This window comes from Eumetopias jubatus, unplaced genomic scaffold (genome assembly GCF_037043125.1).
Source record: "Eumetopias jubatus isolate StellerSeaLion01/CBP00866 unplaced genomic scaffold, mEumJub1_p1.0 scaffold_4, whole genome shotgun sequence".
Classification (NCBI taxonomy): Eukaryota; Metazoa; Chordata; class Mammalia; order Carnivora; family Otariidae; genus Eumetopias; species Eumetopias jubatus.
The window spans coordinates 153,016,068-153,159,143 of record NW_028274810.1 but is presented as its reverse complement, the minus strand read 5'-3'; the positions used below and the strand labels follow the sequence as shown (position 1 = coordinate 153,159,143).

The window sequence follows — 143,076 nt, the reverse complement described above, 5'->3', positions numbered from 1 at the left end:
CCCACTCCCCCTGCTTGTGTTCCCTCTCTCGCTGTGTCTGTCAAATAAATAAATAATCTTAAAAAAAAAAGAAAGAAAGGACATAAAGAGACTGGATGGAATATGATTTAGTTTCTGGCATTTTACCAATCAGAAATTAAGTTTCAACCTGTGGCCCTTATATGACTTATTAAGATAAAATCATGCTCTGGATTTTTCCGTTATTCCACAGGGAGAAACTACTTTGCATAGGCTGTCAAACCTTAATTTTTCTCTTTATTTTTTTCACTTTTCTTGGTGAGAAATTTTAAGTTCTAGTCTCAGCATATTTCAATTAAAAAATATCATCATGTCAGTTATAATCACCATGTTTACCATTAGATCCTCAGACCTTACTCACCTTATAGCTGAGAGTTTGTATCCTCTCACAAACCTTTTCCTATTTCTCCTACTCCCCAGCTCCTGGCAACAACTTTTCTACTCTGTTTCTGTGAGTGAGTATAACTTTTTTTTTCTTTCTAGCTTCCACACATAAGTAATATCATTCAGCATTCATCTTTCTCTGTCTGGCTTATTCCATTTAGCATAACGCCCTCAAATTCCATCCATATTGTTGCAAATGGCAAGATTTCCTTCTTTCTCATGGCTGAGTGTATTCCAGTGTGTGTGTGTGTGTGTGTGTGTGTGTGTGTGTGTGTGATATCTTTTTCATCCATTCGTCCATTGTAGTACATTTAAGTTTTTTCTATATCTTGGCTATTGTAAATAAAATTTTTCTTTTAAAAGAAAAGAATAAAAAGCCGTTTTCTGTACTATTTCTTTACTGTTTCGATACCTTTTTACTGCTCTGATTTGCTTCCCATTAACCCGACCGTGATGAGTTTTCAGTGATTCATATGGCATGTCTGGTCTAGACAAAAGCATTTTAGAGGCTAATAAATACAAACTGTTTTCAGAGACTCAGAGAAAAACTTTTGTATGTTTCCTTCTAGGCAAACTCAGATTTTGGCATAATTGTTCTTCAATTTGGTGACATGTATTCAAAATCGTTTCCTTAAATACTCTTTGAACCTCAGAAATAATTAAATATTTAGGGTGTTAGAATGGAAGAAATGCAATACTGATGGATAAATTGTAGTGAACAAAGTATTTATTAAGGGAAAATTTCCTCTCAGTAGGCATAAAAAGCCCTACAATCTCTACCAAAAGCCCCAACCTACTTTTGAGATTATAAAAAAGTTTTTCACTGGAAAACATTGCAGAAATTCCCAGTGGGCTAGTAGAGGGCGAAAGGATTTAAAAGTCGTAGCTAGCTGACACCCTGGGCACATTCTGCTAAGGAAAAAAAAAAAAAATGCCACAATTGCCTCAGACAGTATCATCCACAGTGTTAGATTTCTTGACTTCTTGCTGATGTACCCTCTCCCCGACAAGGAATGTAACAATGAAATTTACTATTCATTCATCCTAGAAATCACTAGTGAATACTGACCACGTGTCAGGTAGTAGAGATGTAATGAAAAAGGTAAAAAGCCTGTCCTCAAGGGATATATATTCTAGTGCGAGAGGAAGACGAAACACAAACAAGAATTGGACAAATTTATTTAAGTGAATAAGAGCCCATCAAATAACAATTATGTTGTGAAGAAAACAAAGAACAGTGGGTTTCAGAGGGATTGGAGAAGGGCCTACCTTAGATTAAAAAAAATGATTAGGATACTTTTTAAAAAGCAAGGTCTGAGAGATTTCCCCCAGTGAAGAGGAGGTGCCTGACAGGTGAAGATTAGGAGGATGAGTGAGGCCAGTGTCGTTGGAGGTGGTGACTGAGGACAAGGGAGCTGCGAGCTGAAGCCACAGTAGTGAGAAGAGGCCGGAATCACGTAGGACTTTGGGGAAAGAGTTTGAATGTCATGGTAGTGTAACGGAAGCCACTGGATAAATTCAAACAGAGAAATGATATGATGTACTGTAGTTTACATATTTGAAGATTACTAAAGATGACTAGAGAGGGGCTAGATGATGCCTGGACTGCAGTGGGTAGAAATGACCAGATTTCAAAATTGAATTGATGGGATTTAACACATTTTTTAAATTATTGTAAAGAAATGCCCATTCAATGCTAGACGTCTTTCATCTTTCTAAAACAGAATGTATCATGCCACATCTGTTTAATCTTCAAAGGTCCCCAAACATCCACAGGACAATCTCTTTATGGAAAGGAACCCTTTAAGTTAGCAGCTACATAGCTTTGCAGGCTCTGCTCCTAACATCACCCTCTATGCCCTGAACTTCAGCTACACCAAACTACTCAGTTTTTCTTTTGTCATTGCCTTGCACATGCTGTGAACATTACCTGGAATGCCACTTACCCCTCCTCTCATGCACCCAAGAACTCTGAGTCATCATTCCCAACCCTCAGGACGCTCTCATAATCCCAGAGACAAGTTAGTTGCTGCTTCTCCGTGAGCTCATTGCAGCCCAAGTGATTTTTTTAATTGTGTTCTAACAGGCTGATATCCCTGAGGGCAAGGACTATGCTTTGTTATTTGTATTCCTAGAACCTCTCTCTCCTTCTGCTTTGTTATTTGTATTCCTAGAACCTCTCTATCTCTCCTGAGTTCTTTAACTGCTTTGGAAATGAATAAATGAATGGGTGGATCACGCTGAAAACTGCGTCATACGGCGTATTCACTCAGTAACAGAATTTCAGGAACATTCTTCACATTATTGTTGGTTTGAGAGTTGCCAAAAGTTTTTGCCATTTTCTTGTACCATCTCATGAATGGCCACTTTTTTCTTCTCATCAACCCACAGGTATGCTATTCTAGCACAAAACGGCTGGTCGTTTTTCTCTGTGCTGTGGTAAACATGTCACACTCGGTAATGGAGAACCAGGAGAAGGCAAGCAAGACAAGGACCAAGAAGAAAACGTCCAAAGGAAGCAGAACATCACTGTACTAAATAGCATGGGTCCCACGGCGGGGCCTATGAGGCTCAGGCATACCTGTATCGCCCAAGAAGGTTCTTAGAATAGTGTCTCCTCTAGGCTTTTCCTGATTGTTTGGGATATTACTGGACTTTTTTCACTGTTTGGGACTTTATATTATGCAGAGCTGGGAACATACATCCAGAAGTCAAGGACAAGCTGTGCATACGTCTTGGAAGCATTTCATAGATTTACCATCTTCAGCTGATTTTAGTCATCTTTACTCATTGAGCCAACAGGACAGGCCATAAAGGCACCCACATTTATGAAATTTGTTATCACACCTGTTTGGACAAACTATGATACCCCATAGGAGGCCAGGAAATGGACCCTGATTGCCTGCCTATGTGAATATAGTACTTTGCCCTTCAGGCTCTTAGAATCTTACTCTAATCAAGGAGACCTCATAGCTATCTTTAAAGCCCTGTCAACCTAATATTTCAAATTTAGCTGAGAGCCCGTCTATTTGTGGGAAGTGGTCACTTGTATTTCTGATAATACTGAATGTTTAAACTTAGGGCCTTCATGTCCCTAAAAGTTACATTCATTTATTTCATCTTGATTTTACTTACAAATCTTATGAAAAATAGCTGGTAACTTCAGGTTCGTTATCCACTAATAATTTATGAACCTGGACTAAGAATCTAAGTCCCAGGTTTAATTCTATTCTATGAATCTTCTACATGTTATAAACTGTGGGGACATAGAAATAAGGTCTTCCACAATTAGCATATATTCTATTGAGAGTATAAGACACATATAAAGAACAGCATAAGCAAAAATGATACTCCATCAGAAAAAGTATAAATGAGTGCTATAATATTTCAAAAGTGAGGGAGCTCACATTTGCATTGGGGATCAGAAGAAGTTTCTTAGAGAAGATGACTCTCAAGATAGACTTTGAAAGACTGGATTTTGACAATATAAGGGCATGTACAGTAGAGCATTCCATGTGTAGAAAACAGCATAAGGAAAGATCTGAGGACAAGAAAGTAAGAGCGGTGTCCTATGTGAGTGTCCTCCTTGAGATGCTGCAACAGGTACCAGTGTTCCCCACATAAGCGGAAGAGGATCCTGGTGAGATGCAGTGAGGCATTGCGACCAAATTCTACTTTAGGTTCATTTTCCAAACTCATCAGGCCACTTTATTTTTTGTATTTATTTATGTTTTTTAGTAGACTCCACACCCAGCATGGAGCCCAATGTGGGACTTGAACTCACAACCCTGAGATCAAGACCTGGGGTGATATCAAGAGTCAGATGCTTAACCTACTGAGCCATTCAGGCACCCCAAGCCACTTTACTCATGGGTTGTAGAAGGGTAGGAAAAATGAAAGTAGATAAATTCTTAAAACACTATATAAAACTGTTTATCAAATGGAAAGTGTGCGATTTTTGTTTTTTAAACAATGGACTTTTATCCTATTAAGAGTCCTTCCTGAACACTGATTCTTGTGAGCGGCTGTGCCTGTGATGTAAGCAGCATAATGCTGTGTTTCACGTACTGTGTTCCTTCTTTCTATAGGAACTATAATATTTATTCACTGCAGGAGTGTTAACTAGGAAAGCAGAGTTCAGGATATCTTCATGTATGTAAAGATCTTCACACTCATCTTAGTTATAACTAAGAATGGCTACTTTGTTTTTAAAAGTAAGACCAAAAGCTAAATAAACAAACGAATAAAAATACCCATGAAGTAGTTAAGCAAATATGAACTACTATATTACATAAATATCAACCTACAATATAGTTCTCAGAGTCTAAGCTAGACTGTTTAGTAGGTTCCAAGTTGTGTCACCAAGTTTCAAATGTAGCCACTATTAAATGTTCTGACCATAAAAAAGTAAATCTATCTAGCTTTTACATTTTCAATAGCTTTTCAGCATAATATCTCATTTAATCATCAAAACCAACCTATGTTACCTAACGGCCATTTTAGGAAATCTAATGTTGTTTATTCATAAAAGACATCTTAACAGTTGTTTTGTTTTGTTTTGTTTTTAATTTTGACTGTAGAGTCTGAATTTGGGAGAGGCAAAATCAAGAATATTTTTTAAGAAGACAAAATATGTCATAAATATTTAAAGATAAGAAATGTTTACAGGCAACATTATCAAAATACACAGCAATAAACAACAATGTTTATTAGAAACAATTGTTTTTTAGAAACAATTTTTTTAAAAGCAAGGGATCTTTGAAAACATGATTTGAGAGAATGTCAAAAAGCACTAACAGTTGTTTGTGATTAAAAGGAATTTCTACTATTTCAGGCATAAAATAACTTAGTCATTTTACGGAAAAGAAAAAAAAGACCCAAGCTCTAATTATAATCCTTTATCCTTTTGTTCATTCCTGTAATAGTTTGCAGTAAAAGATTTGACAATACACTTTTATATGTTTGTATTTAGCTATATACAGGTATATAAATACACAATAATTGATACATATAAAGCTTTAAAATATTAACTTATCAATATATCAAATGAAACAGTGTATATATATTTTTCATTGTATGTAAATATATATTTTTCAAAATGGTAATTATGTATATCATAGTAAAGTTATCACTTTGGAAAACCATAAAAATTTTAATAAGCAAACAAATATATATTTAAAAAACATCCTGTGGAATAAATAAGGTGAGTTTTATTCCCACTTTACAGATCAGGAAGTGAGACTTGGGAAGATAAAGTGATTTCCCAAGGTTATCCATGAAAGACACTCATGAAACCTTTCATTTGACAAATGCTGGCTCTGGCCCTGGCACAATGCTAAGCATTAGCTAAACAAAGACCGACAGGACATTCCCCTGTCCTTGAGGAACCACATCCCATCTTAAATTCAAGTCTTCAAAATCTTAGATATATATATATAAAACCACCATAGTAACAGACCATGGAAAAGGCACTCGAATATCAAGTCAGGACACTTAGGTTGCAATTCGACTCTAGCAGTGTGGAGCCATTTGAGAAAATTACTGAAATATGCCAATTTTCAATTTTCTGAGCCACTAAATGAGTGGCTCTCAGGTGAAATTCCTAAGGACATATCAGTACCAAAAATTTCATGAAGTGTAGAGCATTTAGAATTGGTACTTATGGATCTAAAGTCAACATTAAGACCATCGTGTGATAAATATACCTTTTCTTATGAGCTTGCTATTTTTGTAAGATATCTACTTTTTAAAAACCTTCTGGTTATAGTATTTGTTTTATGTATTACTAATGTACTTTTAAGCCATGAAAATTAGCCGATCCAAGGAAGCTCCAGTAATACCTCAAATGAAGTCAAAACCTTCACAAAATTATCTTTCAACAAGCATGTATTTTCCTCTCAGAGAGGAAAAAAAAAAGCATTTTTGCCTTTAAGGAGATCAGATCAGGGATAAAAGGAGAAAACCAAAACCAAAACAACTATCCAAACTGTACACGTCTACTAAAAATAGGCCTCAGAGCTGGAAAATCTGTGCCAAACATGATGTGAAAATTAGAAAAAAACAGACACAAGTTGCACTGACAGGATAGTCAAGAGAAGACCAGTTGGCTGTTTCCCAAGACACCTGGCAGGTGCTCTGACGTTCCCTTACCAAACTTCACGTTCCGCCTTCAGTTTCATAAAAATCATCGGAACCAACCTATGTTACCTAATGGCCATTAGGGGCCTTGGCATTAAGCTGAGAATGGATCCATCCATCAGAGTGGTACTGATAAATAAAATCAGAATGCAATGCCATTTTATTCACTAAGGATGAGAAATAGAACTGTTGTTGGGCTTCTATGATTTTGTGAAAAACATGTTTTCTTGCACTAGTGAGATCTGTGCTGAAACATAAATGATAAACAAAAGAAGACAGAATAAGGGGTGTCTGGTTATGTCCCCAACAGAGATATCATAATCAAGGCTTTAGACTTGAGTACTTTTCACCCAAGACATGCCTCCGTGGACATGACAAGGACCACTTCTCTGACCTTCTGCCATCTCTTCCAATTGGTCATTCCTTAAATATGTTAGTTCCTCCCAGAAAACTTGCTCCTTTTCAAATTATGAAATATCTCAAATGTACAGAATATAACAAGGATTCCATATCCCACACATTCTAAGTGCTGTATTTGTTTCAGACTTCTTTTTAAAGAAACAAAACAATATAAATAGAACCAAAGCTCCATTCCTCTCATCACCACCACCTTTTCCTTCCCAGAATAAATAACTGTCCGATGTAAACACAAATCACCCCATGCATTTTTTAAAAAATCTTACAACATATGAATATATCCACAGTAGTGTCATTTCATAAATAGCACTACCTTATACATACCTATTTGCAGCTTCTGGTTGTCTCTTAACATACTTTTTAAAAGATATGACCACATTGATATATGTAGCACTGCATTTGGCATAGTACACTATGGCAGAAAGTAGACTTCATTATTTTATGTATGTATGCATTTTATTATATGTTTGTGTGTAAGACACCAGATACAGAGCTCGCAGGGCTAAAATCTAGGTGTAGGCAAGGCTGCATTCCTTTTTAGAGACTCTAGAAGCAAATCCATTTCCTTGCTCTTATAAGTTATTGCCAGAATTCTGTTCCTTGCACTTGTAGGTCTGAGGTCCCCATTTCATGCTACTGTCCTCTGAGATTTGTTCCCAGCTGCTGCTGCTGCTGCTGCTTCTGCTTCTGCTTCTGCTTCTTCTTCTTCTTCTTCTTCTTCTTCTTCTTCTTCTTCTTCTTTAAAGATTTTATTTATTCATCTAAGAGACAGAGCACAAGCAGGGGGAAGAACAGAAGGAGAAGGAAAGCAGACTCCATGCTGAGCATGGAGCCTGATCCCAGGACCCTGAGATCATAACCTGAGCCAAAATCAAGAGTCAGACGCTTAACCAACTGAGCCACCCAGGCACCCCGAGTTGTTCCCAGCTTCTAGGGGCTGCCTACACTTCTTGGCTCGTGGTTCACTTCTTCCATGTTCAAAGCCAGCAAGGATGAGGAGAAGCCGTCTGAAAATTTCAGTCTCTCCTGCCTCTCCTCCAAATGATACAAGGTAACCTCTTGATCTTCAAGTCATCTGGTTGGCACCCTTAATTCCATCTGTAACCTTAATTTCCTTTTGCTATCGATGCAACATATTCACAGGCATGACATTGGGTTTAGACTGAAGGGGACAAAATCTGCCTGCCACACTGCTAATGCCTCAGAGTTTCTTCTTTTGTCACCTAGCTAGGATAGGGGAAGGTACTTTCTCTGATGGGAAGCTTCATGACTGTTATGTAGCTATATGCTTGTAGAAAGTGAATATAATTGACTTTTTCAAAACAAAGATCATACCAGTTTGTTTATTTCAGGATGACAGTTTCTTAATAGATTAGAGAGAAAGAGAGAAAAGATGTCTTGGCGAAACTACTCTAAACTCTGAGGAGAGTCATCACCTTTGCCCATAAGAAAATCTTCCATTTCGATGCAAATGCTTGTATTTTTGGTTTCTTTTTCAAATGTTCAAACAGTAAAATGTCCTTTAATTTTTCTTCTGAGGAATCTACCAGCGGCTATTTCTGTATCTGTCCCCATTGTGACCATCCTTTGACCATTATTTGTGACCATTATTTGCTGACCTATGTGGCTTATGATGTCATCCTGCTTATGCCTTCTCCCTTAACTAGTGAAGTTGGAAAGGATCCACAGCTCTTTGCCTCCATTGAGAAGTTTTTCATAAGAGGAAAATACGAGCAATTTACACCTCTCCGTGCCAGATCCCTTGTTGGAAAAAAATGAGGAAAATAATAACATGGGAACATTGTGAGAATTAAATGAGCTAATACATGTAAGTCTTACCACAAAGCTTGGCAAAGCAATCAAGTTTCACTCTTCACTGTTCTTATTGTTGCACTAACTTCAGTAAGAAACACTCATTACAGTCACAGTTATCATCTAAAGACCACATTATGCATACCAGGCAGCACCATGAGGGGTGGTTCTCTATGGCAACTTAGTGTAGACCCACAAAAACAGGCATACGATTTCCCCGCCAAATCTGCTTACAGCCAAGGTAATCACCAGAGCTGAGACAGGAATTTTCCAGCCATGTTTATGTCACCGTATTGGTGACCTGACATGAGAGTTTGGCCTAGTGTGCCTTTATAAATTCAGCATTAGATAATTGAGGGGAACTGAATCTAGAGAAATGTTTGTAAACATGTATGATGTGGATTCTGTTTTTCTTTTAGGTTTTAATTGGCTAACTTACAGGTCATTGATACTTCTCTACATGAACCATAGGCATCATCAGTTTCTTAACTAGTATTGAGTCCATTTCATTCCAAATCTCTAAATCCTGAGATTAGTGCTAAAAATAAACTAGACTCCCCATAATGAGTTTTCTTTTTACTAATAACTTTCTTTTCTTATTCCCTCCCTGCCCCCAGACATTTGGTAATAAGGCCCTAAGCCAAGTTCAGAGATTCATTCCCATAGGGCTTGTGTCAGTGGCTTAGGGCTTGTGTTAGTGGCTTAGGGCTTGTGTCTCTGAACTTGGTTTAGGGCTTGTGTCAGTGAACTGAACTCATCAATCATTAAAGCATCCAGGTAGGAAAATCAAATTGTACTGTGGGTTGTTTGTGTTTTCAAAGCCCAGCTAAGGGAAATCAATAACTTCTTATGTTTAGTGTCACTAATGAACAACAGCCAAGCCTTTTGATTATTTCTTGGTCTTGTTTTTAACCATAAACCTATTTCAGGGATTTCAAATGTTAAAATAGAGATTCTGTTTTGTCATGTTTGTCTTTCACTAGTTAATGCATAAATGCGGCCCATTTTAAATGGAATCTAAAAAAGAGTCAATCTTTTCCAGGATGTGGAAAAGCAGGGTTTGCATGAAAACTGTTTAGTAACATCACATACTGCAAATAGTTGTCAGTTAGGATAATTGCAAAACAAAGTACAAATGTGGAGAAGTGCGGAATGAATGAAACCACTGGGAGAAGAGCCAAATGATGAACACAACAAAACAAGCGGTAAAAAATCAATGCTAATACACACCCGCTTACCCAGTGTACTTAAAATCAGATCCCTTTGTTGGCCACCTTAGCTGCCCTACAGCTGGCTAGAATAATGGTGAGCCATCAGACAGCTGCTCAGTAAAGTAATTTCAAAGAGAGAAGAGGAGATTAGGGTGTAGGTGTGCTGGAAGGAGATTTTTGGGAAAACATTTCTAATTTGGGATGGTGAGTAGGAAGGATGGAGCAGTTCCCACCATCATTCAAGTCTCGCCTATTTTTATTGAAATGATAATAACAAATTAGTTTTGCTAATCTTATCTCATTTGCTATAACAAACCTGTGAAATTGTTGCTAACAATGGTATCATTATCCTTATCTTCAAGTTGAGTAAACCAGCTCATTCAAAGTGACCTAACAGATCCAAGGTCCTATCAGTAATCATTAGAGCTCAGGACTCACATTTCTGACTCCAGTCCTAATGGCTTTCCCACCTCACCCTGCCTCCTCTTGCTAGTAATGACTGAGGTCTGCTTCTGTCCAGTGCAAGATAGGATTTGGCTCCCATTTTTCATTTTCTCTTGGTTGTCTTATTTAACGGTTGCACTAAATCTTAGTGGGCAGCACTTGGCCCTATCTGCTCTTTTTCCATCCTTTTTCTCACTCCTAATAAGCAACTAAAAAAAAGCAAGTACAAGGGGATGTCCAGTTATACTATCTGGTTCCTGTGTGGTCTTTGATTTTTCAGAAAAAAAAAAAGTATCTCATTCTATGTGCCATCTGAATTTCTCTTTTTCTTGCCCCGCATATTTACATTAGAAATATCAATTGCTGTGTTTGCAGAGCATCTAACTGATTACAGCCAACACCTCTCATTCTTCACACCCATTTTTCAGGCTCTTTTATGTGGGCCCAACAGAAGGGCACCTTCCCTGCAGTTTAACCATGATCCATGTGGAGTAGTTCATACTGGTCCCTGCTCTTCTCTTCAAAGTAAGTAAATCTGATGTCCATCTTATAGAAACTGTTATTGTCAAGAATTCCTTGCTTGTCCCCCTCATTTTCTATATTCATTTACTTGAGAATGTTGAGATCTCCACCCAGCTTTAAGATAAGGAATGTGAAGGGCCTATGTCTTGCTGAGGCCGAAGGGAGAACAGCACCTTAAAGCTTCCTGCTCTATGAGGCACCTAAGACCCTGGGCCAGAAACTGAGCCAAGATAAACAAGATGTAGAGTCTGAAGATAGGAAGGCTTCCAGAAACAGTAAGTAATGCTGGCCTGCTTATCCCTCAACTTTCAGGTCTTATTTCAAATGCTTTGAGAAGTCTTTCATTAGCACCCTGAGATAGAAGCCATCATTCCCCAACCCACTACCCAAGACTGTCTCTGCCCCATCTCCCTGTTTTACATATAACCCCATAGTATTGATTAAACCTAAACTGTCCATTTGCTTTGTATTATCTGCTTTCTCCAACAATCATAGAATTGTTATAGGAGAAAAAATCTTATAGAAGTTCTGTGGAAACAGGAATCTTGTCTCTTAGACAGTACTCTATCCTCAGCATCTAGAAGATTTGGCAATCATCTGTTGGATAAATGAATGAATCACTGTCATGAGGGTGAGTAAGCTGAGGAGTGTTCATGATCAGGAGAAACGAGATTATTTTAAAGGATTTTTCTGGGTAAGGTTTTCCAGAGTAGAAAACTTAAAGGCTGGAGGCTCCTGGGGAGCTTAGTCAGTGAAGCATCTGACTCAGTTTCGGCTCAGGTCATGATGTCAGGGTTGTGAGATTAAGCCCTGTATGGGGCTCTGCACTGGGCATGGAGCCTGCTTAAGATTCTGTTTCTTCCTCTCCCTCCGCCCCTACCCCCATGTTTCCTTCTTAAAAAAAAAAAAAAAAAAAAAAAAAACTTGACACTTTTCATGACCAAATGAAAGTTGGGCTAAAGATTTCAGTACTAGGGGGTTACCATAGGCAGTCAAGAGTCATGTATTCCTGTGACTCAAATTTCTTGGGCTTAGGGTCTCTCAAATGTCATAAACAACTCTGAATTTGTCCCTATGTTAACAAAATTAATTCTATAATTCTTGACCCACTGTTTTTATTTCTAACATGAGGGGAAACCATGAGGTGGAGTAGAACAGGGGAGACAATACAGCAACAGTTGTAGGCACCTTACACCAGGAAAAGAGAGCTGGTGAAATAAAGAACAAGTGTTAGAAAGGATATTTTTGTTTATATTATATACTCATATATTTTAGAACATATATTTTTGTTTCCTTTTATCCATAGTTAAGACTCTTCTTCCCTGGGCCCCTGGGTGGCTCAGTGGGTTAAGCATCTGCTTTCAGCTCAGGTCATGATCCCAGGGTCTTAGGATCAAGTCCCACATCAGGCTCCCTGCTCAGTGGGGAGCCTGCTTCTCCCTCTACCTTCCCCCCCACTTGTATGCTCTCTCTCTCTCTCTCTCTCACTCTTAAAAATAAATAAATAAAATAATAAAAAAAAGACTCTTCTTTCCTGTAGTTTATTGCTTGTGTACACTCTTCCTGGTGATATTCCTTCTCTAGGTGATAAAATCAACTCCTTAATTGGATTTGGAATTTATCTTGAATTTCTGCATATTTCTTGAGAGTACATTTATCAGTAAAAAATGATCTTCAAATTTACAAAGGCTATGGTAAGGAATACAAACTCAGCGTTCTTTCCATTGCATTCTGTGACTTGCAATGACACCAATGCAAATGGAATAAAAGCTTGTTGTGTAAAATGCTAGGACTTCCCTCTTTCACTTCCCTCTAAAACACACTCACACATACACATCTGACAGCGTTTAGCAGTGTCTAGAACAAATCAGGCACTTAACAAATGTTACTTTCCCTTTCCTTTATATAGAACTCTGTTCATCACCAAGCACTGGCTTAGGAAATAATGGCTAAAGCAAAAAGCAGGGAGATAACTCAGCTGTTAGCAATGTGAGCTTTGGTATCAGACCTGGTTTTGGAATTCTGACTTCACCATTTAACAGTTCTCTGTCCTTAGGGGAATTACTCAAACTCTGATTCTTAGTTTCCTCATACACAAAGTAAGGATACCGCTAAGCCACAGGATGGTTGTTAAAAGTAACGAGCTACTACATGCAAAGCACTTAACAGCATACCTAGCACATAGTATGTACTCAATTATAAAAACAAAACATTTTAAATTAAAAAAAATAGTGCATACTTACTAATCACTAGAGAAATGGAAAACAAATCACAATGAGCCATTAGGATGGCCACTATCAAAAAAAAAAAAAAATAGAAAATAGCAAGTGCTGGCAAAGATGTAGGACCTAGTAGGGAGGGTCCCCAAAAAATGAAATATTAGAATTGCCACATGATCCACCAATCCTACTTCTGGCTATACATCTAAAAGAACTTAAAGCAGGATCTCAAAATGATATTTATACACCCATGTTCATTGCGGTATTATTCATAATAGCCAAGAGGTGGAAGGAGTCAAATGCCCACTGATAGATGAATAGATAAAGAAAATGTAGTAAATATATACAATGGACTATTATACGGCCTTTAGAAAGAAGGAAATTCTCTCACATGCTGCAACACAGATGAATCTTGAGATTATTATGTTAAGTGAAATAAGCCAGTCACAAAAGAACTAGTATTGTATGATCTCACATATATGAGATGTCTAGAGTAGTCAAAATCATGAAAACAGAAAGTAGAAGGGTAGTTACCAGGGACTGGGTTGGGAGGGTGAAATGGGGGGTTGTTCAATGGATACAGGGCTTCAGATTTGCAAGATAAAGCTTCTAGAGATCTGTTACACAACAGTGTGAACATAATAAAAGTGCTGTACACTTAAAAATAGTTCAGAAGGTAAATTTTACATCATGTGCTTTTTACAATTAATTTAAAGAAATAGTTCATATTTAAAAAAAAAAAAGAGTGTATCTGTAAGAATGTGCTCTCCAGAGCTTCTCCAATACCGGAAGAGAGAATGGGAAGGAGAAAGGAGAAACAAGTGAAGAAAAGAAAGAATGACCTTCAGTGCTATAAATATGTTTGTGGAGTTCCTTTAGATTAGAGGGAGAGGAAAGGCCATATAACATAGAAAAGGCTGATCAGAAGCAGCCTTTTTCCCTCAACTTCGGGGGTACTCAAAAGAAGACACTGGAAATAACCCATCATGAGCAAGCAAGTGTCTGTCAATGTATTTGTATAAATGCTTTGCCTCAAAATTGGGAATGAGAAGTGCTGTGAGGAAGGACACAACACTTTGAAAAGGAGGGAAGGAAGAAAGCATTGCAGAAAAAGCCTGTAGTGTGGTGTCAGGATGATAAGTTTGAATTATTTTTCTACTACTTGCTTATCCTCCCAGGGAATGACTTTATTCATTAGTAAAAATGGGGATGATCTTGCTTTTCTAACAGAAGCATTGTGAGAGTTAACCCAAGATACTGTGTGCCTGAAACATTATTTTTATCCCATGAAACAGAATACACATTTTAGTTGTGATTTTACAGGTAAGCAAACTCTGGTTAACAACCAGAATGCGGAAAAACAAGAAATAATTTCCACATGCCTATTCACAGGGCTAATCATTTATTATTTTGATATCTATTAGTCTTGTTTATAGATGTCAATATTGATTCAGCAGGGAAGTGTGGGCTACTTCTTATATTCAAAGTGAAAATGTAACAACTTGCTCTGTGCTTTACAAGTTCTTACTAAAACAAGGATGCATACCTATATCAAGGATATACACTAATGATCTTAAGGAGTTCATTAACAAAATTCATAAGTAGTTTCACATTAATAAAGTAAACAAGTTAACGGAAGTCCAGCTCCCACAGAAGTATTGCTTATTTAGTGGCTCACAGTTTCATCTCACAGAGTCAGGTATTTTTTGCCAATGCTTCCTGAAGATAAACAATAATAACATTGCTCCACTGGTTTCCACTTCACTGATCTATTCTTGATTTATACCAGTTGTGAAACTTTCCACTTAGGTATCTCTTTGAACTTGCTCTCAACATATCCTCCTTCTGTGCAGACAGTAGAAAGAGAAAAACTTGCATGTATATATGAGCAGAAAGAGAAAGATGAGAAAATAAAAAGGCTATGAGGAAAAGTAGAAATTTTTATGACAATCTCCGGTGCATTTTTTAAAAAACATTCTAAACAATCTTCATGAATCATCCAGCTGTTATACAGCAAATTCTTTAAGATGAGGAACTTGAACATTTAAACAGAAATGAATGACAGGTGCTTTGTCACATTTCCTTCTCTAAGTAAACCAAGAGTACATCATGGAGATTGTTCTTCAATTAGGCTTCACATCCATGGCATTCTGGTTTAGAGGAATGAGCACTAGAATTGGAGTCTGAATTCTAGGCCTGTCTTTGTCCAGTGATGTGACTATGGCACTGTCTTTTAATTCACAGGCTTTACTCACTCTTCAAATTTGCCTAAAATGTCTAACATTAGAGATTAGGAAATATTGCATCTTACAAGAATTCATAAGTCCAAATTTATCCTCTAGAAAGAAAAAAAATGCCTGCTTTGGGCTCTTTTATGAAGACATCAGTTTGGGTTGTCCTACTGGATCAGGAAGACAGAAAGCTCCACTGGGAGGCGCAGAAACAAAGAGCAGATACAGTTGATTGAGGCCGCGTGTCTCAATGGAAGGAGAAATAGAATGGGTTATCCTGTGTCTTTCTGCTTGCCTTTTTTACTCAAGGTCACAGTTGGCTGAGAACTGAAAGTGGTGTGGTCTGGGGAGAGGTTGTTAAGTGATAGGAGAACAGTTGCTCAAAAGTGTCACCAGGAAGCTGGGAGAAAGACATTTACCTGAGACTTTTCGATGGCATTCAGGAGTGAGGATTATATCTGAGATTGCATTAGAAAAAGAGAAGGTGAAATATGGAAGCATGGATAACATAAAAAATTATATTTTTATTCAAGTAATGCATGCACATTGTGGAAAAGTTCAAAGGTGTAATTGATCACAAAGTAAGCTCACTACCAATAAGCACAAAAATGAGTTCTTGTTAACATTTTGCTGCATATTATTGCAGGCTTTTAATGTATAATCTACACATAAATATATACCTTTTAAAAATAGGATTATTCAAAATTGCCATCAAATTTTAGGTTTAGTAGAAGTTGCATCATGTTGATGAGAGTGTTTTGTTTTCACAGTGTATGTTTGTTTTCACAGTGTATAGCAATGGCCTTTCAATTTGGGAACTTCTGTATTGTTCAGACGTGGACCTTTACAGTTGTAAGAAGTATCAGATTCTACTGTGGGTTGCATGTGCTAGACAAGTCTTAAATTGTGATTTTTAAAATCAAGATTATATAATTTCTTGTAAATCATTGTGAGAGGGTCAAGAACTCAGGACAGCTGTTTCTCTAATTTCCATTTAAAATCTATTATTTTCATGTTGGTAGGACCATTAAGTTGTTACCAAGCAAAACTATATTTAAAACAAAATTTTAAACCATGTATGTGTATATGTTCATAGGCACATATGTAGTTAATGTATTTAATCCTGGTTAAAGATAAAAGTTTATATATATTTAATTCTGGTTAGAGATAAAGCTTTAAAATTTGGGGTATTCTTTTTTTCTTATTGAGGTACAATTGACATACAACATTATATTAGTTTCAGGTGTACAACATAATGATTCAAAATTTGTATACACTGCAATAATTACAATACTTCTAATCTCCCCTGTCACTATATAAAAGTATGTAATAAGCAATCCAATATTATTGACTACAGTCATCATGATGTATATTACATCCCCATGATTTATTTATTTTATGACTGGAAGTTTGTATCTCTTGACACCTTAATGCTATTTTATTCATCACATTAACTAACTGCCTTCGGCTCAGGTCATGATCCCAGGGTCCTGGGATCGAGTCCCGCATCAGGCTCCCTGCTCCTTGGGAGCCTGCTTCTCCCTCTGCTTCTCTCTCTCTCTCTCCCTCTGTCTCTCATGAATAAATAAATAAAATCTTAAAATATATATATATATTTAAAAAAACATTAACTAGCTGTAAAACACTAACTTTTATCTATAGCAGGCAAAGAATTTCAGGATTTATATGCAAATAGCCTATAAAGTTATACAGCTTGAAAGTAGTTTTTCATTAGGAAGAACTCACAAGTTTCTTGTAAAGCTAATGTAATTAGAAGGATGTATAAATGTTCTTGAAAAAAATGGGCTCCATGCCTTGGCACAACTGTGTTCTTGTCTATGAGGCTTAACCCATCCTTTTGAACCAGACCTCCTCTCTTTGCCAAATCCTTAATCTCCTTTATCCTCTTCTTACTGTTTTTCCACAGCACTTACCACTTTGTAGCATACAGCATAATTTACTTACTTAAGCTTACTGTCTATCTCTCCTCACTGCAGAGTAAGCTGCAGGAAAGCAAGGGTCTTTTTCAGTTTTGTTCATTGATGTGTCCCCAAGTACCTAGAACAGTGTGTAGCCCATAATAAATATTCAGAAATATTTGCTGAATGAATGGAAGTGGGAAGGGAAAGGGTTCACTGCCAGGGATAGATACAGGTTTTGTTAGATCTGATGCTTATAAAATTTGGGAGGGCTCTCTTTAAGGAAAAAAAAAATTTAATATCTTATTTCTGCAAATTTTATGAAAGCATGTTATGACTATGTGAACACACTTGTAGCCTGTGCCAGGGTATATGAATGGCCTTGAAAGTTAAGTTTCATTAGTCCCATGGTAATGGAACTAGAGTTTTGACAATTACCAATTTTATGTTTTAGACATTGATAGATTTAGATTCAGATTTAGATATTCTTATCAAAGGATAGTAACAATACTGCTCTGTGAAAGAAACAAGTTACAAATGGGATGTATACTATGATACCATTTGGTACAAAATGAATAGAAGGATATACAAAGTATATCTCTGGGTGGTGGGATCACAGGTGTGATTTCTTCCAATGCTTGTCTGTATTTTCTAAATTGAATGAATATGGATTGCTTTCATAATGAGAAAAAAAAGTTGTAATTTTTAATTATAAAAACAGACCCAATTACAGTTAGAAGGATGTGTTCTAATTCTTTTTAAAATATTGATGTAGGGTTCCCTAAATTATTTATACTGTTTTCCCTCTTCCTGATGAAAAAATAACATACTTTTTTAAAGAACTGATCAAGATTTGAGAACCCTTCTTGGTCATAGCTACAACTACTGCCTGCCCACCCCTTTCCCCCAACCGCCCCCCCACATCTCTGCTCCTATCTCCCATCGCCCCAAAACACTCTAAAAAGTTAACCACACTAGCTAAGTGGCCCATAGAAGGTAAATAATACAATTCACTTCAGATGAAATTTAAAAAGAGTTAATATATATACAGATATTAGATCTGTCAGATCTGACCCCTTTATGCCAATAATAACATGGACATACAGACTTGGCAGGGAGATAATGGTCTACTCTTTGCACATATCCAGGTAGTTCTTAGCATTTCCAATTAGACTTCCTAGTTTTGTTTACAAATGGTTATTACTATTCTGAATTGTATTCACTAATTTAATGTAGCAAAAATGTTTTTAAATACAATTAGAAATAGGTTTAAGCAGCTTTTAAATACCAGAGTATTTCTGCCATTTGTTAAGAAACCACTTCTATTTTCAAATTGTGAGGGACTATCTCAGCACATTTTTAACCTACCAGGCTTTTGGCTGCTTTTCTTTTCTTTCCAATTCCAACTTTTGTTTCGAATAACCTAAAACTGAAATATTTCTCACACAGCAAAAATAACATTCTGAGTTAAATAAGTTACATAAAAAATATCATTTTAGATGTTGCAAGCTTTTGCCTTTTCAAAAGGATTACAAGTTTTAATGCATGAAAGGAAGTAGAACCAGCAAAAGAGATTGAGAAGGACCAGAAAGGTAAGAGGAAAATCAAGAGAGCATTAGATTAATCAAGCCGAGGAAAGAGTTTCAAAGAGAGGAAGGAGGGGTCATAGAAAAAGGCCAGGGAAAGAGGGTGCTTACTGCAGGTTCCCAGCGCCTTCCTCTGTGCCTGAAAATAGCCAGTTCTTCCCTAGCTGCTAGCTTCCTCCTTCTGTTCAAAGAATTGTTATGAGAACGGCAAGGAAATTGAGGTACAATAGCATACATGAAAGAGCTTTGTAATCTGTAAAACACTGTGTACCTAATTAGGTGAAAAGTCTGCCCGTCTAGATGATTCAGACATGTCTTCTCGTGGAAAAGAGTTACTACAACACAGATCAGAGGTGACTGGTGGGCTCCACTTCCGTGGCTGGGAGCCGTTACATGGGAGATATTTCACCAGTAAGTTCTTCAGAATTCACTATTCGTGCTGCCCGTGTTTCATCACCAATGATTCACTCCTTATTCTCTCATGTTTAGTTTCTCCCTCGACCTCAATGCTTCTGAGCTCCTAACACTGTGCATGGAGTTCTTTCAAACACTCAGACTTTAAAAGGACAGGTACAAAAAACAGTAGCGGAGGTATGAAATCAAAAGCAAATTGAGAGTTGTGGTCAGACCCCTTTGAATAATGCCAGCAATGCTGAAGCTTTAAATGAGGTTAGACTTGAAAAGAGGGGGAAAAAAGAAAAAGAAAGTTGAGAGATAATAAAGGCAAAAGTGATTCCTTATCTTTACTGATGGTGACGTAATGTTCAACAGATTAAAAAAAAAAAAGTAGAATACACTACTTCCATCTGACTTTCTTCTTTCCTATCAAAAAGATATTCAATGAAAAGTTCCAAATAGGGGCGCCTGGGTGGCTCAGATGGTTGGGCGTCTGCCTTCGGCTCGGGTCATGATCTCAGGGTCCTGGGATTCAGTCCCACATCGGGCTCCTTGCTCAGCAGGGAGCCTGCTTCTCCCTCTGCCTGCCACTCCCCCTGCTTGTGCTCTCCCTCTCTCTCTCTCTCTGGCAAATAAATAAATAAAATCTTAAAAAAAAAAAGAAAAAGAAAAAGAAAAAGAAGAGTTCCAAATACTTGGAAAGATAAACCAAACACATTTAACAGGGAAGTGAAGTCCATCTGACAGGTGAGGAATGATAAGATGATTTAGCTATTTTCAATGTTCAAGTGAAATAGTTTGCAAAGCACTGAAAGGAGTTGTCAGTGTCAGCAAAGGACTGCTGTCAGTAACCTTTGAAAAACTGCAAAGAATGGTTGAGATGCAAGAGAAGTGGATATAGATATGCCCTAATTTAAGAACAAAGAAAAAAATTATCTCTTCTTAGAAACCACATGCGGAGAGAGGTTGCTGTGATTCCCAGTAGAACTTTCTAAGGATCCGTTACCACAGAAGGGGGTCGATGGCTTCCTGCCAAAGCTGGCGGACTAAACACATGCACTTACCTCTCTTCCCAAATCCCAAAGAAATGTCAGAAGAGTAAAATTAAATCAAAATAAATCTAAGTTTTAGTTCAGAAGGCGGTTACTAATAGTCAACCAGAACAGTAAGAAATTTCTGGAATATATAGATGCTGAAATGAAACAGAGCTAGTAACCCACAAATCCAGACCATGAAAGAGAACTTTAAAAATACAAGTTTTCCCTTAAAAGCCTAAATGTGACACCTGAAACCATAAAAATCCTAGAAGAGAACACAGGCAGTAATTTCTCTGGCATTGACCATAGCAACATTTTTCTAGATATGTCTCCTGAGACAAAGGAAATAAAAGCAAAAATAAATTATTGGGGCTACATCAAGATAAAAAGCTTCTGCACAGCAAAGGAAACAATCAACAAAATTAAAGGCAACCTCCTGAATGAGAGAAGATATTTGCAAATGACATATCCAAGAAAGGGTTAGTATCCAAAAGCTATAAAGAGCTCAACACCCAAATGTATACACAATTCAACGTCAATAATAATAATAATAATAATCCAATTAAAAAATGGGCAGAAGACAAGAACAGATATTTCTCCAAAGACACGTGCAGGTGGCCAACAGACACATGAAAAAATGCTCAACATTAATGAGCAACAGGGAAATGCAAATCAAAACTACAATGAGATATCACCTCACACCTGTCAGAATGGCTAAAATCAAAACTACAAGAATCAACAAGTGTTGGCGAGGATGTGGAGAAAAAGGAACCCTCAGGTGGGAATGCAAATTGGTGTAGCCACTCTGGAAAATAGTATGGAGTTTCCTCAGAAAGTTAGAAATAGAACTACCTTGGGGCGCCTGGGTGGCTCAGTTGGCTAGGCGTCTGCCTTCAGCTCCGGTCGTGATCCCAGGGTCCTGGGATCGAGCCCCTCATCGGGTTCCCTGCTCACTGGAGAGCTTGCTTCCCCCTCTCCCTCTGCTCCTCCCCCAGCTTGTGCTCTCTCTGTCAAATAAATAAATAAAATCTTAAAAAAAAAGAAAGAAAGAAATAGAACTACCCTATGATACCTATATTAACTCCCAAAATACAAAAACACTAATTCAAAGGGAGACATGCTCCCCTATGTTTATTGCAGCATTGTTTACAGTAGCCAAAGTATGGAAGCAGCCCAAGTGTCCATCAATAGATGAATGGATAAAGAAGAAGTGGTATATATGTACAATGGAATATTACTTAGCAATAAAAAAGAGTGAAATCTTGCCATTAGCAACAACATGGATGGAGCTAGAGTATAATGCTAAGCAAAATAAGTCAGTCAGAGAAAGATAAATACAATATGATTTCATTCATATGTGGAATTTAAGAAACAAAACAAATGAGCAAAGGGAAAAAAAAAGAGAGTGAGACAAACCAAGGAACAGACTCTTAACTTTAGAGAACAAATTGATGGTTACCAGAAGGGAGATGGGTGGGGGATGGGTGAAATAAGTGATGGGGATTGAAAAGCACACTTATCATGATGAGCCCTGAGTAATGTATAGAATTTTTGAATCACTATTTTGTATACCTGAAACTAAAATAATACCATATGTTAACCATACTGGAATTAAAATTAAGAACTTAATTAAAAAAATACAAGTTTTCCCAGCAGAATTCTACAAAAGCCTTACAATGAAAACAAGCAGAAGCTAGCTGGAAGAAGTGAGCCCTGGGCTGGGGGTGGCTAACTAGTTAAGGAAAAGTTGGTCCTTATTCCTCCTAAACTGATTCTGATATATGCCTCAGGCTATATATAGTCACTTTTCATGTGAAATTCTCTCAAAATGAACATCAAGTCCAGAGAATTAGGACCTTGTTACAGGCAAAGGAGAGTCGCATATCCTTTCTTCTTTTAAGATTTATTTATTTATTTGAGAGAGAAAGAGGTGGGGGAGGGGCAGAGGGAGAGAGAATCTCAAGCAGACTCCCCACTGAGCACAGAGCTGGACACGAGGCTTGGTCCCACACCCTGAGATCATGACCTGAGCTGACATCAAGAGCCAGCCGCTTAACTGACTGAGCCTCAGGTGCCCCAAGCCACATATCCTTAAAACAGACAATACTCACATCTTAAAGGAAAGCCCACAACCACTGAGTCAGAGCTGATTTACTCTAAACTTGAGCTTCCGGCCAGGAAAACAAGAATTCTTACTCTCTCCAGCCATCAATAATATTCAAATTGAGATCTCACTTACAAATATGACCAAACAACCAAGAATATGAGAAGAAAAGCGCTGAACCCAACAAGCAGAAATAACCGCTGGGAAAACACAATATAGGACACAGAATAAAATGCTAAAATAAACATGTTTGATATCTTCAGAGAGATTCTAGAGGGTTCTGAGTCTATAAAAAAATTAAGTACAGAGAGCTACTAAACATTTAGGAAGATGTTTAAGATTATTCAAATATTTAAAATAAGAAAATGAGGAGAAAAAGGGAAGCAGTGATCACTCCAAGTCAGCATGAACTCATGAAGCACAAGTTGTCTCAATTGCTTCATTTCCTTTCTTACGAGGTCATCAGACTGGTAGATCGGGGAATACCAGTGGCATGGTGTGTCTGTCCAGAATCTAGCAGGCCGTTAAATTGTTTCATGACACAATACCCTGAAAACAAGTTATATCCTACCAGTGACTGACAATTCAACAAGCTAATAGAAGTTTGTATCACCTATTTTAAAAATCCCTAATTTATTTATATTTCCCTCCAGATTGTAAACTTCTTAAGAAACCATTTTTGCTTTATTGCATTCAGCCTCTCCCCATTGTCTATAGGATATTTAGTGAATGACAGATTCTCAATAAATATTTATGAAATGATAATTAAATTTAATATTAATTATCACAGAGCCTCTGTTTAAAAGTATGTATGAGATGAAAGGGGAATAGCTAGCTTCTCTGTTCATTTGGAAACAATCTAGGGGTTTTAGCTGATTGCTGACTTAATGTTGTCAACATTGTGGCGCGGCTGACAAGAGAACCCTAAGAAAAAGGCTCTAGTAATGGACAAATAGGAACAGAAGAGTTGTGGTAGATTGTATTTTGCAAAGATGGCCACAACAATATCTCTTACCTCACATGCTCTATTTACAATGTGACTGTGACTTTTGACACTCCACCCATTGAGAGGTAGGGTTTATGTTCCCTCCTCTGGAATCTGAGTGGGTTTGTTACTATGGCAGAAGTGCCACCCTAGGACTTTCTAGGCTAGGTCTTAAAAGGCAATATAGCTCCTGCCTGGTTCTCTTGGGACACTTGATCTTAAGAGCCAAGATGTTACATGGACAGCTCCAGTTGAGGTCTCAGTAGAGAGCCAGCATGAACTGCCAGACATGAGGGAACAAGCTTTCAGATGATTCTAGCTGTGGGCATCAAGTCATCCCAGCCTTCCTATCTTCCCAGCTGAGGTCTCACACATTGGGAAGAAGAGATAAGCCATCTGTTTAGGAAAAAGTCGGGTTTCCTCCTTCTGCGTAGGGTAAAACCCAGTTCTTTCCTAAGATGTGTTTCTTCCCTGTGTCTTTCCTTTAACGCAGAGAACACTTCACTTCTGGTCACCAAATATGTGGAGGTTTTTCCTCACACCAAGCAATTCTCTGTGACACAAACTGGGTGTCTTATAATTTAATTCAATTCTGACACTATCTACTTGGAGATAACATCAGCTTCCACAGGTTTTTGGTTTTTTTTTTATTTTATTTATTTATTCATGAGAGACAGAGAGAGAGAGAGAGAGAAGCAGAAGGAGAAGCAGGCTCCCTGCTGAGCAGGGAGCCCGATGCGGGACTCGATCCCAGGACCCTGGGCTCATGACCTGAGCTGAAGGCAGACGCCTAACCATCTGAGCCACCCAGGTACCCCAGATTCCACAGGTTAAAGGCTCAGTCCCACAAACTGCCCCCACCCCCTCCACACACACACACACACACACACACACACTTCCGATACCAGTTACAAGCTCCGGTTAACACCCGTACTTCCAAGCAACAATCTATAGATCAGAGGTTCCAACAATCCCCCCCTTATTGGGGCCAATTAATTTGCTAGAGCAGCTCACAGAACTCAGGGAAACACTTATATTTACCAGTTTATTAAAGGATATGATAAAGGATGCAGATGAACAGCCAGATGGAGAGACGCTTAGGGAGAGGTCTGAGAAAGTCCTGAGCACAGGAGCTGCTGTCTCTATGGAGTGAGAGATGTATCACCCTCCCAGTGTGGATGTGTTCACCAAAATGGAAGTTCCCTGAACCCCCTCCTATAGGAATTTTATGGAGGTTTCCTCATGTAGGCATGATCAATTATAAATCCCAAGTCCAGTCCCTTTCCCTTCTCTGGAGGATAGGGGACAGGGCTGAAAATTCCAAGGTTTTAATAATGGCTTGATCTTTCTGGTGACTGGCCCCCATTCAGGAGCCCATCCAGAGCTACCTCATTAGAACAAAAGATGCTCCCCATGTTCTTATCACTTAGGAACTTACAAGATTTTAGAAGCCTTGTCTGGGACAGGGTGAAAGACAACTATCAGAAATGCTCCTAGTGTTGTTATCATTGAAGGAATTACAAAGGTTTTAGGAGCTCTATGCCAGGAACTAGAGGCAGAGACATATATATATATATTTTTTTTTTTTTCTATTATCCCACATCAACTTTCGGTACCTTTTCAAATCCCTGACCCACAGAATCTGTGGACATATGACAAAGTAGTTTTCTGTGCCACTAAGTTTGGAATGGTTTGTTATGCGCCATCAATAACTGGAAAGATAAGAAAATGGATGTGCAAGTTGTGATCTCGTTACTCGATGGCCACAGTAAGAAGGCTTTTGTATTGAAATACAAATTATTCACTTATTCATTCAAGAAACATTTTTGAGCTTACTATGTCCTAAGGGCTCTTCTGAGGATACAACACTAAACAAAACAAAGTCTCTACTCAAAGTCCTCTGCCTGGCCTGTGTATTTTGGTGTCCCCATGTTCAGTTTTTAATTCTCTTAGCTTTAACCTCTGATGGTGTCCAGAATTCTATCTTCAGCTTTGAGCTCCAGATTTATGTATTTGAATACTTACTTGTTTTCAGTTGGATATCCCACAGGCACCCCAAACTGCTAGTTAATGGTGCTAATACCTGCACATCCAATCCAGAGCCAACAACCTAGAAATCAGTGGAGATTTCTCTCTCAGTCCTCACTTCCCACCACTGGACAGCCCTTGTCTGCACAGTCAGAGAGGCCGCTGAGCCCACCTCCTGTCACCTGAGTCCAACCCTTGTGTTTGTCCCGCCACCATTGCCTGGTTCCTGTCATCATCATTTCTTCCTTGTGTTCCTTGATCTTTCTGCCACCATATTACCTCAAATTTACACTATACTATGCTGTTGTGTTCTTTCATAATATACAAATATGATTATGTTACCCTCTTGTTGAAATTCCTTCACTTATTCTCTTCAGAAAAAGGCCCAGGATTCTGGTCATTGCCGTATAATGGTGGGAAGTCACAAAACAACATGCATGGTATGATCCCACTTATATATTTACACACAAATAACCATATGTTTATATACATATAGAAAGATACTGGATGTTCAATAAAATGCCAATAGTTGTCATCTCAGAATGGAGAGAGTGCAGCTGATTTTTACTTTTTTCTTTATACTTCTATATATTGCGAAAATACCTATAATCTCAGAATTTTTTCAAAAAATAAACACATTTCACTTTTACAGAAATAATAGAACATTAAAAATATTAAATAAAGAGACTCTTCATTATCTGGCCTTGGCTTATTCAGCTTTCTCGTTTCTCTTCTCTCTTCTCCTAGTCCTTACCTGAGCCCCTGCTTCATACTATATTGGTTACTTCCATTCACTCAGAAAATCATGCTCTTTCAAGTGTTCACCATCCAGTTTCTTCCACCCATTAGGCACTTTACTCACTGTCTTTGCTTGTCTGATCTCTACTCTACTCATTTATCAGGTTCAGGCCAGGTATTGACTCTTCCGGGGGGCTTTTTCTAACCAATCCCTTCTCTGAGTTCCCATGTTGACTTCTACTAACTCTTACCCCACTACCTTATAACTATATTTGGCCCCCATCTTTGTGGTGAATCCAACCCCAGGTATCCACAGATCCTGTACAACACCGACACACTGAAATTATTCCATACAATGCTTCCCAAGGAAATCCATGAAGCACTGTTTGGGAAGATAAGAGCTTAAGGGCAAAGGTTTTAGTATTTCACTCCCTGGGCTCAAATTTCCAGTTTTGTCATTTGCCAGCTGTGGAGATCTAGACAAGTTACTTAAGCTTTCTGTACCTGAGTTGCCATATCTATAAGGTGAAAATAATACTAACCATATCATCGGATTGTGTGAAGATTAAGTAATGTCAAGTGTAAACAAGTTTCACATAGAGTAGGCATTTAATACATGGTTATTATTATTATTGTTATTATTATTTGCTGTCTCTCATTGACCTGTAATCCCCTTGAGAGCAGGGCTGTGTCCTTTATAATTGTATCCCCAGAATCTTGGATATAATAGGTGTTTAGCGGTTTGACAAATAGCTGTATGAACTCATATATTCTTGACTGTTCTGAAGAGTATTTTCCCTTTACTTAATAATTACTTCATGATTATTTTCTCCCTGGAATCAGTCCTCCACTAAGAGCAGCAGGAGAGAGCCTGCAGTAATGGAAAAACCCTCATCTCTTTCCCAGAGGTTTCCCAATGCCCAGAAAACCACACCCAGATTTGAGGGCACATGGCTGATTGTGCCCCTTTCTTTCCTTTTTAGAATGTCCTTTGCTGCCACCCCCTCTGATGTGTATTATATTGTCCTGAATCTGAACATGTCTCTCTTCATTCCTATGTCTTTCCTCCTCTGCCCATATTCCTTATCTTTGATGAGAGGTGTTGAATAATAGCAAAAAGAGTCACACAGGAAGGTGTGGAGACATCCAATCCAGCCCTGGGTTTCTGGAATAAGACCTGCCTCCGACCATTCAAAGGAAATAGTGATTCCCATGGAGTCCTAATGAAAGGATTCTGTTCAGTGGCCCATTTGGACCTTCAGAAAGGAGTTAAATATGCTTCTCCTATTCTCATTCCTGGTCACTTAAGGCCCATTTGAAAAATAATTTTTGTGAATTTGTAGGAAAGATGAAATGAGATTACAAATGACTATTTTGACAAATGATGATGACAAATGATAATTTTGAAAAATTAAAATGTGTACATTCTTAGGTTAAGTTTTGAGGATTAATTATCCTGTGTCTTCAGGTAATCAAAACTGGTGATTTTTACCAATCTTAATTTTAAATGCCAAATTTTCCTAAATCTGAGGATAAGTTTCTTTGTGTCATATTCTTATGATATTCTTTGTGTCATATCTTAGAAGTATCCGGGCCTATTAATTTTGGCAAAATCAGAGACTTGGGAAATATTTTGACAGTAACCAGGAAACCTCTGGTGAACACTGAGCCCGGTGTCCTCTTCCATAACAGGAGTAACCATGAGGATGACAGAGCTGGGATCTTCCCTTTCTCCACCCAGGAGAACGGCCTGCCTAAGGTGTCCCAATATCACACAAGTACATTATAATATTTTTAACTTAGTTACTGAGAGATGCGTATAGTGTACTTTATACTCCACAATAATTTTCCTGAGTTAAACGTCTGCCAAGGAAGTGGTATTTTAGCTAATCCTCAAGGATAGTGACAGAGAGGATTGGGGTGCATGCCAATCTAGGAAGGAAGAATGGAGGATAGAAGGAGAGAGAGGGAGAGAGGGAGAAGGAAGGGGTAGGGGAGAGATAAGGCTATGTCTGAGGACAGTGAATAAACCAATTTGAAACAGTAAAGAATTTATATTCAAAATAGTGGGGTGTTACATTTGTAAAAGTGAGTCTCAGAAAGACTGTCCAAAAATTTTAGCCATGTGCAAAAGAGTCTGACTCCATTGAGTCAATAGGATGAGGGAGGAACAAACATGGCTTTTGTTTTGTTATTGAGGAGACTCTAACAAACCTCATTCTTCAAATAGAAAAGCCTTATTTAAGAAAGCCTGGTGATGAGAGACCTAGGTATAATAACCAGCACGGGAACTGGCCTCTGCCTTCTTCATCGGACAGTACATCATACTGCTTGGGTTTTGCTATGTGTCAGGAGCTTATTTAGTCCTACGAAGTAGGTACTGTTATTATTTATCCTCATTTTGCAGACACAGTTAAGCAACTTGCCCAAGATCTCCCAGCTGGCAGGGGTCAGAACCGGAACATGACCCTGGGCAGTGTGAACCCAGGTTGTTAGCTCCTATCACTGCACTGCTTCCTCCTCCAGGCCCTGTGAGTAGGGCAGTAACAAGAGAAGATGGGGCTTTTTAAAATGTCATTCTGGTGCTAAGGTAGGGGAATGATAGGAGGTAAACAGCAAGTGTCCAATAGTTGTTTCTGTTCTAGTCATGATTTTAGCTTGCAATTTTCTTATATTTAATTATGAATACAAATTTTGAGAATAGTTGATAAGTTGTTTTGGTCTAGAAAATCAAAACAACCAGTACCATGTTGGTCTCTTTGGACTTTTTAAAACACATTAAAACGCATCAACAGGCAGATAGTCTCACCTTCGCTATCGTGCCGGCTGCGCCCTTGCAGTGTGTTCAGTGAATATCTCTACCTTGTTCTACTTTGGGTGAATTCTTTCACCACTGTGCTGCTGGCCTCCACCCAAGCAGGTTGCCCCACATTTGGTGGCCCTCACGGGGAATTTCTGCTGGCCTGGGGTTTTCCCCGGATTCTCCAGGAATTTCTTGGGACTTTCCCTCAGTGGACAGACTCCAGTACTCCTTGGGGAACCGATAACCTCTGGCTGAGGTTACTCCTTGGTGAGGATCTGAAACCCCAGAGGGAACCAGCTGGACCACCCTTTCCTAAAAGGGTGAAGGATTTCCCCTCTTGCCCTTCAGAGGGATCCTTCTCTCCTTCTCCTTTTTCTTTTTGGCCCTTTGGGGGTCTAACCCTAGTACTCCTCAGACAACTGAGGTCTCTGGCCAGGACGGCTCCACCAGGTGGTCTAAAGGTCTGCTGCACTGCCTGTACCTGGGAGGGGGAAGGATGCCTTTTCTCTCCCCCCGCCCCGCCCCAACTCCGTCTGCAGCTCATCCATAGCAAATCTGCACACCTTAGGGACTCACTTGGGACCCTTTCCTGATGCTGACTGACTCTCAGCCATCTTGCTTCTTTCCCATCTCTCCTCTTCCTTCGTTCCTGCGAATCTAGCCGCCATCTTGATCTCCGAGCAAAACACCTTCCTATGCTTCTGTGTGAATCGGACAACTCCATATAGGAATGATGATTCAACAAGGATTCCGCCCATACCATGAGAGGGTCCCTTCTCCTAAATCCCATGGACCTAGCCACCAGGGAATTTCACTCAAATCGCATTATCAGCACGTTAATATAATACCACACTGGTATGGTCTAAAACCGGACAGAACCCTTGACAGACCGACAAGTTTCGGCAGGGCTAGCACGACCTACTCGGCCCCGAAGCCCCCACCTTCCAGCATGAAGCAGCTACTGAAGCTGAGACCTGTGCCCAAATGCCAAAGATTTGTCATTGTCGATCTGTGGGGCGGGGGGATGTAGAGGCCACTCAGGCAACGGGCTTGAGCAACAGAAACCTGAATAAGGTAAAAGGGCCCACAGTGACCATCAGGCTGAATGCAAACAGGTTCATTAGGCGACCCACCTCAAAATAGCCATTAGGCTCTAGCTGACCAATGGGTTACTTATAACCCGGCACAGGTAACCAAAAAAGGAAATTCCATAGGTACCCATGCCTCCCTATTTCCCCATCCACCCCACCAACTACAGCCCCCTCCCACCGCCTCCTGACAGTCTCTCCTTTGCTGTCCTACCGACTTCTCCCTTGCAGTGAGTCAATAAACTCTTATCTCCTTAAAAAAAGAAGAAGGCATAAACATAGCCCTAATGATTCGTCACTAAGAGACGCCTCGTGATCTCTGTTTTATTTTTCCTGTAGTGGTAACAGTTATCCCCTCCAGATCCGTGGAGCTACCCTCATCTTACTCAGCATGCAAATGAAGGCGATCCTTATCCGACAAATAGGGAAGGTTGGACATCAAGGTGAGTATATTGGAATAGAGGTGGTGTGTGTGTGTGGGGGGGTGTTGCAGGGAGAGGGGGCATCTTATACAAAGTGAGCTGGAGTATTGTCTTTTTTATACTATGCTATAATCACATGAAACATTTTCCCTTATTATAATTTCCATTTTTAGTGATCTTTTCAAATTATAGTTTTATAACTTTCTTAGTGAAATTTCTAGCTCGAGAAATCTCTGTTGTATAAAATAAACTGGAGTGGAAAGTAACTGAATTTAATGGAATTAAAGATAATTGGATCACATTGTGAAATATATACACTGTCGAGGTTCTTAAATGCCTCTCTCTTGTGTCACTAGAGGGAGCTCAGCACTTAATTTGTGTACTGAAAGAGCGGCACACTGGTAATCGCATCGCAAGGGCAGTTTGCATCCTGGCGGGCTGTGTGGAAGGGACGTCTAAACAAACCAAGGCCAGGGGCGCCTGGGTGGCTCAGTCGTTAAGTGTCTGCCTTCGGCTCAGGTCATGGTCCCAGGATGCTGGGATCTAGCTCCACATTGAGCTCCCTGCTCGGCGGGAAGCCTGCTTCTCCCTCTCCCTCTCCCCCTGCTTGTGTTCCTGCTCTTGCTGTGTCTCTCTTTGTCAAATAAATAAAATCTTAAAAAAAAAAAAATTTAAGCAAACCAAGGCCATTATTTCTCTTAGAAAATGAAAGTGATTGAAAGCATTAACTCTCGTGCTTTTAATGGTATTTGGGGCAAGTAGAAATGCCTGTGTCTCTGCGGCGCCACTGTCAAAATAACTCATACACTTCTTTGAATGCCCCTCTGAAATGGCTCATGCTCTTTGCAACGGTCCAAAATGGAATGGATGAGTAAAGATTGGAACACAATGCATGAAAGCTGCCTCAGCCCCCTGCCTCCAATGAAAGGTCTATGCAAGACGGTCAGTACAATACCCACAGGAACAATATCTGGCCCTCAGATGACGCTCCACCTTTAAATCTGTAGTATTATTACAATGTATGAACTGCCCATAAATACACCTCTTGTGATAGATGCACTTTTTAAAAAAACGAGGGACACCTCAATTTTGTCACCACTATTTACGGCCAAAAGCCAGTGAACTTTGTACTCAAGCTGTTAAAAAAAAAAAAAAAAAGATTAAATGAGACTCTTAGAAGACAGTAAGTATTCATTAAGTCCTGCAGCTGAAGGATTTTGAACAAAAATAAAAGACAGCTCTGGGCCTCATAGAAATAATTGGATGAGACTTGCAAATAAGAATGAGAAGGATATTAGCATCACACGTATGTTTTCACAAGCCACATTTGTAGTGAAGAAATAAAATATAATGGAAATAAGAGTTTTAGGTATTCCTTTCTACTTTCCAGGCAGGAGCCAGTAAATATGAGCCTCAAGTCTCTCAAGACATGGTTATTTGCACGTCCTGGGGAAAAGGCTAAGGTTCATAAAATCACAGACCTTTGCATTTGGAAGGAACCCAGGAGGCTTTGTCTACCCCTCCTGCACAGGGAAGTCCTTTTGCTGCCTTTGGGCCCTTGCGGTGCTCAGGTACGTGGAGGAGATCCCCCCGCCCACTAAGGCAGACTCGTCTCTTACTGGATGGCCCTAATTCTGCAAAAGAAACTCTTCGATCTTCACAGCTTCATTTTTCTGCTGTTTAACATTGTACTTTTATTCTGCTTCTGCCCTCTGGCCGGAGGTAAGAAGTCTTTTTTCTTATTCTCAGGAAAGACATTGAATCTGAACATGGACATTATGTCCTTTCTTCTTTCCCAGCGCCACACTCTCTCCCACCACAACTTCTTATATCCAGCCAAAATAGTACAAGTTTGTTTGCAACATTTGTTATTAAAATACATTTTTATCATTCTTCCCTTGGGATAAAACTCTGTAGAAAAACTAGAAAATTCAGACATGCCAAACAAAGAAAAATAACCTTACTGCTCAGAATCTATTTTTCTACGTCAATATATACGTGTTTATTAAATATGTTCACAAAGATAGACTATCACCCATTTTGTTCAAAAACCTTTTTTTATGTAACCAACCAATAAATCATCTATAAGAACATTTTTTAAAAAGATTTTATTTATTTATTTGGCAGAGAGATACAGAGAGAGAACAAGTAGGCAGAGAGGCAGGCAGAGGGAGAGGGAGAAGCAGGCTCCCCGCCGAGCAGGGAGCCCGATGCGGGGCTCGATCCCGGGACCCTGGGATGATGACCTGAGCTGAAGGCAGCCGCTTAACCAATTGAGCCACCCAGGCGCCCCACTATAAGAACATTTTTAAAGTTGAATAGTCTCCATTGTGTGCATCTTTATTTAAATAATTCACCAGTGTTGGATAGTTTGTAGTCTTGCATTTTGGCTATTAGAAAAATCACTAAAAAATTCTCACAGATGCATTTTTTGCAAGACACTTGTGTTATGTTCTTATGTTTTAGTTTCTTATTTTTTAGAAATTAAGATCTTTCCATCTTTTCGAAAATAATCGTTTCAAAAAACAAACAAACAAAAGTAAAATACGTTTACTTCCTCAATAACTTCTTACGGAACATTGTCCAAATCTATCATGATCTTCACCAATCTTAAAATTGAAAAATGTATTTCTGTCTGAACACTTTTTCTGAAGAGCCATCCCCTTCCCCCAGTGCCAATCTTTTAGGTTTCCTGAGCCCTTGGTCTAGGTTAGGTCTCTGTCATAATGCCTCATGATACTTTTTACTTGTCCTTCATGGTATTTTTCATGATTGTAATTACATGTTTCACTGTGTGATGATTGGTGTAACTCTGTTGGCCTGTTAAAATCACAAGGACAGAAATCGTGTCTGCTAATTCAGCACAGTGTCTACAGTGACTACTAACACAGTACCTAGCAAAAAAATACGTACTCAAAACCCTTCTTGAATAAATGGAAAGAGTCGTAGATTTTAAGTGGTGGCGGACTAACAGAGTTCACCTTCTCAGGTAGATAAGAATCTATATTCTAAGTCCTTGTTCTACAGGGCTGGCAGAAAATTCACCACAGCCCATTGAGGAGTTTCTGTATCTTGCCTACCTCCCCGCCTCCTGAGCCATAGTTGCTAGATCCCACACAGGGCAAAAGCTTTCAAAGAGGAACTGGTCATCCGTCCTCTGTTCCTTTCTGCATGGCCTCATCAGGTCTCAGGCTCGTTCCAGCTTCTCTGACATGTCTGGGACATGTGAACCTTCTCATAAGGCTGCCTGCACAATGTTCTGCATCTGCAAAATCAATTTCTCAAACTCCGTGTGCATAAGAATCATTTGAGGGCCATTATGAAAATGCAGCTCCCTGGACTCCACTCTCAGATATTCTAATACAGCAGGTCTGGGGTAAAGTGCAGGGACCTGTCCTTTTCACAAGTACCACGTGACCAAGGTGACCACAAATCAGGTAGATCACAAGTTGAGAAACATTAATAAAGGATGTTTTTTAAAAATATTTGCAGACTATCATTTCATCCCCTCAGTTATATTTTAACGTAAGGAGGACCGGGATTGTTTTCATCTTATAGACGAGGAGGTTGAGTTTTCAGAAGATGCAGGGGCAGCCAGATCTTTCCTACAGGATGGCCCTGTAATGATCAGAGAGACTGAGTTTATCGTTGACATAAAATACATATGTATTTATTCACCAAACTGTATATTCCTTGAGGATAGCAAGTCTTATTCATTTTCATATTTCCAGTACTTAGCAAAGCACAATATTTAATGAAAGAGCTGATTTCTGAATACCTAATAATTCAAACAAAGCACCCTTTGAAACATTTTTAGTTTTTCTCAATCAACAAAAGTTCTGTAAAACAAAAACAAAAACCTTCAAGCTACAGTTTTCAGAAAATATAAACCTTTCTTTGTTTCTTAATAGCTGAGCTAAAAGTAACTTTCTCACAGTTGGGGAAAGATCATGAGGTCACCCAATTCCACCCTGGAATGGAATGCCCCCTTGTTGCTTGTTCACGGAACTGATGATGCCAACAATCCTTTGTTTTTGGTATAATCAGACTCTGAAGTTCGTCCAGGCCTCTAGGTCCAGGCTGCCAATGCTGGCAGCCTCTCTTCCAGATAACCAACTCAGTTCTGCTGACTCAGAAAATCAACTCCCAGAGTTCCATAGGGCCCCTATTCAGATGGGACCAGTTTCTTAACCTTTTTTTGTGGGGGAGGGGGAGACACAAAACCCTCTGAAATAAAAGGGGATTCATATGAATCCTGCAGCTTATGTCAATGGACACCTAAAACAAGATTGTAAAACTATTTTGCAAAGCCTAATTTTTTATGATTACCCTTATAAGATATTTTCTACTGGAAATAATTTGTCATGGGTAAGGGTATAGCTTTAAGTGGCTTATCTAATAAACTGAGAGACAGCAGAGTGATTGTTGATGTGCATTACGACCCCAAACATAGTTTATTCAGCAGCAGCTCGTTCAAGGCTATTCTTTTCATTCTACTGTTGGCAGTGGAACATTTGAGGAAAGCTTGTATTCCAACAAAGGTAAACATAGCTTAAAATGGAAGGAAATTTGGTCCAGAAGTTGTATAATGACAGTGCTTACTGCGAAGAAAACTGCAGAAAACAATATAATTATATATTCACTGATGGAGCTTGGCAATATTTCACAAGTTTAATACCTGAAGTTTACACATTTAAAGGCGACAATACATACTGAAGTATGGACTAAGTGCCTCTCTCCACCTGCTCGTAGATTCAAGACAATGCCCAGACCAGTGGTTTTGACTTTACAGTATCTGCAACTACAAATAGCACAGAGCGTTCTTAAGCACCTTCAGGGCAAAACCAGTTTGGAAACTTTTATCTTACTGGTAAGGCATGTTTCTCTTTTGTAATTCAGCAACCTGTGATGATTCACAAAGGCCAGCAAGAATTGTACCCTATATGGAATTTCTAGGTCAGAGGTAGAATAACAAAGGAATATCAACTGATAAGACTATAAACATAAGAGGTTTAATCCAGCTGTTGTTGAGTCAAATTGTGGTGATCCAACCAAAAGCCTGCTATTTCCTTTGATAAATCTTAATCGTTGTATCTAGTTTACACCCAGGGAAAACAAGCTTTGGAGAATTTAAATAACTTCCCCAATATCACCTAACCAGCGGTGAGAAAACAAACTCTGCCGTATGACCCACATATCCTAATACCACACTAACTCCAACACACTTTCTTTACCTGAACCTATGTGAAAAATACTATTCTTTAGCTAATTCAGATACTATGGCAAGCAGCATTAGTGTGAATAATACAGAGAATAAAAGACATATTTCCTTAAACTTTGGAATGAGTTTCTATACCTGTGTTTGGATATGGGTGTCGCTAATATTCTGAAAATTGGTAAAATTGTCTTGTTCCCCAAAGCCAGGATAGGTAATTTGCTATCTTGAGTTTGACTCAAACCTCATACCTCCTTCCCTGTCAATAACTTTTTGATTGGAGTCGCACAAAATGAGACGAGTGTAATTAGGGGGACAAAAGAACAGACTGAAAATCAGGATTATCTGAAATAACTCATTGCTGTTTTGGTAACATTTAACTAGGAGTATAAACAGGAAAGGTGATCCTGTTAATAGGAGAACTGTTAAAACTTAGCAGATGAAAATGTCATAGGAAAGTTAAAGGCAAGATTTATTTGGTATAAGTTTGCGTTGTTCATGCATTCACAAGACCAGGCAGGTGATACGTTAGCAACAACATGCCTTGCTATTTCGAGATCACTGAGGAAAAATGCTTGGAACTAAAAGGCAGCCGAACTAATTAATTTGCAATGGTGCTTTCAGACTGAAATGTTATATTCAATGTTTCTGAAAGAATTACACTTTGTGGTCAGCTGAAGATTTTGGAAGGGAATAAACATATTAAGCATTCTGACAAATACTTTCCTATTTTTAAATCACTAAAATGCCTGCAGCATGTGATAACAAGGCAAATCTAAACAGTGAAAATTGTTTTATACAATATGGGCTTGTGATTTCTCATTAAATAATAATAAAATGGGGTGCCTGGGTGGCCTAGTTGTTTAAGCGGCTCAGGTCATGATCCCAGGCTCCTGGGATCGAGCCCTGCATCGGGCTCCCCCTGCTCAGCGGGAGCCTGCTTCTCGCTCTCCCTCTGCCTGCCGCTCCCCCTGCTTATGCTCTTTCTCTCTGTCAAATAAATATATAAAATCTTTGAAAAAATAAATAATAAAACATTAAATAATATTAAATCAACAATAAAAGTAGTTCATACTCAGAGAAAATTTAAAAAAATTTTAAAAAGAAAATTTAAAAATTCAATATACTGAAAAGTAAGCAGCAAAGACAAATTCCAAACCATCTATAAATAGAAATAATGATAACATTTGTAAAATTTTTTATTTGCGCAGTGCCTGGATGGCTCAGTTCGTTAAGTGACCGACTCCTGATCTCGGTTCAGGTCATGATCTCAGGGTCCTCAGATCCAGCCTCATGAGGCTTAGTCAGGCTCAGTGCGGGATTGGCTTGAAATTCTTTCTCTCCCTCTGTCTGCCCCTCCCACTGCTTGCGTGTGTGCACTCTTTTTCTCTCTAAAATAAATAAATAAATAAAATCTTTAAAAATTTTTTATTTGATTAATAATATTTTGATGTATCTTCTTCCTATCTTTCTTCTAAGCATAAGTTTTGGGCATTTTAAAAATATACATAATTGAAATCATACTGCACTGCACACCTGTTTTACACTTTGCATGAATTTATCATATCTTATTTAGCTATTCCTTTGTAGCCAGAGAGAGAGAATATTTTAATTTTTATGAATATAAGTAACATTGTTGTGAACATCTTTGTATACAGACTTTTCTGCACTTGTTATTATGCAAGATAGAATTATTGCTAGCAAGAAGATCAAAATATATAATCAGTTAATTTCGTATAATATATAATCAAATATAATTTTGTTCACCATTGCAAATAATATTTTACTGGTTCTATGATGCATTTTTCTTTCATTTATTATCTCTGAAATCAGAAGGCAGCATACAATCCACGGTGTAAACATCAGGGTCTGCCAAGCATCAGTTACTGACCTAGCGGTCATTTCCTGTGTACATGTGAATGTGGTGGTTATACCCACTGGCAACAGCTGGAGCACTGTGACCCTCCCCAATTTGGTCAACAAACCTACTAGAAACCATCTGAAGAAGAAATGAGTCCTGGTTATTCACCGAATACTTTCCACTGACACCTTCTGCTAGGACAAAGAAAGCACATGTGTCAAAATTTACAAAAATGGTTTTTAACCCCTTAGAGTTCACTTTGAAAGAAGGATCTAACATCTTACCCTTGATGGCAGAGAGGACAAAATTATGTAGAAAAACGTGGACACAAACAACCCCAAGTGAAAGAGTGACACAGAAGAGTTGAATTCCAAGTATAAAGAAGTTGGCTTATGTTTTTCCTTTTTATACATGCACTAGAATTATAAATGATACAATTTCACATCTAAAAATGTCTAAACTCAGTTAAGTATAAAATAAATGTTACAAATGAAAGAAATCATTGTATCAACCTGCAGATTTTATTTCTTTCTTTGCGATAAAGTTCTATCTTAGGATCAATGACATCTTCAGTTCACCAAAGCACTTTGAATTGCCAAATTACTTTTCAAAGGTGTTATATCAGTTTACAAACCAGCAGTTTATGATGGCGGAAAAATAGTTTAAAAGGTTTAAATTCTATTAAAATTCTATTAAATATAGAATACATTAGAAAATAGAGTAATATAGCATATAAAAATGATGAAAGAGTACTTAAAAGATAAATTTTCACACACTTTCACCTTGTGTGAAATAGGTACACAATAAAAAATAGGGATGATAATGCACTGCTTATTGCTATCATAGCGATTTTAAAATACAATATTATTAAGGTAATACTTAAACATTAAATGTTTTAACATGAAACTATTCTTTTTAGAAAAAGATTTATAGTAAAGGAAAAATAACAGATTTAGCTTCAATTCCTTCACAACTAATATATTAAGAGTTTTCCTAAAATTGTGTCTCTTTAATTGTCAAACAGTAACAGTTGAGTTCAAATCAAGATGAAGCAGTAGCTGGAAGTTCTGGAGACCAAAATAATAAAAATTCACAACAAAATAACTTCACTTCTTTTTTTTTTTCAGGAGGATGTAGAAATGTACCATTTTATTATTACAAAGATTCTCACGAAAATGAAAATAGTATCTCAAAAAGGGTACTAGACTACTAGTCTCCACCTGCAGAATTGGGCGAGGGTAGAGGGCAGGCAGTGGGAGTTCCTCGGCTCACACGGGGCCAGTGGGAAGGCATGATAACAGAACCAATCTAAAAACAGCTGTTACCTTAAGGAGCCTGATTGGGAGGGGTGGTCCCTGAAGACCCAGCCACTCCTTCTGGAATGCTCAGTAAGGGCACCTTTCCAAAGCTACTAAGCAGACACTTGGCATTTCAGGATTTTTGTCCCATGGCTGCTTAAGAGTATGCCTTCCAGACCCGGCACCCTTTATGGTTCAAAATTAAGAACTGGGGAAAGATGGTGGCAAGGCAGCCACTAGAAAAGCTCACTCATAACATGTGCCCTGGGCTTGGGGCCCTGGTTCCTGTCTAGTCCCTGGGGATATTTATATTTAATATAATTTTGTATAAATACACAGAGAAATAGAAAATATAAAATCTGAGGGGTTGTGGAAGAAAGGTGGGGAACTTGGCAGGAAGCCAGAACTGGAGAGGTCGGCTCAGGCCAACTTGACTTCCTCCTTGACCCCTTTGGCTTCTTGCTTCTCCTCCTTGGTTTTCTCCTCTTCTGTGACCTCTTTCTTCTCTTCTGGGTCTTTCTCTTTTTCATCCTCAGTTTTGACTCTCTTGGCTTTTTTGAAATTGAAAGAGTTCTTGCACCCACCTTCTCCCTCCTCATCAGAGTCTGAGAACTCTTCCTCACAGGCTATTCGTTTGTCAGAAGAACAGATCGAGATGCGCTTGTCAGGGTCTTCTTCGTCCTCATCGCCACTGTCCTCTGGAATGGCATCCTCAGGGATCACCTGCATTTGGACCCCAGGTGCGTGGGGTGGCCTTCTCAGGTTCTCAAACAGTCACTGTTTGATCTTCTCCAGGTTTTCATTGGTATTCTGGTTGGTCATATTGCAAGAACTGATGTGAAGTTTGAAATCTGGTCCAAAGTATTCAAAGTAGTTGTATGGAAGCTCATTCGGGGTCTCTGTGTCCAGGGCCACGGCTGTTGCATACGTCCAGCAGTGGACTGCATTGCGGATGGTGTAGCCGTATCCCGCCCCCCCCCCAGCATCAGCATGGGCAGGTTGAAGTTCTTCACAAACTCCACACACTTGGTGTGCCCTTTGATGGTCAGACTGAAGCAGCCTAACCAATCCCTGGACAGGGAGTCGGAGCCACACTGTAAGACAACTGCACTGGGCTGGAACATCTCCATCACTTTAGATATGACCAGCTTGAAAATGGCCTCATAGGACGCATCATCGATCCCATCTCGGAGAGGGTAGTTAAAGTGTAATACTTGCCTTTGCCAGCCCCAATATCCCATAGGTCCCCAGTTCCTGGGAAGTACTCTCTGTATTTATGACTAGGACACAGTCATGACCTGGTCTGTGGTAGAGAAGGCCTCTTCCACGCCATCACCGTGGCGAATATCAGTGTCAATATACGGCACCCCGGGGTGATACTTTAGCAGTTCCAGGATGGCCAAGACGATATCATTGATGTAACAGAGGCCAGATGCCACAGACTTCTTTGCATGGTGCAGGCCCCCGGCCCAATTCACAGTGATGTCTGTCTGCTGCTTATTCAGTTTCACAGCACTCACCACAGAGCCACCAGTAGACAACTGACAGAACTCAAACAGGCCATCAAATACTGGACGGTCCTCACCGATGTTGAATCTCTGCATCTGCTTGCTGTACTCAGACATGTTATCTGGGCGGATGGAGCACAAGAATATAATGTAGTCGTCACTGTGGTACTTGGTCCTCTCCTCAGCATTGGCTTTGTGAGGGCGATAGATTTCCATTTTTCGGTACAGACCATAGTTAAGTAGCAAATTGTGAGTCATGCAGATTCAGTGTGGCTTCATTGGGTGGCCTTGTCCATAATAGTAATTTCCAACATCCCGGTCGTAGTAGTAACAGACTTTCCTCTGGGTGCCCTGAGTCTTGCTTGCCTCCTGTCCCTCCCATCAGTCGGTCCGACCGGCCAAAATAACTTCACTTCTTGAGCATCTCCAGAACCATCTACACCATATCAAACAGGATTTCATGCATTAGGTTATTATTATCCCTAGGACATTATCCCTAGAACCCTATCCCAGGACCCTGGGACCATGACCTGAGCTGAAGGCAGACGCTTAACGACTGAGCCACCTAGGTGCCCCTCCTAAGTGTCTTTAATTTAAAATATTCAATATGCCAAAGTGGCATATTCTAGAATCCTTTACCAGGCAAGTGAAGGAACATAAATACAAATGGCCAGTGAACATAATTTAAAATATTTAACCTTACTAATGGATGGGGACATGAAAATTAAAGTAAGATATTACTTTTATTTAGGCAAAAATTCAAAACATCACAGTGGAGAAAAGGATACTCTTATATACTATTTTTAGGAGTGTAAAATAATACTTACCAAAAAAAAGTAAAAATACACATATCCACTGCCACAGTAAATCCATTTCTTAGTATCTCTCGAGCAGAAATATTCATTTAAAATGGGCAAGGATAGTTGCTCAAGACTATTCTTAGTAGCATTTTTGAAATTGTTAAGAACTAGAACAAATTTAAAGTAAATCAGTTGAGGACTGGTTTAAAAGTTGTGATACATTCTTTCACTAGAATAAAATTCAAACTTAAAATAATGAAGTGGATGTATAAGCAGTAGAAAGATACACGTGATATGTCACTGAATAAAAAACAAGTTTCAGAATAATATGTTAGTCATGATACAATTTGGTTAAAAAAAAGATATGTATATCTGAATTTGCATAAAGAAAGGTGTGATAGGATAAAAACTGAAATTGTTAAAAATGGTTACATCTAAGGGGAGAAAGTTGTAGGGAAAAGTAAATACGGAAGAAACATTAAATTCTATAAGATTTGATAATTTTTAATCATTTCCAACTTTTTAAATGGAAATATTTTGTAAGTCAAAAGAGAGAAACATTTTAAGAAGTGAGAGCAACACATTCCTCAAAAAGTGTCGCATGGGTAGAAACTGAGGAGAAAATCTCAATGGGAAGGTCAAACTCAAGCAGAGTTGGAAACCACTCAGTCCAATTTTTTCTCAATTGAAAATTCTTCCAACCCTAAAAACTGAAAGGTGCAACATTCTGTTTGCTTGATTTTTTTCACTTGAATTATTAAGGTGCAATTTACATACAATAAAATTGAACCGGTTTTAAGGACACAGTAAATTTTGACAAGTGAAAACACCACCATACATTTTGTTTTAAGGCTCCGGGTGGCTCAGTCGGTTACATGTCTGCCTTCGGCTTGGGTCATGATCCCAGAATCCTATGATTGAGTCCCATGTGGGCTCCTTGCTCAGCAGGGAGCCTGTTCCTCCCTCTGCCTGCCACTCCCCCTGCTTGTGTTCATTCTCTCTCTTTCTGACAAACAAATTTTTTTAAAAGCCTTCTTATTTCACTCTAGCTAAGGATTGATAATTCATCCTTTCCAGGCACATTTACACTTTAACAGAAAGCTATTCAAGATGCTTTAACCCAAGGCGATAAAATTCTTAATTATTAGAATTCTACTTCTGTGAAAATCCATTAAACCAGGACAAATTACCCCTGGCTGTGCCCCAGGCCATTCATGTAAGCAAGATACAAATAAACATTTGTGATGTCTCTAGAATTTAGAAAGTACTCAGATTCTAGAAGATAAATCACTCACTGGAATTCCGATCCATATCCTCCCTATTTGTTTCCAAATCAACTGTGTCTGCTCCTTCTCTATGCCCCAGATCATTGATTCAGTAGCCTAGGTTTGATAACTCACTTTTGACTCTTAGATTTTGGTTAATCTCTAACTCTTCACCTGTTTGTTGTTTTTATCTTGGCACACATCTACAGTATTTAGCTAAGCTCAATTCATGAATATTTGCATCTTCTACTCCAACCTAGCCTTTTGGAATAACCTATCTCACTCCCTACTGTGGAAACTTGGAATTCAGCAGAAATTTAAAAGAAGAAAAATATTTACTGTGAAGAACTCTTTTCTTTTGTCCATGGTTAATTCTGGTCCTCTGTTCTTTCTCTCATCTCAGATTTCATACTAGGTTTGCCTCTTAATTTTGAATAGGCCTTTTCCCCAGTTTCCAGTCAGGCATTCAAACTTGAGCTCACATTTGGGGGTGAGGAAATAACATTATAAACATTAACATTATAAACATCTATTTCATTTGACCATTTTTTTCCCCAACCAACCTATATTACTTTTTGTAACTTCTTAAATTTCATTCAAAAAGAGTGAGATAAGATGATGTGGATATTTTAAGGGAATTATTTGTCAGATCTTTATCTTCACTCTTTCCCAAGAGATCTTAATAATGGCTCATCTCCTTTTTCACAAAAGTCTATCATGCTTCAGGTATGAACAATTCTAAGGTGGCAAAGCAAAGGGAAAATTGGAAGTATTGACGTTAATGCTGAGAAAGTGAATTATTCTAATGACTATTCTAATGAAAGTAAATTATTCTAATGCTAATTTTTGAGCTGTTTTCTAATTATTTGCTTTCATCAGAAGTGAAGGAAAGCCTAATCTAACTTGTCAGCTGATAGATTTTAAAATAACTTTTAATAATAGGTCTATTTTAATAATAGATCATTATGGAGTTTTTATGTGTATATGACTTGGAAAGACGTCAAAATGACATTGCTACTACAAAGTTTTCACATTTGTATCTATTTTCTAATGTAAACAGTTTCTCAGCACTAAATATATAAATATTAAAAAGTAGGGATATTTCAAAATATTCCATATTCCTAAAAATGGGCATAGAACTGATGAGACTAGAAACTGGTCTCATTCTAGTAATTAATAATATGCATCTCATAGAGGTACACTGATTTAAAAAAGTTAAAACACAGTTCCATCTCTCCTGAAAAGGTGTAAATCTAAAATATTTTAGCTTTTATTTATCAAAGCTGCATACATCTTATGTAATATATTTATTTTATAAACAAATTATGATTGTATTAAAAACTCAATTGGGGAGACATCTGTAGTACTCAGAGCTTTAGGATCATAGAAAATAACTTTTCAAAATTCACTTTATATGACTATTGTTGCAGAGAAGTATGATAGGGTGATCAAGATTTTCAAGCTTAAAAATTACATGAAGATAAAAGTATGTAGGGACTGTGGAATGGCAAAGCAATTTCAAAGAGAAAAGAGAATTACACAATATTTAAGAGTGCTGGGAAGCCTGGGTGGCTCAGTCAGTTAAGCGTCTGCCTTCGGCTCAGGTCATGTTCCCAGGATCCTGGGATCGAGTCCCACACTGGGCTCCTTGCTCAGCAGGGAGACTGCTTCTCCCTCTGCCTGCCACTCCCCCTGGTTGTGCTCTCTCTCTCTGACAAAGAAATAAAACTTAAAAATATATATATTTAAGAGTGCTAAAGGGGAACTTGTCATCTGTACTAAAACAGCACCAAAATGTTTTATTATGGAAATTTTCAAATATATCCGAAAATCGAATGATTTAGTAGACCCTCATTATCCAACTTCAACAATTACTAATATTTTGCCAATATTATTTCATTTATTCCCCACTTCTTTTTTTTTGCTAGCATTTTTATGCCAAATCTCAGACACCATATTATTTCATAATAATTTGTGTATTTGTAAAGTGGGTGATGGTAGATATCAGTCTAATATTTTACTTAGAGTTCATTAGAGACATTGTTAAAAAGCAATATGACAGCTCTATTTCAAATGTCAATATTTACAAAAATACCAGATACCTTTGCATTTTTTTATTCTAAGATATTTCAACATCTGAAATTGGATGAAAAAATAAATTTGACATTTATTTCTTCCCCCTTTTAATGAATTTGCACTAAAAAAACCCAGTAACTTCTAAAATATGTGTTTTATTTTGGACACCACATAGCTTATAACTAGAGAAAAATATAATATTTTGCCTTGTGGCACCCTTATAGATCTATTGTCCCTTCAATTACAAAATGCAAAAATTCTGAAGACTAAATGTCTTTTCCTAATTTTGGTGTAAACTCATCAGACAGCAAAACCTGCCCAAAATGATGTGAGGTTATTCATAGTCTTTATTTATTTCACATAGTGTGAGTGTTTCTGTATTTTGTTGTAAACACATTAATGGGTTTGATTATAGGGTGCTTCCTCAAACTCTGAGAAAGTTATTATGTGCACGATAAAGGGCATATGTTTGAAAAAGCGTTTGAAACACATATGAACCCAAAAGTTTCATATAAGGGGTGATGAACCTGTATTAATATACTCTATTTGATTTATCTGCAGACAACTTACTTTCTGTATTTTTAATCCATTTATTATATTACTGACTTTGCATCCGGTGGTCTTCTCTCTGCACAACATTTTCATATGGCTGAGGACCATAGAAGCAGAGAGAACTATGTTTATAACTAAAAATACCAGGCTCTTTAAATAGAACTCAGCTAACACATGACAAGCTTTTTTCTTTAGAATTAAACTTGTTTTTTTTCCAAAATAGAATCAAATGCTAAGAGCTTGCATATATTATTAGAGCCATTTATGTTACTTCCCAAACTCACCCTGATCTCATATCCCTCACACTCCCCAAGGTCCATGGTCCCTGCCCCAAATAGTATAACTGGGATGGTTATGGCTAAGTAAACAATGAAGTATATTTTGTCTTTTAGAAAAAAGAAACCAGACCAATTCTACAAGAATTCTCCAAAATAGAAACAGTATGTCTTCCTCACATTTGACTGTTGCAAATGTTTTATTTTTACAGTCCGAGAAAAGCCTCAATTGTCCGATGTAATGTCAGTGCACAGGAACCAAAACCATAGTGAACGTCAAAAATAATCACAGCAGTAAGCATGTGAATCATAGAAGAATCAAATTTGTTTAACAATTAATATAACACTAAAAATAACAAAAATTAAAGAGTAATTGTTTATGCCAGGATATTGGGCTTATGCTTTTTCTCAATGTTCAAAATCCAACTCTAGGCCTTAATAAGAAACTATTGATGTAATGTATGGTGATTAACATTATAATAAAAAAAAGAAAAATGGACAAAAAATAAAAATAAAAAAGAATTACATTCATTATAGTTTTATTTATGAAACTACCTAAGAAATAGATAATCTCATCATCAGAATGTTAATCAAAAGTTTTAAATTCTAAGAACAATGAAAACTGTGAATCTAGAAGGTTTTATCTTTTCCTTTGGCTGGGAGGAGGTCTGGTTATTATTTTATGATAATTCATTTCCTCTGTCAGAACTGTTACAATAACTGAGAAGGTATGTGACCAGGAAGAAGGTAGGATCATCTTCTCCTTTTTTTTTTTGGTCTAGACTAATATTCTGGTTTAAACACGTATTCTTTAATTTTGGTTTATCTTTAATGTTATACCAATTGTCAAACGATTTTTAAGGGACTTTTCTGTGATTCACATGCTTACTGCTGCGATTTTGCTTTTGACTGAGTTAATCACAGTCAAGAGCAGAAGTTATATCTGTGGTGCTTCTAGATTATTCCTTCCCAGCGTAACCCCCCCCCCCCCCGCCCGCCCAGCCATCCACACAACTGAACCATCTCTTCCCCATCGCTGGGCTCTAGCGTGTGGCACAGCAGGGCAAAGGCAGGGGCCACAGCACTCAGACGTGCGAGGACACCTATTTAAAAAGAACCAAGAGATACTGGGGCACCTGCGTGGCACAGTAGGTTGAGTGGCCAGCTCTTGATTTGGCTCAGGTCATGATCTCAGGTCGTGAGATTGAGCCCCACATAGGGCTTCTGCTCAGTGTGGAGTCGTTTGAGAGGTCTCTCTCTCCCTCTGCCCTTCCCCCCTGCTTGTGAGCTCTCTCTCTCTCTCTCTCCCTCTCCCCCCCCCAACAGTAAATAAATAAATAAATAAAATCTTTAAAAAAATAAATAAAAAGAACCAGGAGATGAAGCGTACAGCATAGGGAATATGGTCAATAATATTGTAATACTGTTGTATGATGACAGACGGAAGCTGCAGGTAACATGGTGAGCATTTTGTAATGTATATACTTCTCAAATCATGTAGTACACCTGAAACTTATATTGTGTGTCAACTATACTTCAAGTAAAACAAAAATTAAGGAGCACCTGTGTGGCTCAGTCGGTTAAGCGTCTGCCTTTGGCTCAGGTCATGATCCCAGGGTGCTGGGATTGAGTCCCGAATCAGGTTCTGTGCTCAGTGGGGAGGCTGCTTCTCCCTCTGCCTGACGCTCTGCCTACTTGCACGCTCTCTCTCTCTCTCTCTCTGTCAAACAAATAAAATAAAATAAAAATAAAAAATTAATGAAATAAAATAAAAACAACCGGGAGAAGGAGAGCATAGAACCGCAAGGACATAACCACGCTCCTCGCGCCCGCTGCAGCACCATGGGTCACCTCACTTAGAGTCGCCCCTTCAGTAGATCGGAGCGGTGAGGGATCTCCAGCCCAGTGCTCACCTCCTGGGTGTCATCGTGAGGCAGACACTGAAGCCACCTGCAGAATCAGTGCCACAGTTCCTCCAGGAGTAAAAGGAAGTACCAATATAATGTTGGCTTTTAAGGGAGATCTCCCAACTGCCAGAGCTTTACGCTTAAAACAATGAAAAACAACACCTTGTAGTATTATTTACACAGTCACATATGTTATATCATTTTTCACTCTCAAATGATTTACCAAGGGGGGTAAATCAAGGAAAGGAAAACAGAGAAACAAACACAGTGACGTGTTCAAGCGTTCACATCTGGGTGGACAGAGAACTGCGGTTCTCAGGGGGTGTGGGTTGGAGATCCAGACTTGGAAGGTTGTAATCATGACTTCAACATGTCTGAGCTTTGTGTTCTTGGGTAAAATATTTAACCTCCCTGTGCTGTGTGTGGGGATTTTCACAGGGCCATGTTGTGGATTCCATGTGTTAATCTGTGTGAAGCATTCTGGAAGGCTCTGTCGGTGTTTGCTTTTATTCGCCTCCCATGTAATAGCATTTTCTAATCTCTTGATTTGTTTGTAAGTAAAAGTCAACATTTTTGCTTCTAGTTTATATTGCTTATCTAAACTTTCAGCCAGCAGTCAGTGACATTCTAAAGGAGGGGAATAACCTGGGGGAAGCAGCTGCCCTAGAAAGGCACTAAATGTAGAGGGTAAAAAGGTAATCACTCACCTGTCGCAAGCCAAAACCCACCGACTCTCAGAATGTAAAGGAGCAGCCTAGTAACTTGGAGCTGTCCAGGTCTTCCCTCCCCTCAAAGCAGTTATCTACCTGCCCTTCTTAAACTACTTTTTACATGCTTCCCTATTCAAGAGGCAACTCGATACAATCAAGAATTAGGTCTTCCTCTGCTTCACTTGTGTCTAATGACCGACATGCAGAAATTACTTAGAATGATATAATCAGAAATAAAATATATTTTATAATGAAAAAATGTCCTTGGTATTGCTATGTGGTTTAAATGGATTAGTATGTATGATGCCCTTAGACGTGCCTGACAAGTATTCCCTGTTAATTATTATGTGTCCCCTTCCTTATTCTCACCCACTGACCCTTTAGAATCATGCCAGTCACACATTCTGCATCCTTGCTTATAACTGCTTTCACCAAATTAACATAATATCTAATGGGCAGCACCAGAAGTCCATCGACATATGAATGGATAAAGACGATGTAATACACACACACACACACACACACACACACGCGCGCGCGCGCGCACGCGCGCGCAATGGAATATTACTCAGTCATCAAAAAGAATGAAATCTTTTTGCAACGATGTGGATGGAACTAGAGTGTATTATGCTAAGTGAAATAAGTCAGTCAGAGAAAGACAAAAATCATATGATTTCACTCATATGTGGAATTTAAGAACCAAAATAGAGGATCATAAGGGAAGGGAAGGAAAAAGAAAACAAGATAAAATCAGAGAGGGAGACAAACCATGAGAGATTCTTAACTCTAGGGAACAAACTGAGGGTTGCTGGAGGGAAGGTGGGTAGAGGGATGGGGTCACTGGGTGATGGGCATTAAGGAGGGCACTTGAAGTCATGAGCACTGGGTGTTGTATGCAACTGACGCATCACTAAATTCTACCCCTGGAACTAATAATACACTATATGTTAACTAACTTGAATTTAAATAAAATAAAATACAAAATAAAAAAATATCTAAGGGGCAACAGCATCCTAAGATGTGGCTCACTTCCACAATAAAGGCTCATCTGAGGAAGAAGTCTTGAATCATAGCTCTGCACTCTCTGGGTCTGGGTGTGGGACATTTAAGTTTTGGAAGTGGCTATAGGTTCGTGGTGTGAACCCAGTCTTTGTCCTAATGGTAGGCCTCATCCAACTTCTATGAGGAAGGAAGAAGACAGCTGTGGGCTGTGGGAAAGGGAGGTCATGAACCTCTCTCTCAGTCCTGGTTCCCAGCCCACCTAACTCTCCGTGTTCCTATTACCAACTGCATGTCTAACTTTTCATTAGGATTGTTATGTTGCTGGCCTAGCTTAGCTAGCCATTAAGATCTGTCTTATTTACACAGTTATGAGGTTGATTTTTCCTAAAATGTAAGGGACATAGGATTCTTAAGTTTTTTCCTTTACAATTTTATCCAGCTGGTGTTTCTGAGTCTACATTTTCAGATCAAATTAGTTTTTCTTAAAATATCCTCTGTAGAAAGTACAACATTGCATCCTCAACTTCTTTCATCCATTTCAAGATTGATTCCAGATAAAGATCTCTGGTAAAGGGGCGCCTGGGTGGCTTAGTTGGTTAAGTGTCTGCCTTCGGCTCAGGTCATGATCCCAGGGTCCTGGGATGGAGTCCCACATCCGGCTCCCTGCTCAGTGGGAAGCCTGCTTCTCCCTCCCCTCTGCCCTTCCCCTGCTTGTGCTCTCTGTCAAATAAAATTAAAAAAGAAAAAAAGACTTCTGGTAAGGAATTACTTACCTTAAAACCACAACCCTCTTAAAGCAGTGACTAGCCTGATGCCTAATGCAATCTGGGAGTGTGTGGCACCCGTTAGAACACAGCATGGTTTGCTTTCCCCTCTTGCTTTGGAAGACTGGCCTGTCAGACCATGGCCCTATTTGGTGAGGGGGGATAGGACCGTGATAGATAGGGCCACAGTGACCTAGCTGTCTGCAGACAACTGAATTTGATACAAAAAGACCTCAATGATCTGAGTCAACTCAAACTTACATTGCCCCGGGGAATAAAATACACACGAAAGAGCTCGGAATGGAATTTTCCTGGTTTAGATGATTAAGTAAGTCCCATGTTTTATGCCCAAATGTTCAGTGGGAGGGAATACTGTTAAACATGTTAGATATAAAATATAGAGTGTACTATTAGGAAACTATTATAGTATGATTTTCAAAAAAATATTTAATGAAAGCAGGACCCCCATTTTAAAAGTGTTTATATGTATGTATATATTATGTATTTATATGGGTATATACATGTATATTGTAGAAGGGAATGTCCAAAAATATTAACAGTGGTTACATTTAGTGATATGATTCTTATAATTTTTTCTTCTTTTGATAGAAATGTATACTCCTTTCTTAACTTTATGTAATGACCAGGTATTATTTCTAAAGTAGAAATTTCAAATATATATTGTTAAAGGAAGAAGTTTATTAGCTTAAACATATTTGAAAATTTTTAAAATATGAATGCTTTTTAAAACATTCCAGATATTTGATAACTGCCAAAACGTCTATTCCTAACAATGTTAATTTTAAAAAATTACTAAACTTCATGTGTCTGAAATATCCTATTTTCCCCCCTTAATATTTGTCCATGTCTTTGGGCATAATACAAATTTATACTTTTACAAATTCATTCATTTTGTAAATTACATCATTCATTTAGCTTATGCATTTATTTGCTGCTTGATGACTGATTTACTCAGATTAGCTTCTATCAGACTAAGAACTTTATGAAAAATACCAGTGACCCTGGAAATCTTTGCTTCTAAGTATTCCAAAATGTGAGGTCTGTGTCCACAAATTAAATCCATGCCTTATTTTTAACAAGGATCAACTTAACTCAGTGTTCCTAAAACTTACTAATGTTGAATCCTACTTGCTATTCACTAATAGTGCTTCGAAGGAGGTGGTAGAAATTAAATGAACAGCTTTCACAATTAGAGTACTTAAAATATCTCACTACCTCTTATTTTATACCGTGTCCCTCCTTCCTTGGGTACTGACTGTAGCACTTTGCCAAAGGACCAGAAAAAGCATACAGTGATTGACAATAGCGCAGAAACAGAGGCTTAGACTTGGAAAGAACACTGAAGACCAGATGGTTGAAGTTCTGTCCAACGTTTCCACAACATGCTAAGGGCTGGTTGTCCAGCCTCTGCCGGAATATTACCTCAGGAGGCAGGAAACGCCCTTCTTCTGAGGCAGCACGCTGAATGCTGACCAATGCTACTTTCCACACCTATTTTTTATTTGTATCACTAATGGCTCTTCCTACTAATTCTATTGCATTTGTACAGATCTTTCACATATGTTATCTCATCTCATCTTTACAAAAACCCTTTGAAGTAGAGGAGATACCAAAAATTACTATCCCTGTTTTATACATCAGGAGACAGAATGTGAGAGTTTAGGCGAGTTGTCCAGGATCACATAGTTAGCAAATGCCAGCCCACAACTGAACTAAACTCCCCGGCCGTTTCCTTCCACATGAACAATTTTGCTCTTTGTTAGAAAGTTTTACTGTGGGGGGTCTGGGGGGCTCAGTCATTAAGCATCTGCCTTTGGCTCACGTCATGGTCCCAGCGTCCTGGGATCGAGCCTCGCATCGGGCTCCCTGCTCAGCGGGGAGTCTGCTTCTCCCTCTCCCACTCCCCCTGCTTGTGTTCCCTCTCTCGCTGTGTCTCTCTGTGTCAAATAAGTAAACAAAATCTTAAAAAAAAAAGAAAGTTTTCCTGTTCTGAACAAAATTTTCTTCCTTCCCCCTACATTAATGCAAATCACTCTCCCCACCACCAAGAACTCCATTAATGTTTCAAGTCAAAATCCTTTGACTTTGATATTGACTACTAGAAGGAAATTAACCAAATTCTTCAGGAGGTTAAGAAGAAACAGGCAAGATACTATGATGGTTGGTATCTAGTTCAGCTACTAGATAGAGAAATCCAAAATAACTGTGGCTTAACTCACTCTCTCTCATGAGATGTGGAGAAAAGCCATCCAGGGTTGATAGCATGACTTCAGGAACTACTGCACATCTTTATTGCCCCAAGGAATAATGAGAGGAATTAGTTGAATGGAACCCTATATAGAGAACCTCTGTGAAAGAACTTGTATTCAGAATCTAAATAAGCATATGAAAAGATGCTCAACAGTATTAATCATTCATGAAAAGCAAATTACAACCCAAATGAGATGCTAGTTTACATACTACCAGAATATCTAAAATTAAAAAGACTGACAACACCAAGTGTTGTCGAAGATACTGAGCAACTGAAACTCTCATTCATTGCTTGTGGGGATGCAAAGTAATACAGCCACATTGGAAAACAGTTCTAAATTTTTTTCTGAAGGTAAGGATACACTATCCGATGACTCAGCAATCCCACTCCTGGGTCTTTCCCAGATGAAATGAAAACACACATCTACACAAAGACATGCTTGCAAATGTTTACAACAGTTTTTTTTTTTTTAAATGTTTGTCCATGATAAGCCCAAACTGGAAATAACTCCAATGCCCATCAAATGGTAAATAGTTATGGTAGTTTTTATAATGGAATACTACTCAGTAATTTTTTTTTTAAAAAGGTCATTCCAGAGAAAAAAGAAAGCTGGCACAAAGGTTCAAGACAAGAAATATCTTGGTGTATTGCTGAAACTACTAGGATTTGGAGGTCACCAGAAAGTTAAGGGTAAGATGTTAAACAGCGGTTAAAATCGACCACTTACCTTGAATGCTTTGCAAAGGCTTAAGATTTATATTTTTGGTGAAGGTATAACTTTTACACTTTGATTTGGGCAGGATAAGGAAAACAGATAGGTATTGAGATAAAATAAATAGAAAAGAAAATATTTGTTCAATGGAGCATAAACTGACTTATTGTCAAGGAATCCTAACCTGTGCAGGTAGGCTAGGGAGTCAAAGACAGGAAAGAGAATAGTGACACCCATTGGAATTTTCCAGAGTGTGTGATTGAAATATGCAAGATAGGTGAGATCCACAAGTGTGTTTCTATGTCATTTCTGTGTGTTTGCTTTAGATGTACAGTTTCTCTTTCAATGTTCAGGTTAATATATTATGAAACCCAGAGAAGCAGTAACTGTATTGTCACAATCGGAAATATGATACATTTTTTTTTTATTTGAGAGAAAGAGCATGAGTGGGGGAAGGAGCAGAGGGAGAGACTATCCAAGCAGACTTCTGCCAAGCGTTGAGCCCAACGCGGAGCTCGATCCCATGAGCCATGAGAACAGGACTTGAGCCAAATCCAAGTATCTGACCCTTAACCGACTGAGCCACTCAGGTGCCCCAGAAATACGATATTTTTCTAAGTAATCAAAAGACTTAGAAGAAAAAAGAAGATAATATTTTCTTCTGTTAAGAGAGTAAATAAAGCTTTGACTCTATTTTATTTCAGGTCTTGGCTCTAAATTATACCTTCATAAGATGAAGCCAAGAAGTGTAACACATCCACGAATTACATAGGGTTTGGGCCATTCCTCAATGTAAGAAAATAAGAAGCTTTGTTGAACAAAACCCATCAGGATGGGCTGATGGTAGGAGCGCCCAGCTAGAAATATAAAGCAGGAAGAAAAGCTGGATTATGGTCAGTAGGGAAAAGCTGGAATGGAAGAAGTGGAAGAGGTAGAGAAGGCAGTTACCAGAGTTGTAACAAAGCCAAGCTGTATTAATGGAAGCTCATTGCCAACTGCTGCCTTGGCAACAAGTTTGTCCTTGCCAGTCCTGAGTGCTCTGCCTGGGCCTAGAGAGTCTTAGAGGATAACAGAGGATCATGTCGGAAGGAAGACATGCATTTCTGAAGGAATGGACAACATATAGGGGACTGAAGAGGCAGCGGAACACAATGAATGCGCTCCAATAGCCTCTTCTCTAAGAGCTTATGACCCACTTGGCCTCATTTAATTTGTGGCTGTGCCATGAATGTCTCAACTCAGCACATGTGTGGACTCTGCCTGATGTGTGCAGCTCATCCACCTTGGGACCCAATTCTCGTCACTAGATTTCTACTGCAGGCCAAAACCCTCCTGCCCGTTTTGACTTAATTCAGATTTAAAAACAGGCCTGCTTTGTTCGCATGTGTGGGTGTCATTTTCTGTTAGTTTTCTTGTACTTCAGTCTATTCAGAGCTTTCTTGGCTTTTGCTAGTCCCACTCCCATAGAATGGAATCCTGACTCTGAGTAATGAGCAATTAGGTATGAATTCTACTGCCAAAGTAGTTTTGCTGGCTGTAATTAGATGTCAAATAACAATGAAGTATTATTAAGCATCGTGCGTATCGGTAGTAAATTCAAGTACAAAATACTAGTCTGATTCTTTGGAGAGAAATAAAAGAACTATCATACCCTAGGAATGATGAACATTCAGAAACCATATAATATAAGACAAAATTCAGTCAACCATTTCAAGGGAGAAAAAGGGGGGAAATTATTTACCATCTTTATATCCAGGATTCCAGTAAGTGTGATTATGATAATAGGGAAATAGCTAACAAACTCAGCTGGATCTCACAAGCAGCAGGAAGACTTGCATATATTAAAGAAATTGACGAATTTTCAGAACAAGTTGATATTGGAAGGACCCCTTGCTCCTAACACAGACACCTGGATCAACTCTAACAATGGAAGCTTGGGATGTACTCTCAAGCTAGAAGTTGACAGGAAAATCTCCACTCTGTAGAAATAAAGAAAAGCAAAATGTGGGGCAGCGAGTAGTGAGCAGGAGCAGAAGCCAAAATAGCTCACACCTTGGAGTGACTATAGGTTTACCACACACATACTGGTTTGAAAAGGACTGCCTTGCTTTGTACCTGCTGCTTCAGAGTAATTCAAACAATGTCCCCTTCCAATTTTCGAAGTGCCCTGATTTGGATGCTAAGTTATAAGGTCTTCCCAGCTAATGGATATGTTGAAACCAGATATTATGCTTGAGAGCAGGGTGCTGGGATTCTGAGAAACATGAAACATGTCATAGCCAAAAGACCCACCTGTAAACTTCCCGCATATGACCAGGAGTCATAAGAAGCTGGCCTGTCCATGAAAATGGAAAAACTACAGCTACTGATCCTGCTTAGCAGACTGCAAGGAAGCTGGGTGGAAAAGGAATCTAGCGCCTCAGCTTGTGGGGAGCTCTAGAGTCAAACTTCATTCTCTCTGTTTGGCTCAAATGATCCCCAACTAAGATATTTTCATTAAAACTCATCTAGTTATGGTAGACCCCTTCTGGTCTTCTAAGCAGAAGCAAATATGAAACTGGGCTGTGGTATCTACATCCTGAGTGTGTGGCATAAGTCCCCAAATCACCCCCCACTGGAGATGAACTTATAGCTAGACATCATATCTTCTTGAAATCAATCACTGGAAAGAGTATTAGCAGACACAACAAATAGAAGAATTTGCACACCAAGGACTAGAAAAAAGGATACAATCTAGTCTGAAAGATACTTTGACATATTTATAAAGGAAAGAATATAAATCACAATGAAAGAACGAGAGAGTACATTAAATACGAGCAGACAGATTTATAAACAAGCCAAACAGAATCTTTCTGCAATAAAATATATACGCATAAGAAAGAAAATACTGAGTGGATAGACTTCAAATGTCTTTATTTAATTAGTTTATGTAATGCTTCTGTGTCTTCCGTGAGTTAACCCTGGCAATTAAATCTTGCATATGTAGTATTTTTACACAGGGAAGAAAATTGATCCTCCTGCCCCTCCCTGGAATCGCATGTGGAAGCTAGATGTGTTTTACACGCCCTTACAGAAGTTGAGTCCAAACTCTAGTTCTGAGCTCTGGATGCCACATTAAATTTCTAGCATACTTAGTATGAGTTTTTATGGCTTTTTATTATGGTTCTTAAAAACAAAATGCAAATAAGCACATTCCTTGGCCACCTTCCAAATGAACAACCCTATCAAAGATTCTAGTTATAGAAATGTAATAGGCAGTTAGACAGTTGATAAAATGATTAATTTAACTATGTTATGACTGGTACATATTTTACCATAAAATTTAAAAATAACTATATGTTCACATTTATGGTTAAATTTATTTCTGAGATTTATAATAATCTGTTTTGAGATTGAGAACAAGGACACATAGTTATTTTAGTAATACTATATATCTGATGATATCACTATTATATAAATAGAGATTGTCATATTTTAAAATAATTTAATAATTTTTAAATGCCTTAAGATGCCAGGTTTGCAATTCCTCTTCTTTTATCACTGAAACATATCAAGAAGAAATTATATAATGGTGGAAATTCAATTGTTCTTTCCAAGTAATCTATTCGACATCATAGTCCTTTCTTTCAAATCTATAGGAAATAAATGCAAAATAGCAGTGGATGTTCAATAGGAGTGAGAATCTTCAAATAAGTCACTGTTAATTGTTAAGCAACTTGAAAGATCCTGAGATCCATACATATAAAAGAACTGCTGTATTATTAACCAAGGAGGCCAAATAGTTGCCCCCAAATATAAAAGAATAAAGTTAGGAACAAAATAACAAAAATCTATTTTAAAGTAAAAAATAATGTCAATGTCTTTATGAAATTATCCTATTTGGTGGCATAAATTGAAATTCTAGAGCCTCTGGAGGGAAATGTCAGAAATGGGTCCCTTTCCAAAAATAACTTTGCCAGGCATTTTAGAATTTTCTCTGATTTAATGAGCAAAGAATTATTGAAGAGGATGATTAGGTATAAAGGATATCTATAATTATATTTGTTCTAAGCCTTTTTTATGTATAAAACTGATTAATGGAAGGTAATGTACTTTGCAAGATGCTGATTGGATAAGTTTATATCAACAAAATATCAACATTTAAATCAAATAAATAAGTGATCTATTACAAAACTAAAACAATCCATTTTTCTCCAGTCGATATTCTTATAACCTTGCTAATAAAGCTTAGCTACTATCATCATCCAAATAGAATCTCCCACTGGAACTAAATTGACTCTTTTTTCTTCCAAAGATTTATTTGTTTGTTTGAGAGAGAGAGCAAGCTTGTGAGGTGGGGGGAGGGATAAAGGGTGAGGGAGAATCTCAAGTCTACTCCCCGCTGAGTGTGGAGCCTGACTTGGGGCTCCATCTCATGACCCTGAGATCATGACCTGGGCTGCAATTAAGAGTCAGACGCTTAACCAACTGAGCCACTAGATGCCCCCTAAACTGACTCTTAATGGAAATAACATCTAAAACCACTATATCGAAGTAAACAAATGAACTGAGTTAATTAAATTGTCCCCAGATTTAATATTATTCTGATATTAAAAAGCCACAATGAAGGAAATTAAATCCTGACTTGTTTTCTTATGAATCTGAGACGCTGAATATGCAAACAGATTATATGATCAGACCATATATAAAAATAAAACTTTGACCCAAAACCTGCAGCCACCTGCTCAGGAATCCAACCCCTTCACCTACAATAAACAGCCCAGGAAGCCAGGCTGCTATGTCAGACTTACAGGAAGCTAGACTGCTAACAATAACTTCCGTAATAATCGGCTCCAAATGTCCGGGACTTGCTAAATAACTGATAGCTCCCCTATTTTTAATTCCTGCTTCTGACTTAGTACCCAACAGAGAAAGCCAAATATGCACCCCAAACTAATCACATGGGATGCCTGGCTTCTAGCTAGCCTGCCTAGAATTACGCCTTGCCAACAGCCTCCAATCAGGGCCTTCCTGAGAACTTCCCCTCCCACTAAAAGCTTTCCCACTCATCTGTTTCCCTTTGAGTGTCTGCCAAAATGCAAGTGGTGGTGGCCGACTCCATTCTACAGCAAGCTCAGAATAAAAATAGCCTTTGCTTTTCTCATCTTATGAGTTTTCATTTATTTCCATAAACAGAAAGTATTGCAAGATGAATATTTCATAAAAAGTTAGTAACTGTTATTGAGCCCTTACCATGAACCATGCACTGTGTTAAATGTTTCACATGGATTATCTAATTTCACAGTAAATATAACAATGACTTCTGAAATTGGTACTATTACGATATTCATTTTACAGAAGAAGGAACTGAGGCTGAGAGATGTTTAATAACTCGTTTAATACATAGGTAATGAGCAGTTAAGCAAGGACTAAAATAAGGACAGTCTGATTCCACGGAGGATAACTTTTAACCACTATACTAAATTCAACTTGCGATGCGGAGATTGGTGCATATTTTAACTGTTTTTATAATAAAATAGAAAACAACATGAATGTAATGTTGTGTTTCCACCCCACCTTTGGTAGTAAAATATTGTATGACAGAAGAGGAAGAGAACTTGGAATTCATTTATAACAAACGCCTTTTACAGATTATGTAAGTGAGGCTCAGAGGGGTGAAGATAAGTTGCTCAATATTATATACCTACTTAACGGACAAGACTAAAGCCCAGGTTTTCTGACTCCCAGCCCAGATTTCCAGCACGCTTCACTGGGAGACAGAACTTTTGCTTGGGTAGATTCGCAGCTCCATAAAGACATTATGTAACAGTGGAATGCTAGCACGTTCCAAACACATATTATTGTAACATAGCCAAATACATATCTTGTATGGAATGATATTTTAAGAGGCCACTGAAGTTCAGCAAATATTTGAGTGTTAACTATGTGTTAGGCACTGTTCCAGACACAAGTTTCATTTGTGAAAAAAATGGAAAAAACCCTCTCTCTTTGATTTACATTCTAATGGGAGGGAACAAACATTACACAGTGGATACATTAAGCAGGCAAATTATATAATCTGTTAGAAGGTAATAAGTGCTATGATAAAAAGAACAGTAGAGTAGGTGAGATTGGTAGTACCGCCTTGGGACAAGGAGGGCAGATTACAATTTTAAACAGGGTGATCAGAGTCAGCCTCATTAAGAAGGGGATATTTGAGTGGACTCTGAGGAGGGGAGGGAGTTAGCTGTGTGGATATGGTGGGAAGAGTGTTCCAGACAAAGGGAACAGCCAATGCAAAATCCTAAGGAGAGACTTCTCTGCTATGTTTGGAAAGAACAGCATGGGTGGCACTAGGAATAAAAGGTGAGATGGGAACTGTAAACTCATATGTGTGTGTAGGGGGCTTTTAACCAATAAGTTAACTTTATTAATTAAATATAAGCTACACACTTTCCGTTTACGCTATAACTATGTATTATAGGGTCAAAGAAGTGAGTGTGCTCTTTCTCAGCCTGGCTATAGTATGAATATCAGGATGAAAACTGGTTTGAAGCTCTATTCTGTTTTGTCAGCTTGATCAATTGTGTGAACATTGCTTGTGAATTCAGTGTTAATGATTTGAACCAGGTGCCTGAAGTCCCTTCACCAGAGACTTTTCATTTAATCAGTATTAGGGAAGGGGCTACACCTGGGCATTGTTTTCTAAACGCTTTTATGTGATTCTAAGCTGCAGCCAGTTTGAGAAGCACGACTCTGTTATATGTGAAAAAGAGAAGGCTTTTCTCACTCCTGCTCCTAGGTGGCCTGCCCAATATATTCATCATGCTTGCTGCTCCAGCTCACATCAGTTTGCAACTCCAAAACCACAAATCACCTCCACAGAAATCCTGAGACCTCGCCAACCGCCCCACTGGTGTAGGAAAGGCACCTTCCTCCTTTGCTGCCTTGCCCCCAGGTTCCCCACAACACCAGCAAACAACACTGGGTATGGGGGTCAGATGACTGAAAAGTGTGTGTTCAAACAAGACAACTCAAGAGGAAGGGCACGAGAAGGGAGGAACAACACGGTTGGCATCGATTGCCTAATTAAAAAATTTCGGGGGCGCCTGGGTGGCTGAGTCGGTTAAGCGTCTGCCTTCAGCTCAGGTCATGATCCCAGGGTCCTGGGACGGAGCCCCGCATCGGGCTCTCTGCTTAGCAGCTAGTCGGCTTCTCCTTCTCCTTCTGTGATCTCTCTCGCTTTCACTCTCTCTCAAATAAATAAAACCTTAAAAAAAAAAATTTCGGAACAAGGCTAATATTCAATTCCAAATTTTGGCATTGTCATGGTAGAAAATATTCTGTGTCCCCAAATCTTCTGTTTCATTCCTGTGCCTGGCACATTTTGGTACACAACAAATATTCGTCATGTAAATGAATGGATCAATTCAAGCGGGCTGAACACAAAGCAATGAACCCCTAACCCCTCCTTGCCCAAACCTCCCAATGTTGCTCCCCAGAGGCAATCACATTTAGCTCATTGCTACCCTCCTCTTTCTATGCCACTAATTCTGGACATAATCAGTGTTAGATCTTGCATACTCACTTCCTGCCAATACAGTTAAGCGTTTATTAAACCACCTCAAATTTTCCCTACCTGTAATACCTAATAAATTATACCACCATCGTTAGCTTTTCCATTAGTTACCTTTGTGATACTAAATAATAATCTTAAAATGATTCTTTCAATTATAAGCAGTATTATAAGTTTCAATTACTTTGTCACATAAGAATATTGTATTCCATACCTTTCTCTTCTTCTCTTTCCATTATCATGATTAACATTTAAAATGTTTTGTAACCATAGTTAAGAGATTCTTGCTTCATCTACAGGTGAAGTGTAAATTTGAAAATCAGTAAACAACTCCTCTTTTTTTGTTTACTCCTGTTTTTTGTTACTCCAGTAAACAAAACAAAATCAGTAAACAACTCCTGCCCATGTGACTTGTATTCCATGACTATGCGATACCTGTTTTTTGTATTCTTTTAGTCATACACCCCCAGCCCTCTTGACTTCGAGTTGCCTTTTTACTTTTACTTGAATGGTCTGCCTTCATGCACCATTAGAATAGTTTCTTCTGACATTTGCAGGATACTGTCACATCTAAGGACTCTCTTCTTTCCATGGGCAGTTCTCTTGCAGCCCTGAGGTCTCCTTTCAATTTGTATGGGGGGCTTTCAGGCCTGCTGCATGGTTGTCCTCCTGGGACTTGCCTTCATTGCTTTTCTGAGTTGGTCCTATTGTTCATACATTCAACCTGCTCCAATTTCTTGGATAATTCCCTTGTTTTGCCACCTCACATTCTTAAGTAACACCCTTAAAAAGAGTATTTGGGTGAGGAAGCTTTCTCAGTTCATGTTTAACTTTCTTTTTCATTCTGCCCCCATATTTTATTGATAGTTTGGCTTGGTTTAGAGTTCCAAGTTCAAAATCATTTTCCCATGGAACTTTCAGGCTTGCTCATCTCCTAATTTCCGGTCCTGTTGATGGGAAGCTAGCCTATTGCTGGCCTGATTCTCATTCCTTTATAGAGGACCTATATTTGCTCTCTGGAAGCTTTTAGAATCTTCTAATTCTTGCTATCCTTAAATTTTAACATACGCCTCCATGCAGACCTTTTCTCTTTCCTTCTTAGGACTCAGTAGGTCTTACACATTTGCAGACTCATGTCTCTCTTTAGTTTTGAATATTTTTTTCTTGTAAATTTCATCCAACCATCTTCTCTGCCCTTACTTTCCAGATCTTCTATTCTGATGTTGAAACCCTGATTAATTCTGAATGACTTATCTTTTTGGTCACACTGACTACCTCTCTCTATTCTCTACTTTTCTCCTTTTCTCTAATCTTGTAGTAATGCAGAGTGTATAAGTTGACCTTACAGGCAATGAGACAGACAAATGAGTTGTAATTCATATTTCCCCCTTCCATTTAGTTAAAGGCTTATCCAACAATGGCCCTGCTGGTTTACTGGATGAGTGTTACCTATGATGCTATGTGTTTATCCCTACTACAAACCAAGATCTGTTCTCAGTGCTGTGGTATATAACCATGAACAGAAAAACTAAGTTCCTTTGTATATAGAGGGAGACAGACAATAAATAAATAAAGTATTGCAATGTCAGGTACAGCTCTGGAATCAGCAGCTGTAGCCAAAACACCAAATTTGGCAGGCAGCATCTTGGCCATGGATAGGCAGCAGCTCCTCTTTGCCCTTTGGTTTACCCTTTCATTGTGACTTTGAGTATTTTTTTCTCAGGTCCTACCTATGTTCTTCAGTCTACCTATGATTCTGCAACATGTCAATACCCTGTAAGAAATTCCTTTTATTCTTAAGTTAGCTTGAGTGAATTCACGAGTTCTGTTCCTCGCAACAGAGCCTGACTGCTACAAAATTCGCAAAAATAAATTGTATTTTTAGCAAGCAGCCTCTTTGGTATTTTTCTCTCTGTCCTAAGTTCAAGCTGCAGTAATAAACTTCATCTTAAGTCTCTAGCACCAGCTTCTGTCCCCAGTTTTCTGTGTAGTCAAGAAAGCACTCACACTATGCCATCAATATAGAGAATTGAATTAGTTAAGAATTCCAAACTGACAGCTCAACAGAGGTATTCACTGTACCGAAAATTATTGATAGGCTTGAGGATAAGAAATCTGAACGGTATCTGAGCTTCCTGGAGCTTCAATAAAGGAGGAACTGTTTTTTTCTACAATGTTTTCTAGAACACTCTAAAACTGAGTATTATACTACCAAACTACTGCATGAGATGATCTTTTGATAGATTACCTAGTTTATGAAATGCAGTGGTTTACTTCGAATAGTGTACATTAAAATTTTTTGTTTGCTTCTAGAAAATGCAAAAACATACTGTCTTAGTGAGGTTGGGCTGCCATAATAAGATGCCACAGACTGAGTGGCTTAAACAACAGACATTTTCTCATAATTCTGGAGACTGTGAAGTCTGAAATCAAGGTGCCTGCCAATGTGGTTCCTGGTGAGAGCTCTTCCTGGCTTCCCACCCTCTCCTGGCAGAAAAAGAAAGCTGCTCTTCTTATAAGGTGCCAGCCCTTCTGGATTAGAGTCCCATACTTATGACCTCATATAACCTTAATTACCTCTTTACAGGCCCTGTCTCCACATATAGTCACACTGGGGGTTAGCACTTCAACATATGAATTTGGCAAGGGGCACAGTTCAATCCATACTTTCTGAATTTCTGCTTTAGAAAATGTAAAAATACTTTACAGTATTATTATTGATAATGAAGACTAACATTTATTCAGTGATTAACATGAGCCAGACACTGTGATGAGTGCTTTATAAGTATTTTCTCATTTATTTTTTTATTTTTATTTTTTTAAAGATTTTATTTATTTGACAGAGAAAGACACAGCGAGAGAGAGAACACAAGCAGGGGGAGTGGGAGAGGGAGAAGCAGGCTTCCGCCGAGCAGGGAGCCCCATGCGGGACTCGATCCCAGGACTCTGGGATCATGACCCGAGCCGAAGGCAGACAGACGCTTAACGACTGAGCCACCCAGGCGCCCCAAGTATTTTCTCATTTAATCCTTACAACCAAAGAAGTAAGTTCATAATAGATGAGGAATCAAAGCCCAGAGATGCTGAGTAACTTGTCCAAGATCACCTTAGCTGCACAGTGAAGGTTCCAACAGACAGTCCTTTGAGCCACCTGGTTATAATTAAATGTATGACATACGGCACATTATATACCAGTAAGAAGAGTTGTTCAGTAAGGATTCTACAACCAGGTAATGCTGGGAGTCCAGAAAGTACTGTGGAGTGGCAAGGCTTCTGGTGTGAGACAAGCGCACTAGTGTGGGGGCTGAAAGGTCCATGGAGGTTCTACTAAGCAGGTAAGGGAGTATTGGATTACATGCTAATTTACCTTCTCACCAGCTGTATCTGAGTCTGTTGCCCCACAACCTCACAATGTATATTATTTTTTATTATAAAACCTGAATTTTATATTTAAATAAGATCTCACCTACAATTCAAAATAAAAATACAAAATCTCCAGGACGCCTTTGGCTCAGGTCATGATCCCGGGGTCCTGGGATTGAGTCCCACATTAGGCTCTTTGCTCAGCAGGGAGCCTGCCTCTCCCTCTGCCTGCCCCTCCCACCACTCGTGCCCTGTCTGACAAATAAATAAAATCTTAAAAAAAATACAAAAACTCTAACTGTAAGAAAAATCCTCTATGTAGTCACTGTGGCCTGATTTAATCATAAACCATTATATAGTGTAAACCACAATAGCCAAGTTCACAAGGTTTAAATACAAACCAGATTAAGCCTAAAATTTGATATGCTCACTTTACTATTTGATCTGAAATACTTCAAAAAAACTCAAAGTAAAAACAAAGCCATAAAGGAAAAATTACACAAAATACTTATAAACATTCTTACAGTTTTAAATATTTCAATTCTCTGGATTGGCATACATTTTAGGAATTTAGGTCCTTTAAAAGGATAATGTTATGCCTAGTAACAGAAAAGTAACTTCATGCTTCACTTTTCGAGACAACATTAAATGAAATGAACGTGTCAAATTGTCAATAAGACAAGGGAAAAAACAGGATTTTTTTATAACCCTGGAGGCAGGCTGAGTCCTACAATTTTCTGTTAAGCTCCACAGAATCTAAAATACCTGCTATGTGCAATTTCGTTCAATGACAACTTTCAGCAAAACTAGAGAACTTAAATAAAAAAAAATATTTAAAAACAGAAACTATGTGTCTTATATTTTAACCGCAAAAATAATTGGGATTTTTTGGAAGTGGGGATAGGAAGACATCTACATCTAACAGCACATGCAATCAATCACTTCTAGGAGTTTTTCCCGCCTCTATTTTTTTGACAACATCGAATAGGGACACTCATTACTCGGTACTTTCCTAACTTTTCTTGAATCCCGTTCACCTGGAGGGACTTAGAATACGCGTTCCCGCCCTTTCCCCCGCCCGGAAACGGACTCAGTAAGTCTTGGGCGGGGCTAAGCACCTGTACTTTTTAGCCAGCAACGCCGGTGATTCTCACACTAGTGAATGTTTGCGAGCCACTTACTTAGGGAAGGGAGGCTCCCCCCCATTCAGGAAGCAGGACTTCCACAGTCAGAACAGTTGGGGGTGGAGCCCGGGCACCTGTGGTTTGGTGTGTTTTCCCCCACCCCCCACCACGCCCCAGGCGATTGTGATGCAGGGTCGAAAGCGAGAAGCGCGCAGAAGCTCCCAGCGTCTGCGCCCAGCCCAGCGCGAGAAAAGGCGCTAAGGTGGGTTTCTTGGGTAGGACTCTCGGCCTTTCCCTGGCCTCCTCGGTGGGAGTCCCGCGCGGACGGACTGGGGTGACGCCGCGTTGCTCCCCGGTCGCGGAGGCCGCGGTGTACGCAGGGGTCCCCCCCGAGCCGTTCCGCTACAGCTTTCTCTTCCTCTCATCATCCGGTCCTCTCGACGCGCATCCGCCCAGCCCTGCTAACCCCCCAGGCCGTGAGTGCACGCGGAGGGGCCGCGGGGCGCAGGCCGAGGCCCGGGTCCCCGGTTGCCGCCGCAGCGGTCCGGTTGGCGCGAGGACCTCGGCCCCCGGCCCGCGCAGCCGCCGCTCCGTTAGGCCCGGCCCCTCGCCCCGGCCGCGTCTCCACCAATCGCCGGCCTCGCCCGCCGCCGCACCTGCGAGGAGGAGCCCGCGCGTCTCCGCCGCAGCCGTCGCAGCGTCCCCGCCCCGTTCCGCCCCCATCGCGGCGCCCCCAGATCATCCGCCGCCGGCGTCTGGCTCCCCGCAAGCGAGGAGCGGAAGCCGCTTTTTCTGAGGCGGAGTTCGGGGCGCCGGAGCCCGGCCCGCTGCTGAACCGCAGCTTCCGGGCAGCCGCAGTAACGGCGACGCGCGGAGCGCTGGCGCCCCGCGGACCCCGCGACCCCGGGCGAGTGGGCGGGCGCCCCGAACGGGCAGCCCAGCCGGGGCAGGCGGCGGCGGCGGCGGCCGTGGCGGTCGCGCTCAGGCGCCCCGTGCGCCGCACTCCATGCCGGTGTGGTGCTGCAGCTGCTCCCTGGCCGGTCATTTCAGGTGACTTCTCAGCCGGGGAGCGGAGGGGATGGGAGCAGGCGGAGGGTGGAGCGCTTCCCGGCCCCGTGCTGGGGCCGAGATGGGCAGAGGCCGGGCGGGGTCGGGGTCAGGACCGGTCTGGAGTCGGGACGGGTCCGGGGTGGGGGGCGAGCGCCGGGACTGCAGCGGCCTCCCGCCTCGGCCGCCGCTTCCTCCTGGTTCCTGCCTCATCAGGGTTCCCGCCTCGGCAGCCTCTGCTTGGGGGCACCTCGCTCCGGGGGGGTGGGGAGGACTCTCCTCTCTTGTCCTCTTATCCTCTCCGGGACCGGGCCAGTCACGGGACTTCGAAACCGGCTAGACCCGGAGCGAGTCGGTTACTGCGACCTGAGACTTCCGAGTAGCGCAAAGTTTGAAGAGTTGCGAAGGTCTCCTACCCCACCTTTACAGTCTATAGATTTTTTAAATAAACGTAATAATCTAATTTATTGGGTTGAAAGGAGGTAGGAAACTGTTTTAAGTCTGATGGTCTAGTTAAAAGTAGGTGCTAACTTTGTTCTAGGATGCTTGTCATTGCAAGCTGTATATTATAGAAATTTGAAATAGGTGGCCATTCAAGACTCACATGGGAACGTTCTTAAGGGTGATGAGGTTAACGCATTTGAGAATAAAAGTATGTGTTCTCTTGCACGGTTGGCAGACATTTAACTCAGTTACGGGGAGAAAGGCTAAAGGCACTTGGAAGTGATTTTAACCCTGTGGTGAATAAATGTTCAGTTTATCGAAGACTTAAGTAAATTACCTTACTTCGCATATATGAATGTGCTAGAATAATGATGTATAAATTTTTCTCAAAATATGAAACTCTGATCAAGAATTTTAAAATTGGAGTTCGTAGGTAGAATTTAAGTGGCCATGAACTTGCGTGGGAAGAAAGGTACAACTGATATTTTTGCTAAACTTTAACCAAAATCTAATATGTCTTTCAATTATGAATATAAGCAACAAGTCACATAGTACTTATGAACTTATCATCAATAAAATTACAAATATATCAGTTGCACATACCTAGAAATACTGTATGCTTATTTTTTCAAAATTACAGTAATTACACATCACCAAACTTGTTACTTATTTTTTTTGTGCAAATAAACATGTCACAAGTTTACTTTTTATAACTGTATTTTAATGTAATTGGTTTCCTTGTAAATCCTATGTATCTCTTTTGTATTTAATAATAATATTCAACGAAGAGGTTCAGAGGTTTCACCAATTTGCTGAGGAGTGTAAGGCACCAAGAAGGTTCAGAACTCCTGTTTTAATAGAGAGCAACAGTTCGGGCTTACCCAACTTCTCAGTGAGTTTTGTAGGGGTTTCTAAATTCTAGATATTAAAAAAAAAAAATGTTTGATGCAATTGCTGGATTTTTAAGTTTTAGGCAACTTTGTTGACTACTTGACAGACATTGGTTTGAGAGTATCAGATCCACTTTGGAGAGTTTGGGTGAAAACAGGTTCCTCTAGTGAAAACTTGTTAAACTGAAGCCCCTTGAGAAATTAACATGCCTTTCAGACACTGCTGTCTAAAATTTAGCCTTTTGACTGCACGGCTGTGAATTGATTGCTTTTGGTATAGTTGAACTCTAAGGACACAGGTTGGGATTCATATCCATTCAGCTAACCCTCGGTTGTGGATACCATATGCCTATTACCACTTTGTACAGAAATTTGGAGGAGATGAAGACAAAAGTAGTTGGTATGTTTTGATCTTGAGGGATAAAGGAAAACAAGCCTTGCTAGCCAAAAGAAAAAAATTGTGATTAATAAACCTTATTTCCATTGTAAAAATAACTACATTGTATCTCAGATTTAAAAACTAAAACATTTAAGACCTCTTCTTTAGGAAGGTGTCTGTAATTTACTCATGCTATTTTTTTGAGCAATTTTATTAGGAACCCACATTTTAAAACAGGTTGTGACAAACCTGTATGTTTTGGATCCTGTGCCATACCTGAAAGGAATAGGTATTGTGATAACTGTCCAATGACTTTCCAGCTGCTTGTTCCATACCTACTGTGTTGGAAGATGAACAGTGTGACTGACTTCATTTGTGACTTTAGAACCTTTTTTTCATATAGTAGTATTAAATTGGTGACAATTTAGGATCATACTTCCAAAAACTATAAAAATTCAGATACTAAAGCATTTCATTTGAGTTTGAGTCATCATTTAAAGAAGTATTGCTAGATGTGAGAAAAGTCTTTTTGTTACCCAAATTTTATGCCTGTGCCATCCTCTTAAGTTTGTTTCGAGACTGGACTATAATATTTCAAGAACAAAAGATGGAAGTGCTCTAAAATCCTCTCAAATATCAAATAGTCTTTATGCCTAATAGGGCAACTATTTTTGCATGTGTGTAAAGTGCTGTTTACTATTTCCTAAAATGTAATTATATGTTTTCTTAGTATCCCAAATAAAGGAAAAGTAGATTTTTTATTACAATACTGTTTTAAACATAACATTGATCAGGTTGGATATCTCAAGTAAAAGTTGAAACTGTTCATAGACCTGTGATATATTATGAATATATTATAAAACGTTCAGTAATAATGAATTATAACTTAGGCTCTGAATTTTTTAGAAAGAATACTTATCAGGCCTTTGTTTCATTGTTGCTTTATGCAGAATCAGTGAACCATACTTTTTTGTTTGCTTCTCTTGATTCAGTTTTTCATCTGTGTTAATTAGTATTAAATTTTCCAAATACCAGGCAAGTTTATTACAAATAGTTTATACCAGAATTATAGGTCATATACAATTATATACATACCAATATTATTATAGATTATATACATATTGTATATGTACAGATTATACCAATGACCAGTAGAAAATCAGATCTAATTACTTACACTCTATAGAGAATTTAGATAAGCTAAAACTTTGGCTCTACTTAATGTTCTAGAGTCTTGGAACAGACTAGACTTAAATTGTTGGAGGCCCACACACAAAACCTACTAGACCTAATAAATGAATTAAGCAACATTGGAGAATATAAGGTCAACATACAAAAATCAGTCCTATTTCTACACACTAACAGTGAACAGTCTGACAATGAAATGAACAAAATTCCATTTACACTAGCATCAAAAAGAAAGACTTATTCCTAAGTCTTAAGACTTGTACACCGAAAACTACAAAACATCTTTGAGAAGAACTAAAGAAGGCCTAAGTAAAAGGAATCCCATGTTCATGGATTGAAAAGCTTAGTATTCTTAATTAAGATGGCAATATTTTTCAAATTGATCTATAAATTTAGTGCAGTCTTATCAAAATCCTAGCACCATTTTTTTGCAGAAATGACAAGATCCTAAAATTCATACGGAATTGCAAGGAACCCAGAATAGCCAAGACAATTTGAAAAAGAACAAAGTCGGAGAATTCCCACTTCCTAATTTCAGACTTTACTACAAAGAAACAATAAGCAAGACACTGTGGCGCGTGCATAAAGATTAATCAGTGGAATAGAATTGAGAGTTCAGAAATAAATCCTTAAATTTATGGTCAGTTGGTTTTTCCATGGCATCACAAGACAAAGGGGAGATCACAGTCTCTTCAACAGATGATTCCAGGACAAATGGATATCCACAAGCAAAAGAATGGAGTTGGACTCTTATCTCACACATCACATATAAAAATTAACTCAAAATGGATGACAGACTTAAATCTAAAAACTAGAACTATAAAACTTACAGGAAATAGTAAGTCTTAGTGATCTTAGATTAGGGAGTGGTTTCTTAGACACCAAAAGCACAGTAGCAAAAATAAAAAAATTGAAACTTTTGTGATTCAAAAGACAACAAAGGGAAAGACAGCCCACAGAATGGGAGAAAATATTTGCAAATCATCTATCTGAAAAGGAACTTGTGCTCTACATATATAATTTCTAAAGCTCAATAAAAAAGCCCAGTTTGAAAGTGGGTGAAAAATATTTCTACAAAGAAGTTAATACAAATTGCTAAAAAGTGTATGAAAAGATGCTTAACATTATTAGTCATTAGGGAAATGCAAGTCAAAACTGCAGTGAGATGTAACTTCACACCAATGAGGGTAACTAAAAAAAAAAAAGGTAAGTGTTGGTGAGGGTGTGGAAAAGTTGGAACCCTCCTATATTGCTGGTGGGAATGTAAAATGATGCAACCATTTTAGGAAACAGTTTTTCAATTCCTTAAGATGTTAAACAGAGTTTATGACCCAGCCACTGCATGTACTCGTAAGAGATACGAAAACATTTATCCACACAAAATTTATACATGAATAGTCACAGCATTATTTGTGTAGCCAAAAAATGGGAACAACTCAAATGTTCATCAGTTTGTGAATGAACAAAATGTGTTCTCTCTCTACAGTGAGAAATTACTTAGGCATGAAAAGAAATGAAGTACCAATACCCCCTACACTGTGGGTGAAGCTTGAAAACATGCTCAGTGGAAGAAGCCAGATACAAAAGGCCACATAATGTGTGAGAGGTTCCATTTATATGCAATTTCCAGAAGAGGCAAATCCAACAACACCCAATGAGTGGTCACCAGTAGCTGGAGGGAAGGAAGAATGGGGAATGAGTTTTAATGGGTACTGTAGTTTAGTAGTAACTAGTTTGCTACTGTTAACTTAGTTTATCACTTTTAGGGTGATAAAATTTTTCTGGAATTAGTAGTGATTGCAAAACCTTGTGATTATACTAACAACCCTGAATCGCACACTTGAAAAGGAGGACATGTTTGTTAAGGTTTGAAGGAAACATCTCTTTGATTAACAAAGTTAGTGATGATCTTTTTTTAAAAAATTTTTTTATTTTATTTCCCGGGTTATATATATGGGAGCAACAGTGTTTGAGGTGGGGGTATCTGGAAGATGAGGTGTGCATCGTCTGAAAAAGAATTGCCTTTACAGCCACCACAATATCAATCAGGCCTGGGTATGCAAAAGGACTTTGATCAGAAGCATCCAGAGGGAGCTGGGGGACCTGTCCTCGGCACACATTCAGGAGAGAGACCAGAAATAGGCCTGAGTATAATACACTCATTTGAGTGCAGTTGCGCAGAAGCAGGCTGGGTAACTAGTATACCTGGATCTGCTCAGAGAAGTAGTTGGGATGATCTGAAAGGGATGCATTGAGCTGAGCATAAGATACTTCTTCCGGGAGCAGGCTTCAGTATAAGGAGGGGCTTTCCCTAATAGACCTATCCAAAGGGTATCTATTCTGGTCCCAAAAGGCTATGTATCATTAGAGGAGTCCAAATATTTGGGGTGGAGTTTATACCTTCTTCAGGAAAGCTGTTAGCATATCCTGGAGAACTCTATCCCACGGTAGACTGGGACCTTCGGAGGCTATTAGGGAAGCAGAAATTTTGGTCTCTGCCTAATTCTTTCTGTTTATCATTCTCCAGGATCTGTGAGTCCTGTGAAATAACTGTTTTCCTTAGTATTATGACTATTTTGTTCCAAATATGCCACCTCTAGTGCACCTATCTTTTTATTAATGAGAAAAAAATAAGAAACTAGCCATTCCTAGGAAATCTCAGAGAATTCTAAAAATCCCCAATACAATGCTGTCTCTTTGGTCTTTAAAGATAGCTTCTTATTTAGAACTTGTGTGGGACTTGCCTACATGGTACTACAGAGACATTAACAGCTATTTAGGATTTCTGACATTAAAAATGGTACAGGTTGACAGGTAAGCTAAGCTACTAATTTGAAAGCATTAATCAGAAGAATTTCTTTTTCTCCTTTTATGGAACTATTGCATATTTTATGGCCTAAATAAAATCTGAATAAAGACAGGTTTTTATAAAGGCACATATATAAACTAATCTCTTGTTTTTTGTTTTTTTTTTTTTGAAGAAACTATAGTGACACTGAAACCGAAGGAGAGATTTTTAATTCCTTAGTGCAATATTTTGGTGATAATTTGGGGCAGAAAGTTAAAGCTATGCCATTAGTTGAAGAAACTTCTTTACTGGAAGATTCATCAGTGACTTTGCCTGTGGTAGTAATAGGTAAGTACTACATTTTACTTTTAAAATTACAATTCTGATCCTTACTACTACTATATATGCATAGTTACATGGCACAAGGTCTTAGGATTGTATTGAGAAGTAGTCTTAGGTTTTTTGATATGATTAAGTAACCAGTAACCAAGTCTTGGGAGCGAGTAATTGGTTTATCTGATACTAGATTCTGTGTTAGAATGTAACATTTTTTTCATTGAAGGATTGATACTACCCTATTGTGTTAAAATACTGTCAATCAATTGTGTTAATTATTATGATAGTGTCATGGCAATGATTATAACCAGGATTAGTAGAGCCCCATACAGAGCATTCTGTGTACATAATTGGATTATGCCTTAGAACCCTAGAGTCCTCTGTTGTGGGGTGGATACAGTCAGGGCAACTCAGAAGTTGAGTAACTTGTGCAAGCTAGTAAAGGTTCTCAGTAATGACTGTTAGGGTACTCTGCTGTGGTGTGTACTGTAATGACCTTAACCACAGTATTATCATTATAGATCCTTTGTACCAGCTCAACAGATAGGCATAGAAGATATTAAAAGTTAAGCTATTAGTGCAACCTAATTACTTCAGAATTGTAGATATTTTTATGATTTTGTTTATTGCATGTTTTTAACTACCTGTCACATCTTGCATCTAATATTCAAACGTACTACAAGATAAGTGCTGTGGTGTGAAGCAATCTGCAGGAAGGAATTACGGGGCATAACATACCTTGATGGCATATAGCTTCCTTAGCTTCTCTGAAAGCTTTTCTTTCTTTCTTTCTTTTTTTTTTTAAGATTTATTTATCAGAGAGAGAGAGAGAGCACATGTGCCCGTGTGAGGTGGGGGAGGGGCAGGGAGAGGGAGAAAGATCTCCAGCAACTGTGGTTCCTTTAGTCTGGGAACACTGACCCACTGAGCATGGAGCTTAATGTGGGGCTTGATCCCACGACCTGAGATCTCAGGACCTGATCCAAAATAAAGAGTTGAACGTTTAACCGACTGAGACATCCAGGGGCCCCTGATAGCCTCTTTCAAAGTTAACAGGAAGGAGAGAAAAGTCCTGTCCTCTGACTGGCATATGGGGGGATACAGTAAAGGGAGGGAGGGAGGGAGGGAAGACCATTCTATCCTAGATTTCTTTTCAGGGGTGATGCTAGAGATGATGGTGTTTGGAGTAGTTCACATCCAGGGTATCTTGGCGACTCTACCTCATGTTCCATTTTCTCACTTCTGTCCAACACTGGTTTTTCATCCTGAGTGTGTTGGCATGAGTAAAGGAACCCTCTTCTTGTTCTCGCTGGCTGTGGGCAGGTCAGAAAAGAAAAAAGTACCATCATCTGTACCTGCCCACCTCACTCCCTCCAAAACAATCTGTTTGTGTTTTGCTTCAGCTAGCCAATGAGTAGCTTAACCTAATGCACATTGGACTGACAGTAGCACTCCATCAGAGCACAGAGAAGGAACTATTTTCCTTAATGTGTGTGTTTTCTGTTGCTGTCATAACAAATTTCCACAAACATAGTGGCTTTAAACTATGTAAATTTATTATTTCACTGTTTTATAGGTCAGAAGTCCAACACTAGTCTCTGTAGGCTAAAGTCAGGATGTCAGCAAGATTGCATTCCTTTCTGGGGTGTCTAGGGCAGAACATTTGTTTCCTTGCCTTTTCCAGTTTCTATAGGTTATTCTCATTTCTTGACTCCTGGACCCCTTCTCCATTTTCATGATCTGCAGTGTGGGTTCTCTCTTAACCTTCTTTCATTGTCCCCTTTCCCCCCTCACCAAAGCTGGGAAAGAGTCTCTCTTTTTAGGACTGGTATAATTAGGTGATGTCTACCTTTACGATCCAGGGTATTCTCCCGATCTCATGATCCTTAATTTAATCACATGTACAAAGTTACCTTTTGTTATATAAAGTAACACTCTCAGGTTCTTGGGGTTAGGATGGGGACTGTCTTTGGGAGTAAGGAGCAGTCCACCTATGTATTTATTTCTCTGTAAACTGCCTGTTTGTATTTTTTGCCTATGTCTGTTGAGTGTTGTTTCTTTTTGATTTAAGGAACTTAGCTCTTTGCCTCAGATCCTAAGTCTCACTATTTTGCATTTATTTAATGTTTATTTTAATTAATAGATTTTTTTAGAGCAGTTTAGGTCTACATGAAAATCGAGTAGAAAGTACAGAGAGTTCTCGTATACTCCCGTTCTCCTGCCACCTCCAGTTTCTCCTATTATTAGTATCTTGCATTGGTGTGCTGCCTTTGTTATAATTGATGAACCTCTGATTATACATTATTTTTAGCTAAAATCTGTAGTTTGCATTAGGCTTCACTTTTGTGTGTTGTATAGTTCTGTGGGTTTTGCTGAATGTGTAAGTCATGTATCCCCAATTGCGGTATCCTACCAAGTAGTCTCACTGCCCTCAAAATCTTCTTTGCTCCATGTATTTACCCCTCCCTCAACCCCCAACCCCTGGCAACCACTGACCTTTTACTGTCTGTGTAATTTTGATTTATTTAGAATATCATATTCATGGAATTATACAGTATGGAACCTTTTCATACTGGCTTCTTTCACTTAACAGTATGCCTTAAAGATTCGTCTAAGTCTTCTCATGGCTTGATAGCTCATTTCTTTTTTATCACTGAATACTGTTGCATTGTATGGATGTTTGAGTTTGTTTATGCACTGATTGAAGGACATCTTGGTTGCTGACAATTTTTGACAATTATGAGTAAAGCTGCTATAAACATGCATGTGTAGGTTTTGCACAGCCATTGAGTTTTCAGCTCATTTGGGTAAATACCTAGGAGTGTGATTGTCGGATCATATCATAAGACTATGTTTAGCTTTTTAAGAAACTGTCAAACTGTCTTCCAAGGTGGCTGTATCATTTTGCATTCCCAGCAACTGTGAATGAGAGTTCCTGTTTCTCTAAATCTTTGTCAGCATTTGGTATTGTGTTTTAGATTTTAGCCATTTAATAGGTGTGTAGTGGTACCTCATTGTTTTAGTTTGCAGCGCTGTAATCATACATGATGAACATCTTGTCATATGCTTGTTAATCTGTGTATCTTTGAAATGCCTGTGCATCTCCTTTCTGTACTTTTTAATTGATTAGGTTATTTTCTTATGATTGAGATTCAAGAGTTCTTTGTATATGTTAGGTTTTGCAAATATTTTCTCCCAGTGTGACATCTTTTCACTCTCTTAATAGTGTCTTTTGCAGAGCAGAAATTTTAAATTTTAATGAAGTTCTGTTTGTCAGTTTTTTTCTTCCATGGATGATCCTGTTTTTAATGTTATATCTAAAAACTTACTATCAAACCCAAGGTCACCTAGATTTTTTTCCCCTATTTTATCTTCTAGCAGTTACATAATTTTGTGCTTTGATTTAGGTCTTTGATCTGTTTTGAGTTAATTTTTGTAAAAGATAAAAGGTTGGTATCTAGATTCATATTTTTGCATGTGGATGTCCATTTGTTCCAGCACCATTTGTTGAAAAGACTCTCCTTTCTCCATTGGATTGCCTTTGCCCCTTTGTCAAAGATCAGTTTGACTGTATCTGTGAGAATCTATCTCTGCTGTCTTCTGTTCCATTGATTTGTCTCCTCTTTAATAATTTCCACACTGTCTTTTTGATTGTAGTTTAATGGAAGACTTGAGTTTTGATGATGTTGGTCCTGACTTGCTGCTTCAGTATTGTGTTTGCTATTCTGGGTCATTCGCCTTTCCATTCAAACTTTCGAATTAGTTGGTATCCACAGAGTAACTTGATGGGATTTTTACCTGGATTGCATTGAATCTGTAGATGAAGTTGAGAAGAGCTGACGTCTTAACAATATCAAATCTTCTTATTCATGAGCATCTATTTAGGTCATCTTTATCAGAGTTTTGTGGTTTTCCTTGTATGCATCTTATATATATAGTTAGCATCTTAAATATATATAGTTGGATTCATACCCAGGTATTTGTGTGTGGGTGTGTGTGTGTGGGCACATGCATAGATTAAGCAGTATTGTACATTTAATTTCAAATGCCACCTGTTCATTGCTGGTATATAGGAAAGAAATTGGCTTTTGCATATAACCTTGTATTGTGCAATCTTGATGTTAGTTCTAGGAGTTTTTTGGCCCATTCTTTGGGATTTTCTACATAGAAATCATGGCTTTTATGAACAAAGACAGTTTTATTTCTTTCTAAGTCTCTTATTTCCTTTTCTTATTGCATTAACTATGACTTTTATCATGGTTTGTGTTGAATAGGAATGATGGGAAGAGACATCCTTGTTCTTGATCTTGGAGGGAAAACATCTAGTTTTTCACCATTAAGTATGATGTTAGTTGTAGGTTTACTGTAGAAATTTACCAACTTGAGGAAGTATCCGTCTGAGTTTACAGAGTTTTGTTTTTTTTTTTTTATGAATAGTTGTTGGATTTTGTTAAAGGCTTTTTCTGTATCTTTTATCTGTATTGATATTATTATATGATATTTATTCTTTAGTTTTGTCTTTGTTTTTGATTCAAGGAAATTAACTCTGCCTCAGATCTTAACTTCCACTATTTCTCATTTGTTTTTAATTTTTATGAAGGCAAATGGTTTACTTTCCTTTCTGTCTTTTGAGTTTTGTGTCATGCTTAAAGGCTTCCCACTTCATTATTATAAGTAGAAGTAGCAATCCATTTTCCAGTATTCTTGGATTTTACTTTTCATATTTACATCTTTGAGCTTCTTTTATTTGGGGCAAAATATTAGAGAATGGAACAGAATTTTCTTCCTGAGGCTAGCAGTTATCCCAGTTGGATTAAATTTTTGGTAGATGGAGATAATAGAGAAGTGAAAACCTAGACTAAAGGAAGTACAGAAGTGGAGCTCGTTCACCAGGGTTCAACAAAAAATCCAGTTTGGTTTTAGTTTAAGCATATAAAAATGTAGGAAGACACTATGAGGAGATGGGTCTGGAAAGATGATTGAGACCAGAACATGGTGAGCACTGGGTAATCAGAAGCAAGCAATTAAAGCTTTCCAAATGGAGGGGGTAGCATGATGAGGACCTTGTTTTATCAAAATTCATCTGCATGTAGAATGTGAAATGATTTTGGAATAGGTGTATCTTTAGGATGAACAAGAGACTTTTTGTCTTGGAGTGACACAGAGACGACTGAATGGATATAGTGACTAAATAGATTTAGAGTCAGAACCTGATTAATTTAGGATTTTGTTAGCACCAGACTCTGAGAGGGGATGGGATTTAAAGGAGAGAACTTCTGAAGGAAGGAACTCAAGAGTATGCTTTTGGATACATTGTGGTTAGATTATTTAGTGGTTCGATGAGGTGGAGTGAAGGGGTGGCATATGGAAATGTGGGATGTATTTTTGGGCAAGAGGTCAGCCTACAGGTCTAATTTGGGGTCAGTAGCATAGAGACTTAACGCTTCGAGTAGATGAGACTACCAAAAGAAAACAGAGAAGACAAAAGTCAGTATCTTACGAATACTTGGTTTTAAGAGTTTAGGGAAGGAAGACATATTGGTAAGGGAGAAAAGGCATCTTTGAGAAAAGCCAAGGAATAAGAATGTTAAGACAGATGATGTACCTCTCCACCTTTTTTTTTTTCTAAATAGGAAATGGACCCTCAGGAATCTGCCTTTCTTATATGTTATCAGGCTACAGACCATATTTATCATCAGAAGCAATACATCCAAATACAATCTTACATAGTAAATTAGAAGAAGCAAGACATCTTTCCATTGTTGATCAGGTATTTCTTACATGTCAATTTTTTTTTTTTATACTCAAATTTCCCAAATTATTTCCTGGCGGGAGTTCTAATAGGTGCTCTATGTTCAAATAAGTTTGGGAAGTGCTGCTTTTTGTTATTGGAATGTTACAGTAGACATTAAGGCATATTAATGTATTTTAAATGCATCTTCAAGAGTTGCAGTAAAAGGATCTGATTAGTTTTGTTGAAATCCAGTCTTTTCCTATATTCATTTGACCAAAGAATCTGTTAAGGTCTCAGGGAACATCAGTGTTTTATAGTAACACCACCAAGGAAATGCTGGATTAGAGTGATGGCTTTCACTGTTGTACCAGCTGAGGTTTGGTTTTGTTTTGTTTTTTTTCCTTCAAACTCTACCTTTTTTCTTTCTTTTTTTAAAAAATTTATTCAGGACTTAGAATACTTGTCTGAGGGCCTTGAGGGCCGATCATCCAATCCAGTTGCAGTACTTTTTGACACACTTCTTCATCCAGATGCTGACTTTGGTTATGATTATCCATCCGTTTTGCATTGGAAATTAGAACAACATCATTACATCCCTCACTTAGTTCTTGGTAAAGGTCCACCTGGTGGAGCTTGGCATGTGAGTATGTTTTTCTTCGCGTTTTATAGTGTATGTAAGTTGTTATATGTCATCTTGATAAGACCATTTGAATTTTGAAACATTATGATATACAATGTTATACATTATATACATTTACCACATTTTTATCTGAGAATTTTAATGGTGTTCAATAAAATATGGGTTACGAGAAGTTAAGCCAAATTTGATTACCAGTATAGTCTTAGAACTAAGCTTCTCTATACTATTTTACAATAACTATATAGAAAATATTTCAGCATTGTTTTGCACAGTAAAAAGTTTTAAATTCATTTCAGACTTTATAAAATCTCACACAGTATTTCAGGCCAATACCCATTATTTCCCTATGTTTTCAATATCTTAAGTGAAAAGTGGATTGTAAAAGAAAGAAGTTGTATTAATCTGGGCTGCTATATGTGCCTTAAACAACAGATATTTATTTCATAGTGTGGAGCTGGGAAGTTCAAGAGCAAGGTGCCTGCTTGTTTAGTTCGTGTGAGGGCTCTTTTCCTGGTTTGTAGACAGCGCCTTTCTTGGTGCATGCTCCTTCCTCCCCTCTGCCCCTCTTCTAATAAAGCCACTAATCCTATCATGAGGGCACTACCCTCATGACTTCCTGTAGCCCTGGTTACCTCCCAAAGGCCTCATCTCCAAATACCGTGACACTGGGGGTTAGGGCTTCAGCATATGGATTTTGGGGGTGACACAAATTGAGTTCATGGCAGGGGTTAAACCAGAGAATTGATTAACATAAAAATTCAGTGCATTTCCTTAGGGGTCAGGAACTAATCATTTTTCTTTTCTCCTGTGTCCTTAGCTGTTAGTATGGCATCTGGTATGTAGTGAATGCTCATTTGTTATACAAATAAATGGTAAATAATTTTTGCTATTTTATGAATAAGGATTTCATCAGAATTTTAACATTAAATATCAGATCTTCATTACAGACTTCAGTTGAATATTCCTATATTAGTGCAATGCTGTATGTCTAAGTAGTTATTTACATTTAATAAGTGACTGTTTCAGGGTATTTGGGGGACTTTCTAGATTAAATATATCACCAACTTCTTAATGTTAAGTTCCTTAATGGTAACAGATAGCAACTAACTTTATCTGTGCCTTTTGGCTTAAGTGTTTATTATATTTGTGCTGTTAATGAGTAGCATTGTTAAACGGTAGTTCCTGAAAAAGCCATAATGCATAATGCTTCTCTAAATTCCTGAGGTTTTATTGTACTTATATTTTCCAGCTTAGAAAAATGTACAGACAATCTATTAATATCATTTTTTCCTCTTATATAGAAAAGTTAAAGCATGTGTAAGCCTTGATTACTAAAAACATTTGAATCAGTGGTAAAGCTAAAATATACTTAAAACTTGCTGAATTTTTTTCATGCATCATATAGGATATCCACTAGAATAGGGTTATAAATAAATGATATTTTAGCTATTATCCATCTCTCAAGCATCACTTCTATGAATTGACCTGACTTTTCCAGGCATAATTATTTATTCCCTCCCACCTCTGCATTCCATACCTTAATCTTAAAACTCTTGACTGTAGTACTATCTTTTTAGACAGCCCTCTCCCCTGCCGTACTTCACGTACCTGCTTGTTAACCTAAGTTATGACTCAGGATGTAAGCTCCCTAAGTCATTTGTCCTCTCGTAGTCATTTCTGTATAGTTCTTTGCTTCTCTTGTGTGATCCAGTTTCTCACCACTCTCCTCACTTCCAGACTTTCTAACAGTGTACCCCTAAAACTCCATTTGCTAATAAACAAGCTTTTGTTTACTCTTAACCATTTCAGTTATTATATGCTGCTTTTACTCCCTTCCTTGAAATCTTGCTTTCCTGAAGATACTGTTCTCGCTGCAGCCCTCTGAAGTGGAGTCTGTTCACTTGGCCCCATGTCCTATCAGGTTGACTAGTGAGGTTGGGGTTCTCTTTCTTCCCCATCGCTCTTCTGTCAAAGTCCCCGTTCCTTTGAACAGGTCTTGTTATCTTCTAGCTCGACTGTGCCTGCTTGTCCCCCCTCAGTTGTTGAATCTGTGGCACCTAAGTCATGGTTTTCCATTGTATCTCAGGTTTTATTGTCAACTTGAGTACCTCTACGTATGTGACACAGAAGCAACCCCTTAACCTCTTAGTCTCTTCATTCTCAATGATCTCCTCATCTCCTCCTTAGATACTGACTCCAGGGCCACCACTGTGACTACTCAGTGAAAACCTGAATTTTCAAATATGTTACTTTATGATCACAACTTTTTATTCTTCCAGCTGCATCACCCAATTACACTGAACCTAATCTTCAAACACAGAGAGTTTGAGGCTCTGATCTTCACCTCCTTACCTACCCAGCTTGGGTTCTGTAGTCTCTTGACCCATTGTCCTTCTATCACATGGGCTTGGTAAAAAAAGCAATTTATATGACTGTCTACGTTATCTTTTCCCATACTTAAACTGTTAAACATTGCCAGGAAAAAAAAAGTTGGACAGCTGTGAAAAGTATTCTGCAACCTCATTTGGGTCCTGAATACTACTTAGTAATCCTTTGATATTTCCTTATTAAATATTCTTCTCAAATCTCAATCCCTTTTTTTTCACCTTCCTACTTAGAAATACTCTTGATTCTTAGAAAATAGAATCCATCAGGATTGAACTTCCATAATTTTGTGCTCAAACCTGCAAATGTATCTGCATTCATGCTACCTTTTTGTTTCTTATCCCCTGTTATTGTAGAAGTGGTGTCCCTTCTATCTAAGACTAACCTTCCAGCTATGTTCTGGACCCTTGTGTTCTCCAAGGATATTGCTTATTTGATTTTCCCCTTCTTGTATCTTAAGTTTCTCTGGCAGCTCCTATTTATCAGTATATAAATACACTAAAATTATTTTCTATTTTTAAAGTTTTTCTGTTAGCTTATCTGTATTCTTTGCTTTAGAGCCACCTTCTTGAAATAGTTACCTATCCATTATTTTTTTTAAGATTTTATTTATTTATTTGAGAGAGAGAGACAGAGATAGCAACAGAGAGCATGAGCTGATAGCATGAGCCAGGGAGGAGAGGGAGAAGCAGGCTCACCACCAAGCAGGGAGCCCAACTTGGGGCTTGATCCCAGGACCCTGGGATCATGACCTGAGCCGAAGGCATACGCTTAACTGACTGAGCCATCCAGGCACCCCACCTATCCATTATTTTTTGCCTTCGCCTCCTATTCCTTAGCCAACTTCACTCTAGCTTCTGTCACTGCATTTTCTGCTTTTTAAAGGTTGGTAACTTCCTTTTTTGCTCAGTTTGATAGTCTCAGAATTTTTCTTTCCTGACCTCTGCAACATTTGACAATGATGATACCCCTCTTAGATTCTCTGAACCTTTCATCTCCTTGTTTTTCTTATAGTCACTCCTTTTCATTACCTTGTGGACTCTTCTGTGAGCTCTCTGCCAAGCCATGGTCTTGCCTTCATTCTCCCTGGCTTGTCTCATATACTTCAGTGACTTGCATGTGACTGCTGAGTGATTCCCAAATCAGGACCCTGGCCCACATTGCTTTCTCTTACAGATTCACCTAGATACCTTCCCTTGATTATTCTATAGGTGTTCTCAAACTCAGCATGCCTACATAACCAATCATCTTTATCATCAGATTTCTTCCTTTCCTTATCATGGAGTAATAGCCCTGGAATGTTGTTACTCAAGCCAAAAACCTTCCTTGATTGTTCTTGCCTCAACTCCCATTTCAAACCAGTTAATTGTATTTTCTCCATTCTTTCTCATAAACATATTGTGAGTCCTTCCACCCTACTTTTCCCCATCGTAATTGTGTTTGGCCATCATCATCTTTGACCCAAATTATTGCAGAGGTTTCCTACTCCAGTCTTTTCTTCTTCATACCAAAGCCAGAGTTATCTTTCTTTTGAATGTTAACACCCATGCATAAAACCCTGTAGCTGCTCTTAATTCATCTAATGAATAGTATGCAAACTCATTAATGTATTTTACCAATACCTGGGTGATCTAGCCCCCATTTGACTTTCTTGCTTTACTGCTCTCTTACATTCCATGCTCCAGAATACTCTTTCTGGGAATCCAGGTTCACACTCAGGCTGTAGATTCACTAGGATTCACAGGACTCCTTAAAGGTGTTGTACTCATGGTTATAGTTTATTACAGTGAAAGGATACAGATTAGAATCATTAAAGGGAAAAAATTCATGGAATAAAGTCCAGGAGAAAACAAGCTCCAGTTTCTAAATGTTCATTTTTAGTGGAGTTGCAGGGGGCTGCACTTAATTCTCCCAACAATGATTTGTGACAACATGTTCAAAGAGTTGCCAATCAGGGATGCTCACCCACACGTTGGTGTCCAGGATCTTCTGGGGGCCAGTCGTGTAGAAAAGCAGCACCCATGTGACTGACTCCTCTGCCTCCCAGAGCAAACGCTAGCGTTTACCATAAATCTCATTGTTAAGATAAACTTACAGTCACACTGTACAGTTACAGGTACAGCAGGGCCCAAGGCCTCTGGCATACAAAAAGTCACTCATCAGGTAGAATATTCCAAGAGCTCAGGGGTTGTTTCCTAGGAAGCAGCCAAAAGCCAGGTCCTAAAGACAGACCTTTCTTAGTAATGTGCACGGTTTAAGCAACCCAAGTCTGTTAATACTTTCTTGCATAAGGCTGAACTTCTTTTAATTTCTTGAAGGACACTGCTGTTCTTTCTCTTTATAAAACTCACATAACATCTTTATTCTGCCTGGAATATTCTCCCTAATGGTACACTCCCCACAGCCCATTTGTGTCCTTTAAGAAATATTCTTCTCTTTCTGTATGCCCCTGGTACTTCTGTCAGGTTTGTGTTCCTTAATATACTATAGTCTCCCTGGCAGCAGGAATGCATGGCATAAGGAAAACAAGGAAGACTGGGAGAAAGATGAAGAGATCAAGGGACTAGGGCTCGCAACTAACTGGAAGAGCTGGTGCTGTGGGAATAAAGTGTAGATTGTAGAAAGTGGAATATTTGTGCCTTAAGGTTTTTGAGTTTCAGATGAGACAATTACAGCTCCAGATAACTTCTGTATATAATACATTCTTAAGTTTTCCTTGTGATGTTTTCCATCTTCTTGGTTCGTATCCTAATATCAGGCCCAGTCTGCCCCAAAGCAGTGGCACCTTGCTGCCTTCTCTCCCAGGAGTGATCTACACACTGTCACAAATAATAGGCTTCTTAAGGCCCAGCATATAGTAAGTGCTTGGAAATGTTAGTCAATAATAATAACTATAACAATAAGTACCATTCCCAGTACTGGGTTGTATAGAAGCAGGGCAGGAAGACTTAAGAAACAGCCATAGCCTAAAAGAGTTGGTTGAAAGAGATCATTGAGGTCATTGGGACAGGTGCTGTTGGCCCTCGGGCTTTTTGTTGCGTTGTAGTGAGCAAAGCAGAAAGAAGGAGGACAAGGGAGCCTGAAGGGCTCACGTCCTCAAAGGCAGCATTAGCTTCTTCAGCAGTGAGTCTGTTCTTAATCAGGTAACCACTGCTTCTTTCCCTAGTTTTAGAACGAGATGTTGCTGTATCCAAACCAGCTGACTTTGTAATTATAATTGATGGAGGGGGAAAAGCTGTTCTGCACATTTTTAAAAAAATCCGTTAATATTAAAATGGATTTACATCTAAAGTGTTAGAAATTAATGAACTTTTCTCCTTTTGTTTAAAAAGTGAAAATACTGATTTGATTTGTTCCTCTAACATATTCTGTACCTGGATTATATTATTATAGGCTTAAGCTATTAACATTGTATAGGCATCTGGCAATATTATAATAAACTTGTTTTATAAGTGTATAACTTTATGAAAGAAGGAATATAGATCCTACAAAATGATAAAAGTATTTGTAATTTACACATCCATTTAGAACTTCTTTCAGCTCTCCTTATCCAGATTCTTAATTACAGTGAATGAAGATGGATTTGGTTTTTTAAAAAAAATCCATGTCACTGCTTAAATGTATTTGTGCATTTTTTATTCAAATAGAATATGGAAGGTTCCATGTTGACAATCAGCTTTGGAAATTGGATGGAGCTACCTGGACTTAAATTTAAAGATTGGGTATCTAGCAAACGAAGGTAAAGATCAAACTGTTACAGTTCTTTGATATACAATGAGAAAGTCCATCAGCAAATTTCAAAATATTTGTGACTCTTAGAGGAATAATATGTCTTTCAAATAAAACCTCTTTGTAGCAGTGATCATGAGCTAATTTCCATTTAGAGAGATGTTATAAGATAGATTGGGTTCCTTTGCTTTTGTTAATTATGGATTTATCCCACTTTCTGATTAAACCACTCTGTTTAGTTTCTCATCCACCCACAAATCCTTTCTATACTTACTTATTCTTATCAGTCGATATACAAGTTTGTGTATGGATATCTCATGTATGTATACCTATAGTGTTTGACTTTCAGAGTAGAAGAGTGCATATGATTAATAATTTAGAATGATGGAATAAGCCAGAATCTGTGATGTGATTGGTTACCCTATTGGCTACTATAGAGGTAAATATTAAGAAATATGAAAATAGAAGAAAGAAGAAAGCTCTGCTTGGAAGAATATGAATTTATTTGGGGAAAAATACCTAAAATGTAAAGTAATATGAAAAGCCTTTTTTTTTTTAAATTTTATTTATTTATTGGGAAAAGTTTTCAATTAGCAATAATCGTGCCTCGGATAAACCTCATTGGCTACGATACTGCCACTGCGCAAAGCTTAATTTTATTTATTTGACAGACCGTGAGAGGGGGAATACAAGCGGGGGGGGGGGGTGGGAGAGGGAGAAGCAGGCTTCCTGCTGAGGGTAGCCTGATGCAGGGCTTGATCCCAGGACCCCGGGATCATGGCCTGAGCCGAAGGCAGATGCTTAACGACTGAGCCACCCAGGCACGCTGAAAAGCCTTATTTTCAAGAATAGTAGTATTAAATTAGATAGGAATCGCTAATACAGAGAATCTAATTTGCTCACAGAAACAATAAAGCAGGGAAGTTACTTGACCTTTGTTAGAACAGGGTTGCAACATTTGAGTGCTTGACTTCCTTTTAGACAAAAACCGTATTACTCCATAGAAATTATCCTTAATTTGGGAAGATTTAAGGAGAACAAATTCAGGCCAGCATGAGTCATTGAGAATTAAACCTTTCAGATTTTTTTTTTTTTAAGTTTTATTTAAGTAATCCCACCACCCAGTGTGGGGCTTGAACTCATGACCCCGAGATCAAGAATCACGTGCTTTTCTGAATGAGCCGGCCACGCCGCCCCCCGTTTTGGATTTTTTTTTTTTTAAATATTTTATTTATTTGACAGAGACACAGCGAGAGAGGGAACACAAGCAGGGGGAGTGGGAGAGGGAGAAGCAGGCTTCCTGCTGAGCGGGGAGCCCGATGCGGGGCTCAATCCTAGAACCCTGGGTCATGACCTGAGCCAAAGGCAGCCGCTTGACTGAGCCACCCAGGCGCCCCAATACCTTTCGGATTTTTTAAAAATGAATTTTATATGGGTTTGAAATGAAAAGTAGTAAAATCAGGCAAGTTGTACAAGTTCTTGATTTTCATAAGCAAGCAAGTGAAAAATTGCTTAACATTCTTCCTTTGGTGATATGGGTAAAAAAGGGGAAGCTTTATTTTTTTATGTGCTAGAAGTGTTCATCCTTTTACATTGGGCATATTGTATATTGAAGTAATATGTGAAAAGAATCTTGTGATTAAATATTGGCTTTACTTCCTGCCTTTGCATAGTGTTGACTATTAGATCTTGAGAGACTGACTCTTGAATCCTGACTCTGACTTACAATTTTGTGACCATGGTCAAGTAACTTAAACTAGCTGTTAATTTCCTCATTTATAAAATGGAGATTATGATAGTATTAACTGCTACATAGGGTTTCCGTAAAAAGTGAGAGTTAACATTTTAAATTTTAAGAAAAACTTTTATGAATGTCCAGTTATAATTTGTAATGAATTATGTGAAATTATTGGGTATGTTTTTATTGCTACTTCTTTCTAATTGGGGCCCAGGGTTTAGGGGTATTAATGCCTATTGCTTTAAAGTTCAAGTGGAAAATGAAAGAAACTGCTCTTTATGAAAAAAGTACAGTTTTATGTTTACAGTTTTATGAAAAAAGTACAGTTCATTTATAGATTTCCTTATGAACAGGAAAACACAAATGTTTTATGTACTTAGATTAAGATGATTTTCTTCAGAAGATGGATCTGAATTTTCAGTCATTAGGAAACAACTCATGAAAAATCATGTCAAAATCATGTATATTAAGAAATATATATACTATAGACTTGCAGAATCTCAATTGTAATCTAATTCAGTCTATTACAGTGTGTAGACTGAACAGTAGACTGAATAGTTGTGAGATAAGACTATAAAAGTGTATTTCCACATTTTAATTCATTTATTTAATACATTTCTTGATAAAGGTAGCTAATCTGAACAGATCCTGTGCAAGGCACTGGGGAAACAGATGCATTAAAATAGTTTCTACCCTCATAGGACTTCTATTGATAAAACTAATTCTTTAACATTTTTAACTAAAAAAACTTGCTTTCTTTGTAAAAGGATAATTTATAGCTAAGACAGTCCAGAGGAATTAAAAAGATGTTTATAATAGCTTACTAGGAGGAGCAGGAATAATCATGGAAACTATCACAGTACTCTTCTCATAGGATATTTTTCCTTTTCCATTTTTAGGAACCTAAAAGGAGACAGAGTTATGCCAGAGGAAATAGCTCGCTACTATAAACATTATGTAAAAGTCATGGGTCTTCAGAAGAATTTCAGAGAGAATACTTACATCACCTCTGTATCAAGACTCTACAGAGATCAAGATGATGATGGACAAGACAGAAATATTTCAACACAGCATTTACAGATAGAGAAGTCTAAATTTATCAAGAGAAATTGGGAAATCAGGGGTTATCAGCGAATAGCGGATGGTTCCCATGTTCCCTTCTGTCTCTTTGCTGAGAATGTAGCTCTGGCAACTGGAACATTGGATTCTCCTGCCCATCTGGAAATTGAAGGGGAAGATTTTCCTTTTGTGTTTCATTCAATGCCTGAATTTGGAGCTGCTATAACCAAAGGAAAGTTGCGTGGCAAAGTGGATCCAGTGTTAATTGTAGGTTCTGGGCTTACTGCAGCTGATGCAGTACTGTGTGCGTACAACAATAATATTCCTGTGATTCATGTGTTTCGCAGACGAGTAACTGATCCAAGCTTAATTTTCAAACAGCTTCCCAAAAAGCTTTATCCAGAATACCATAAAGTCTATCATATGATGTGTACTCAGTCATATTCTGTAGAGTCCAATCTTTTATCTGATTATACCAGTTTTCCTGAGCACCATGTGCTTTCCTTTAAGGCGGACATGAAATGCATTCTTCAAAGCCTCTCTGGATTGAAAAAAATATTTAAGCTCTCTGCAGCAGTAGTACTCATAGGTTCTCATCCCAATCTGTCTTTTCTGAAGGAACAAGGCTGTTACTTGGGCCATAACTCAAGCCAGCCAATCACATGTAAGAGTAATCCTGTGGAAATAGATGCATATACCTACGAATGTGTTAAAGAAGCCAACCTTTTTGCATTGGGTCCTTTGGTTGGAGACAATTTTGTTCGATTTTTAAAGGGAGGGGCATTGGGTGTGACACGCTGTTTAGCTACAAGACAGAAAAAAAAACATTTGTTGAAAGCTGAGGAGATGGGATAGCTTAAAGCGAGTTTATAAGTAATTAATATGGGCAGTTAACCATTAAAGATTTTTCATAGTGGTTTTGCAGTGTACTGGCTTGAATTTTCTGGACTTGAATTAACTGTGGAAGAGAGCCTCAAGCTATAGTAACTATTTAAAGTTACAAGAACTTGGTGTTCTGATTTATATTGTATCAGAGGTGTCACTGTCAGACAAATAGAAACACTGCCAATTTGGTATACTTTAAGCTTTCACTTAACTAAAACATTCTTTTCTGCCAAGACTTACTTTTTGTGATCATTTGTGGCTACGTTTGATTCCAAAATCTTACAGCCTTGAATAATCTATAAAACCATATGGTATATTAGGCCAGAAACCATCTTCGTTACACTTTAGGTCACCTTGCTGCTCAAGGGTGGTCTAAAGACCAGCATTAACTTCATATGTTGCTTGTTAGAAATGTGGATCCTCAGGTCCCACAACAGAATTAGTGAATCAAACTGCATCTAATGAGATCCTCAAGGAATATGTATGCTTACTAAAGTTTGAGGCACGCTGGTCTAAAAGAAAATGTGATATAAGTTATGTATGCTGGGGGTGGGCAGGGTAGGAGGCATTTACAACTCAGGTTTAATTTATTTTCAATTATCAATTTCTATAAATCTAATTTATTACCAAATGCGGTATTTTAAAAAAATATTTTTATTGTTGAAACCTTGATAAGTACTTCATATTCTTAGCTTCTAATAAAGTCCAGTAATGTTGGCATACACTTAGACATTCAGGAACCTGCCAAGATATTTTTGGAGATTTATTCTCTAACTCACATAACCACCTAATTTGCAATTCAATAAATTGTGAATTAAACTACTTATCCCCGTGTGAATATTGAGTTTCTGTCATTAAAAAACTAACATTTGGGCATAAATACTTATATTGTAATACTGTTTGGGTACTGCTAGAATTATTTAAGGTTAAAAACTGTCTTTCCCATTCCAATGCTGATTACTTTGAAATCTGTTCATTGGAGATGACATAGTAGCTTATCCTATGGTTATTCATTGAATTATATGCCCTATCTTGACTTACATTTATTTAGATGTGCTTAATGTCCATATTTTCACAGACATCTCCAGCATTTGTAGTGTTAGGCAGAAAAGTCTGATTTCTGAAGTTCTTCATGGCAAATTTAATTTCTCAGCCTTCATTTCTTTTTGTAAAACTTATTTCATCTGGAATGTGTTTATTGAATGTCTTCCTTTTTCTTTAGTATAAAAAGACTAAAATGTCTATTTTTCTAATTGCAGTGTTATATGCTTACAGAATCATAATTCACCTTAAAACATCAGTGTTTATAGTACACTTCTACAAGTAGCTGTTTCAGATGAATTGAATTCTTACACTCAATATGTGTCATGTCTGATTTAGTTTGGATTAGAAATGATGTAATCCATTTTTAGTTAACTATAATTGTAACTTTCAAATTTCACACCTACTGAAATGGTTATAACATCCCCTCACTGCGTATGATTGAGCACACTCGCTTGTCCTTTTGAGCTCTGAATGAGTTGGGCTGGATGTTTTTATAAGATTGAGAACTGTTAACATCCCCTTGTGTCTCAAAAGTTTGCTCTTAACCAAACGATAGCATTTTTGTAATGAAAGTATTCATCAAAAAAAAAAAAAAAAACTTTAGGGAAAATAAAGCTTCAGTAAGGGCCTAAATAAACCTGGTGAATAATTTCACCTGTAGTAAACCCTCATTTCTCCCTCCAACCTAGCTCTTCTGGGGTACAGATAACATTCTAGCCTTTTCTCTGATATACTATACTCTTGTACTTTTAACCAATTTCTGTCCCATAATTCTAAATCTTTTACTCAGTATCAACTAGCTATTCAGGTGGTGGGAGAAGCACTAAATAACTGACTAGTTATTCCATGGATGTCTCCTTCATCCCTTAAAAGTCTAGCTCAAAAAAAATGTTTAAAAAGCATAATCTTTGGGGTTTGAAAAAATAAGATTTAGGCAGTCTGAGTATGTGAACTTAGTTCATCTTTAGAAACTAAACTGAAGCATAGAGAGGTTAAAAGGATTAAAAAAAAAAACGAACAGACTTAACATATAAATAGCAAGTGATCTAACATGGACAGCTGGAATCCAGGAGAGGGAGAGAGATTAGGGCAGAAAAATATATGTGGAGAAATAAAAGTTGAAAATTTTTCCAATTTGATTTAAAAAATAAGCACGCACAGATCCAAGAAACTCAAACTGCAAACAAATATAAGGGAAGTCACACCTATGCACATCATTATCAAACTGCTGGAAATCAAGAGGAGAAATTTTAAAAGGAAAAAAGACACAGCAGGGAAAAATGGTAAGAATGAACAAATGACCAGAAGAAATGTACAAATGGATTACAAATGTCTTCATAGTGCTTAAACTGTCAAACTAAAAGTCTAAATGCTGATCTTTACATAAAATTCTATATCCTTTATATTTAATGAAAGCTGAGAAAATTTGATTTCAGAAGACCTGCACTACACAAAATACTAAAGGAAATTCTTCACATTGAAGGTACATGATAACCTGATGAAACATACCTTCATGAAGGAAAAAAGTGCCAAAAATGATAAAAATTAGTGCCTAAATTAAAATCCAATTAACTTTAAATTCAATATATATTATTTGTTTCATGGGTACAGGTCTGTGATTCATCAATCTTACATAATACCTAGTGTTCATTATAACACATACCCTCCCCAATGTCTATCACCCAGTTACCCGATCCCTCTACCCCCTTCCCCTCCAGCAACCCTCAGTTTGTTTCCTATGATTGAGTCTTTTATGGTTTGTCTTCCTCTCCCGTTTTGTCTTGTTTCGTTTTTTCCTCTCTTCCCCTATGATCCTTTGCCTGGTTGGTTTCTTAAATTCTGCGTATCAGTGAGATCATATGGTTAATTGTCTTTCTCTGATTGACTCATTTCGCTTAGCATAATACCTTCTAGTTCCATCCAAGTCATTGCAAATGGCAAGATTTCATTTTTTAATGGCTGCGTAATATTCCATTATATTCAATATATATACACACCACATCTTTATCCATCTCTCGATGGATATCTGGGCTCTTTCCATAGTTTGGCTATTGTGGACATTGCTGCTATAAACACCGGGGTGCAGGTGCCCCTCTGGATCACTGCATTTGTATCTTTAGGGTAAATACCTGGTACAATTGCTGGGTTGTAGGGTAGCTCTATTTCCAATTAACTTTTGAAAGGAAAATAACTATTTAAAACAATTTAAAGTAAAATTTAAAAAACTAAGATTTAGGACATGTAGAAGTAAAATATATAATTACACCATAAAGGGATAAGTGGAGTACACATATATGACATATATTATACAGGCATAAATGGTATGTTATTTAAGGTAGGCTGTATTAAGAATGTATATCCTTCTAGCAAGTATTAAGAAAATGTAAATGGTGTAGTTATAAAGCCAATAGAAGCAATAAAATGGAATATTTAAAAATACTTGATTAATGCAGAGGAGAAAAAGGGACAAAGAGGAAAAACATGGTAACAGACCCTAACCCAACCACAAATTGTGTACAGATTAAGCATCACCAATAAATGCAAATATCATCATACTGGATAAAAAGCTTCAATGTTGTGTTTAAAAAGACTTAGGAAAATATAAAGACAAGCACTGGTTAAAAAAGGATTAAGAAAGACAAAGACATAGGATGCAAACACTAAAGAGAAAGGTGACTTCAAGACAAGTATTACTAGAGATGGATATTTCATAACAAAAAATATAGTAAGTCCAGAAGATGTACCAACCTTAAATGTATATGCACCTAATTACTGAGTTTTAAGATAAATGAAGTTCTGGTCAAGACAGTGACACAGGAGGCTCCTGAATTCATCTCCTCCCATGGATACACCAAATCTAATACACCAAATCTAGAGCTACACATGGAACAATTCCTTCTGAAAGAAATCCAGAAAATAGCTGAGAAACGCTGCCATGGTCAAACAAGGAAACACCCCCCACCCCCCAAAAGGGGTTGGAGAGGTTTAGAGACACTCTTGCCATGAACTCCACTTCTGGCACAGCAGCAAACAATCAGGAAGGAACTTACATATACTCCCAGAGGACTGAAGGGTGTGGATGCAACATCTAATGTCCCCATTTTTAAGACTTCTGAGGGATGAGCCCCTGAAACACCTAGGTTTGAAAGCCAACAAGCCTGGTGCCCACAGGACCCACAAGACTACAGCAAACAGAGAATGGTTAACTGGCTTGGATTTACTGTGGAAAACCCACCAGAGGCAGCAGAGAAAAATGCCCATTTTCCTCCCAGTCTTTCCTGAGGCTTCTTTGCATATCTTACAAGCTACAGCCTGAAAGTCTGGTTGCTGGTTTAGGAACAGACTATTTTCTCTGAGCCCAGCAGGTATCATCTCTGCACTCTCTTTTGCTCTAAGTCACTCGTGTCTTCCTCCAAGGGGCTGGCACACATACCAGGTGCAGGAGCTCTTGTAGCTGCCACCCAGATGACACAGTCCTTGATAGCCTGGCAGTGGTGGCCAGCAGGGCTTTTGTTTGTGGGTTGAACAAGACTATGGCTAACAAAGAAACAGGTTTAAACCAGCTATATGCCCAGGGTTCAAGAAAGAATCAGTAGGCAAAAATGCCCTTATCTCAGTCTTTCCATGACAGAGGCCTAGCTGCCTATCTTTTTTTTTGGTAAAGATTTCATTTATTTATTTGACAGAGACACAGTGAGAGAGGGAACACTATCTGCGTACCTTAAAAGCTGTAGCTGTAGCGTAAAGGTCAGGCTTCTAATCTATCTCACACCTAGGGAGAGACTGCCATCCTATTCAGAGACCAGGGAAGCCAGCAGACACCATGGCTGCATTCTCCCTGTATGTAGCCCAATCCAAATCACCAACATCACTGGAAGGAGCTTGTGTTCATAGGTCACACAGGACTGTAGCTAAACAGAAACAATTCTTAACTAGCTACTCCCCCAGGGTTCAGTGGAGAAGTAGACAAACACCTAGCTCACAGTTCCATGAAAGATGGCTCAATACTTTAAAAGCTTCTGCCTGAGGGTCCAGCTTCCCGTCAGTCTGTATCTAGATGCTAAGATCCTCCCCTTTAAAACACTTAGAGAACTTGGCACACCCTCAACTATGTTATCTATGTTATCTCATACACAGAAATCAACACAGGTAGTCAAGGAAAATGAAGAAATACAGAAACATGTTCCACATTGAATAACAAGATAAAAATCTAGAAGTAGACCTTGAAGATTAGTGATTTATCTGATAAAGAGTTAAGAATTATGGTCATAGAGATGCTCACCAAGGTCAGAATAACATATGCACAAAGTGAATATTTCAACAAAGAGAAAAGAACCAAACATATCACAAGGCTGAAGAATACAAAACTGAACTGAAAAATTCAATAGAGGATTCAAAACAGACTTGATAGGGGCAACAGGAAGAAAGAGTGAACTTGAAGAGTGCGGAATCAGCATAATCAGAGAAGAAAAAAGAAAAAAAAGAATGAAAAAGAGTGCAGACAACTTATGAGACTCATGGGACCAATATTTAAGCCTCATGGTAAATACAAAGCATCTACATTAGATATGCAAAAGATAAAAAGAAAGGAATCTAAATAAACCACTACAGAAAACTGTCAAATCACAAACAGAAGGACTCAAAGAATTAAAAAACAATTTACAGAAATTAATTAGCCAGAAAACAATTAGCCAAATGACATTAAGTTCACATATATCCATAATTACTTTAAATGTAAATGGTCTAAATCTTCCAATGAAAAGACATACAGTGGCTCAATAGACGAAAACAAAACAAAACAAATAAGACCTAACTACATGCTGATTGCGAGAGACCCATGTCAGCTTTAGGGACATACACAGAATGAATGTGAAGGGATGGGAAAAGATATTCCATGGACATGGAAACGAAAGCAGGAGTAGCTATATTTAAACAAAACAGACTTCCATCCAGAGAGTGTAATAAACAAAGGTCATGATATAATATTAAGGGTCAATCCAACAGGATATAACGAATACAAATATTTATGCACCCAACACAGAATTACCTAAATATATAGAATAAATATTAATAGATTTGAAGGAAGAAATGGACAGCAATACAATAATAGTTGGAAACTTCAATGCCCCATTTTATGCAATGGGTAGATCAGACAGAAAATTAGGAAATATGGGGCTGAAGTGATGCATTAGACCAGATGGACTTAACAGACATTTACAGAACATTCCATCCAACAGCAGCAGAATACCTATTCTTCTCAAGCACACACAAATATTCTATAGGACAGATCATATATGAGATCACAAAACAAGTCTCAAAATATTTAAGATTGGAATCCTATCAAGCATCTTTTCCAATCACAGTGTGAAACTAAAATTCAATTACAAGAAGAAAATTGGAAAGCTCACAGTATGTGGAGATAAAACAGCATACTACTGAACAATCACTGGATCAAAGAAGAGATCAAAAGAGAAATAAAAGTACCCTGAGACAAATTAAAATGTAAAGAAGTATGTCAAAATTTATGGGATGCAGCAAAAACACTTCAAAGAAGGAAGTTCATACCAATAAGCTGCCTACACCAAGAAACAAGAAAGATCTCCAATAAACCACCTAAACTTACACCTCAAGGAGCTAAAAAAAGAACAAACCAAGCCTAGAGTTAGAAGGGAGGAAATAACAAAGATCAGCGCAGAAACAGACTAAAAAGACAACAGAAAAGATCAGTGAAACTAAACCTGTTTTTTTCTCAAAAGATTAACAAAACTTTAGCTAGATGTAACAAAGAGAGAGAGAGAGAGAGAGAGAGAAGGGACTCAAAAAAGTAACATCAGAAATCAAAGAGGAGACATTACAACTGATACCACATAAATAGAAAGGATAACAGACTATGATAAGCAATTATATGCCAAAAAACTGTAGAACTTTGCAAGAGTGGGTAAATTTGTAGGAGCATATAATCGACACAGGTGCAATCATGAAGATATAGAATATCTGAATGGACCAAGTATTACTAAGGAGATTGAATCAGTAATCAAACACCTCCCAACAAAGAGAAGCCCAGGACTAGGTGGCTTCACTGGTGAATTCGACAAAACATTTAACAAGGAATTAAAACCAATCCTTCTCAAACTCTCCCAAAAAACAGAAGTGGAAGAAATACTCATTTTATGAGGCCTGCATTATTCTGATGGCAAAAGCAAAAAATAGCACAAGAAAATAAAATTACAGGCCAAAATCCCTGATGAACACAGATGGAAAAAAATCCTCAATAAATATTAGCAAACCAAACTCAACAATACATTAAAAAGATCATATACCATGACCAGGGACACAAGGATGGTTCAACGTTTGCAAATAACTCAATGTGATACAAACTTTAAGAAAATGAAGGTGAAAAATCAGTCATCTTAATAGATGCAGAAAAGCCATCTGACAAAATTTGACATCCATTCATGATAAAAACTCTCAACAAGGTAGGTATAGAGGGCACGTACCTCCACATAATAAAGGCCGTTCACGATAAGCCCACAGCTAATATCCCACTCAATGGTGACCAGTTGAAAGCTTTCCCTCTAAGATCAGGACCAAGATAAGGGTGTCCACTCACCATGCCTATACAACATAATATCAGAAGTCCTAGCTAGAGGATTCAGGCAAGAAAAAGGAATAAAAGGTATCAGGGGCGCCTGGGTGGCTCAGGTCATGATTCCAGGGTCCAGGGATGAAGCCTCACATTGGGCCCCCTACTCCGCGGGGAGTCTGCTTTTCCCTCTGCCCCTCCCCTTGCTCATACTCTCTCTCTCTCTCAGATAAATAAAATCTTTAAAAAAAAGGTATCAGAATTGGAAAGAAAGAAGTAAAATCGTCTCTATTTGTAGACATGATTTTATAAAAAATACTAAAGACTCAATAAAAAAACTGTTCATCTAATTAATGAATTTGGTAAAACTAAGGATACAAAACAAAATTAACTTACAAAAATCTGCAGCATTTCTATACAGTAACACTAAGTTTTCTGAAAAATAAAGTAGATCCCATTTGAAATGGCACCAAAAACAAAATACTTAGGAACAAATTTAAGGAGATAAAAGATCTCTACTCTGAAAACTACAAAACACCAATGACAGAAATTGAAGAAGATACAAACAGAAAAGTATCCCTTGTTTGTGGACTAGAAAAATTAATATTGTTAAAATGTCAATACTACTAAAAGGCATTTACAGACTCAATGCAATCCCTATCAAGATTCCAATGGCATTTTTTAGAAAAGTAGAAAAAGCACTCCTAAAATTTGTATGGAACCACAAAAGACCCCAAATAGCCCAAAAAATCCCAAGAAAGAACACAGCAGTAGGCACCCCCTTTCCTTATTTCAAGCTATTCTATGAAGCTATAGTCTGCAAAACCATATGGTACTGGCATAAAAACAAATACACCAAGACAAATATATAATCAAGAGCCCAAAAATAAACCCAAGTATATGTCACCAACTAGTATTTGTCAAGGGAGCCAAGAACACTCAATGGAGGAGTCTCTTCAATAAATTGTGCTGGAATAATTGCATATTCACATGTGAAAAAATAAAGCTGGACCCAGAAGAAAACTCCGAATGACCAAAGCAGTCTTGAGAAAAAACAAAGCTGGAGGCATCATACTTCCTGATTTCAAAGTATATTACACAGCTATATTAATCAAAACTGTTTGGTATTGGCATAAAAAACACATAGAGGAATCGAACATGATAGAGAGCCCAGAAATAAAGTCACACGTTTATGGTCAATTAATTTTTGGACAAAGGATCCATGAGTATACAACAGGGAAAAGACAGTCTCTTCATAAATGGTTGCAGGAAAACTGAACAGCCACATGCAGAAGAATGAAACTGGACCACTATCTTGTCCCATATGCGAAAAAATCAACTAAAAATGGGTTAAAGACTTAAACGTAAGACCTGAAACTATGAAACTCCTACAAGAAAACAAAGGAGGTAAGCTTCTTGACATCAGTCATGACAATGATTGTCTTTGGATTTGACATATAAAGCAAAATCAACGAAATAAAAAATAAACAAGTGGAACTACATCAAACTAAAAAGCTTCTACACATCAAAGGCAGCAATCAACCAAACAAAAAGGCAACCTGTGGAATGGGAGAAAATATATGCATATCATATATAATATATCTGATAAGGGGTTAACATCCAAAATATATAAAGAACTCCTACAATTCAACAGCAAAAAACCAAACAATCCAATTTAAAAAATGGGCAGAGGAGCTGAACAGACTTTTTTCCCAAAAAAAGATATACAACAAGTTCATGAAGAGATGTTCAACATCAATAATCTTCCATGAGGATCTAGCAACAGTACATATTAACTTTCAATATAATTTTTCATGCTAGGTTATCTCTAACAACATAAAATGCTTAGCTCGTTAGGGTGGCAGAACCTGTGAGAGACCACGAAGATTTCAATCAGTATAAAAAGCTTGTTCTACCTCCCAGAACTTAATGCATCAGAGTTGATAAAAAGTCTACTAAAATTCTAATGTACAAAGTTGTCTATATTACAAAATTTGAAAAAACATTTTTTTCTTACTATAGTCCTTTAACAAAGACAATCTTATCATTTCTGTTTTGCAGATAGGAAAACCAGGACTCTAAGAAGCTCAAGAGCTACACACCCAGCTCAGTAAGACCACCAAATAAGTCTTCCCATTCTAGTAAAATCTATCCACAAGCTTGATGAAGTCTTCCATATTTTGTCTTTTCTAGTACTAGAATAATATGTGGGTGATATCTTCACCCCTGAAATCCATTTGGGTCACTTCAGCTCAAGGAAGACTACAGTGTAATAGGGGGAAAATGTATGCTCTGATATGTATATGATCTTCCAATCTATTTGGCAAAAAAACAGCAAGGTGCAGAATACTGTATATGTTATGCTATCATTTCTGTAGGAAATCACTGGAAAAATAATACACACAGAAATTTGAAGAGGCAGCAAAAATCTCTGGAAAGACTCATAAGAAATGAGTATCATGGATTTTTTCAGAAGAGGGGAACCAAAAAGCTAGACCAGTGGGGAAAGGGAGATTTTACCATTTCTTATCCTTTTATACTTTTAGAATTTTGAACTGTGACTATATTAAATATTCAATAAGTAAAAAGCCACATTTAGAAATGAAAAAATTACCATAAGAGATGAGATGACAAAGACTGAAAACTGAATAATACTGTCACATACAAAAAAAATGGAGTTTGTGCATTTTATTCAACAAATTTAGGCCATAAAACCTTTGTAATTTAAATCCCTTCTATATACTTAATGAATGTATGCCAGAGGAAACTTGATGTAAATGCTTGAGAGGAAATGTTTTTCTGTGGCTCCTTTATAAAATCCTCAGTTATCGTCTCCTTTTTACATTAGGATTGTATCTGCAAAGAAAGAAATAAAATTAAAGGGCTTTCAAAACAGTCACACTTTGGCAAACACAATGAGAATGTCAATTTATCCTTAGGATCCGGTATTAACCACTGACATTTTTACTTTAACTTATCCTTTTGATGTTGGTTTGATGACTATTTGGTAAAAATAAAACACCACCAATAGAAAAAGTCCCGTAAAAGCATTAAAATAATGAAAACGGTTTAAAAATAAATACATGTTTACACCTATCCTAGTATGGCTTCAAACTCCTTCCACTCCCAACTAAAGTATAACATCTGCATAAAAGAGTATAATATGAGCCTAAAATAAACATACATTTTCTCCTATAAGTAATTAGACAAATTTAACTGGCAACCAGATAGTCTTAACTACTTACGAAAAATCGGCACCATTTGTCAACATTTTCACCAAGACATATACTGTCAATAATGAAATTAAAGAAATCAAAACTGGCTGCAAAACAAATTCAAAAATACAGTACTTCTTGGTTCTGCCTTTACATAAATTTGTGAAAATGTTATCCTCCCCTAGTCAGTACCTACCTATAAGTAGATAATTTTATTTTATACTATTTGTATTTGAGAGCTAATTATTATAAGGTTTTGGGGCTGCAGGAATGCTGAAAATGTGTTAAATCAGAATTAAATTGTAACCACCCGTTATAACTCCTCTAAACCTCCCACAAAAACCTGATTTGAAACTCTAATCCAGCCTCTTGTTTTTATGCTTATGCCAACTAAAACTGAACAAATGCTCTGGTATTTTATTTGTCTTAACTCAAAACCCATTCATTCATAACGCAACTCAGAGCTGAAAATCTCACAAATGTCATCAGCTAAATTCACCAGTTTAGGATCCTTCTTTTGTGTGAATGCCTTCACAGCAATTTTAAGTATATTGTGATACAATTCAACTGAATCGCCCCCAAACCTTGAAGATATATCCAGCAAACCCAATTGAGAGGTGCTCAAGTAGTTTAAAAAAAAAAAAAAAAAAAACACATCAAAAATGAAACATTCTTTAGGTGAAGGGACTAAATGTCTATTTTTTTTTTTTAAGATTTTATTTTTTTATTTATTTAAGAGAAAGAGAGCGCGTGTGTGTCGGGAAGTGCGGAGGGAGAAGGACAAGCAGACTCCACCCTGAGCACAGAGCCCGATGCAGGGCTGGATCCCACGACCCTGAGACCGTGACCTGTGCTGAAATCAAGAGTCAGCTGCTTAACCAACTGAGCCACCCAGGCGCCCTGTGTCTATTTCTAAAGACAGAATAAATGAATATTTAATCTCTACGAATAAAACTGAATTTTATATACATCTCAAAGATTCATGAGAAAGATGAAATTAAACTTTACCTGAAGAGATCATCAGCAAGAGATTCTTCTTTCGCATGTTGATTTTGCACCTGCCAAAATTAACATAATTTCAAACGTGTTCAATGATGAATATATGGTTAATTAACTGCTATACTGGGTGGTCAGTCATCTCAGATATTTCCACATTGAGGAAATCACCAGGTCTATGAGCTCTTGCCTCTACGGTATTTCCCTCATTCACCAAATCCTCTCCATTTTCACTTCATGCCAAGATTACTGCAAAAGTCCTCTAATTAAACAACTTTCTCCAGCTAATCCCCTCTCCATCAAAAGCAACCAACATATGTATATACTGCTAGCTTGTTGAGTTTTTAAATATTTTTTCCAGAAGAACTCTTTTACTAAATGAAATGCCACTGTTTTGAGGTCACAGGACTGATGAAGGGGCTGAGAGGGCAAAATCTATCCCATTTCAACTAGAGCAACTTTATGGGTGAAGTGGTTCTCTTGCCCTTGTCCCAAGTCAGGGCTCTGAAGCTGCTGCTTAACTACATCACTGACAAAGTAATTTTAAACACAACCTCGTCAAACTCCTAATGCACTTCTGAGAGTGAGGACCAGAAAAACTCCAGACTGGGTCCCTCTTTCTAAAGTCTAGATCCCATTCATATGCCATTCAAAACCCTTCAATGACTTTTTTTTTTTTTTTTTAACCTACCAAAGAAAACACAAACTCTTGAGTTTGACCCTCAACATGGGAAAGGCTCTTCATAACCTGGCTCGATTCCACATTCTCAATCACTTCTCACGCTCCTCTTCATGATCACTGTATGCCAGTTAAAACTGAATCACAAGCCAACCAATCAGACTCACCTGTTAACAAATACCCTGTGTCCCTCTGTTTGTGTTCATGTTTTCCCCTCTGCCTGGAAAATGACCTCCTGTTTCTCCTCTTCCCATCTCTCTCTTTCAGTGTGCATTCACTTCAGTAACAATTTAGTGCCTACTAACACGTCCAGGGACATGTTCTTCACCTCTTTACCAATGGTTTTTCAATTCTCTTCATTTAAAAATATAAAAATAACGTCTGCTATGAAGAACTCCCATAAAACTTCAACTATACAACTCATAGATGCCTATCAAATGATTTCCCTGTTATAATTCTGTATCTTATCTTCGCTGAAGTTAAGAATTTATAGTTAAGAAGTTATAATTCTGTATCTTATCTTCGTAAGTTCCTTGAATGTACATACTATTTTTTTTCCAAATCCATTTATTAGTTCTTATTCTTACTGTGCTGATAGCTGGCATCATTAATACTTTAACAAAACTACTTAAAATTAGCCAAATATCTAAGATAGTTACATGTACAAAAGATATACAAATTAAAACCATTTAAAAAGTAATAGATAACATAATTTGTGCTTGACCATAACTCTATTCAGAAATGATTGTAAAATTAAAACCTTACAAAAACTGTACACCATATACTTTGAGTGATTTACATCTTAGAAAACAAAGGCAGTCTTTCACTGTTATACATTTAGTGTGTCTGGTGGGTTGAGGAGAGAAACACCATGACACTTTGAACTTTTATACTTTTCTCTTATTAACTGTTGTGCATGCTGTGGTGCTTTGAGGTAGGTCTGGTGAAGGTCCATGAGACAAGGCTTAAGATTTTCCAAGGTATATCCAGTCTTTTGAACTAAAGATTCAGGCCAGCTTTGTCCTGTGGCTGTGTAGAGTGCTAAATGAAAAGCTGCTGCAGCAATAACTGATGGCAGATACTTTAGGTAGGGGTCAGCATCTATCAGACTTAGTTCTCCCAAAAACATTGCTAAACTTTCAACTTTGCAGTTGGCAGACGGCTGGTGCAGAAAGTATTGGGTAAGAAACTGATTTATTGTTGGTGCAGCTAGGTCAAAAGCAAGCACTTTCAAGACTAGGTGCTCCATTCTCAGGACATGTTTCTTGGTATAGGTATCATCTGTAATCTACACAAACTCTGCTACTTCTGGGGGATATATTTCTTCAAACTTTGAGGCCAATAGCATAGCAGCAGTGCCCACAAGCTGAAGTTTTCCTCTCAACACAGACATCGATGAAAGGAACCTATCAATGTAGTTCTCAGCCAAGTGCAGGGTCTCATTCTGTAGTTTATATTCTTCTCCTACTTCAACTAACCACTCCACAAGGATAGCCCTCATACTGTTAGTGATGTCTGGCTGTTTCTTCATGTAACCCACTTTAGGCTTACATTTAACCTCCATTTACCTAAGGTGTGTGTGAATGTCCTCATGATAGTCTGGGACTTCATTGACACTCAGTGGCTTTTCATCTTCTAATACAATTGATATGTCCATAGTAAGTGGTGACTCAAAACTACCATCCATTGGATAATCAAGAGGTACCAGTGGTTTTCTTGGTCCAGGTAAAGTAATAGCTGAATTAAAAGCCAGGACATTTTCATGTTGTTTTTTTAGATGCAGGCGGCCTCTTTTGAGTCTCTTCTTCTGCTTCATCCACATGAATGGTAAATGCAGGCTGTTTACTGTTTGTTTTCCAGGGAGGAATAGTGACATGTTCATCATTTATAGGAAGATCCTTAAGAGGTGCAACCCGTCATGTCTTGGGCCTCTGCTGCGGCGCTGGAACGCGCGGGTTCCCGGTCTTCAGTACCGCCAGCCCCGCCCGGGTCCGGGGCTGCCAGGCGGGCACCGCCTTCTCGGGGTTGATGTTCTCCTGGTCCTCTTGGAGTGCCGTATGCTGCAATGTTAGCAGCGACGAGCCCGCCTTGCGGACCGCAGGCCCAGGCTCGGAGCTGCCCAACATCACTGCTCCCGGGGTCGCGGCGGGATCAGCCTGTGGCGCCAAGCAGCGTGTACTCCGTCCTGCCGAGAAACGCTCCAGCCGTAATCAGCCGCCGCAGCCCGGGCCAGCCTGCTCGCTCGGGATCGCGCAGTTCCGAAGAGGTTGCGAAAGGCGTAGGTAGGAACTGCCGGGCGTGGAAAGCTAAAGAGGCCCCCGAGATGCAGCGAGCAGCCCACCGGAGCGGCGGCTGTTCGTGCAGTTCAAGTATCCCGCGACTATTGAAATGGGCCATACTATTTATTTTTACGGTTAATAACTTACATTTGTTTTTCCAGATATTATCTTAAAACTCCTTCTAAAAATATCTCATTTAATCTTCATATAACTTCATTATTACTATTAGACTATTATCCCAGTTTTTTTTTTTTTAAGATTTTATTATTTATTTATTTTGAGAAAGAGAGAGTGAGTGAGCACAAGCAGGGGGAACAGCAGAGGGAGGGAGACGCAGACTCTCCGCGGAGCAGGGAGCCCGACGCGGGGCTTGATCCCAGGATCCTGGGATCATGACCTGAGCCGAAGGCAGATGCTTAACAACTGAGCCCCCCAGGCGCCCCCTATTGTCCCAGTTTTAACCAACAAGGAAGCAAAAATTTAGGTTAAGTAACTTGCAGAAGATAAAAAGGTTGTCATATGGAAGAACTGGGATTTGACCAGGTCTTAACCAGGCTACTACACTGATTCTGAGTCTTTGGAAAGGGCCGAGAAGAATGACTTGCAGGGATTCTTACAGAATGATTTTCTACTCATAAGGTGAAATATCAAAATGACATTACATCTTTACACATTTTCTAATAGGTATAGCAGAACATAAATGGTAAGACAATGATTTTCATAAAGCAGCTGTCAAAAAAGCAGTTGGTATTATTATTGTAATTATTTTGAAATGCTTCCTGGCAGGGGATGTTAATTTTAAAGTTATATTACAGTAAAGAAAAATCAGTAAGGAAAAATCAGTTTTTATGTGTCTTAGTAAAAACATGAAGTGAAATAGTTTTAAGAAATAGAAATCCTCACATTACTGGCATTTTTTAAGGGTTGGGGAGAGTTACATATCTAGTCTTTCAAAATTCAAATCAGGTTAGATAGTGTCTCAAAGAGTTATTATGTTTAATGCACAAAATGAAAATATCCTAAATCTAAGGAAACTTCAGGAATGGATTTGGTGGTTATGAAAACAAAGACTGGTCTGCAGCAGACGTAGAGAAAGAAAAACTGAAAAAGAATGAAAGGCAAAAAAATACTTAAGAAGAGTAGCTGGGACAAGCCTAAGGAAATAGGACATCAAGGCAGTAGCATACTTATACACAGGCACTGTAAGTGCACAAGAAAGTCAACTCTATTATCTTAAAGAGTAAATCCAACCTAGTGCACCTAAAATTGCTCTAGCAGAAAGAGAGATTTGGTGGAATAAATCTAGAACGTGCGCTAATTCTAATCAAATAAACAAAAGACAGAAAAAAGTCAGCAGCTACACCGTCAATCTCTCAACTCCTCTCTAGCCAAAAACCAACAAAACCTATGATAATCAAGAAGCCACAGACTTGAGACAAGTAGCCTGCAGAGAACCAAAAGACTGCTGCAACATGTTCTTAACACTGCCCTAACTCATTAAACAAACTAAAACCAAACCTGAGAATGCTTAGTAATACTCCAAATTTGGGAAAAAGTAGCCTGAGCAGAAAAACACTGCTGGTAGACTACTGGAAAGGGACAAATGGCATAGGGAAGTGAGTGGTACTGACACTGACCAAAGGCACAGCCCCATGCAGCCCTGACAAATTAGGTAAACAACCTAAAATGGCAGGTTGTTGTCTTCTGGGATAAGATACACCCCCCCTGGTACACACTTAATTCCAGTTCCAGGAAGGAGCAGCACATAGCTCCAGCTGAGCCCTTCCTTTCCTGGATTCAAAGTCTTCAGACAACAGAAATTAGATGGGACATGCAATTCGCCTCTGACTGAGCACATTGCCATACTAATGGAACGGAGCCACCAGGATAATTCTGTTCTCTACCAGAACACTAAGAGCTTGGGTAGGAGTAATTGTGACTACATTCACTTTTGACTCACAAACTGTCTTTAATTTTTTATTTAAATTCAACTTAGTTAACATATAGTGTATTATTAGTTTCAGAGGTAGAGTTTAGTGATTCATCAGTTGCATATAACACCCAGGGCTCATGACTTCAAGTGCCCTCCTTAATGCCCATCACCCAATTACCCCATCCCCCACCCACCCACCTCCCCTCCAGCAACCCTCAGTTTGTGTCCTATAATTAAGTCTTTCTGGTTTCCCTCCCTCTCTGATTTATCTTATTTTTCCTTCCTTTCCCCTATGTTCATCTATTTTGTTTCTTAAATTCCACATATGAGTGAAATCATATGGTATGTGTCTTCCTCTGACTTATTTTGTTTAGCAGAATACACTCTAGCTCCATCCACGTCATTGCAAATGGCAAGATTTCATTCTTTAATGGTTGAGTAATATTCCATTGTGTATATATACACCATTATCTTCTTTATCCATTCATCTGTTTTTTTTTATTTAAATTCAATTAGCCAACATATAATACATTAGTTTCAGATGTAGAGTTCAATAATTTATCAGTCGCATAAGCTGTCTTTAGACTGTAATCCCTGCACAAGATAGCATACGATGCTTCACAAAGCAAACAGAGTACCTGGACAGGGTATTTTATTCTAAATAGCTGCAAGATGAAAGAAAACTGCAAGCTACCGCACATACTAAAGGGGAAAAAAGGGGCAGCAACTGGAACAGAACATTCAAGACAGATGAAGAACCTAGTCCGTAAGAAATAATAACCCAAGGATAAAAAAATGAAGTTACCAAGAACATGAAAGCAATAAAACAAAAACCAAAAAGTTAGATGACAAAAACCACAATGACAATGAAAAGGGAATAAATGCTAAGTAAACAAACTAAGACCTATTAATAACACCATTTCAGAATCAAATAAATTGGAAATACCTAATAGTGACTGTTTCCACTGTTATAAATGCTTTACAAGTAGCATCTTATATAATCCTCACAAAAATTCTGTGAAACAGAGGTATAATTATTGTTCCCATTCTACACAGGAAGAAATGCAAGCATAAGAAAGTAATTTGCCCAAGATCACATAGCTGATGAGGAATAGAACAGACACAAATGAAATTTGATTTCTGACATAGTGAAAGAGCTCAGGAAAACCACAGTGAATGCAGAAGAAATGGATGTGGAAGGCAAAGGTGATCCAATAAAAGGATAGTTACATCTTAAATGTAGAGAACCCAACAAATATAAAAATGCTTTCCAAGATGTATTAGAAGAATTCCTTGAAATAAAAAGACCTGCATCTGCAAATAAAAATAACATACTGTATTCCAAGAAAAATGAATGGAAAATTGATCAACAATGAAACATATTCTCATAGTTACTGACGTGCAAGCCTAAGAAGGAATGGGGCAGGCATGCAAGTCACCTTTTAAAAAGAGAGAAAGGACTGTCATAAGATGGTGGGGTGTGGGGAGGGGGGTGGGGGAACAGAGGAAGCACAAATAATTTCCTCACTGTTTACAGCAGGGACCCAAAAAATATATCTAAAATCAAAATAGGCAGTATGAAACAAATACTGATTCTAACCTGACAGTAATTTTGTTTTGGGGTTTTTTTGGTCATATCACCCTTGGTCTTAGATGGAACTCAGGAAATAAAACACCTTAAAAGAAGAAACATTTGCAAAAATTCAGCAATGCTTTCAGCTTTTCTTCCTTCTATCAATCTCTCTCCCTCTCTTCCCACTCTGTCTCTGGCAATTACTCCTCTTCAATAAAGAGATATCTGGAATAATTCACTTCATGTTTAAATGGGTAATTCCTGGACTTCATGATTTTAACTTCGTCATTCTCTTGTGTGGTACCACAATTCTTTGAAATGCACATTTTAAATAAGGCCATTTATTCTTTAAAAAAGAAAGGAGGAAAGGATGTGACTTCCATTCTTTCATTTTTTGACACTAAATATCCTGAGTGACCTTAACAACCCTACTTTTTGGCAACCTTCCTAACAATTTTTTGATTAAAAAGCATTCTTAAAACACAAACTGCTGAAGACTTCATTAACCCACAATGAAGCAAAATAAAAACCCTGAGAAGTTAACAAGTACCATGGTCAGCTTTTGCCTTGCCCTGTGGGTTTCTGCAAAGCATAAAAAAACTGGGCTCTGCTTTGATGTCTGTATGGGGGATAAGTGACATGAAAGAAAATCAAAGATGGGGAATCTAAGAAAAGACTCCAGCATTAAAGAGAGAAAGTGGAATAAACTGTACAACACAAAAAGAAGGCAAGAAAGAAACTTGCCTGCCTCAACCCTAACACACGGTGAAGGAAAAAAAAAAACTTTTGAGTTTATAATGACAAGCTGGCCTTCACTCGGGCTTCTAGTCCAAATATGTATTAACTACCTAGGTGATCCGAAAAAATCACAAGTGGAGGCTAAAGTGGGTCTCATTTGGTAGAACAAGACTGGCAGACACAAACAAATCTTTTCTAGAGGAAATAAACTTGATCTTAGGACTCAAGGAATTCCTACAGATCAAATTCCAAGGAAAATGAGCAGTTCACATTCAACTATCACAAAATATATACTTGGAAACAAGACTCCATAAGAGAAGAGTAGCAGAAACATATCAACAAACACTTTAGGCAAAGAATGTAAGACGAGCTTCAAAATATCAGCAGGGAACAATAAGACCTGGAGATGAATGAAACAGAGAACCAGAATTGAAAAAATACAATAGGCTGAATGAAAACTCAATGGATAGGTGGGAATACCAACCAGACAGAGTGGAAAGGAAAAGTACCAAACTGGAAGATAATCTGGAGAAGTTGCCAAAAAATACTATCCAGAGAAAAAAAGAGATAAAATATATAGAAAATAAGATAGAGAAGAAAGTGAAATTTGACTTCTGTCAAATTGGAGTTTAAGAAAGAGATAATACCCCTACCCGTAATTACCAAATGGCCCTACTTCAAATAGCCTGCTAAGAGGACCTATCTGGAGCCCACCTTTGGGTTCTAGGAGCACTAGATAAGCAGGCAACATAAAGGCTAAGAAGAAAACTGTCTAACCTTGGAAGAGACCTCTGGTTATCTCTCAATTCAATAGTCATGTGTTTCTGAAATCTTAACTTCCATGCAGTAACTTCCTCTAGAGCAAAAAGTTGCCGTTTTATTGAATTTTATTAAATTCTCCAGTTAAAAATAAGTAAGGGGTAGAAAGAATTAGGAATAAGCTATATGGCTGTTTTACATGATATCCACTAGGACTCAAAATACCCAGGAAGAAAGTAAAAAAAGAGAAGCATATTTTCATAATCTTTCCTGTGAGTTCTCATTACAGAGTATATAAATATACATAGTTGATATGTGTAAACAATGAATTCTTGAAAATGACAGTCTAACATGGAGAGTTGTAAGCAGTTCACATCTTCCCAGAAGAACAGTGTTATAAGTGGTTTGGTTTCCTGAGACTTAGGCAACATATTACTTATAGATATGATCAAAGACATGCCACGAAGTATGCAAAATTATAAAACTCTAAAGCAATTTCAAGTGTCAAAATTATGCTGCTGGTCCTAATCTAGGATTTAAAACAATATGAACTGATCATGTAAGTATCCTCCTGTGAAAGTACATAGAAAAGCACACTCTGACATAATACATATTTGATCAGAAATCTGTATATGTTTGAACATATAAATATAAATGAAATGATAAAATGACTGGGATTTGCTTTAAAATACTCCAGGAAAAAAAAAAAAGTTGGAAAGAACAGATGAAGCAAGATGTGCAAATACTGGTATTTGTTGAAGCTGTGTTTTGGGTTTCACACTCCCTTTATTTTGTATATGTTTGAAAAGTTCTTGTAATAGAAAGTTTAAGAATTTGAACTACATGGAAAGACTCTGGGGAAAAATGAGATCAGTAACAACTGCCCATAGGAGGAAGCATTAAGGCGAGTTTCCCACAGCAAGCAGTTGTCAATAGTATAACTGACTTAAGACTCCCTCCCTCACTATTGAGATGGTGTGCTCATGCATCATTAAACCAAAGTATAAAAGTATACCACAGAGAATGAAGTCAAACTCTAACCTTATAATACCTATGAAAATTAACTTAAAATCAATTCAAGATCTAAATATAAGAGCTAAAACTATAAAACTCTTAGAAGAAAAAAGGGAAAAACTTTCAGACATTGGATCAGGCAGTGAATTTTTGGATATGATGCCAAAAGCATAGGTATCAACAACAAAACTGATAAACTGAACTACATCAAAATTTAAAATTTCTGTGCATCAAAATACACAAACAACAGAGTGAAAGGCAACCCAGAGAAAGGGAGAAAAAAATCTGCAAATCATACATCTGATAAGGGACTATTATCCAGACTAAAGAACACCTCTAATTCAACAACAAAAAATAAACAATCTGATTAATAATGGGAAGAGATTTTTGAATAGATATTTCTCCAAAAAATATATACAAATGGCCAACAAGCATAAGATGCATGACCTCACTAATCATTAGGAAAGTGCAAATCAAAACCACAGTAAGGTTCCAGTTAGATGCCCACTATCAAAAACAAGAGAATAACAAGTGTTGGAGAGGATATGGAGAAACTGGAACTCTCGTGCACTATCAGTGGGAATGTGAAATGGTGCAGTTACTTTGTAAAACAGTATGGTAGTTCTTTAAAACATTAAACATAGGGGAAAAAAAGATATAAGAGAACAGGAAAAAGGGGTAATAACTCAATAAAATAATGACTGAGAAATTCTCAGAACCACTGAAAGATAATTTCCAGATCTGGAAAGCCCAGTACATTCATATATTATGTAATTAATATTATTTGCATAACACCCATATGACTGTACAACCTTCTTTTAATTGTTATCCTTTAGCTTTCTTTTACATTTTTGTAGGTTAAGTCTCCTTTCTCCCCCTTACATTAGGATATAAACTTAATTCATTTGTTTTTTTAACTAGTAAGTCTAAAAGTATCTTAAAGAAGCTTTATGGAAAGGTACAAATTAATCTTAATGCTCTATAACTTAGGAATCTTCCTGATTGAATGACCTTAGGTCAATTATCTTAACGTTTGGTTTTAAGGATTTGCTCTAAGGAAACCATAAGGGACCAAAATTTAAATCAAGCAAATTACCAGGCCTCACTTCCTACTAACCTCCATTTCCTGCCTTAACCATTCTTCTAATTCTGTATTCTTCTGAGCACGATGAGCTATTAGATCTGATCCTCCAATGATGTGTGGAAGTCTTCCTGCTCCAAGAAATGTGACCTGTTATATAGTAAAAATAGTAAGGTTAAATGCATTAACCAATTAAGACCATCTCATTTTTTTTCGTTTTTTTTTTTTTTTGAGATCGAGAGTGTGTGAACAACGGAGAGGGTCGCAGGAGGAAGAGGGAGAGAGAGAATCTCAAGCAGACTTGCCACCAAGGCAGAATCCAACGCGGGACTCAATCTCCCAACCTTGAGATCATGGCCTGAGCTGAAATCAAGAGTCAGACGCCTAACCAACTAAGCCACCCAGGTACCCTCAAAACCATTATTTTTTAAAAAGCTTAATAATAGCACAGTATAAATCATGTATAACATAAATGCCAAATATGTTTATATCCTACAAATGAAAGTGAGAGAGAAGTAACTATGCTAGACCCATGTTTTTGCCCTATTTTTTTTTTTTTTGGTTATTGCTATACCTAGATTTAGATGTCATTGGGATTTATGTACCAAGAATTTAATTAAGATTCTTAATTGGGAGTTTTTATTAAAAAACGGCCTTAGCTCATCATTTAGCAGTTAAAGCAACTTAAGGCAAATATAGAGACTATAAAGTACCATATTTTGTTCTAAAGATTTCAAAGTTTAAGCCTTGTCTAGTACTCATGAAAATTTACATCTTCAAAACTTTCTAATTTATAGATCTCTAGCAAAAGATGTTGGAGATGGCAACAATTTATATTTTTAATTAAAATTTTAATGGCTTATTTTAAATAAAGAGGTGCTAAAAATATTGTGAAAATGCAAATGAAGCACACTGCTAATACTGAATTTAGGAAATAATAAATTCTTAGTATCTATGGGACATACCTTCAAAATTTCAATATACAAAGTGGAAAGGGAATTTTAAGATTAGAGAGAGAGAGAGGTAGAGTACGCACGCACGCATGAGCAGGGGGAGGGACAGAGGGAGCCCAGTGCAAGGCTAGATCCCAGGACCCTCGGAATCATGACCTGAGCTGAAGGTAGACACTTAACCAACTGAGCCACCCAGGTGCCCCGGAAAGGGAATTCTAAAATAGTTTTCATCATTAAACACTATTTTAAAAAGCACAAATAGAGCCATGTCATTGGATTTGGGCATATAAAGAAAAACAGAGACAAATTCTTTCATTAGAGCCAATCTAGTTAAATCATCCTGCTATACAAATTTTGGTTTGAATTTCTTTTACAGTCTCAAAAAAATTCCTTAGTCAAAGATATTATTTTTAAGAGTTTAAAATTTTTCCAAACTACTTTCCAGAAGTTTGTACTACTCTATACTTCACCATGCCTGGGTCAACAGTGAGTATTACTACTTTAATCTTTGGTAACTTCATTAATAACAAAAAAATACTATGTCTTTTGAATTTTAACAATGAGACTTGGTAACATGATACTGAACATGAAGTAACTATACAGTTAAGAATGACCCTGTGGTGGGGCGCCTGGGTGGCTCAGTCAGTTGAGCGGCTGCCTTCGGCTCAGGTTATGATCCCAGAGTCCTGGGATCAAGCCCCACATCCGGCTCCCTGCTCAGTGGGGAGTCTGCTTCTCCCTCTCCCTCTGCCTCCCCCTTGGCTTGTGTTCGTGCTCTCTCTCTCAAATAAATAAAATCTTTAAAAACAAAACAAAAAAAAAAAACACTGACCCTGTGGTATTCATGAGCCACACCTGTGGGATGGAAAAGAGAAAGCAGGTGCCATCTAAGTGGGATATATTTCCATCTAAGTACAAGATATGGAGTTTAGAACCTTTTACACATTTGTCATAGTGGGCAAAAAATTAACTGACAAATGTTAATAGTAGCTCACATTAGAGAAAAAAAGCTACAACACCTCACAGTAGAGCAAGAATCATATATACCATATTCTAGTGAAAAGCAGTCTTCCACAGAAATCACCTGTATTCTGATTAAATGTTTAAGCAAAAGGTAGCAGTCAGTAATAGATATGGAATAAGAAGCAAATATTCCAGAAAAGACAACAAAAGAATACAGACTAGATCAGAAATATTTTTAACCATACTGATAAACATCTTACTAGTTCCTAGAGGAGAAGAAACCTAGGTCTGATGATAATATTCAGGATACATATTTTTATTTTTTATATATACATGTAATAGTAAAGTGCCTACTTTTCATGATTTAATGTGCTCAGCTATTTTCAACAAATCTGTTATCTTCATAAAGTCCTAAGCTAAAGAACCCCTTCAGGTAGACACAGATGATTATTAGAAGTAAAAGACCCTATCACTATAACACAAAGCCTGCCACTCAAGGTGGAGAAGACGAGGTAAACAGCACCCTTTAGGGAATACGGTTTTGAAGAAGTTTGTTTTCAAGTATTCATTATATATATTCATCATACATTTATTCATATATTCATTACCTGTCACTTCATGTCCTTCCTAGAGTAATTTTAACTGTTTTAAGCAGAAAAAATAACATTAGTTTTCAATATGAACGGCTTTTACTATTTAGCATCAGTGGTATTTCTAAAAGCATTTCAAACACTGCCCTCTTGTGATATTTTAGTTAAAAGGAATACCATACCTTTTTGAATTTCTTGAAATTCTTTAGTTGACCATAATCACTATTTACACTGGATGCATTTCTGGAGGCAGAGTTACTAACCACCAGTGATCTAAATTCAGTTAGTAACACCTTCCTTGGAAGCATATCATCATCCTCCTGAAGTTCACCTTTGATCTTAAATGGGGTTAAGATGGATACATAAACAGAAAAAAATAAGGAAAAAGAAAATTACTTGTCATTTGGGGAGCTATAGAAATAAGTTCAAATACCTGAAAAAAATTGTAAAAAAGGTTTATTTCTGGCACCCAAACTTTGTATTTGGAATCAAATCATATCTACTTCAAACGAGAAAATTACTCAAATACTCCACAACTTTAGAAGCATTTATAACATCTATGCTAGAAGACTAAAAGCATATAGCATTTTAATTTAGTTTATTCTAACAAATGTCTCAATTAATAATTTATCTTCTTGTATATATTTTCTTAGCAAGAAATCTCAGTATTGTCTACCTCTTTTCATTAAAACCCTAACATTATTACAACAATCTGTTCTACAAGTTCTCATCTAATATATTTAAACTTTCTTGGATTTTCAGTAATTTTATTATTTTGACACCTCAAAAAAATTAATTCTGGATATACTACCTCATTACCTGAAAGCCACTTTTTAATTGCAGGTTAATCGTTACTAAATCAGCCTGAAGATTCCTTCCTGTTGCTGGATAAGATTTTTTTAAGATTTTATTTATTTATTTGACAGAGAGAGACACAGTGAGAGAGGGGTCACAAGCAGGGGGAGTGGGAGAGGGAGAAGCAGGCTTCCTGCGGAGCAGGGAGCCCAACGCGGGACTCGATCCCAGGATCCCTGGGACCACAACCTGAGCCGAAGGCAGACGCTTAACGACTGAGCCACCCAGGCACCTGATTTTAGAATTTTTTAAAGAGAGCAAAAGGAATTCTTAACTCATAAAATGAGGAAACTTTTTCTGGGAAAAAAACCTGGATGTATTACATCAGGATCTTCTGGGGTTTTGGTCTGGGTACCCCTACTTTTAAAAAAGCTCACCAGCTGATTCTGACACAGCTGGTCCACAGAAGGGCATTTAGTAATGAGGATTCTCTCCTTCATATGAAGATGCCAGTATTTTGACTAAACTTTGTTTTTTCAACAGCAGTTATAGATTTATCGTGCTTGGTACACACTAGGTTCTCAACAAACACCTCCTGAATCATTGCACCTTCCAACCACTTAATCCTTATCCTTTTCCTTAGGCCTATCCTTCTGCAGTAGCCATTCATGGAAGTGACGGCCACAACCGTGAATGAGACTGGAGCTAACAGACCTAGCTGAAGGGTCAGAACATTACCTTTCAACTCCACGTGGTCAGTGCTCTCAGCCAGTGACCTCTAACTCTTCTACAGATAGTAGGCAACTTACTCACACATAAAACTGGAAATAATCTGAAGTGGTAAGACAAATTACCAACATTCAGGAAAACGGGACAGGATATTAAAGATCAAAATGAAAATAAAAATTCCTAGTGATAACTATTTTATCTAAAAATTTATTTAGTAGTTTGTTTTACTAACTTTCTTCATTTTTCTGTCTGTTTCCTCTATGAAGTCATCTCCTATACTGACCAGCAGGGCCAAAGGTCTGATATAGTAGTATAGTAATAGTACAGCCTGGAAACAACAGTTTTACTTGCTGTCATTTATTATATCCTGTCAGAGAAACACTGCATTTTTAATATTGACCTTATCAACCAACAAATTCTTATACTTAATACTGGTTTTGAAGATCCTAACTTTTTCCTCAAGGAAATAAGAGTGAATGCTTATACTATCACAAATTTCTTTTTAACATTCTAAGTTTCTCTTTGTAGTACTTCTCATTAAAAAATGTTACTTACAGATATTCTGTTACTTTCTGATATTGCTTCATCATTAAAAGTGCCATTTGTTTCTATATCCAATCTTGGCCTTTTTCTAACATTGACATCTTCCTCTTGTTTTTGAACTTTCACTCCAATTTCTAACTCTGCTTTTGTGTTCTTGAATAACTGATCTAATACTTCATCTTCTATGGCTAAGTCATCAATTTCTTTTTTTTCTGATCTTAGTTTTTCTGTAGAAAGAGATTTATTGGCAAAATTTTTCACAGTGGATTTTAAATCTCTATCTGTAAGTAAATTATCTGGTTTCTTTTCCACAGGCTTATTCTGAGATAGATGCTCCTCCTTATTTTTCCATACTGAGGGTGTAGAAGGCTGTGTTTGTTCTAAAAGAGAACAAGACATTTCTACTCTTGCTGATTTGGGTGAAGAAATTTCTTGATTTTCGTCATCTCTTTCCCTTAGATTTAAAAAAGGAGAAAAGAAAGCAAAAACAGAAAATGAACACAGCTAAGTAATTTTTTGGTAATATTCACCCCATTTAATTCACAACATTAATTTTATTAATATCACTGGAAATAAAAAATGGGACATCTGACAAAAAGCATAATTCATATGGACACTGTTTTCGTAGGACTGTCAACCCAATGGCTAAAACAACAGGGAGAGGTTTATCTTCTCTGCTAAGGCAGCAGTAGCTGATAAGTCAATGTAGAGGAAAAGGTAGAAAGATACAAAAATACAAAGCACTTGTTGCCAGGAAACAATAGCTTACTTTACAATGTAGGGAACTTATAGGAAGGGAAAAATTACCTTGGGAATAAAACCTGATGGGTTAGTGAGAGCTAGATTCAAGATAATAAGTCAGAGTGGCTAAATCCAGAATACAGTACAGACTATAAATTGCAAATAATATGTGAATATGACTAAGAGTTTTCTGTACAATACTGTTTAAGTACTGAATAAGTACTTTATTCATTTAAATTGCACTAAGGTCCATAGAGAACATAAAAATGTGGATCTCTGCTTCCCAGAAGTTTACCAAATTCATGTTAAACTGGAATAGTCAAGGTGATATTTTAGTAATACTAATCTACTATCAGGATACTGGACAGACTTCTTCAAAAGGAGTGCAGCACAGTGAAACAACAGATAAGCTTAAGGTACCCACAAAAAAAAGGGATGAGGGAGAATCTATCCATAATGACGTTAGTGAAGAAGGAGATACAGACATTTTTGAGAGGGAATGAGGTCAAAGGGTCAGTTTTCCACAGAAGCATATTCAAGCAGAACACAGACTAAATGCCATTCTCTTAATATTTTTCAGAGACAGAGAGGTATTATTTAAAAATAGACCTTTTTTTGGTAGAAGGCTGAAAGTAGTTTTTGATGGAGCTGGTCTGCAGCTGCTGAGAAGGCTGATCTCTACTTTTATTTACACCTGAGAATTTACTTGGTGAAAGCTGATACGTTGGGATTTTCATCCTTTCAAGAGTATTTGATACTGCATTTTTATCATTAGAGCTTATTTTGGGGGATTCCTTCACAGTGGATGTTTCTTGTGAAGGCATTCTGAATTTTTGTTCCACTCTGGAGATTGTGATTTCTTTAGGTTTTTCACTAAAATCCATACTGTAACAAAAGAAAAGAATGCAACATAATCAGATTTATACCAATTTTTATCTAGGAAAAAAAGGCTTCTAAATAGTACTAATGTGATACAGCTTTAGAACATAATTATCTTTAGACAATAATTTAGGGAATATATTTCACTATCCCAAAAAAGTTGTTCCTTTTTCATCAAGGCTCCATAAAGGCAAATGATAACTCTGCATTCCCTATAGCACACAATGTCTAGCATACTCTACTATAAAAAACTGTCATACACACATGGAGTATCAACTAGTATTCTATTATAAAGTAGGTGATAATCTTAGATAATTTTTGCTTTGTTTAAAATTTTAGAATTATTTTCATGCAAAAAATTTATTAAAAAAGGAAAATCAGAAAAAGAACAATCTCCTATAATTCCAGCGCCATAACGACATATTTAGATCCCATTTAGATCTAAATGAGATGAATTTAGATTCAGATGAGTTGATATGGTTACATTTCAGCCAGATGGCAGTCCCTAGAATAGAGTATAACTCTATACTACCAGAAAAATATTTAAAACACACACACACAGTTTCACAATGTATGGTTACATAAACTACCTTTAATTCTTATTTCACAAAAAACAAGTAAAGTGGCCATACACATGACTTTCAAAACATTAACAGTTTCTTTAAAAACTCACATCTGGCCTCTATAAAAAAAGGATGTATTAAAAATTTAAATATGATCTAATATAGTGATATCACAAGTATTTTTCAATGAGTAATTATGTATTATTTAAAATACAATACACTCTCTTAAATGAAAAATACCACAAATACAAACGACCTACCCTTGCTCAAAAAACCGCCCCCAAAGAACAAAAAACCTCTTCAAATAGAGAACCACTAGAAAACTATCTTTATAAAAATATTAATTATTTAGATAGCCAGGTAGACACATAGAAAGTATCTCCAAAGTTAAAATAATAAAGGAAACATTATAGTACAAAGAAATTTACTTCAAACTTGTTTCAACAGTCACAAATAAAGTAGTGTAATTCTTTACAGTCTTCCATGTACGTTTGTAAGGAACAACAACAACAACACTTTACCGTAAGACAGGGGTTAGCAAACTATGACTTACAGGCCCTGGCTTGCCACTTGTTTTCATTCATTTTCATTTATTGGAACAACAAAGCCACACACATTCATTTACATGTTGTCTATGGCTGCTTTCATGCTACAATGGCAAAGTTGAGTAGCTGTGACAGAGATTAATGACTCAGAAAGCCAAAAATATTTACTGGTCTTTTATAGAAAGTTTACTAATCCTTAAACCTAATATATTATTTTCCCTGGCATCCCATTCTCCCATGCTTTATCTCTTAAGAGCTGATCTGATAAAGACACTGACTTTACTTCTTGAATATACTATTAATTTATTCATAGAATAACAACAGTTTGTCAACAATGAAGCTTTACCATGTATCTGCTTGCTCTGATTCCGTGTCAGCTACATATGTTGTGGTATTCACGGTGGCACTTGGCATTAGCTTTTCATTGACTGATAAGCCTTGGGAAAGGCTTGGCCCTGGAGTCATCTTCAGTGCTGTAAATCACACAAGTGAAGGGAAGAATCACAATTGCTAGACACAAGATGGACATTTTGTCACTTAAAATGGCTAGACTGTGCCATGCTGAGGGAATTAAGTAGGCAACACAGAACACAGTCATCTTCACTCAGTGGAACCAACAAACATTTAATGAAATAGCCTAAAAGCAGCCTGTTGGCATCTGTAATGGACTCATCTAAATCAAATCATTTTAAAGCTACATCAAATCTTTTGTGAAGTATTACCAACTTAAAAATAAAATCAACTTAAGTAATAATTGAAATTATGGTTTAAATTAGGAGACAAAACAATTGCATTTCTTCCCCACAGAAAGAGAATCAACTCTACTGCTGACATAAATCAAAATTAATGTGAGTTTCACCTTCTGAAGGAATACTATTTGAAAAAAAGACATAAATAGCTTTAGGCATAAATTCTGTGGCCACTCCAGAAAACCATAAAGATTACTTCATCTTTTAATTTACTAGAATAGCAACTTAATTCAAGTGTCACTCTTCTGGCATACATTCCTTGAACCTCCTACATTGAATTAGGTATCCTTCCTTTCAGCTTCCATACCACCCTTTACATCACTCTGCTAACTTTTAACACACTAATCATTAGCTGTATGTGTTATTTAACCTCTCTGTGCCTTAGTTTCCTCATCCATTAAATCAGGACCATTTTGTTTTGAGAACAAAATGAATCGATACATGGATAGCAGTTAGAAAAATGCTTGGAACACAGTATGATGCAAATATTAGCTGTTATCATCATCACTTTACACTACACTTGTTTACTTTGGTACTTTCCCTTATTAGAATCTCCTTGAGAATAGGAACTGGTTGTTGTTCACTTCTAAATCTGTAGTCCCTGAGCAATGTTTGGGACATTACAGATATAAATAAGTTAATGGAATTAAATCACTAACTGAAAATTTTAAAAAGTTGACATCTACTAAGTATCTAAGCTAAATCATCACTTATTAGGTCCTCATGACATAGGATGTGCTTAGTGTTTATTACTGATTCCAAATTCTGCCACTTCTCTTATATGACCCCCATAGAAGCTGTCATTTCCTTAAATACGCATATCCCTAGAATTCATTTCAGCTTGCACAGAAGTTTGCAAAAAATAGTAATTACAAATGCTTATATTATCACTAGAAAAAACTATAAGTTGAATCTAATGACCCAGAATAAGGGTTTGTCAATAAAAGATTTATAATGTTCTCCTCGCTAAAAATACTACAGGGGTAGGGCTTTGATTTGCTCACCTCTTTATTCCAAGTATTTAGAATAATTACAGGTATGTAACAGATGTTCAATAAATGTTTGCTGAACTCATAAACAAACAAACATGAATGGAAGAAAATAAGGTGGGGAGAAAGGGAGGGAGAGACACATGCATTTATTCTATTCCCTCCCAAAGGGTTGTATTCTAAAATTGTTTATAAATCAGATGTCTAGGACATGGAGTCTACACAGACCCACCTATGAGTATGTGCAAGAAGTAACACTACTAATTAAAATGTTGATTTTTACTCCTTATGACTCTGTATGAAATGATACAACAGAAAAGGTACTGGTCTAAGTGTTCAGAAAACCCAAATTTTAGGATTGGCTTGGCCATGAATTATTTATGGAATCTTAACTGTTCTCAGCCTTACAAGCTCGCTTACCTTTTAATAGAAAGACAGATTAGATGATCTCTAAGGCCCTTTTCGCCATGAACACATTTCCAACAGTGGATGATAAAACTTTGTTCCTCCACAATGGCAAAGATAATTCTGTATGCCAATAATTTAGTTCAGTTAAGCAAATATTCATACCCTAGTACAAACAAGTACTATGGCTTGGTGCTGTCAGGGAATCCAAAATTAATTAGAGCTTATGACCAATTTAGTGGCTGAAAAGGCATGGAAACAACTGGTTATATTTCAAAGTAGGAAGAAAGTCTAGCTAGAATACAAAAGAAAGTTATTGGGGAATAGAAAACAGAACAATTCTGACTTGGAGGAGAGTTATGGGAGAGAAAACAACTTAGAAAAACTTCATGAAGGAGGTGAACATCTGCCAAATGAGTCAAATTTTGAAAAGCAGTGTTGGAACAGGGACCATGATGAGCAAGATCGAGGAGTGTGGAAATTATAAATAATATAGCACTTATAAACTGTAGGGAGATGTATTTAAAAAAAAATGAGGATGGGAGGAGAAAGGCTAAACTGTTGAGGGCTCAGAACTCTAGACGAAGGGCTTAGGGTTTTATTTTATAAATAATGAGCTAGTAAAAGGTTTTAAGAAAAGGTGGTTCTACTGGCAAAGGGAACTGTTAACTGTAGAGATGAGTATGGAGGCGGGACCATTACTGGGCGCTATTATAACAGCCCTCACGAAAGGAAGACAATGTAAAGTTCAAGAAGTGGGGCAGTGGCTGTGAGAACAGATGGCAACAGACCTCCTGAGCAGAAGCTGCACAAGGAGAATTTCAGGTCTTGTTTTAGCTTTTTCTTGGTGCTTGACTTTAACTGAACTGATCAGATATGTCTGTTTGCCTGTTAACTGTTTGAAACTTGACCTTTAGAATATAAAGTTCACAGTAACAGATATCTTGTTTTACTTTATTCACCACTGTATCTTCAGCACTTCTTTAGAAACAGTACCCAGTATTACATGGCAGCCACAAATATTTATCAAATAAATAAATGAAATGGTAAATAGATGAGTTTTAAGAGATGGTGAAAATGGTCATCCCTAACAAATATAGAGTAATGTGCATACAGCCTATCACCAAGTTACACATAAAGTTGCTAAAGAACCAATAAAATAATGCTTTAATTACCTGTACTGGGCTGGCCTTGAGGATCACAGTAATTCTCTGTAGTCATGAAAATGACCGCCAGTCCAATTTCTGCTTCAGGGATAGGTCTAAGCCCCTGCCTATGAGAATAAAATAGTTTAAGCATGATAATATATTAAAACTAACAACTTCTATTAATGTGATGTCAAGTGGAATCTTTTTATTCCTTCCCCAAAGAGATAACACAATTTTATGGTATGGAGAGAATTTCAAATACACACAGTACTGGCTTACTCAACTGGGGCAATGTTATATTGGACAAGCCCACCACCTTTAGCAATTCAGTCATCTCATCTGTAAAATAAAGGCCTAGAGTAAAGGAGATAGCTCTATCTGAATCAGAAATTCCATTTCTGAAATTCTATAATTTTCAGAAGAACAGTAATACCAGATGAAACAATAAAATAAATTTTTATAAGCACATCTATTACTAGGATCCAAAGATAAAACTTAAAAGAGAGACAGAAGAGGGGAGAAAGGGAAGAAGGGAGGAAGTAAAAGAAATACCATAAGCTGTATCTATACATGTTTTGTAATTTTGTTTAGTAAATAAAATCATTTTACCAAATTTACATGCATTAAGGAATCTTCTTAAAGGAATCTTATAGTAAACCTACCTTCTGTTTTCTATTATGTGAATGAAACAAAGACAATTTAGTAACACTGCTATATAAAACTATACCTCAGACTTTAAGAACTACAAAACTACTTTTAATATTTATTGCAAATATGTTTTAAGTGGTTGTTATTAGTTTAAAAGGTATTTTTCAAATGCTTAACATTTGTTTTTTGTATGTCCTGGGTTAATGTAACAGAACTCAACTATATGTGCAATTATGATAGGACTCTATGAATATTTTTTAAGTATTATAATCAAGTGATCACATATACCTACTTATAATTCAGGCAATTGAGAATTGGTATTTTATTATCTTACTTTTTTGAAACTGTAAATATATTATGTAAATTAGTTAGAAAGGTTGGCTTCATAAAATAAAAACATTTTTAAAATGTAATTAATAATGTTATACAGATAATTACATTATCCTAAATGGGGAAACATCCTAAATGGGGAAACACATCCTTTTAGTCAACAGTGAGATAAATGTGGCCACTAATACTTTCTCTATACAACACTGCTCTACACGTCCCAGTAGATACAAAACAGAAAGAGAGAAAAAGAAGCATCAAAAGTATAAGGATTAAAAAAACAGGATAGAAACATTATTCATAGATAATATTTTTACAAAAAAAGGACTATACATACATTAGAAATAAAAGGGGAGTCTAACAAGGTGGCAGGATATAAGATTAATTATCTAAATGTCTACTGAAATTATATACACCAACAATAAACAACTAGAAAATGTAATTAAAGAGATAATATTATCTATTTATATTCTACCTATCAGACATATAATATCTACCACAGAATATATAGTACCTAGGAATAAATCTAATAAAAGGTACTCAAGATCTTTATAGAAAAATTGTAAAAATTGTTAATTCTCACCAAACTGATTTGTAAATTCAATGGAATTCCTAATCAAAATCCCAACAGGGTTTTTGAAAAGATGATTTAAAATGTATATGGAAAAAAAACAAAATAAAATGTATATGGAAAAACAAAGAACCAGGAATGGACAGGATGCTTCTAAAGAAGAGCAGAGACATTTGCCATACCAGATATGAGGACTTAATTGAAGTTACAGTAGTTAAGACAATGTGGTAAATGTGGTGTTGGTACAAGGACATCTTGACGAATGGAATAGAGAAAAGCCAAAAACATTGCTACGCATATATGGGACTTTGGTAAAAAACAGAATCAATTCCAAATAGATTAAAAGCAAATTTCAAAAACAAAGTATCAAAACACTAGCAAATTAGCAAAAAATACAGGTGAATATCTTTTTGACCTATGAATAGAAAAAGATTTCTTAAAATACAAAAATCACTAAGAAAAAAAGGTTGTTAATTTTTAGTATATTAAAATTAAGGACTTTCATGTATCACAGTAAAACATTAATTACAAAGTGGTTATAAGATTTTGCAATATATACAAGTGAAAAAAGGATTAATATCGAGAAATAGAAAGAACTTCTACAAATAAAAAAGAATACACAAATACATAATTACCATATGATCCAGGAATTGCACTCTTGGGAATCTATCCCAAAGAAATGAAAACTTACATGCGCAAAGAAACTTGTACATGCATGTTTATAGAGGTTTTATTCGTAACAAAAATTGGAAAAATGTAAGAATGACTCAAAAACTGCAGTATACACACACATATATATATATATATGCACAATACTGATCAGGAATTAAAAAGGATGAACAACTGATACACACAACTTAGATGAATCTCCAAGAAATTGTGAATGAGAAAACCAGTCCTAAAGTGTATATGCTTTCATTTATACAACACTTTTTTAAAAGACAAAATTTTAGAAAGGGAGAAAAAATTAGTGGTTTTCCAGGATTTGGGTACTTGGAATGGGAAGTGGGAAAGGTAGGGAGGGAAGTGGGTGTGGTTATAAAAGAACAGGAGGGATCCTTGTGGTGATGGAACTGTTCTGTATCTTGACTAAGGTGGTGAATATATGTACCAACAAGGGATAAAATTGTATAGAACTAAAACACACACTCACACAAAAACTAGGAAATCCGTATAAAAAAATACAATTAGAAAACTGGGTAAAAGACATGAGCAGATACTTCAGAAGAGGAAAAACACATGTCCAATAAATATCGGAAGAAATGTTAAGCATCACTAGTGATGAGAAAAATAGAAACAAAAATCACAGGATAGGATTATATATCCATTCAACTAGCAAATATGGTAAAGTCTAACAATAACAAGTGTTGAAAACAATGTGCATCTACTTGATCTCTTACATACTGTGGTGGGAGTATAAAGTGGCAAACAATTTGATACTACCTCCAGAGGTTGAGTATTCACATAACCTATAACCCAGCAGTTCTAACCTTAAGAATATTCTCCAAAGAAAACCTTGCAGAAGTACCAAGAGGAAACATACAAAAATGATCTCAGTAGCAACGTTTACAGGATAAAATGTAATTCTTGTATATCCTTTATCTTAATTTGGTATAAAAAAGTTACACACAAAATTGCCTTTATTTATTTTTTTACCAACAAAGATAATTCTGTACCTTTGGAGCTTATCCATAATTGAGTGAATCCATTTTTTCTGAGAGTCAGGAATCAGAGTCTGTGAATTTGTTATTCCTACATCAACAACACAAATTCCAGGGACTGAAAAGAAACTATCTTTTTCTTCATTTTCTTCTGTTATCAACCTAGCATCTCCTCCTCCAAAAACAATTGCTGAACTTAACTTTTTATGCTAAAAATAGAAATAGAAAAAATATAATGAAATAGCCACATTTCAATTCCTTGAGTATGTTCTTTTCAATTTATTTTAATTCCAGTATAGTTAACAGTGTTATATTAGTTTCAGGTGTTCAATACAGTAATTCAACACTTCCCTATCATCCAGTGCTCATCACAAGTACACTCCTTAATCCCCATCACCTATTTCACCCATCACCCCACCTCCTCCCCTCTGGTAACCATCAGTTTGTTGTCTACAGTTAAGAATCTGTGCCTTGGTTTGCCTCTCTTTTTCTTCTATTTGTTCATTTGTTTTGTTTCTTAAATTCTGCACATGAATGAAATCATATGGTATTTGTCTTTCTCTGAATGACTTATTTAGCTTAGCATTATACTCTAGCTCCATCCATGTCATTGCAAATGGCACTATTTCATTATTTTTTATGGCTGAGTAATATTATTGTATATATACCACATCTCTTTATCCATTCATTTATATTAGGGAAGTAAAATAAAAGTAGAACTGAAATAGAATTGGTTCTACTTTTTGAGAAGACAATCCGAGTTTCCACTCAGAAAATCCCCAGTTTACCAGGTATCTCTGCAGCCCTGGAATTGTTACATTCTTTGCACTTCCTTATCATACTTACTTCACAGTGGTCTAACTGTGGGCTTGCTTGCATTTTCCACCTACAACATAAACTCTTTGAATCCCCATTTCAGCACACAGAAGACATTCAACATCTATTTACTAACTGACCAAGTAAGGACTTGAATCAGTTTTCTATCCTCACCCCCTCACTTATATATTTATATAAACTTAATTTATTGGCCAATTAACGTATGCCAAAAAAATATATACATGAATACCAGGCAAGTTCTGGTGCCTAGACAGTTTCACTTCACACTTCTATACAAAATCTCAAAAAAAATATACTAACTGTTGATAACAGTAATAATTTATCCTAGTTTATAATGTTTTAAGAAAATTTAGCTCATAAGATTACCTGTTTGGCATTTAGAAATACAAACGTTTTCCCTTTGAAAATTTGCTTTCTTTCCTGTCGTCCTGACAGATCAATGTTTTTATTTCCAATAGCTGGTTCATCAACAGGTGGGTAAAAGCTGTACAAAAAATTTAAAGAATATTTTAATTATGTATTATTCTGTATGTATACTGTTAAATTTATAAATAGAGTGGCTATCTAGACACTAGGAAGGTTTAATTTTCGTAACATCATTAATTCATCATTATTTTTTTTAAAAAGTAAGAGTTTTCTCTGGGACAAAATGGTGACAGATGCCATATGGAATTGCATTACTGCTCATTTTCTGAAAAAATATAATCCATGGGTAGACAATCCTAAAATATGATTTAATATACAGGAGTCGAACAAGTTATGCAAATTATAAAAGACTGAAAGAGACACTGTCCATAAAGATCAAATTCTATTCGCATCTTAGGTTTCCTGGGAACCAATATGTGTTAACAATGTTCACATCCAATTCTATAAACCACTATTTTAAGTGCTTTTAGAGATCCCTTCGGAGAAGCTCAGGAATTTTAAAACTTAAAATATTTGTCAATTTAAATAAAATTTCCAAAGTGAGATTAGAAAACACAATCTTTTGGGGCGCCTGGGTAGCTCAGTTCATTGAGCGTCTGACTCTTGATTTCAGCTCAGGTCATGATCTCGGGTTTGTGGGAGTGTCAGGCTCAGCACTGGGTGTGGAGCCTGCTTGGGATTCTCTCTCTCCCTACCAAGAACAATCTTTTAGCTCTTTAACATAATGCTGTAAAACATCTTAGTCATCCATGAAAATGAAGGAAAATACATAAAATCAACAGATAATTAAGCCTCACATCAGCTCAGTTTCAATGTTCTGTATAATCAAATCTTTGCTATAGCAATTTATAGCTGATCAGTCTTTCAGCTTAACTCTACTTTCAAGTAAAAATTCCTAATTATTAATGCTCATGGATAAGAAAACTCAGTATTATCAAGATGTCAGTTCTTCCCAACTTGATCTATAGATTAAATGTAATCCCAATAAAACCCCCAGCAAGTTATTTTGTGGATACTGACAAACGGATTTTAAAGTTTATATGAGAGGCAAAAGAAAAGCCAACATAATATTAAGGAAGAACAAAGTTGGAGTACTAATACAACCCAAATTCAAGATTTACTATAAAGCTACAGTAATCGAGAGAGTCTGATGATATGAAAAAAACAGACAAAAGAGAATAGAGTGCCCAGAAATAGACTAACATAAATATACCCAACTGATCTTTAACAAAGGAACAAAGGCAGTACAATGGAGCTCAGATACTGTTTTCAACAAATGATGAGGTTACTGGATACTGGACATTCACACACAAAAAAATGAATCTAGACGCAGACCTTACAGTGTTCACAAAAATTAACTCAAAATGGATCACAGACCTAAAGTAAAATGCTAAACTATAATACTCCTAGAAGATAACATAGATAATACAGCAGAAAATCTAGATTACCTTTTTATGGCAGTGACTTTTTAGAATACAACAGCGGGCATGATCTATGAAAGAATTACAAGCTAGACTTCATTAACATTTAAAACTTTTAAAAAAAATTTTAACTTCTGCTCTGTGAAAGACAATGTCAAGAAAATGAGATGATGTATCAGAAAGTGGAAGAAAATATTTGCGAAAGACACATCTGATAAAGGACTGTTACTCAAAATATACAAACAACTCTCAAAATTCAACAGTAAGAAAACCACCTGATTAAAAAATGAGCCAAAATCCTGTAGCAACTTCTTGCGAGACACGTCTCTAGAGGTAAGGGAAACAAAAGCAAAAATGAACTATTGGGACTTCATCAGGATAAAAAGCTTTTGCCAGCAAAGGAAACAACAAAACTAAAAGGCAACCTAGGAAAAGGAAGAAGATATTTGCAAATGTCTGATCAGATAAAGGGCTAGTATCCAAAATCTATAAAGAACTTATCAAACTCAACACCCCCAAAAATAAAAAATTCAATCATAAAATCTTAAAAAAAAAAAAAAAGGGGGGCGCCTGGGTGGCTCAGTTGGTTAAGCCACTGCCTTCGGCTCAGGTCATGATCCTGGAGTCCCAGGATCGAGTCCCGCATCGGGCTCCCTGCTCGGCAGGGAGTCTGCTTCTCCCTCTGACCCTATCCCCTCTGATGTGCTCTCTCTCTTTCTCTCTCTCTCAAATAAATAAATAAAATCTTAAAAAAAAAAAATTCAATCAAGAAATGGGCAGAAGACATGAACAGACATTGCTCCAAAGACGACATACAAATAGGGCGCCTGGGTGGCTCAGTCGTTAAGCGTCTGCCTTCGGCTCAGGTCATGATCCCAGGGTCCTGGGATCAAGTCCCACATCGGGCTCCCTGCTTGGTGGGAAGCCTGCTTTTCCCTCTCCCACTCCCCCTGCTTCTGTTCCCTCTCTCGCTGTCTCTCTCTCTGTTGAAAAATAAATAAAATCTAAAAAAAAAAGACATACAAATGGCTAACAGACACATGCAAAACGCTCAACATCACTCCTCATCAGGAAAACACAAATCAAAACCCCAATGATACCATCTCACACTGGGTCAGAATGGCTAAAATTAACAACTCAGGAAACAACAGATGTTGGCAAGGATGTGGAAAAAGGGGAACCCTCTTACACTCTTGGTGGGAATGCACACTGATGCAGCCACTCTGGAAAACTGTATGGAGGTTCCTCAAAAAGTTAAAAATAGAACTACCCTACAACCCACAATTGCACTACTAGGTATTTATCCAAAGGATACAAAAATAGTGATTCAAAGGGACACATGCACCCCCAATGTTTATAGCAGCAATATCCATAATAGCCAAAATATGAAAAGAGCCCAGATGTCCACTGACACATGAACGGATAAAGATGTAATATATACATACACACACACACACACACACACACACACACACTGGAATATTACTCAGCCATCCAAAAGAATGAAATCTTGCCATATGCAATGACATGGATGGAACTAGACAGTATTATGCTAAGTGACATAAGTCAGTCAGAAAAAGACAAATACCATAGGATCTCACTCATGTGGAATTTAAGAAACAAAACAGATGAACATAGGGAAAGGGAAGGAAAAATAAGATAAAAAGAGAAGGGAGGCAAACCGTAAGAGACTCCAAACTATAGGAAACAAACTGAGGGTTGTTGGAGGGGAGGGGGGTAGTTGGGGAGATGGGGTAATTGGGTGATGGGCATTAAGGAGGGCACTTGATGTAATGAGCACTGGATGTTATATGCAACTGATGAATCACTAAAGTCTAACCCTGAAACTAAGAGTACACTATATGTTAACTCAATTGAATTTAAGAATTTTTTTTAAGGGCCAAAATCTTAACAGCTACCTCACCAAAGAAATATACGGATAACAAATAAGCACAAGATGCTCAACACATCATGTTATCAGGAAAATGCAAATTAGAACAATGAGACACTATTACACATCTATTACAATGGCCAAGATCCAGAACACAAACACCACCAAAGTTTGTGAGAATGTGGAGTGACAGGAACTTTCATTCACTGCTGGGGAGAATGCAAAATGGTAAAGCGACTTTGGAAGACAGCTTGGCACTTGCTCACAAAACTAAACACATTCTTACGGTATGATGCAGCAACTGCACTCCCTGGTACTTATCCAAAAGAGCTGGAAAGTTATGTCCACACTAAAACCTGATATGGATGTGAATAGCAGCTTTATTCTTAACTGCCATAACCTGGAAGCAACCAAGATGTCCTTCAGTAGGTGAATGGATAAACTGTAGTACATTCAAACAATGAAATATTACTCAGCACTAAAAAGAAATGAGCTACCAAGCCATAAACACATGAAGAAACTTTAAATGCACGTTACTAGGTGAAAAAAGCCATTCTGAAATGGCTACCTACTATATTATTTCAACTATATGACATTCTGGAAAAGGCAAAACTATGGAAATGGTAAAAGTTCAGTGGTGGCCGGGAGTTGGGGGAGTGGCAACGATGAATAGGAAAACAGAGGGTTTTCATGGCAGTGAAAATACTCAGTATGATATTATAATGATTGATATATGTCACTATATATTTATCCAAACCCACAGAATGTACAACACCAAGGGAATAAACCCTAATGTAAACTATGAAATCTGGGTGATTATGATGTCAATGTAGACTCATGCCACTTTGATGGAGGTACCCCTTTTGGGGGAGGCAAAGCATGTGTGGAAACAGAAGGTATCTGGGAAGCCTTTGTACCTTCCTCTCAATTTTGGTATGACCCTAAAACTGCTCTTAAAAAAAAAAAATCTTGGGCGGGGTGGCTCAGATGGTTAAGCGTCTGCCTTCGGCTGAGGTCATGATCCCAGGGTCCTGGGATTGAGTCCCGCATCAGGCTCTCTGCTAGGCAGGGAGCCTGCTTCTCCCTCTGCCTCTGCCTCTCTCTCTCTGACTCTCATGAATAAATAAATAACATTTAAAAAAAATAATTAGGTGATTTCTTAAAAAAAAAATCTTAAAAAAGTTACTAACATATCATGGTGATGAGGAGGTAACAATGTAGGACAGGGGAAATTCACAACCTGGACAATTAGTCACTAAACAATCAAGACTTAGCCATCTGCAGAGAGCAACAGCCAATACGGTAAAAATATTTTGGTCATGAGGACCACCAGCCCACATTTTACAACTTTTTCTCTCAGATTTCTCCTTGGCAACATACTATTTCTCAAAGTTAGCTAAGTCATGATTAAAAGATTACATTTTTTTTTTAAGATTTTATTTATTTATTTGAGAAAGAGAGAATGAGAGATAGAGAGCACGAGAGGGGGGAGGGTCAGAGGGAGATGCAGACGCCCTGCCGAGCAGGGACCCCGATGTGGGACTCGATCCCGGGACTCCAGGATCATGACCTGAGCTGAAGGCAGCTGCCCAACCGAGCCATTTTTTTTAATTTAGTAACTGATTAAACCACAAATGTATGTGTTTTAACCTGCTACAATGGATACTGTACATCTATTCCAAGACAGTGTTTCCTAGAAACTGCAATCTCAAATAAATGAGTTATCTGCAGGCAACAGCTGACCTAGCCAACAAGGTGAAATGCAACCCATTGCATTATTCTGATTTTCTAAATAAGTGACTTTATAATTCTATTTATTTACTTTTAAAGACACAGGTAATAGTGGAAACTATTTTAACCATTAAAGTTAAATCTACAATAAGTAGTGCTAGAAAATTAGTAAATATTCTAATTCATAAATAGGATAAATTTTTATTCTCTTTGAATGCCTTTTATCCTCTCCCTTTTAGTAAGAATTCTCCCATATTTCACACTTCTTTCAGTGTGAAAGGCAACTATCACTTCACTTAAACACAAATGGCTAGTCCACAAATTAGTGTACATAGTACTGTAACACTGGATGATGGAGCCAGTCCTAGGCAAAAATGGTGTGTAAATGTTTGACACATACATATAGCTGAGTAGATGCTGAGTCTGCCTTCCAATGACAATGAAAAATGATTTTTAAATTACTTATACCACTGTTAATTACACTGTCATTCTTAATTTTGCCCCAAATAATAGTTTACTGTCCCCAGAGAACAGTTAATTATAGCTGAGTTCAATGAAGAGTAAACATTTGTTAAACCTTGAATCAGGTTCCTAAAGACAGGTGCCTGATACACCCTTTTCTCGATGGCACTACCAGAGTTCTAATTTTAATGTGTGTGATTTTTAATGTTTGGCTCTTCTACCAAGTGCAATGAGGGCAGAAACTGTAATGTTTTTTGGCTCATCACTATATCCTCAGGTCTATCTTGCCTAATTCATGGTAGGCATTCAGAAATATTTGGTAATAGGGGCGCCTGGGTGGCTCACTCGTTAAGCGTCTGCCTTCGGCTCAGGTTATGATCCCAGGGTCCTGGGATCGAGCCGCACATCGGGCTCCGTGCTCCGCGGGAAGGCTGCTTCTCCCTCTCCCACTCCCCCTGCTTGTGTTCCTTCTCTCGCTGTGTCTCTTTCTGTCAAATAAAATCTTTAAAAAAAAAAAAATATCTGGTAATAAACTGATAGTACAAAATATAAATTAAAAATGCATCTAATAAAAGCAGACAAAATTATAAACATCCCTTCATTCCCTGAATATACAGATCTGAGCTTTAAAATTCTGGGATTGAAAAAATATGTTTTGGTTTTCTTTTAAAAACAGTGGTAAATTGTGGCACCTGGGTGGCTCAGTCATTAAGCATCTGCCTTCAGCTCAGGTCATGATCCCAGGGTCCTGGGATCGAGTGCCGCATCAGGCTCCCTGCTCAGCAGGAAGCCTGCGTCTCCCTCTCCCACTCCCTCTGCTTCTGTTCCCTCTCTTGCTGTCTCTTTCTAATAAATAAATAAAATCTTAAAAAAAAAAAAAAAACAGTGGTAAATTTGAGCCACTCAGTAAGACTGATTTTGCAAAAAAATACATCATTGTATTGTGAAGAATCTAACCAAATGCTGGAGTCAGGTACACATGTATACATATACATATGTATAAATAAAATTAATAGGACAGTGATAAATAATACACTGTGCTTTGAACTTTATATACCTAAACAAGTTTTCTCTTTAATAGTATAAAGATGAGAACAAGAAACTAATAAATGTGAGGAAAACATCACTAAAAATCAGTATTTCTGAAGCAATATGTCCTAGAAGTTCTAAAGCATTTCTGAGGCTCCAGTGATTTGATAGCTAGTAAAAATATGGAAAAGAGTAACTTAGCAGAGACCAAGATTAGAGGCACATTGCCTAAATAATAGGCTACTCCAAATATAATCTCCAATTTCTATAATGAAAAAATTACTTTTTTTGGCACACTTATATAGAAACTTTGAGAGCTACAAATAATGTTATATTATATAGTAACTAGTACATATAATTCACAAATTCTATAAAATATTAATCTAGAAATACTAATTTTTCCTGTACATTTTATGACTTTTAAATTCTTTGTCTCATCATCAATAAATTTCATCTAATTCAAAGCACAGCATCTTAATTTCTGTCCCAAGATTTTTCAAATGCACAATTTTTCTCAATTCATGTATAATTCTTGTCATGGAAACTGTATTTCAAGCCACAACATTCAATTGCCCAACATCTGGACAGCTGTTTATTTCATTAGTCAGTCCTATAGGCATGTGTTCATTATTTGTACAAGAACTTATACTACTTCCTTTTGGTGATCTCTAAAAGGCCCAAGTTACATTGACATTCACAACCTGTAAATATAAGGTTATACAATCAGGAACAAATTTCTGCCATATGTTAAATTTCTTTGCCTTGAATTTTGATTGATTATATACAGTCAACTCCATAAACTAAGATTGCTTCAGACTAATGTGTCTCTTGGGTCTGATATCTGATTACAAGCCAATAAGTTAGCCTGTTCCTGTTTCTTGGATGTGGGCAGAAGACACAAGACTCCTGGATCAGAGACAAAGTGAGCAGCAAGCCTCTGCATATCTGTGGTAGATCTCCTCCCTGACCAAGTTCGGTCAGGATGATATATAAGCACATACAGGGGCGCCTGGGTGGCTCAGTCGTTAAGCGTCTGCCTTCGGCTCAGGTCATGATCCCAGGGTCCTGGGATTGAGCCCTGCATCGGGCTCCCTGCTCAGCGGGGAGCCTGCTTCTCCCTCTCCTACTCCCTCTGCTTCTGTTCCCTCTCTCACTGTGTTTCTGTCAAATAAATAAATAAAATCTTAAAAAAAAAAAAAGGCACATACAGTAGGTTGTGTTACAGGAGAGAGCAACAATGAACTTGAGAATCCATGAGTTTCATAGCAAGCTATAAGCAGGCCGTTCTTCGTCCTGAAAGGGACACTACCTCTTCCCTTAAGGCTTTTCAATGCAAACCATGAGAAATGGCCTGGGTATATAGGGCAGTCAGTGCCTTGCATTCTTGGCACATTCGACAAGCTGTATATGAATGCAAAGGTTAACTTTCTCCTAAAAGTATTTTCCCAAAAACAATGCTTGTTATTTGAAATACAGTAATTGAGAGAGCACTCCCATGATATGAAACTAAAAATTCAAGCAAAAGGTAACTCCTACTTTTTAAGGGATGAACTTCCTTTAATAAAGTACTGATTATCAAAATAAATATTTTAAATGGAGTCTTCTACAAATGACTTCATCTACATTGGTATTTTGATGACAGTTTAGGCAAATGAGATCTCACAAATTATGTCAGGTACATGAAGCTTAAACTCTGTCTTACCCTGTCTCTTGGTAACAGTGCAAAGATGAAGACACAACTGCACTAAATAGAACTATACTTTTTGTTAGGTTAAAAATATCCCTTTTATTTTAAATACAGTGAAGTTATTAAACAATCTTAGAGCAGAGATGTTTTATTATAGTCATCTAAGTTAATACAGTCATACATTGAAGCCAGAAAAAATTATGCTGAACCTAAAGTCAAAAATAGACCCAGGTTAAACATACTGTGGAGTCTGAACAGTAAGTAGAAATCAATGACTAATCCTAAGACCTTCAAGACCATAAAATACATATCATCAGTAGTAAAAACCTATCAGACTATTCCACTCCCAAGTAATATAGGATTAACAATTGTTTATTATCTGTAGCAAACATCTTTATGGTGTTTATTGGCTTCCATATGGAGGATCATGAAAAGGCTTTAGAGGAAGATGTGATTCCTTTGAAATACTAGGCACGTTGGTAGTATGAAAGTGAAGTTTCTGGAGGAAATTGTGAAAACAGTGTTTTCACGTTCTCACAGGAGTCTAGGATTCAAAAAAGGTTTACAATCACCTATTTTAAAATCTGAGGACCTCTTTCTAGAGTCCAAAAAAATTATATTGTTAAGCCGAATATAAAATACAAGAAACCTCCCAAATGGAAAACAAACAAGAAGAAAAATCTGACTTTCAGCTACTTTTAAAAACACACATATTATTAGGCATAGTCTCCCCACCTCAAAAAAAAAACAAAAAAGCCCAGCATTAGGCAAAATTGTTTATGACAGCTAATGATATTTTACAACTACTAATAAAATTCTTAACTTGCATAACATTTTAGATTTCTAAAGACTCAAATATTCAAAGTTGTCTTATAAAGATAAGCTTATAGTTTGCCTATTATGCCATATAGACTATAATCTATTGACATTTTAAGCAAGCATGTTCTTGTGCTAAGTTGACCGAAAACACCCACCATTTTATAGTCACCAGCAATTTAACCATGCACTGAAAATAAAAATCCAAACATCTTCCTCAACCACAGCTTGTATTACACTTCAAAGCATCACAAATACTATACAGTAGATAATTCCCTTAGTCTGGTGGTTCACAAATTTAACAGAGCATCTAAAATCATCATCACCATCATCATAAAGCTACTGTGAATCTTACACAGTATTATTGCAATTGGCAGCATTTCTTTTAACAAGCACCTATTATAGTGCCAGGCAAAATGCTCAGACTTTGTATACTCTATTAGTTAAAATAACTAATACTAATACTACTAAATACTTAAATATAGGACAGGTATTAGTCTCATTTTTCAAGGGAGGTAACTGATGATCAAAAGAACTAAGCTCCATTCCCAAGGCCACAGTGCTGTTAATATTCTGGCCCAGGACTATGTGACTCCAGAACAGGGTTGCTGCACAACACAATTCCAGGGGTACTGTTTCCATGATGTCCAGCACTGGAACATGTTGTGGCCTTTTGATTGTACCTCCATGCCATTTGCTGTCCTTCAATTTTTTGTTTAAATATTGGCACATATGGGGGCACCTGGGTGGATCAGTCGGTTAAGCATCTGCCTTCAGGGCAGGTCATGATCTCGTGGTCCTGGGATCGAGCCCCACCTCAGACTCCCTGATCAGTGAGGAGTCTGCTTCTCCCTCTCCTGCCCAGCCCTCCTCGTGCTCTTTCTCTAATAAATAAATAAAATCTTTAAAAGAAATATTGACACATATGTAACATTTGTTTTACTGAGATAAAGAACACCAACAAACTCTTCTTTTACATACTAACAAAAAAACTGTTAAACTGAACACTACATCCTGAAACAGTCATTAAAGAGGGAATCAACCTAAATAAAATCAGTCCTACTGCCTTCTGTATGTCATATTATGTTTAAAATACACGATACAGGAGCTTCCAGGTTGGTGAACACATGGAGGTGCAGTGCAGGGAGAGTAGTGTACCTGGAGAGAGCATGAAGCTCCTTGCCCTTTCTCCATACCTTGCCTTGTGTATTTCTTCATCTGGCTGTTGGTTAGTATCCTTTATCATATCCTTTAATAAACTGGTATAGGTTAAAAAAAAATACAGATATACCTTTCAATTTGTGGAGGCTGTTTATTGGACTTAACTGCTTTAAGAAATTCAGTAAAATATTCTGGCTTTACAATCGGACGTCCACAAATGAGCGCGCATATCGTCTGGAAAGAAGAAAACATATGTGAATACAAATACTCATGTGCTAGCTTTTCTTTAAAGAAAGGTTTTAAGTTAGAGACTACAAAGGGGCTGTTCTGTTTATTATGTTTTTTCTTTCATTCCTCTACATTTATAAAGGAGTCACAATCTATAAAACTGAAATCAGTATTTGGTCACTGTTTAGTTTTAGTATACAAATCTCTATATAATCACTTAATTTTAAGAAGCCACCCATTATAATATTAATTTAAAAACTGCTTTGGGGAGGGCAGAACAATGTAACATAAAATAAGTCAATTTTAAAGTGTATTCCAATTTAAAAGTTCTTAAAATGTTAAAAAGTGATCGCAGAATTAAGTAAATGTAACAACTACCCTAGAGAAGACAGTATCAAGAGATAAACATGAGCTATAATAAGATCTTTTCTGCCTAAATACCTTTTGAACAGATTGTAACTATGGAATAAAGTATTTTCAAGAAAGGAAATAAAGGAATAACTGTTTGGAGTGGGGTAAAAGCTCAAAATAAGTACACAGAGATCGGGGGTAAGGGTGGAGAAACTTCAACTAGCAACTGACCTAAGCTATAAACATCAAATAAAATGTACCACAAAATCTGAAAAAGATTAGAAAATACCAACACTGGAGATGAAAATAAAGATTCAGCATAGTCTTAGGAAATAATCCCACTGAAGAATTTCTAAGTATGCTTCTAATAACATGGGGTATTACTTAAATATGAGCAAGCAATGTATGGTGCCTCTCAAAACTGGAATCTGAATACAACAACCTCGAATGTGAGTGAAATAATTGGCCTCTGGCAGGAAGCAAACTCCAATACATGTGATCCTGGGCAAAGGATTTCAGTGCTCCATGCCTCAGTTTCCTCTTCAGGAAATAAAAATTGAACCAAAATGTTCCTTAAGTTTCCTTTTGGTTCTAACATTTAACAATTTTAAAAATATAAGGTAACCTGTACTTTTGGAAAATTTACTCTAAAAATAACTAGGTTTTCTTTTTTGGCACATGACTGATCAAAAGTACTGAAAAAGGATTGCTCTGCAAGTCATTGCTGGTATATATACAGTGACACTCTAATATCCAGTGCCATTATCTCAGTCACTGGAACAGTGTATACTCCGGTGAATGGACGCTAGTTCCAAGTCTGTCACAGACTCAGTAAAATCTCTCTCAAGACCATCTAACTGCCCTTGCTCTTATTTCATATCCACCAAGGGAGCACCTAATGACCTAAATCTCATTTCTCAGGTACCTTAGTATCTTTAAGGGGATTGTGTTGGAGTGCACACATAAATATGTGGTCACTATAAAGTTCCATACCTACTATAAACTAATAAATGGACATTTTAATTTATTAGCATAAATTAGTACTCAGGAGGCCAATTACTCTGAATTTATAAACTTCATAAACTTGCAAAGCTAGAACGATCCTTCATCAGCGATAACCCCACCAACATACAAGTTTAACCTGAGGTTCAATCTGAGCAGCAAGCCTTTCTCTGTGACATCTGTTTAGCTGTAACATACATATTCTAATTATATTAGATATTAAAGGATTTTTGTACCATCTAATGAAGGAATCTAAATGTTTCTTTTTACTATAGATGCTAACCTAAAACAATCTCACATATCTATAATCAACCTGTTTAAAAAGAGACGAATCACTTCCCAGTGTCATTCTTCAATTAGCTTTGGATATAACCAAATCTGATGAAGATGCAAAATCTGAAAACATACCAAAATATATCACTGTTTTAATGAAGAGTTGGCATCTTCTAATGGTACATATCTACATATCTCTAGATGGTGAAGATACATTAAGGTAATATTAAACTATATGAACTTAAAAAGTCGGGGCGCCTGGGTGGCTCAGTCGTTAAGCGTCTGCCTTCAGCTCAGGTCATGATCTCAGGGTCCTGGGATCGAGCCCCGCATCAGGCTCCCTGCTCAGTGGGAAGCCTGCTTCTCCCTCTCCCACTCCCCCTGCTTGTGTTCCCTCTCTCACTGTGTCTCTGTCAAATAAATAAATAAAATCTTAAAAAAAAAAATAATTTAGAAAGTCTTTTAAGAGCATTATACGAAACAGAAACTGAGTAAGAGGCGATGAGACAATGAGATGAGCTGGAGGAAGACAACCTGAGAGAAGGGACTAGAGATGCTAACTTTGGAGACTGGCAGTGGACTTCAGCCAGTTTGCCTTTAGACTGAAGATACCAACTACACACTGTAATAAACTTATTGGTGAAAATATAACATATATCATTTTGAAAATGTTAAATCAAAATCAAATATAATTTTATATGCTTTTGCTTGTCTCAAATGATAAACAGGTTACCTGAAACATCATTCGAGCCTAAACGGCACACGAAGGCATGGGTTGACATATATAAAGTCACAACAGTTCTGATAGTTTTAAAGTTAATGGCTTTAAAAATGTTGTGTGTATAGTTGGTGAGTAGCTTAAATACACAGAACTTATTTTAACATAATAACATGGCATTCAACCTACTTTAATGGTAACTTTGACTGTTATCATGACAAGATGAGTACATTCTTCCGTCCAATTGTTCACAGTAAGTCCTCCAAGTTGCAATATAGCTTGATTTAAAGAAGTTTTCCCAGAAACATCTAAACAAGAAGAGCATGCAACCAAAGGCTCATATTCTACTCTGTAAATGAGAATAAGTTACATAAAGTTATATTATCATAGCTCCAAAGATGGCAACTTACAGTACTTTAAGCTCACATCACATGCTATTATTTTAATTTTTATGTATTATTAAACTTTCTAATTTATGAAATTATCACTTCCTAAGTCTTGAGTTGCACTTAAGAAAAAACAATGATCAAAGTTAATATTATACTTTCACTTATGTGAAATCAAAAGTAATCAAACAAATGTAGCTCCCATCAAAGTTCTGAGAGACCACTTGAACTCTTATTCACTCTTGGCACTATCTGTGATTGACAAAATGCACTAACCACATGCGATGCAAAGGGCACTAATGTGCTAAGCAGGAACTAAATTAAATGTTTTTAAATTCATTATCCACAAATATCATATCCTTTAAAATTTGATCAGTGCAAAACAAAACCATCCATTTTTAATATCAATTAAAAAAATTCTTACCTGAATTTACTTTCAAACACTCCAAAAGTAACTCTATCCCCTGTCTTCAAAGCTTGGGAAAGGCCATTCTGCATTTTTTCCTCATTAACAAAGGTACCATACTTAGAATTATCTTTTATTGTCAATATAGGAGTCTCATCTGTTTGACTCTGAAACAAACGAACAAAAATCAATACAGTTAAAGTCTTTTACCAATCAATAAATACAATTCCCGGGGGAAAAGGTTTCAAAACAAAAAGCTGGTAACTTTTTGAATAGGTAACTGGATAGATGGCTAACCTCCCAACATAGAAGGCAATAGTTACTGTTACGGTTGTGGGCACAGAATGATCACTCAACTAGAAATTAATAGCAAATGTCTGAATTCCAGGATCACTCCTCTTAGAACATGCATTTTCTTTATTTTTGTAAGTCAGTGCAGATTTTTCTGACCCCTCAATTTCACACATTCGAGAATTTCTTTGCTTTTGTGTAGTCTGTTTTATCCATGACAGCTTTGTCCCTAAGTTTTTTTTTTTACATTACCAAATAACACAGTAAAAAAAAAAGTCCAATGAGAAAAGGTTAGAGTGTCTGACTTAAAGGAACAATTTTATTTTTCCTTTAGGAATTTCAATAATCTTCTTTTATACCTAAAAGAATACAGGCACAAAAGTTAAATATTACTGAAGGATCCAGCATTTGTTGATATGTAGTCTTTGCTCAAAATAATGGCTTTTCTTATTATCACCAGTATTATCATGAACACAGCCATTTATATATATTTTTTTACTACCCAGTTGTGATTAAAACTAACCAACCAAAACAAACTCAAAGCCATTCAAAGAACTGTGAGACATAAGCAACAGCTGTTTTTCCTAATAAACCAATTCCCACTGTGAAAACCTACATTATATGGGAAATGCCTGTGTTCACGTGGCTATACAATCTCTTATGAGCAGGAGGGTGACAGTATGTTCACTGCTCTATTACCAGGTTTGGCACAATGATAGACACTGTAAGCACTTAATGTTCATTAAGTAAGTATAAATGTGTTCTACTTCGAGTTTCTAAATCACTACAACAAACACTGGAACAGAAACTTCAAATACCAAAACAAACACCGCTGTTACCACTACCACAATTAAGTATTTAATTTTAACATTAAAAAACTAACACCCTTATGGAATTAAAAATCCTACAAACTCTCTTACATACACACCAAAGTAATCTTGTAATTTCCACCCCCTTACTTTAAGCTAGTGAAATAAAATTAGTAACATACCAGGTTGGTTACAGAAAAGTTAGCAGTTAACACAGCATGATTTCGACTGATTGACTGATCACCTTCAATTAGAATGCCACAGTTTTTCCGTCCAACAATGTATTCGACACCAGTCAAAAGTCTGAATGGTTCTATTAAAAAAAAGGAAAAAAAAAACGTAGACACACACGATTATGTATACATAGGTACAGCAAATACATAAGTAAAATATTTTTATTTTGCTTTTAAATGTTAATAATCAACTTCATATAAATCAAACTTGTGATTTCTAGTAAAACCTCACTGAAAGATGCAAAAGATTATTTTATTTTTTTATTTTAAAGATTTTTTTTATTTTTTGACAGAGACACAAGAAAGGGAACACAAGCAGGGGGAGAGGGAGAACAGGCTTCCCGCAGAGCGGGGAGCCTGATGCGGGGCTCAATCCCAGGACCCTGGGATCATGACCTGAGCCGAAGGCAGACGCTTAACGACTGAGTCACCCAGGCGCCCCGCAAAAGATTATTTAAACAGATGGAAAGCTCTAGCATTTTCTAAAGTGAAAACAATACTGAAGTGTCAGAGGTGATTGGCGCAGTCTGTTAAGCGTCTGACTTTTGGTTTCGGCTCAGGTCATGATCTCCAGGTCATGAGACTGAGCCCCATGTTGGGCTCAGTGCTCACTGGAGAGTCGGCTTCGGGTTCATATCTCTCCCTCTGCCTCCCATGCACGTGTCCACTGGCTCACCCATTTGCGTGCTCACTCGCGCACTCTTGCCTTCTTGCAAATAAATAAATTTAAAAAAAAACAAGTGTCAATGCTTGCCCCAATTAACTTATACATTTCATACATTACCAAACAAATCACAATACTATGTTTGGAACCCAATAAACAGATTCAAAAATCCACTGGGAAAATAGAATGTAAAAGAACTGTAAAGAAAAATCTGAAATTTACAGGAACTTCCCCTACAAGATGGTAAACCATGCCATAAAGCCATAGTAATTAAATTATATGGTACTGAATTAGGAGTAAACAACATAGGTCAATGCAAACAAAGTTCAGACCTGATTTAAGTGTATATTTTGTTTTGTTTTTATGTTAAAGGTAGCATCTCAAGTGAGAAAGTGTTTAGTTTCTAAAAAAAATGTTGAAAATCACAAATTGTTGTGTAACAGCATATTTGTTGGAGATTAGTGGAGCTTAGTATGGGAGCCCATGAGTCCATCACTGGAGTGGTAGGGTAATTAGGGCATATAAACTAGACAAGCAGAAAGGCAAGTCATGTTTGGATCATATTTTGTTATTCAGAAACTCAGCCTAGAGTGGGGTGTTTCAAGGAAAAAAATTGTACCTTGGTTTACTTACATTTTCTTCTAGAGGAATGGGCCCATAGTGTCCGTTAGATTCTGAAAAGAGGTCACAATCTCCTAGAAGTTAAGAATGCTGGCCGCTGATGATAAAAGCATTTTCCCACTGTTATCTGCCTCTCTCTACAGGAACTGAGAGCCAGCCACAGACCACAACTGTTCCTGGAAAGGAACTGAATCCTGCTTCCCATCAACAGCTTATGTTCTACCTCCGCACTGCTCCAAGTCCACAGGGATGCCTGGATCTTAAGAGTCTTTTTACTCTTTATTTTCCTAACCATTTGTTTGGTCCTCTTCATACACTGTTCGTAAATTTAGCTTCGAGGTAGATCTTTGGCCGATCAGAATACACTCCCTGGGGGCCAGACCTAATCATAGGCTACATCTGCTTATCCACTAATAAGGACTTCGACTAGGAAATCAATTAACAGGAGATAACCATCTGCCATTGATGCAAGTGCAGAACAGAAAACAACAAAAAACCAAAAACCCCACTTTCTCAGTTCTGATGGAAAAAAAAAGGCTCTAAAACAAAACCGAAATTATGCCTTCCCTGTGGCTGCCATTGACCCAACTCATCTCTGTTTTTTCACAAAATCAAACAATGTGCTCCAAACAAAATCATCTGTTGCCACAGTGCGTCTAGCCTGTGATAACTTATTCTAGGTGTTCGGCCAAAAGCTCAGAACACTAGAGGCCACAACAGGTGGCCCGCCAAGACTCAACTCGGCGGGGCCTGTAAGCCGCGTCAGCGTTGGTCTTGCCGGAGGCGCTGGTCCCAACCACCGAGAACCTGGCGGTAGATCGCGTGAGGGACGCCGCCGCCAACGATCCGCCCCGCGCCCGGGAAGACAACGCGGTCCCCACACGCAGTCCTACGGTTCGCGTATCCCATTTCCGCAGCCTCCCGGGGCGGGGACTAAGGCGGCGCCGGAAGGCGGAGAGAGGAACAGGCACCGACCGAAAACATCCCTCCTCAGACCCTCTGCCCAAGGCAGCTGCTCCCGGGAAAACAGTCCCGGGGCATCGCCCCTCCGCCCTTACCTCGGGCCGGGCCCGCGGCGGGGAGCAGCTTCCACATGGGCCTGGGTCCTCTGAGTCTCGGCCGACTCGCGAAGGCGTAGCCGCAGCTGACCGACGTGCGCGGCCGCAGCTCCCGCAATCGGCGTGGGCTCCGGAACGTGCGCGCTCCCGGGAGTTGGGCCGCCTGGGAAGAGGAGGGAGGAGCAGGAGGGAGACGTGGGCTCCTGGTCGCCACCTGGTGGTTAAGGAAAGGAAAAGCGCAGTCTGTATAGAAATGAGTTGTATTATGTATGAAGTACGGATCCCTTGCAAGGTGTTCAACGAATATACGATGAATTACGTTTTCTGATTGTGAATGGAAATAATTTGTAAAATTAGCTACAAAGCAATGTAAGGAAATTTTCTAATTAAAGACATTAACATGCTAGCCAGTTATGTAATTTCATGCATTTGTGATTTCTAAAAAATTGCTGTTATTCCTTTGTATGCATCCTAATGATGGTGACAGTTATGATGAAGATAAAGATTTTACCCCAAGTCAGCTTATTATTTTTGCTCTTCTCCAAGCCGAAATCAACTTCTCCCAACTTCTCTATTTCATAATGTTACCCCTCCATCTAATCTGGAGCTAAACACTGGGGAGTCTATCCTTCCTTTTCATTCCTACTTGTACCAAACTGGTCCAAGCTCTTCTCTTAATACTCCAGGAGACCCCTAATCCTTCACCACTCATTCTACATCCTGTACATCACAAAGTAAACACCCTAGAGAATGCTTGTGATCATATAATTTCTGGTTTTCTAAAGCATTTGTAACGAGAAGAAAAAAGTGTTAAGAGGCAGTTTTAACAATCTCTGTTATAAACATAGATGCAAAAGTCCTAAAAACGAAATTAGCAAA

At 37.6% G+C, this 143,076-nt stretch overlaps 2 protein-coding genes, 1 non-coding gene and 2 pseudogenes across 7 annotated transcripts; 1 reads left to right on the top strand and 4 right to left on the bottom strand.

Annotated features, from left to right (window-relative positions):
- Positions 1-39,159: 39,159 nt before the first annotated feature.
- LOC114215478 (histone deacetylase 1 pseudogene) lies at positions 39,160-45,397 on the bottom strand (annotated as a pseudogene).
- Positions 45,398-64,945: 19,548 nt separating this feature from the next.
- Positions 64,946-88,829, top strand: OSGIN2 (oxidative stress induced growth inhibitor family member 2). 4 transcript variants are annotated; one of them, XM_088022790.1, is made up of 7 exons: positions 64,963-65,023; positions 70,196-70,308; positions 71,691-71,845; positions 77,467-77,603; positions 78,016-78,207; positions 84,240-84,331; positions 86,959-88,829. In XM_088022790.1, exons 3-7 carry the CDS (start codon positions 71,779-71,781, stop codon positions 87,971-87,973), a joined length of 1,503 nt encoding a protein of 500 aa, XP_087878916.1. In that variant the 5' UTR covers positions 64,963-65,023; positions 70,196-70,308; positions 71,691-71,778; the 3' UTR covers positions 87,974-88,829. The 4 variants fall into 4 exon arrangements, with proteins under 4 accessions (XP_027966890.1, XP_087878916.1, XP_027966884.1 ...); XM_028111089.2 differs by lacking the exon at positions 70,196-70,308 and having other exon boundaries at positions 64,946-65,023; XM_028111083.2 differs by lacking the exons at positions 64,963-65,023; positions 70,196-70,308 and adding an exon at positions 65,689-65,811.
- LOC114216807 (U4 spliceosomal RNA) lies at positions 84,825-84,972 on the bottom strand. The gene has a single exon (XR_003610836.2). It is a non-coding gene; the product is annotated as a U4 spliceosomal RNA (small nuclear RNA).
- A 9,474-nt stretch (positions 88,830-98,303) lies between the features above and the next one.
- NBN (nibrin) lies at positions 98,304-142,352 on the bottom strand. 2 transcript variants are annotated; one of them, XM_028111339.2, is made up of 16 exons: positions 142,198-142,254; positions 141,152-141,192; positions 139,804-139,934; positions 138,540-138,688; positions 137,919-138,078; positions 135,288-135,391; positions 124,900-125,017; positions 123,712-123,905; positions 120,517-120,614; positions 117,545-117,671; positions 115,821-116,096; positions 114,483-114,924; positions 112,586-112,741; positions 109,934-110,047; positions 99,854-99,903; positions 98,304-98,486 (listed from the first exon to the last, which is right to left on the bottom strand). In XM_028111339.2, exons 4-16 carry the CDS (start codon positions 138,611-138,613, stop codon positions 98,456-98,458), a joined length of 1,944 nt encoding a protein of 647 aa, XP_027967140.1. In that variant the 5' UTR covers positions 138,614-138,688; positions 139,804-139,934; positions 141,152-141,192; positions 142,198-142,254; the 3' UTR covers positions 98,304-98,455. The 2 variants fall into 2 exon arrangements, with proteins under 2 accessions (XP_027967140.1, XP_027967132.1); XM_028111331.2 differs by lacking the exon at positions 141,152-141,192 and having other exon boundaries at positions 142,198-142,352.
- Positions 101,241-102,797, bottom strand: LOC114215375 (cyclin-A2 pseudogene; annotated as a pseudogene).
- Positions 142,353-143,076: the final 724 nt, after the last annotated feature.

Bases quoted from the DNA above. Each gene is read 5' to 3' on its own strand.
- OSGIN2 (XM_028111083.2), top strand. From the start codon at position 65,768: ATGCCGGTGTGGTGCTGCAGCTGCTCCCTGGCCGGTCATTTCAG. The intron at 71,846-77,466 runs GTAAGTACTACA...TTTTCTAAATAG, and splicing joins TTTGCCTGTGGTAGTAATAG to GAAATGGACCCTCAGGAATC. The intron at 78,208-84,239 runs GTGAGTATGTTT...TTATTCAAATAG, and splicing joins CACCTGGTGGAGCTTGGCAT to AATATGGAAGGTTCCATGTT.
- NBN (XM_028111331.2), bottom strand. From the start codon at position 142,234: ATGTGGAAGCTGCTCCCCGCCGCGGGCCCGGCCCGAG. The intron at 117,672-120,516 runs GTAATTAAAGCA...TGTGATTTACAG, and splicing joins TCAAGGCCAGCCCAGTACAG to CACTGAAGATGACTCCAGGG. The intron at 116,097-117,544 runs GTAAAGCTTCAT...CTTTTGTTACAG, and splicing joins TCAGAGCAAGCAGATACATG to TATGGATTTTAGTGAAAAAC.